The sequence below is a fragment of the Brassica napus genome, chromosome A8 (assembly GCF_020379485.1).
Source record: "Brassica napus cultivar Da-Ae chromosome A8, Da-Ae, whole genome shotgun sequence".
Classification (NCBI taxonomy): domain Eukaryota; kingdom Viridiplantae; phylum Streptophyta; class Magnoliopsida; order Brassicales; family Brassicaceae; genus Brassica; species Brassica napus.
In genome coordinates this window covers 8,108,091-8,227,735 of record NC_063441.1, presented here as the reverse complement: position 1 = coordinate 8,227,735, position 119,645 = coordinate 8,108,091, and the positions used below count along the sequence as shown (strand labels likewise).

The 119,645-nt window shown below is 35.1% G+C and overlaps 6 protein-coding genes, 1 long non-coding RNA gene, 1 other non-coding gene and 2 pseudogenes across 16 annotated transcripts; 4 read left to right on the top strand and 6 right to left on the bottom strand.

Moving 5' to 3' along the window:
* Positions 1-11,662: 11,662 nt before the first annotated feature.
* Positions 11,663-14,459, top strand: LOC106418864 (probable xyloglucan endotransglucosylase/hydrolase protein 30). Its single transcript, XM_048738560.1, has 4 exons — positions 11,663-11,906; positions 11,993-12,093; positions 12,362-12,570; positions 13,823-14,459. Exons 1-4 carry the CDS (start codon positions 11,720-11,722, stop codon positions 14,352-14,354), a joined length of 1,029 nt encoding a protein of 342 aa, XP_048594517.1. The 5' UTR covers positions 11,663-11,719; the 3' UTR covers positions 14,355-14,459.
* Positions 14,460-21,412: 6,953 nt separating this feature from the next.
* On the bottom strand, positions 21,413-24,173 carry LOC106418974 (glycerol-3-phosphate acyltransferase, chloroplastic). Its single transcript, XM_048738559.1, has 13 exons — positions 23,794-24,173; positions 23,530-23,627; positions 23,368-23,454; positions 23,202-23,299; positions 23,064-23,121; positions 22,882-22,983; positions 22,747-22,808; positions 22,537-22,647; positions 22,383-22,461; positions 22,189-22,308; positions 22,002-22,115; positions 21,767-21,917; positions 21,413-21,679 (listed from the first exon to the last, which is right to left on the bottom strand). Exons 1-12 carry the CDS (start codon positions 24,077-24,079, stop codon positions 21,768-21,770), a joined length of 1,365 nt encoding a protein of 454 aa, XP_048594516.1. The 5' UTR covers positions 24,080-24,173; the 3' UTR covers positions 21,413-21,679; position 21,767.
* Positions 24,174-25,077: 904 nt separating this feature from the next.
* LOC106418793 lies at positions 25,078-27,442 on the bottom strand (annotated as a pseudogene).
* Positions 27,443-31,038: 3,596 nt separating this feature from the next.
* Positions 31,039-41,807, top strand: LOC106418736 (annotated as a pseudogene).
* Positions 41,808-48,273: 6,466 nt separating this feature from the next.
* LOC125577495 lies at positions 48,274-48,410 on the bottom strand. The gene has a single exon (XR_007315906.1). It is a non-coding gene; the product is annotated as a small nucleolar RNA snoR83 (small nucleolar RNA).
* Positions 48,411-57,596: 9,186 nt separating this feature from the next.
* Positions 57,597-60,678, top strand: LOC106418794 (protein terminal ear1 homolog). The gene is made up of 4 exons (XM_013859547.3): positions 57,597-58,233; positions 58,328-58,435; positions 58,868-59,009; positions 59,098-60,678. Exons 1-4 carry the CDS (start codon positions 57,944-57,946, stop codon positions 59,275-59,277), a joined length of 720 nt encoding a protein of 239 aa, XP_013715001.1. The 5' UTR covers positions 57,597-57,943; the 3' UTR covers positions 59,278-60,678.
* Positions 60,679-74,994: 14,316 nt separating this feature from the next.
* LOC106418796 (heat stress transcription factor A-1d-like) lies at positions 74,995-75,834 on the bottom strand. Its single transcript, XM_022690549.2, has one exon. The coding sequence runs from the start codon at positions 75,832-75,834 to the stop codon at positions 74,995-74,997; it is 840 nt and encodes a 279-aa protein (XP_022546270.2).
* A 7,971-nt stretch (positions 75,835-83,805) lies between these two features.
* Positions 83,806-92,111, top strand: LOC106418754. Of its 4 annotated transcripts, none has more exons than XR_007315639.1 (8): positions 83,806-85,150; positions 85,293-85,393; positions 85,475-85,530; positions 85,663-85,740; positions 85,810-86,091; positions 86,191-86,292; positions 86,524-91,186; positions 91,409-92,111. It is a non-coding gene; the product is annotated as an uncharacterized LOC106418754 (long non-coding RNA). The 4 variants fall into 4 exon arrangements; XR_001283736.3 differs by having other exon boundaries at positions 83,807-85,150; positions 86,524-91,153; XR_002653541.2 differs by lacking the exons at positions 86,524-91,186; positions 91,409-92,111 and adding an exon at positions 86,379-86,487 and having other exon boundaries at positions 84,358-85,150.
* Positions 92,112-92,639: 528 nt separating this feature from the next.
* On the bottom strand, positions 92,640-93,155 carry LOC106418944. The gene has a single exon (XM_013859680.3). The coding sequence runs from the start codon at positions 93,056-93,058 to the stop codon at positions 92,819-92,821; it is 240 nt and encodes a 79-aa protein (XP_013715134.1). The 5' UTR covers positions 93,059-93,155; the 3' UTR covers positions 92,640-92,818.
* A 9,585-nt stretch (positions 93,156-102,740) lies between these two features.
* LOC106418931 lies at positions 102,741-106,830 on the bottom strand. Of its 6 annotated transcripts, none has more exons than XM_013859664.3 (7): positions 105,762-106,830; positions 105,343-105,671; positions 104,252-105,067; positions 104,018-104,164; positions 103,560-103,943; positions 103,352-103,474; positions 102,741-103,274 (listed from the first exon to the last, which is right to left on the bottom strand). In XM_013859664.3, the coding sequence occupies exons 1-7, from the start codon at positions 106,549-106,551 to the stop codon at positions 102,921-102,923; spliced, it is 2,943 nt and encodes a 980-aa protein (XP_013715118.2). In that variant the 5' UTR covers positions 106,552-106,830; the 3' UTR covers positions 102,741-102,920. The 6 variants fall into 6 exon arrangements, 4 of the variants coding, with proteins under 4 accessions (XP_013715118.2, XP_048594514.1, XP_022545580.2 ...); XM_048738557.1 differs by having other exon boundaries at positions 105,343-105,668; positions 105,762-106,816; XM_022689859.2 differs by having other exon boundaries at positions 104,018-105,067.
* Positions 106,831-119,645: the final 12,815 nt, after the last annotated feature.

Sequence of the window (119,645 nt, the reverse complement as noted above, 5' to 3'; positions counted from 1 at the left end):
AGCATTATTTGATATTTTATTATGTTATGCAGTAGTAGGTAATAAGTTAATATATTACATGTTTGTCTTTTTAATAATGTTAACTAGATGGATGCACACGATTTCACGGGTTAAATATTTTATAACAATATATTTATTGTAACTTTCAAATTAAAATATGTTTTTATCATTATGTGTTTTCTTGTTAAATTTTTTTCTAGGAATAATATTTTTTGAAAAAGATAATATGACTATTTTAAATATTTTTTGATATTTTGTTTTGATAACTTTACTAAAATTAGTTATATACAATATTCAAGATTCAATTTTTAATAAAATTACTTAATTTTTAAAGGTATATAATGTTGAAAATTTTGATTTTAAATAATTTATAGCTAAAGTTTTATGTCTTTAATAAGCTTAAAAATTTAAAACAATATAATTGTTACAGATTCTCTACATATTCATATCCAATCACATAGGCAAATAAAACTACTATATCAATTCCATAAATTATTTTTGAAATATTTTATGTAGTTTATAAATACAAATATAAGACTTTATATAAGAATATAAAATTATTCTATCGATTCTAATAAATATTTTTATTATATTATGTAGTTTATAAATATAAAAATAGATCAAACATGATTACTTTTTATGTAGTTTTAACAATTAGTTACCGTAATAATTATTTGTAATATTATGTAGATTATCTGGTAAGTTATATTAAATTTTTATAGACTTATTTTTTTTCTTTTCAAATCTAATTAAAATAAATAAAAATTAAAAATTATCGACCATTCAATTTATAACATTTTTAAAGATTTCATCAATGATCGACACATAAGAAAAAATCTCTTAAGTAAATTCTCAATTAATATATAGTAGGATAGTAGGATAAAATTTTAAAATAGATTGTATAAATTAACTTATAAGCTTTATAGATGACTTACAAATTTTTATAACAATTTAAATATATAATAAGCCAAGATAAATAATTTTATAAATGTTTTTGTAATTTTATAAAACATATTATGTGAATTTTATAAGACGTTAATAGTTATTATAATAGTTTATATAAAATATAATGTTTTAAATAAGAATATAAAATCATTATATTGATTTATATATACTGTTTGTTGTTTATTATTTTATGTATTTTATAAATATAAAAAGTTGATCAACATTATTACCCTTTCGATAATTTTAACAATTATTTACCATAAATAATATTATGTAGATTATTTGGCTAGTGGTATTAATTGGTTACAAACTTACCTTTTTTATCTAATTAAAATAAATAAAAATTTAAAATTATTGACCAATCAAATTATAATAATTTTGTAAGAGTTCACCTATGATCGACACGTAAGCAAAATAAAAAAAAGTGACTTCTCAATTAATATATAGTAGGATATTACATGTTTGTCTAAGTTAATATTTAGAGAGAAGTCAGAGCAAGAACGAGTTGGTAGAGAGAGAAGCTTAAGAAGAGAGATCGAACGAGGAGGAGCTAAAGATTTCTTCGACAGAAACGCTAGGAAGTCCAGAGTCTTCGAATCCTAGAGATTCAGCTAAGGTGAGGATGTGATTCGTGGCAATCCAATTAGTATTGTTTTTCCTGGTTGCATTCATTAGGATTCAAATTATGCTTGAATTGGATGTGTTTATGGAAAGTTCGTTCATCGTGTTCTTAGGAAAATGTATGATAGAAATTGTTTATGTAAACTTCGTTCATCTTGCTCTTAAGTAATGTATTATAGTATTTTTTTTATGGAAAGTTTGTTCGTTGTGTTCTTAGGAAAAGCATACTAGAATTGATAGATTGATAATCGAGTTATGATAGGGTGTTTATGTGAGAAATGAATGTTTGATCTTGAAAATCTGTCATCATGAAATTATAATGTGTTTAAGGAAAGTATAATCGAATTGAGTTAATTAAGGGAACTCGCTAAGAGGATGTAATGGACCTTCGTGTCGAAAGTTTAGCTACAGGCCGTAAGGGACCGACGGGTCTCAGATTTGGCTTCAACCGCAGGTTTGGCTACTGCCGCAGGTTTGGCTTTGGCCGAAGATTTGGGTTTGGCCGAAGGTTTTGCCTTGGCTGCAGGTTTGGCTACGGCCGCCGGATTATGTCCCTTCGGGTCGAAATGTTAAGAAATGTTAAAAGTAATAAAAATGATGGAACTAGTTAAGTAAAGGAATGATAGAACCGGATGCTAGGGTATTAGTATTGATTGAATAGTTGATTATTGGACTGTAGTGGACGGTATTGAGCGTCCTCATTGAGTAATTTTGTATACTCATGTTCCCTTTGCGATGCAGGTAAGGTTAATTGTATGGACCGGAGCGCGAAGCTATAAAGACCATCGGGCCAGGGTGTTTGAACTTGAGTAATTTTGAGAAGTTTTGTAAAGGATATTTTCATAATAAACTTCATGATTTTAGGTATTTAGTCTCGTTTTTCATTTATAAAGTTGCAGTATTTTCATGTTCATCCGATAAAATTTAACTTGATCTTTTACTTCGAAATTTTCACGTGTTTTCAAAGATTTTTGGGTTGGGGTGTTTCACTTCCCGCAAAACTTTCAGGGTAAAACTTTCATTTTCAGCCAGGCACAGAACCGGTTTGTGGGTCAGAATCAGAATCAGAACCAGCAGAATCTGCAGAGCAATCAACAAGCTGCTCCAGCTGCCGACCTCAACATCATGATGCAGCAGATACTACAAGGTCTGCAGATTTGGGGCAAGGCATTGAATCAGGTTAATACAGACATCAATACCAGGATGGAAAATATGTTCACTGAGCTGAATAGAAAGTATGATACTGTGAGAAACCACATAAAGAGGATTGATGTTCAGCTTGCTCAAACAGCTGAGAGTGTCAAGAAAACTGATAAAAATCCGAGGGCTGAGCACTGTAATGCAATAGAGTTGAGATGTGAGAAAGCTGATGGAAAAGAAACGAAGCAGCTTTCTGCTGAGACTGCTGTTGGCGTAGAAAAACAGAGCAACCTGCTAGCTCTGAAGCAACTGCTTCCAACGAACCTGCTGAGACTCCGCTAGTTCGAATCTATGTTCCTAAGATTCATATCCAATCCCACCTAAACATCTGATGGATTCCATTAGTGTAGAGCAGCTGACTGAGTTTAGGAAGATGGTGAGAATGCTTCCTCAAAACATTTATTTGAACATGCTTGGGAGATTCGGCCATTGCATATATTCTTCAAACATTGAAGAGAAACTCGAGAAGAAATAAAGGCTATCCCAAAGTACGCATCTATGACTTGGTTGGCTACCTGAACAGATTGTCTACTATGGATAGGATTGCTCAGTGGAGTCAAGGAGTGGACACTACTTGTGTGTTTTGTAAGAACTCACCGGAAGATAGGGATCATCTGTTCTTCGAGTGTGCCTATTCATCTCAAGTTTGGGAAAGTCTCAGCAGAGGAATCACGGGGACCTCCTTTACAAACTCTTGGTCTGATATAGTGCAACTAATCGTTGGAAGATCTATGGAAAATAAGCTACTCTTTTGTCTTCGGTACTCCTTTCAGATTGCAATTCATGCACTGTGGCGTGAAAGAAACAAAATCAGGCATGGAGAGAAAATGCTGCCCTTGACAATATTGAAGAAAATGCTGGATAAGGGAGTAAGAAACAAGCTGAGTCAGTTGAGATCAAAGAGAGTGAAGGGAATGGAAGATACATTACAAGTATGGTTTGGTACAAGAGGGTGATAGTATTAAGGAGTAGTTATAGTACATAAATTAGATTAAAGGATGCACTTTTGATGTATAAAGGTCTTTTTGATGAATAAAATTTAACATTCATTCAAAAAAAAATTAAGGCACTCTTTACAGAAACATTGGCACCATCACTAAAGATATTGCCTAAGGTTGATGACCCTGGAAATTTTGTTTTTCCATGTTCCATTACTGGAGTGGAATTCAAGGAAGCTCTTTGTGACTCTAAGTCTAGTGTGAATCTTGTCTCAAAGGAAATTGTAGACGAGATGGCCATTATTGATGTTGAGCCCTTTCTAGTGACTCTGGATTTTGCAAACTCTTCTAGGGCAGTCCCTTATGGCGCCATTCGCAATCTTCCTGTCCAAGTAGGGGGTTGTATTCTCCATACCTTGAGATGAGCAAAGATTATGAGATGCCTTTAATCTCTGAAAGAAAAATTATGGCTACAGTGAGAGCGATCATCGACCTGCCTAATAAGAGAGTCTCCTTCTCCAACATAACCAGGAAGGTTTTCTACAAGGCTGTCCCAACTAGATCACAAATTCGATACGCCTCTTGCATTTCAGTGGTTAGTGGAGAATAGCTGAAAATTGTTCCTAAGAAGGAGCTTGGCGATAGGAGTGAGATCAAAGATGTTCTGCATGGAGATCCTCACACTGATACTAAGGAACTCAATGGGAATGCAAAGGTGAAAGAAAAAGTCCAGAAAAAAGGGTCAAGGTTGATCCTACGATGACTTTGATACCTCGCTTGTGTTATGAGAAATCCATTGAGTATGAGGTGAAGTGCAAAGGTACATCTAAACATTTCTGTAAAGTTAAAAGTTATTATCACACGTGAGCTGAAAGAGAAAGGAGAAGCCGTTGTGAAAGGGTTGTTGAGCAAAGTTTTGAAGCTGAACATGTCTGATTGTGGAGCTTGCATGTTTTGGAACAAGCCCTCATGCTCAACCCAATTGATCCTTATCACCAAATCAAGCTAGTGACTTTAACCAAGCGCTTGGTGGGAGGCAACCCACTGGTAAGTGTATATATATATATTTTTGTTTCATTTAACTTTTAGTTGCAGGTCAAAAAGAAAACAAACATGAGATCCTAAGCAGCTGCTCCATGCAGGTAAGTATCTCGGACAAAAAAAAAAATAGTATATGTTATTCTTGTTTCACCTTCTCTCTGATTTATTTCACACCAGGGACGGTGTGAAGTAAGTTCGGGGGAGGGTTTTCATAGTTTGCTAACTTGTTTCTTTCTTTTGTTTTTCTTTTGAGTCGGTTTGAGGTAGTTTTTAGGATGAGTCAGTCAAAACTTTGTGGGAATTATAACCTTATTTTCTGTTGATCATTAACCACCTCATGCTTTAGTTATCTTATTCAGTGATTTTCGCAGGGACGAAAGACACACATGTGGACCTGGACTATCCTGACATTATCTCATTTGGTTCTCCAGAAGCATTCGGGTTGTCGAGGTTACACTGGAAAGACTTAGCTCCATTTAACTTGAACCTAATATTTAATGAAATTTTTCTTGTTATGGGAATTAGATCAGAGAAACGAGAATACACTCAGGACTTCTTATCCCTTTATATCCATCTTGTTGATCATGAGTGGCTAACTCATTTTTAGCTAATTTCCACCCTGCACCTGAGCTTTTATTTCACCTTCATGCATTTGTTTTTCAGTGTCATATATGCAGATATGTGAAAAAAATCGTAGAGGAAAAGATCGACGCAGCCTCTTACTTGTTACTGCTGCAGAGATTCAGTCAGAAAGGAGAACAAGCAGATTAAGAGAGCAACCGCTCCATAACCAATGAACTGCGCAAGAGCAGGGGTGGAGAACCATAATGGTTGTGTAATCAGAACCACCAGTGGCACATCAAAACCACCATGTAATACCTCCCTCTTTGTCTCATCACCACATCAAATTAAAAAAAAACGAGAATAAGGTGATAGAGAAGGGGAAGAAATCAAAGAAACATGAGCCACTAGGAAGGTCAAGCGAAAGAGTGGGTACCAAACTGAAAGATCAAAGAGCATGCGGATGATCTCAGCAGCCAGATGGTTGATCCAAAGCAGACAGTCGTTCCAGAAAAAGCAAAAACGAGTAGAGGTTTTGGATATCAATAGATCCGTCCTCTCTTGCAGTTTTGCGCGATATCTTGCATCCTCTACAAAAAATGGTAGCCCCTTAACACTCTTAACTCCACCATAAAATAGCCAGTTAATACTTAGACCATCTACCATGAATAATGTATGTGATGAGAAGCTCATGTTACTCTTAATTGAATGTAAAGAGCTTTGTCTTGAAAGTGTGGCCTTTGCATGTTCGAGATATATAGTATGGAGCCGATTTTGAATAGCAGTCAGTGGGGTTTTGACAAGGGTGTGTTGTCCTAGTTTTACTGCTTGTATGGTTCAAATATTTGTGGTTAAAGTATGGTTGCTGAGAATAGGAGATTCCCACCCTTTCAAACCTTTCTCCTTGTTCTTGATACTTGACACTGTTTGAGAACAAACAAGGATTTAAGTCTGGGGAAATTGATATATGGTATTTTTGACAGCTTGTACATATGTTTTTCAATTGGTTTTCAAGTCTTTATTGAGTCTTCCTAGTCCTTTTCGAGTCATTACAGGTCTGGAGTTGCATTGGATGAGAGATGGATCACCTAGAGCAAAAGAGGCGGAAAAAATGCAATTTGAAAATTTTCACGCAGAACAGTCTGATGGATGTTCCCGATCGAGCGAAGCACCCGAGTGCATGTTCCAGCGGCAGAGATTTTTAAGGAAACTTCTAAATATTTCGGGATTTTACCTAGGGTTCCCTCTTTTTCTTCCCAAGGCGCCATAGACCTGCAGATATATCTTTTCTTATTATTCTTTACAGACTACGTTAATTTGGAGAAAGATTTTTGAGAGAGAAAACTTGTACTCTTGTAAAGGGAGAAGGCGATCTTCCTTGATTCAGAGAAGAAACTTCTTAACCCTATTTTTATTCTATTGAATTGCATGATGTATTATTCAGAATTGATGCTTGTGTTTTCTTGTGTCATAGCTGAGTAGTCATCTTGTTAGGTTTAGGGTGTTAGGGACCATGGATCAATGAGCTAGACACAAATAGGATTGCTATTCTTTGATATATCCATCTGTTGTTATACTTACTGCTTGTGTTAAACTAGCCATTTAGCATCTGATCACAGGTTTAATCTAATCATCAAAAGTGTTTTAGGTTGCTAGAAAAAGCATAGATAGGCGATTTGTCCTTAGCCAACGAAAACTGATGTTAAGGGGAATCATGAACCAATTGAATTTGAGCTTAATGCTTGTCATCATTCTCTAATCCAAACGACAGTTTAGGCATTAGGATATCTTGATAGATTGGTAGACACCATGACAGTGGGTTTATCTAATATTGTTGTTCAAGTTCTAGATTTGTTCATATTGTCTTCCTGAATAGTTGTATGGCTCATGGTCTTAAGTATCTCAATGAATCACCTTGAACCTAGCTCTTTTATAATCTGAACCAAACCAACTTGTTACTTTCTTTCTACGCTACACAATCTTAAAACCATTCATTGTTTTAGATTGATATTGAACCATTAGGATAAAGTGTAAACTGGTCTTCTGGAATTGAATCTCAAATACTACATCTACATTGTTATCTTTCCGTAGAAAAGAAACAATTTTAGTGTATCAATAGCAAATCAGGTCAAACCGCTGAGAGAGAAAAGAAAAAGGAAACTCCATAGTCGCTGATCTCCCTCTGGTTGGCGGTTCTTCTCACCGTCGCTACATGAGGGAGGATCTCTTTTTTTCTTTAGTTTAATCTAGGTTTTGTATGGTTTATGGTTGTTTTGGACGAGGGTCTCCTTCTCGTTGGTTTATATCTTTCACCGGTTTCGACGATTAGGATCTGTAGAATCGTCTTTGTTGTCAAGTCGTGGGCTGATTTAGATTTGGGTTGTGGTGCTTATGTTCTCTTTGGTTGCTTGCAGTTATGGTTAATTTGTTTTGGCCTACCTTTTTGGATTCGTCGGTGTGGGGTGTACTTGATGTGGAAGTATCTACTAGACCTCTCCTTTATCCACCATGGATTGGGCGAGCGTTTCGAGACGAAGCAGTAGGTTTGATTTGCAGGTTTTCTCTTGCGAGGAAGTGACCAGTTTTAGCTCTGCAGATAGCTATTCTGCCTAACGAGTGTCCTCGTGTAAGACATGTAAATCTTCGCCGGTGTTTTTCCAATTTGCGTTTCAAGTTTGTGTGTCCTTGAGCCTAGGTGTTTGGTTTTGACTTGGTTCTGCCTCGGTTCCGGTTTGCAACAGTCTCAATCTCTGGTCTTGATGTAAGTTTATCCTTGCACATGCTTGTACCGATGATGCGCATGTTTTGACTTAGTGGTGTACTCTTTAGGGTTGAGTTTCCCTAAGTCATTGGTTCTTTGGTTATCTTCGTTCTCATATTTTTTAGAAGTATCTGCGAGTTATGGTCAGTCCATCAGTTCCAGCTTTAGTACTTGTGACTCTTAACACTTATTTCTTATATTATCATATTTCATTGTTATTGTCTTAATCTTTTGGGCTATTGTTTCCGGAAATATTATCACTTTCTGCCAGCTTTTGTAATTTACTATATGTTTCATTATGAAAAATTTAATAAAATTTTAAGTAAAAAAAAAGAAGAAGATAGCAAATCTTAATAACATTGCAGAAGAATCCAAAAACAAATGATTATTAATATTAACAACTTTATACTTCTTCCCTTTCATAAAAAAAATGCGAGTTTAATATTTTTGCCAAATTAAAAAATAGTTGAAATACACTTATGTTTTTATTAATTACATATATTTCACTAATATTATTTAAGATAAATAACATAATTTATAAAGCTAATATAATTTGTAATAAATATTAGGTTGAACATAAGTATAAATTGCATTGAAGTTTTAAAATAATATACTTTATGTAAAAAGAAAAATGTTATCATTTGTGAAATATATTGAATAGGTTTATAATAGCAAAAACATTTATAGATTTTTAAGAATTTAGACAATGAAAATAAATACTCCATCTGTTTCCGAAAGTAAGATTTTCTAAATTATTCACACTTATTAAGAATTTAATAAATATTTACAATTTAATTTATTTTTAACTTTATTATACATTTTTCAATAAATTTCCACCAATAAAATTTAATCAATTCAAATATTATCAATTAATGTTTCTCAAAAGTATAAGAAAGTTCCTTAACAATATAGAAAATCTATCTTTATGGAATAAGAAAAGAATCTAAAAAGTTTTACTTTCGGGAACGTGGGAATATAAAACTAGAAATAAATTAAATTGGGAATATTTTTATATAATTTAAATTGCGTTTTAACCTTTTTTTTTACTTCACTTTATTTAATATTTTATAATATCTATTTTGTTCAATCTAATTAAATAAAGTGTTTAAGTAGTTTTGGAATAAATTTCAGTCCATTCTGAATCAACATCAAATTTAGTAGGATATAAATTAACGTTTGGTTCACTCTGATAACAATCTTCTTACATTGTTTTTAATCTTTGTTACATTTTACTAAACTTAAATTTCTATGTCCAAATTCACATCACAACAACAGACTCATAAATTTTATAAACGATTAATTGATTTTGTCTGGACTCTGAATTTACGGCTTTGTGAATTATTAGAAAGTGAGCTCGTAAATATAAGAATATAAAAACAGTTACTCATACTTTAATTTATTGGAGAAAGTGGTTGGGTATCTGGTTTGGCTAACTAACAAAATGAACTAGTCTCAAGTCATGAAGCTAATGAAATTTGAAATATGCTTATTCATTACATATTAGTATATAATGCTAAATTTTAGTTAACATAACTAATATCTTGCTGATCATTGTCTAGCCTACATTATGTTCATGACACTAGCCAGTCTGCTCTTCATCTTCTGAAGAATATCATCGAAATGTTGTGATTACAAATACATAGAGGAAGTGAACAAAAGATATATAGAGAAAGAGGAAACATAAATAACTTCTTTTTTTTTTGGTCAAATGGAAACATAAATAACTTAAGAGCAAAAGTGTCTGGAAATGTTTACGTTTGTCTGTCCATAGTTTTGGAATCAATCTTTTTATTAATTTTGTTGTCAAATACATTTCATTAGTTTAAAGTTGATTTGTGTAGCCACCTAATATGAAGACATACACGTAAAATATGTATTTATGTATAATTATATTCGGTGGTGAAGATGACTTGCCTACTTACTATATACAATCTGCATGGGTCTACATATAAAGACCATTTGGTCTCCATTTCATGCTTAGTTGTCATTTTTCTTTATTTTGGTATCCTTCATCATAAATGACGAAACTACCCTTTATATGTAATCATACATAGAGGATACCAACTATATGTTTATATATGCTAATAATATTCTTTATTTATTTTATGTCACATGCTAAATGTACTCTAATTGGCCATGAACAGCTAAAAACATTAATACGCTGATCAATTAATTCAATCATCATTACGTACATAATCGTACTAATCGAACATTAAAATGTTGTACATAGGCTCATTAAAACCCAACACATAGCTCTATCTCTTTATTAGAATCTTGTCATTACCCATTCGTATCAGTTGATCATTGTGATTCATTGTTGATCCTCGCGCTTTCCATATATTTTGTCACTTTTAACTGGCATCTTATCTTAGATGATCTCAGAGAATGACACAGAAATCTTCGAATGAGTTTAATTTGGAAAATGTAGTCAGTGACTAAAATTATCGTAAACTTGCCTATAAACAACTACACATGTATATCACACTAGAGATTTTATGCTGGTCACCCAATTAAAAAGAAAATTTAACTTAGGAGACTGAAAACGATATTATGGTTTTTCTACCTAATATAGTTCCGTACACCCTCCGTTTCGTAAATATGTATGCTTTAGAGAAAAAATTGGTCAAAAGATAATAATGATTAATTGTAAATTGAAAAACATTAACTGAATTATTGGATTGTATTTATATTAAATAGATAATCACAAATAACTATGCATTTAAAACTAAAATTTAATATATTTTATTAGTATATATAAATTTTATAAAACATGCATTATTTTAAAATAGAGAAAATATTTATAACAGCGACGGATTTTATTAGTCAGTGAGAGTTAGAAGAAATAAAAGATTTTACATTTTAGTTGTCGGTTGTAGAGTAGAATTTTTGTTTCAAAATAAGTGTTATTTTATGGTTTTAATGCAAAATTTATTGACTTTATATCCTATCTATTTATATATTGGTTAAAATACGGTTAGGTATATTGATAATGATATTTTTATTTAGTAAATTTGCATAATTAAATATTTTCTTAATTAACATGCGTACCCAAGTCTAAAACGACAATTAAAATATAACGAATGAGGTACTTATTTTATTATGCTGTTTTAAATATTGCTAAAAATATTGTCTAGGTTATTTTTCACGTATATTTTTAGGCTATGCCTATGACATTCATTTCTTATATCGAATTTTTATAGGTTATAGAAAGTTAACAACCAAAATAAATTCAGTGGTATATTTTTCTGTTAATTTTTGGAAAAAAAAAACTGTTCATTATTTTGGAAAAGAATAATCTTTATAGTTTGATTTGGATTGGATTTTGATTTCAGAGATAAAAAAATAATCTAACTATTCTAATTATAAGTATTTTAAATCTTTTTATAATCATTTTCTCGGATTAATTGTCTTTCGGTTCAAATCAGATTTGGTGTTTCGGCCATTCCTTAAATATTCATCTTAAAAATATTTCTAAATGTACTTTTAATTTGAAATAGCAGTGGCATACCAAAAAGAAGGGTAAAGTCGGAAAATAGAGAAGAAGAAAAATCAAAAAGACTATTGTGAATCATATATAAAGACCACGAGCTTGGAAGGGAAAGAGCAGTTTTCTCTGACCAAAACGTTAAACCTCATCTCAGAAAGAACAACAATGTCTAAATTATCGTATAATCTCATCTTCTTCATAGTTTTCTTGTGTTTGGGGTTGAGATCATCAGCGTTTACGAATCTCAACACCTTAAGTTTCGAAGAATCGCTTTCTCCTCTCTTTGGCGATGGCAATCTCGTCCGTTCACCTGACGATCTCTCCGTTCGCCTCCTCCTCGATAAATACACCGGTATATACATATATAGCTATATATTCACATGGGTTCTTTATTTTTTATGATGAAAAATTGATGATGATGATGATGATTATGTATAGGTTCTGGTTTCATATCATCGAATATGTATCAACATGGATTTTACAGCTCTATGATCAAGCTTCCAGCCGATTATACTGCCGGCGTCGTCGTCGCCTTTTACGTAAGTCGCCGGCCACTTATTTTTATCTGTTTGATTACCATAAAATGATTTTTATATAAAAATAGTTTTCTCTTTTTTTTTTTGAGAAGTTGTGTCTTTTATTGTTGTTCTTCATGATTGTTATTTTTTTTACTTTTTGACCGGAATGTTTTATTATTATTGTGGTTGATCATGAATTTAACACATTTGATCTAATAATTAATCTCTTGTTTTGTTTTGTTTTGTTTATTATGTGTTAAAGACACTAAATTTAATATTTTATGGGCAGACATCAAACGGAGACGTGTTCGAGAAAACACATGACGAACTAGACATAGAGTTTCTAGGGAACATTAAAGGGAAGCCATGGAGGTTTCAGACAAACCTGTACGGAAATGGAAGTACACATAGAGGTCGTGAAGAAAGATATCGTCTATGGTTCGATCCTTCTAAAGAGTTTCATCGTTACAGCATCCTCTGGACTCCTCACAAGATCATGTAAGCTTCTTTTTATCGATCCTTTCTTTCTTTCCTTTTCCCCCGTTTAGCTTCATTAGCGTTGACCAAACCCGATTCACTCTTAATTTAAGTACCTTTTGGCTTTCGTAAAATATGGATTTTAAGTCTAGTTTAAAACTTTAAGTATCTTTTGTGAAACATGAAATTTAAGTTTAAGTATGTTTTGTAAAACATGAAATTTAAGTAAGTTTAAGATGTTATATATATATATATATGATATTTCTAATATGTACATCTTTTAAGTTTGAAAATTAGACATTTTACATTAAATAGACATCTGGATTCCATGGACAGTCCATCTGGTCATAGTCCTATTTAGACATGGTCATATTTGGACATGGTGCTATTTAGGCTCGACCAAAAACGCCCAGAAAAAAATAAGCCCATCTGGACACACCCAAATCCATCCAGTCCGTCCAATTGACATCCCTAAAGATAACCCAGCTTGACGAAAGAATGTTTGTCTTTCTGAAAACGTGTATTTCTTTCATAAGATATAATTAATGAATCATACTATAATATTCTCTCTCTTTCTACTAAAAATTGATAGTTTTCTTATTTTCCGATTTACTTTTTATTTTATTTCTTTTCGAAAACAATTAATTCGGCACAACTGTATAAACATTAGCTTAACTAGAGGATTTAAAGTATTATTTTTATTTTAGTATCTTTTTGACGCGTAACTATCGCACTCAGTTATCACGCGTAGCGTGTAAAATAAAAGCTGAAGTAATTGTTCAGAAATATGACTTTTTATTGGGCTTCTTCTGTGTTGAAACTAAAGGATTTAAAGCAACCGTTGGTGATGAGATACCAATTTGAGTATTTCATCAGTATGTTATTAATATTTTAACATATTTTATTTTATATATTGAATTTTAAACTATAAAAGTATAGGTATTTATATCAATGCATGTGTTAAGAATATTCAAAAAATTATAAAACTTCCGCAACTGAAAAACCTATTACATTTTCATTTTCTCTTTCTTTTTAATATTTTATATATATTTGGGTGAAATAAGAAACTGTAACCAATCTACTAGTATACATTATATATAGGTATATTTTAGCCTTTTCTGTATTCTCTTTTTAAATGGTGAGATCAACATTTTAATCATAACCAAAAACTTGTTGACAAAAAATCATTATGAAAGTGAAGATCTTATCATCTCATTATTTTCAGACTAATTTTGCTGCCAACTAATCAAAGACTAATTGAAAAAATGATCAGATTTTGGGTAGACGATGTTCCAATAAGAGAAGTGATAAGAAGCGAAGCAATGGGAGCAGATTATCCAGCGAAGCCAATGTCTCTCTACGCCACCATTTGGGACGCCTCTGACTGGGCTACTTCGGGCGGCAAATACAAAGCTAATTACAAATATGCCCCTTTCGTAGCCGAGTTCAAGTCCTTCTCCCTTGACGGCTGCTCCGTTGATCCCATCCAAGAAGTCCCCACCGATTGCTCTGACTCCGTGGACTTCCTCGAATCACAAGACTACTTCTCCATCAACTCACGTCAACGCGCCGCCATGAGAAGATTCAGACAACGGTTCATGTATTATTCCTACTGTTATGATACGGTTCGGTATCCGGAGGCGCCACCTGAGTGTGTGATTGTTCCAGCGGAGAAGGATAGATTTAAGGATACGGGGAGGTTGAAGTTTGGTGGTACAGAGGCCCGTGGACGACGTAGGAATCGCCGGCAGCAAAGGCCAGAAATTGAAAGTGATCCCGACGAAAGAAGACGACTTTTAAAATAAGATTTGTACCTTTTTTTTATTTGTTTGTGAGTAAAGAGAGAATAAATACTGTAATAGTAATGATTTGAAGAAAAAGAGAAAGAAATAGGGAATACGTCATTCAGATCCATAAAGTGAGTTACAAAATCGTAGTTACGTCAGCAAGCTTTGTTCTCTTTCATTTTGTGACAATCCATCTCTAACTCTAGTAGAGAGGTTGAAACTTTTAGAATTTTCTGCGTCTGTGGCGTTCAAAGTTCTTTAGGATTTTGAAAAAGCTAGTGGTCTTGGACCCGTGAATTTTAGACAAATATTTTCCCTTAACATTGTACGTTGTATTCACTTCCAATATATACGTGAGTTGGTTACAATATTTGAGGGATTGCCTTTGATCTATACAGAATCATATCTGAACAATAAGAATATTCTTTGGCATAATCTATCACCCTCCCGCAGTTGTAGCGTGGGCATCACACACGCCTAAGCTGGACCGGAAGTCGTTGAAGAGTGATGATGGCACTCCTTTTGGGTAGAAGCTCTTCACTCAGCCGTCCACATCCTTAAACTTCCCTTCAAAAATTATGATTCAACTGTCACTGCACCTTTTGAAATTGTTCATTCTGATCTATGGACCTCTCCAGTTCAAAGTATCAGTGGAATAAAATACTACGTCCTCTTTCTTGATCAATACTCTCATTTCCTATGGGTATATCCTTTAAGATCAAAAGATCAAGTCTTTGCCAAATTTCTTCACTTCACTGTCTTCATCAAAAACCAATTCTCAAAAACCATAAAATCTTTTCAGTGTGACAATGAAACAGAATATAACAATTCTCAATTCCACGATCACTTCTCTGCCAATGGTATCAGAGCTATCATCCTGAACCTAATCTCTTTTCTCTTTCTTTTCTTCTCTTTTCTTCTAATCCTCGCTTCTCTCAATCCATTCAAATGGCAAACGCACATCTCCCTCCTCTTATATGTAGACGACATCATCCTCACAACCTCATCTCCTACTCATCATAAGGCTGTTGTCGACGCTATGAAGTCAGAGTTTCCTATTACAGACGAAGGTCAGATTAACTCTTTCTTGGGTATCTCTGCTCTGTTCAACGACAAGGGCTTGTTCCTCAATCAATCTCGATATGCTGAAGAAATAATAGAGCGTGCAAAGATGGTAGACTGCAAACCTGTTGGAGATAAACTTGAAAGTAACTTGAGTGGCAAGTTATCTAAATCCTAGTTAGATTTGAGTTAATCTAAATATTGTGTAAGTCCTAAACGTGATAAGGACTAAAGTGTTTTATAAATAGAATATGCAAGAGGTTGCATAATGTGTGAGAGTTTATGAGTTTGTGAGTTTGAGGTTTTGAGTGATTTTCCTCAAAGAGATTAATAAGAAGAGTTTCTTATTGTGGTTTAATATTGTGTTCTTAAGTTTGCGATAACAATATTTGGTATCAGAGCTTACGGAGACGATCTTGAGTGAACGGAAGTCATGGGAGACATCACGACTTTCGTTAAACCTAAGGAAGGAGGAGTTCCTTCTTCAATCAACTGTCCAATGCTGAACACAACAAATTATACGGTATGGGCGATGAGAATCAAAGTTTTACTAAAGGTGCATGAAGCTTGGGAGGTTGTTGAAACAGAATCCGACAACGTAAAGAAGAATAATATGGCCATGGCGTTGCTCTTTCAATCAATACCAGAGACGTTGATATTACAGGTTGGAGAACTAGACACCGCAAAGAAGGTCTGGGAGGCTATCAAATCGAGACATATGGGAGCAGATAGGGTTCGAGAAGCTCGCCTACAAACTTTGAGTGCAGAGTTCGATCGGCTAAAGATGAAAGAAACAGATAAGATTGACGATTTCGTGGGAAAATTGTCAGAGATTACGTCAAAGTCAGCTGCGTTGGGTGAGAGTATTGAAGAAATAAGGATCGTAAAGAAGTTTCTTAAAAGTCTTCCTAGGAAGAAGTATATTCATATCGTGGCATCCTTGGAGCAAGTTCTCGACCTAAAAACAACAACATTCGAGGACATTGTGGGTCGCTTAAAGGCGTTCGAGGAAAGAGTAGCTGACGAGGAAGAAGATGAACAAGACAATCAAACAAAGCTGATGTACGCAAGTAATGATTCTCAGCAAGGGAATCGTGATAACAATGGTCGAGAGAACAACAACTACAGAGGACGAGGCAGAGGAGGAAGGTTTTGGAACAGAGGAAGAGGTCGTGGGCGTTTTGCTTACAACTATGATCGTGATTTGTCAAAGATCGCCTGCTTCAGGTGTGACAAGAATGGTCACTTCGCCATGGACTGCCCCGACCGATTGCTGAAGCTGCAGGAAACCCGTGAGACTAAGGATGATGCTACTCAAGAAGCTGAAGATCTTATGATGCATGAGGTAATTTTTCTAAACGAGAAGAACATGAATCCCCAAGACTTCGAAACAAACCTGGTGGGAGAAAACACTTGGTACCTCGACAATGGCGCGAGTAATCATATGACTGGAAACCGAGCCTATTTTCGCAGCATTGACGAGACAATCACAGGTAAGGTGCGGTTCGGAGACGACTCACGCATTGATATAAAAGGAAAGGGTTCAGTTCTGTTTGTTAGTGGAGATGGAGAACGCAGAATCCTAGCTGATGTGTATTACATACCTGATCTACGGAGTAACATTATCAGCCTTGGACAGGCTACCGAGTCAGGCTGCGAGATACGGATGCGAGATGATTATCTCACACTACACGACAAGGAAGGAAAATTAATCACAAAAGCAACAAGGTCAAGGAACAGACTGTACAAAGTGATCATGGAACGTACAGAAACTAAGTGTCTACAAACAATGGCGGTTAGCGAAGGAGACAAATGGCACGCAAGGTTAGGCCACATTGGGAGAGAGTCTATGAAGGTCATGATCAGAAGAGAGCTTGTTATTGGAATTCCGAATGTAGAGACTGGGAAAGAAGCCTGCTCATCATGTCTACTTGGAAAGCAAACAAGGTACTCATTTCCTAAAGCAACACCGTATCGCGCAAGTCATGTCCTAGAACTGATACACGGGGATCTTTGCGGACCTATCACGCCCACCACACCTGCCAAGAATAGATACATTTTCGTTCTGATAGACGATCACAGTCGGTACATGTGGTCTGTTCTTCTAAAAGAAAAAGGAGAAGCTTTCGAGAAATTCAAAGGGTTCAAGGCAATCGTTGAGAGAGAAACAGGAGCAAAGATCAAGACATTTAGAACAGATCGTGGTGGAGAATTCTGTTCAAGAGAGTTTCAAACTTTCTGTGAGACATCAGGGATATCTAGACACCTCACTGCCCCTTACTCTCCTCAGCAAAACGGAGTTGTCGAAAGAAGAAACAGAACCTTGCTAGGCATGACCAGAAGCATCCTAAAACATATGAGCATGCCCAACTACCTTTGGGGGGAAGCCGTGAGACACTCTACATATCTTATAAACCGAGTAGCTACAAGAGTTCTAGTGACAAAAACACCATATCAAGTCTTTAAGAAGAAGAAGCCGAGTGTAGAGCATATACGTGTGTTTGGATGTTTGGGTTATGCCAAGAAAGATATCGGACACCTCAGGAAGCTAGACGATAGGTCTCAAAAGTTGGTGCATCTTGGAACAGAGCCAGGGTCTAAGGCATACAGGTTATATGACCCAACGAACCGGAAGATTGTGGTGAGTAGAGACGTAGTGTTTGATGAAAACAGTGGTTGGAATTGGAAAACAGAGGAGAAGGAGATCAATGGTGATCCAGGAATGTTTAAAGTTATTCTCGGAGATTTTGGAAATAAGGGAATGAATGATGATGATGATACAAACAATAACGAAGAAGGAACAGCTGAAGTGTACGTTGAGGATCAAGTTGATACTGAAGAAGCGCCTGATAGTATTGTCTTGAGAAGATCAACACGGGAAACAAGGATACCGAGTTATCTGGAGGATTATATATTACTAGCAGAGAATGATAGTGAGGAGTTGTTGATGATGTTAGACGAGGAGCCGTGGAATTACAGCGAGGCAAAAGAAGAAAAGGTTTGGAGAGATGCGTGTGATAGTGAGATGGATTCAATTGAGAAAAACAAAACGTGGATCCTTGTTGATCTTCCTAAAGGAGCCAAAGCTATAGGATTAAAATGGGTGTTTAAAATCAAGAGAAATTCAGATGGAAGCATAAATAAGTTCAAGGCTAGACTTGTGGCAAAGGGGTATATACAGAGGCATGGTATCGACTACGAAGAAGTGTTTGCCCCAGTCGCACGCATTGAAACCATCCGTCTGTTATTGGCTCTTGCAGCATCCAATGGATGGCAGGTACATCACTTGGATGTAAAGACAGCTTTTCTTCATGGTGATCTTAAGGAAGAGGTTTATGTTGCTCAGCCTGAGGGATACACAATCAAAGGAAAGGAAGACAAGGTCTATAAGTTGAGCAAAGCACTTTACGGTTTAAAACAAGCGCCAAGGGCTTGGAATGAGAAACTAAATAGTGTTCTTGGCCAACTCGACTTCGAGAAGTGCACTAAGGAACCCGCCTTATATCTGAGTCGAGACAAAGATCAGCTCCTTCTTGTTGCTGTGTACGTGGATGACCTTTTAATCACAGGATCAAGCATGGAAGCAATACAAGAGTTTAAGAAAAGAATGTCAAGCAAATTCGACATGAGTGACCTGGGAAAATTGACTTACTACCTTGGCATTGAGGTATGTCAACATGAGTACGGCATCACCTTAACACAAGAAAGATACGCAAAAAGGATTCTGAGTGAAACAAAGATGGAGGACTGCAACGCAGTTCACGCCCCAATGGATCCAGGTCTGCGTCTTTCAAAGGGGAGTGAAGAGAAAAATGTAAGCGAGAAAGAGTACAGAAGAAACATTGGCTGTCTCAGGTACCTACTTCACACACGCCCTGATCTTTCATACTCTGTTGGTGTGTTGAGTCGGTACATGCAGCAACCTAAGGAATCACATGGAGCAGCACTTAAACAAATTCTGAGGTATCTGCAAGGAACTGTGTCGTATGGTCTAGTTTTCAACAGGGGAGCTAAAGCCGAGTTAATAGGCTACAGCGACAGCTCTCATGCAGTAGATGAGGATGATGGGCGTAGCACTGCTGGACACGTTTTTTATCTGGGAAACAGTCCAATAACATGGTGTTCTCAGAAACAGGAAACTGTTGCATTATCATCTTGTGAGGCTGAATTCATGGCAGCCACCGAAGCAGCTAAACAGGCGATTTGGCTCCAAGACTTATATGAGGAGATCAGCGGGCAAACACGTGAAAGAGTGGCTGTACTCGTAGACAATAAATCGGCTCTAGCACTCACTAAGAACCCTGTGTTTCATGGGCGCAGCAAGCACATACATAGGCGATATCATTTCATCCGTGAGTGTGTTGAGAATGACTTGATAGAGGTTCAACATGTGCCAGGAGAGGAACAAAGAGCTGACATTCTAACCAAGGCACTTGGAAGGGTCAAATACAAGGAGATGAGGGAACTGATAGGAGTACAAGATGTCACTCAAGTTAGCTTTAAGTTTAAAGGGGAGAATGTTGGAGATAAACTTGAAAGTAACTTGAGTGGCAAGTTATCTAAATCCTAGTTAGATTTGAGTTAATCTAAATATTGTGTAAGTCCTAAACGTGATAAGGACTAAAGTGTTTTATAAATAGAATATGCAAGAGGTTGAATAATGTGTGAGAGTTTATGAGTTTGTGAGTTTGAGGTTTTGAGTGATTTTCCTCAAAGAGATTAATAAGAAGAGTTTCTTATTGTGGTTTAATATTGTGGTCTTAAGTTTGCGATAACAATAAAACCCTGTGCAACTCCCGTTGATCTGAAGTCTAAGCTATCAGCGTGAAACTGTGGTTTACAAACTTCTTTTAATTTAATCTGTGCAAGCGGGAGACAATGTCTTAGGTTGCAGATTCCTTTAACATGTACATTTCTCTCTGCCAATTCACTTCCATCCCATATGATATTAATTAGTGTCAGTGGCTATTAAGGTTCTCATAAATTCTGCTCCTAATCATTCAATTCCCTACTGCCGTGGTAGATCCACGAGTTCATAGGCCACCTTCAATATTGTGTAGTCACTACTAAATCAACTTTTGAGTCTCACATCTCACGTGTAGTTCAAACTAGCCTTACTTCAGAGCAGGGGTGTCAAAGTGAGCCGTGAGCTCATAACGAAGAATAAGTAAAATAAAACAAATGAACACCAAAGAACAAAAAGAAAACAAAGAGGAACAACTGAACTGTATAACTAATTAACAAAGTTGAGAGGGGATGGATAGTGGTAAAACCTTGTTTAAAATGATTATAATGATGTTGTAAATCAAAACCTTTTTATTTGCAAGGAATATTACTTAATTTTGTATCACTCATTAACAGTAAAGATATAGTGTTGATTGTTGGCCAAAACAGATGAGGAGTTTGGGGTTTGTGTCCTTCTGCCTCTTTACGTGGAGTTTGTAAGCTATCGGTGAATCTTATTCCTCTTGGGTTTGATTCTTTGTAGTTACCCATGGCTCTTCAGGATGTGTTCCTGAGCAGTATAAAGAGATTCAGAGTCTCCACAAAATAAGTTTGCCTGAAGATGTGCGTGTATCTCTTCTTTCTTTTTTTTGTTGGATCCGTTTGCTTGAGCTTTTGTTTTAATTGATTCTAGGTTTCTATCATGTTTTACTTTGATCATTTGTTGTCTATAGTTTAAGGTTGGTCCCATATAATTCTTGTAATTCTGATGGCTTTTGGCTCTAGGGGACATTTGCGTTTTTGGTAGCTCTGTATCTCAAACAGGTATCTCATCTTTAATTAATTCAGTGTAAGAAAGAAGAAGATATATTCAATACCTCGCTGATTTTGCTTTTTGTTTAGTTTGAGTGTGTGTTTATTTAGGGAGAGGGGATAGTGGAAAGAGGATAAACAGAGGCTTGAGAGTATTGTGACATCAGATCCAAACAGACCAGACACTCAACTTGCCAAGTAACAAATAGTAAGCACGACGCACTCTCTCGACGTATGAAGATGAGTAAGCCGAGAAGTAGAGTAAGACGCATAAAACTGATATTGTGAATTATTCATTCGGTTCTATATAGTAGGAAGCCCCAAAAAAAAAAAAAAAAAGAATATTACATATGAAGAAGGCATATGTGATCTAAAAAGAGCCTAGCAAGAGCTTGCTATTCATATGTACACAAACCAACTTTTGTTTCCTACGTTAAAAACCAAAGGGTTACCCTGTTTAGTTCTTTCATCAGGGAGAAGCTTTGGAGTATATTTTCGTACTTTTGTTCCATTGATTGTGTATCCTGCAGATACATGAACAAGAATCCGGTATGGGTTTTTTCTTATATATATATATGTATAGTTACAAACTTTTGAGACGAAAGGTTTACCCTAAACACTGAGAGATTCATTCCAGGGTTGTGACAAAGAGACCGTTGAAGTTGAGGCTTCTATTCCTCTCCTGTGCTTGATTGCAAAGTTTAGAGTCTTGTACTGTTCATTCACCGACTTGTACAGAGCTTGGCTGTATGCTTCTTTTGCCTGCCATACAAACAACAGGAAAGTTAAGTCATGATGAATGATGAGATCAATAAGTTTACTGATTTGAGTAAGAGACGAGGAGACCTCGTTAGGGTTGTTGCAGTCTGCCGTGACGTCTGAGAAGCTGATTTCAGGAGCAACTGATAGTCCCGTACCGTGAAACCCAACTAACCTTCTCTCTCCAATTTCTTTCTCAACCTGTAGATGGCAATATAAGGTGATGATAGAGTGAGAGAGAGAGAGAGAGAGAGATAGAGTGAGTTAGCAATACTTTGGGTGGAGGGGGCATGATGTCATAGCAAAGCAAAGACATTGGATAGATATGTCCAGGAGTACCCGAATGTTCAACCAGTCTTCTCATGTTGTCCACCGAAGAAGGATCAAAGGGTGCCTGCACATTATCCTAGATCAGTATCTACATGATATCCACCAGACAACAGATGCATTCCATTTGGTTTAACTTACAGGAAACCATTCCCCTGTAGAAGGATTTGGGCGGTCCCTTCCACCGCTTGGTGCAATCCATATAAGTTGGGAGCCAGACCTAGAGTGTGATTCATGCTACATTAGTATAATAACATGGATCTAATAAAAAGACCCGCACTATAGTTCCAATTACCTTAGCAGTGTAGCCATCTCCTTTAAGCTTCGTGTGTTGGCCTTTCTTTTCATATCAACAAGCTCAGGATCATCGTTCATGTGATTTTTCGAGTACACGCATATCAGATTCCTGGAAGCAGGAGAAAATCCCAGAAGTCATACAAGGTTGCTCATATTACACTTCACCCCATCAAGTATCATACCATTGTCAAAAGAAAGGTTGCGATACCTTCCCATACTAAACGGCTTACAAAGAGGATCCGTAATTACACGATCACCTGCCACACATTTCTGCAAGAAAGAGAGAGAAAGAATAAGTATAGAGACAGTAGCGTAAAGCTCAGAACATGGCTCGAAGGCTTACAATGTTCTCTCCTATGTATGGACATTGTGCTTCAAGTAAGAGTGAAATGACAGCTGGATCAGCTTCACTTTGATGATTTGATATTAACACGATATTGTGTCCCTGAAACCAACCAGTTAAACAATCAAATTCCCAAACGAAAAAGTATTCAACTCGAGCATAAGAGAGAGAGGGAAGAGGACCTGCCGAATCTTGTCTTCCAGCTCAGAGAAAATAGAAGCATTCCCAACGTAAGAATTTCTGCATAAAAGTAAATTTAGAAGCTGTTAGTAGATGTCAAGAATAAAATAAAAAAAAAAAGAAATCTAATTGCAGCTTACTTGAAATCAATGAGGGGACGGATGTAAGTATGGACAAAGTGGAAGTAGTCAAAAGGTTCTCTGATTGCTTTATGATATGGGTTAAAAGTATAAGGATGCTGAAAAATCCACACCAGAAAGTTAGATGATTAGAAAAAGTATTTGCAATGGTAAAAAAGAGGACTACCTCAACACCAAGAAGCATGCGATCGAAAGCAAGAGACATGTTTGAAATAACAGTCTCATCTGCCCCGGAAGCTCCGCTACTCAAAACCTGCCAAAGTTATTGAAATGCAAAAGTTCAATTCCTTTCTGTTAACTAAGGAAGGAGTGATGAAAAAAAATATACAGCAGTTTTGTAGTTCCAGTATAGCTCTTCCATCCCAGATGCAACATTAGGAGGCAACGTTCCAGCTTCTTTTTCCTTCCTTATACCATCTATAAGATCTGCAAAACAAAAAAAAAAAAAAAAGAAACGAAGAGAACAACACGATTACTTCAAGAAACGTCAACAGGTCACTCGATGAAGCTCTCCATTTCAATAAACGTTTCGTATACTCTGAAACGAACAATCACCATAGCTTCTGAATCCTAAGAATTGAAGAAGACTAACCTTGTTCAGTGCGGGCATCCAAGAAGGTACGGGAATGGTTGAGGTCACTCGGGGTCGTGTCTTCAGCATCAGTGAAAGAAGTGGTAGCGGCGACGACGGGTTCCTTATCTTGAACGAGCTCAGACATCGCTCTCACACCGCCGCCGCCATGCGAACGGAGAGGAAGCTTCTTGGCGGTTAATCTGAAGGAAACGAAGCCGCGGAGAGTCGGAACCCTAGCGGAGGAGGTTACGGTTGCAGAAGCAACGGCAACGGTTGCGGCGGAGGAGGAAAATGCGAGAGTCATTAAAGCGTGTGTGTGTGTGTGTGTGATGGAGATCGCTTCCTCACTTGTTTATTTATCCCACGAGGACTCCTCTTTTTTTTTTCAACTCAAAATCTTTTTTTCACCAAATCTAAAACTCATAATAATATTATATATATATATATATAAAGGAATAAAAAGGAATGAATGTAAAAATTAGAAATATAACTATAACTTTTCTGAAAATGTTTTAGAGAGAACGCCCCTGTAAAACTACTATTTTCCGAAATAAATAAATAAACTTTAAATGTATAAATAAATAGTACTAAATAAAAGTTTAACACTATCTAATAATATATAGGTAACTTCTAAGTTTTTTTTTTTAGTTTGATAAAAATGGTTTATATTTTTAGAGAAATAAATATGACATAAATAAAATAATATTTATATTAAAATTCATTTCTTCTAAATGATATTAACTTTGAAAATCGTTGTTTTTTCTAAATAGGAACCGTAAAATATGAATATAGTGGGGCAAGAGGACCACATTAAAAACCTCATATCTTAAATACCTTCTCCTATTAGTTGCGTCCGTACTTGTATTTGCCTTTTTGGCTTGCACAAGTCACATTTGTGTGCACACACAACAATATCTACTTTCTAAATATAATTCATGTCACAGCCTACAACAACAAAATCACCTAACCATTGTACATTAATTAATTGTGGAAACTAAATTAGTTATATCTTATTTCCCTTAGTTATATTTGTTTTTGTTTTTTTTCTTTTTTTTGTAAAATGGGATGGCATTTAGTTGAACAAGTCACATTTGTGTCTACACGTAATGAAAACTACAGTGTTTCATACTGGCTCCTAATGTTTATACACTAGTAAATAAGCTTTGATTATTAGATTCTCCGTACGTGAATTTGTTCAGCGACCTGAACTCACACCAACTTGAAAGCCGTAAATATTGACACTTGTCAAAATAATATTACTGAGAGACAAAAAATTGATTCTTTGACAGAAATATAAATATCTCAAACAACATTTTTGCATGACATGAAAACAACATTTAAGATAGGAGATGGACACCTATCAAAGAAGTTCATGATCACCAAGTGGAAGACCAAATTGCTGAGAACAAAATCTGCAAATGCTCGTTTCGGTGCCAAATCCTGTGGAGTATACAAAGGAAAGAGGTCAATATCAAAAAATGCATTGCAAATAATTATATAATGAATTGATTGTGTTTTTGGATGTGTGGAAAAAAGAGATCCATTACAAAGGCAATGTATAGAAGTTGCGTGATAATAACAGTGTATGTTTCTTCAATGTGATCCACGGGACCTATAACAAATGAATTATTCACGGGAATATGTAACTCTTCCACAAACCCCAATTGAACCCAAGATTATTCAGAATGCTCAAAGTAAACATTGTCTACCTAATTCCCTTCCAAACTCTTATCTCATATAGCTAACAACTGACTTATTCCGAAACATAGCCACATTACGAGAGCACCTTCTCATTACAACCACAGTGTCATTGAGGTTTGAATGAAAATGTTTGAACGTGGATGGATATATAAATTAATCAACTAAACATGGGGAAAATGAGGGAGATGAAAAAACAGTGGGTAGATGAAAAAACCTTCATCTAAATTTGTTCAGAAAATAATTACCTTGAATTTCTTATTTTCTTTGTTCACTTGAATCCAGAGGCAAACTATAAGCAGAACATACAGAAGACTGTTAGTTTCAATACATTCTCCCAAGTACGGTAAGTTGTAAAGAAACGTTAAACCTACTAGCAAGAAAAGCCGTCCCAGTACAAGAGAGAACTCCAAATAGGAATGAGTTGAACGAAAATGATCCCACCAAAGCCATATATGACACATGTTCAAGAAAATCTCTAGAGGTTAACAACCTATTGCTACGTGCGTGATATTTTGGCCATCAGCCTATTAGTAAGCTAACGAAAAGGATTTTAAGCTGCACAAAAACAGAGCAACAGCGAAATCAAATCACTTATCTATAAATCTTTTGTGCTGGTGAAATAAATCAAGACACAAAGAACGTGAGATGTTTAATTTCCTCAAAGACAAATCAGTGGAAGAAACATACATAAAGTTTTACCATTTCATTAGTGTTGAAACCAGTGTTTTGAAACCCGACCCGGACCCGCGGTTGAACCGGTAAACCCGATGACCAAGAAAAAAATCTGGTTTGGCTTTTGTGGAAAATCTAATATTTAGAAACCCACAAAAACCTGCAAAAACCTGCTAAAACCTGGAACCCGATACTGGTTGAACCAACGGTTGAACCAATAAATAACTTTTTCTTTTTTTTTTTAGTTTTTAAATTATGTTTTATATTCTAGGTTTCCAATTAAGAAGTTAGGTGCTGACAAAAAAAAGTTAGGTTTTTCCTTTTCAGTTTTATATTTGTGATTTTTAAATTTTGAAAAATATTTCACTATGCCACCTGAAGAAAATGAAGTGAACGATGATCGAGAGAACCAAAATTAGTTGATGTTATTTGGTGTTAGTTTCTTTCCGTTAGTGACAATTTATTACAATGATCTTTTACTTTGGTTTATTTTGAATTTGAAGTTTAATTTATTATTCACATTAGACATTTAAATATTTATGAATTTTATATCTTGATTTTTTTAAATGTCATAACTCTTACTTTGTTATAGAAAATGTTAAGTAGTGTAAACTATTTTTTGATATTTTGTATGTCAAATGAAAATAAAAATATAAAAACTAAAGTTAAGTATTTTCTAAATACTTTTTAAACATAAAATATATACATATTCAAACTATTATTTTGTGTTTTAAAAAACATTTAGAAAATATTAAAATTTAGTTTTATATATTTATTTTCATAGCTAATATATTATTATATAATAAAATTAATTCATTTAATAACCCGCGGTTCACCCGCGGTCGAACTAGAGACCCAACGACCTGGTAAGTCGTCCGGTTCAGTGTCCGAGTCTGGTTTAAAAACATTGGTTGAAACGAAAGACTACTGCATGAGAGAACAAGCCCCATATGGACAGAAAATACTATGAAACTATGTTGCAGTTTGAAGTTATAGGTTCGAGATTACGGTAAAACAATTCCAAATAAATTATAATTAACCTGATACATTACATAGATCCATAAGATGTAGAAACTGGTGCGAGAATTGCAGAAATATAATCAAACCGATTAGAGTGCCTGGATCAGAGCAGTGGAGACGGCGAAAACGACGTACACGTCGAAGATTCGCAAACAAAAGGAACGAAGGAAAATCAAATAATGGTGAATCTTCAGATTAGTCGGAGTAGCTAAATAAGCGGAGTGAAGAGAACATAATAGATCCTGAGCATATCTTTACTCGTCGATTTCACCATTGCTCTCAAAGATCAAACAAGCAAACCCAATTCACTTCTTCTTCTTCTTCTTCTTCCTCCTCCTTTTACTCCCTTAGTCGTCTACACGAGTCTAGAAGACTAATCACTCTCTCCCAAATCCCAACTCCTCTCTACGATGTCGATTATAAAATGGGCTAACTTTTTGGGCCTATCTGTTTTATACAGCAGATGTAAACCCCTTCCAAAAAATGACGGTTATTAACAGGACGACGAAAAGGGAGAAATCAACTAATTTCTACATCAACTATGGTCAATGGCCCGATCAGTACATAAACACTTTACATGGTCAAAAACATAAATCAACTAATCAAAAATTTAAATTTAATACATGAACACGCAAACAATAGTCTTATTATACATTAACATAATTTCCGTTAGTCAAACATGATGAAAGCTGACATGTCTGTCTTGAATTGATTATGTGGTTTTTCTTTATAGTCACTTTATTTGCTTTAATTAAAAAATATAAAAATAAATTCTTAAATGTAAAGACACTGTTTTGTTATAAAAAATATTGAAAAGACGTTGTTCTGTCCAATTGAACATAATTAAAAAAATGTTTCTCTTTCGAAAGAGGCAATGAAGAACATGCAAGAACATAAGAGAATTTGTTGACAAATCGGCAGATATAATCAGAGAAAATAGAAAGCAAAAGACATAATCAGAGTAACCATCAAGAGCAACATCGATTTGAGATCTCTGATACAAGGTATCCCTCCTTTCTAAATCACCAATAGAAGAAAATGTATGAAACATATAAATTAGGGTTCACAGTAGATGACTTGGCAAATTCATGTTAAGAATGTTAAAGTAATACTATTAAAATATAATGCACATAAAATATTCGATAAAATGTGTCAATGAAGTTTCTTTTGTGTTTTTGTTTGAAACTGATATTGTTTTGTAATGTTGTAGTGGTGACAACAACGCCACTTTCACTGTAAACTATGAAAGGAGGTTTGAGCAAAAAGAATGAGCAACTTGCTATGTAGGAGGGAAAATTCATTGTCTGCAAACCGCGCCTCAAACTCTATTTAGTGGTATTAGTCCAGCCGAAATAGTGGTTATGTACAAATAACGAGTTTGGTACAAGCTGCCATACGAAAAGATGAGTGATCTAAAGGTGTTATGTGATGGAAGCACAAATTTTCAGAACATGTGTAATGATGCGTAAGTGACAAAAAAAAAAGTGTAATTCTGCGCCATTAAAGATGCTTATTGAAGTGTATATGGAGCATGAAAATGCTCACACTGAGGATGATGAGAGTGAAAACAGAAACAATGAGAATGATGGTTGTAACCTTAGTGACACAAAGTCAAATAAAGAAAATAATGGTCAAGAACGTGTGTAAGCAATTGCTGATGAGTTTATATTATCTTATAATGTTTTTCAAGTGGATTCATTCTATGTATTTTGTAGTTGGGCTATCAAACAACGACTTTAGGTTTGATTCAGTTCTACCAGCGAGATAGTCTGAATCATTTTGATTGTGAAGTTGAGCTCTCAAACAATGGCTTTTGGCCTCAACTGCCACACATCCAATTTTAGCTACAATTAGTTGAAGAGATAATTTTTTGGAACAAACTGTTGGTTAATTTTTCTGATTTATTTGGTATGTATACATTTTTATTGGATTTTATATGATTTAAACAACCAATTTAATTTGCATGTGGTTAAACTATTGGTTAGATGGACTTGTCATATTGCCCTTTGTTAAAAAAATTTAAATTTTAGACAATGACCATTCAAGTTTTTCCCAAAATATTTTTGAAGTTTTATGCTATTCAAAAGTTATGAATGGTACCAGTGGGAGAAAAGAAACGCACATCGAAAACATTCAAGATGTTTTTTTGCTATCATTTCTGTAAATAAAATAAATATTAATTGAAAGGAAAAAGGGCAATTCTCATCGTTTTCAAGTCTTGGTCACAAAAATAGACCACAAAGAAGAAAATGACCAAAATGTTTCATTTAATAGGTAAAAAAACACTAATACCCTAGATATATAAAAATAAAAAATAAAAAAATAATAATTTTTTTTATAGTTTTAGATTATATGTTTTCAAATTCAAACTTTTTTCTAATTTTTTTTTCAAAGATTTTTTTTTGATTTTTTTTTTTATTTTTTTTTATTTTTTTGCTTTTTCAAATTTTCCTTTTGTAATTCGAAAATACTTTTTGAAACTATTTTAAAAATTTTTATTTTCAAATTTTTAATATTTATTTTCTATTTTATAAAATTTTAAACCTCAAACCCAAATTCCCACCCCTTAACTCTAAACCCCAAGGTTTGAATTAGTTAACTCTAGGGGTATAACCGTATAAGTGTATATTTACTTCTTTAATGAAACATTTTGGTTATTTTGATTCTTATAGTCTATATTTGTGATAGAAACTTTTTTAGTGCTATCTTAAGGTATTTTCCAAGGAAAAAAGAGTGCGGGACAACAAATACTATGTAACCGCAGTTGAAATCAAAAAGAAAGATAAAAGATGTGGTTAGATAACTCTAACAATAAAAACAGTAAAAAATATTTATTTAAGTTATTATTAAATATAAAATAATCATATGCAATTAGGTATATTTTAGCTTTTGACCGCACCTAGAGTTGAAAAACTATTAATTTGGTGTGGTTAGGAGACTATGCTATTGTAATTTTTATTGTTTTAATTATTAAAAATGTAGAAAAGAATACAACTACAACAATTAACTAATATTTTATATACATTAAACATCAATTAAAGTTTAATATGTATTATTTAGTTGGTAAAATTAATTATTAGATATTTACATTTATCAACAAAATTATAATTTAATCAAAATTTTAAAACTTCCAGACAACTAACGCAATTATAAATTATTAAATTAATTTTCTTTAAAGACAAATTATTTTTTTTAAATAAAATATTGGCTATAAAATCTCAATAGAAACATATTAAATTTCATAGTTTAGATATATACAATATTTAAACAAAAAATTATTTTAGTATAACTGATTTTAGTTTGTAAAATATAAATAAATATATATATATATCCCGTATTTAAACTATTCATACATATGTCACCATTCATACTTTGTTATGGATTGCTTATTTTAGATGAACCGCAGTTGTTCTTCAGTATATATTTCTATTATACAAACCATACGTAAACTTTACAGTAGTATTCAATCCGCTTGTCTTACACCGCTCAATCCGCTGCTAGTATTCGAACCCAACAATCTTCTAAGATATCTCCCAATAGCTACACAAATCTATTTGCTAGGCTTGTAAAACTCTATTGATCATCTCACAGTGAGTATGTAAATCTATATGCAATAAAATATCAATATATACTCCCACAGTTATCCTCCATTCGAGTGGCCCCTCACCCGTAGCATCACAACAATCTCATCAACGGTCGGATCCATCTCTGTATGAACAACACATATTATGATTTTCATTTTAATAATCTTTCCCCTTATATTACAATTAAATAATTTAATTCTCCTATGGTTTTAAACTTTCAATCTCATGATATTATTCCATTTATTTATTCGCCATATCTATTGATATCTCCGTGCATTATCAATATGTCACCACCCAATAAGATTTCGACTTTCACTTATAGAAAGTGAATGCCGTGTCAACTTAACAAAACGCAACTAAATTGCTTTTCGTCCAAGCAAATTTTTAGTTAGGAGAAGAGGAAAGAAATCTCAGGAACCGCCGACTTAAAAAACTTCGCCGAAGATAGATATATAAATGAGTCGAAACAGTTTCTTCTTCCTCATCGCAGGCTTAGGGATTTCTTCTCTATAAAACCACATATCATCTTATCCCAGTCCGTGATTTCCTTTGCAGAGAAAACCCTTGCCTCAGCGATCGATCTAAATAATTTCATCAGGTTAATTTCGTTATTCAGTAATTTGTTTCTGGTAGATCGGCTTAGATTCGTTTGATTCCGAATCGATTTGAGTCGTCTGGGTTCAATTCGATGAAACTGCAATTGACTTGTTTCTGATTCAAATGAAAAAAGAGATTTAATTGGCTGTTAACGGTGTTGATAGATTGATTTTTGTTTGGTTATGTGTTGCAGAAACTTCCTTGCCAACGGCTGTAGTAAACATATTAATACGGTGTCGTTTCTTCTCTGATTGTGTATTTCTATTGCAAAGAAGATGAACACACTTGTATCTATCCGTGAGGCGTCAACTGTTACCGTTGGGTGAGTTTCAAGCTTTTCTTTTCTTATATCTCTTCTTTTTATTCATTTCTGTGTAAAATGTGACTGAGTTTCTCTTCGACTATATTTAATATTTTCCATTTCTTTTCTGCAGTGTCTGATAATGCTGTCCGTAAGGCCGCTATCTTTAGGACTAACAAGGAGTTAGAGTTACAGTTGTCTTGTTCTTTCAAGGTTATAGGTTTATGATACGTACGAAGCAGTGCACCCTCCTATCTTGTACCAGTACAAGCGCAGAGCCCAAAAGGAGTGACAGAAGGACAGTCTGAGTTTGGCCCATGAGTGTTGGTACTCATTGAGTGATGCTTTATGGATAAGGAATAAAAGAATAACGGTATTATGCTGAGTCATCGACAGAGCACGTGATCTTGTTGGTCAGGTGAAGAGCATGAGGAGGTCATCAACCATACGGAGAGTAGTATAAGTAGAGAGAGGGGAGAATAGAAATGGGTATCAGTTGTATTGTCAATCTTGTTCATGAAGGAGAGTGAGTAAACTCCAAAGAAAAACTCGCTGTACTTCGTTCATTGATTAATACAACGTTCGTTCTTCCTATTTTCTTCTAAGTTACACGTTTGATACATCCAAAGTGTATCAGATTGGTATCAGAGCAGTCGAATCTGGGAACCATGCCACCAAAAAAATCGGATCTGGAGCTTACCTTGGAGCAGCAGACGAGCCGGATCTCGTCCCTGGAGCAGGGTATGAGCGATATCTCCGAGCTTAAGCTGTCCATGGGTGAGATGAAGCAACAACTCGCGACCATGTTTGGCCGTTGGGAGCAAGAGCAGAAGGAACGTGACGACGAGAAACTTCGGGTACGTACGTTGGAGAAAGGGAAGGGCCAGATGTATGAACCCAGTGGATCGGGCGCTACGATCGGGAGCAGAGTCCATGAGGGAGACGATCGTTGGGGTCCGATGAGGTCACCACCGCCGTTCTCCGGTCGGGAGGAACGTTCCAGCGGTCGAGGTTGGGGGGTCAAGGATCGGGTTTTCTGGGTGATCGCACACCTTGGAAGACTCGTCGCTTGGAGTTACCAACGTTCGACGGTGAAGAGGCGGAAAGCTGGATCTTACGAGTGGAGGAGTTTTTCGATCTGGGTGACTTCACGGCGGAGGAAAAGTTGAGGGCGGTCCGTTTGTGTTTCACCGGTGACGCGTTGCTTTGGTTCCGCTGGGAACGAAGCAGAAACCCTTTCCGCAACTGGGGTCAGCTCAAGCATCGCGTTTTGGAACAATATTCTACCATTATCGATGTGACAGCAGCGGAGAAGCTCTTGACTCTTCAGCAGGACGGGACGGTGAAAGCGTTTAACCGTGAGTTCATCTCACTGGCTTCTTACGCACCAGAGATCGCCGATTCTGTGTTGGAGATCGCCTACTCTAATGGGTTGAAGTCGAAGATTCGCGCGGGTATGAAGATGTTTGACCCGCGTAATCTCGATCAGATGATGAAAATGGCGAAGAAGGTCGAGGAATGGGAAAACGATGAGGAGGTTGGTGGGCCTCGTACAGTCAAGGCCATTTCGGGGAGTCACCATTCCTCATCCAAGGCCGCGACTACTGGACAGCCTCAGACCCAACAGCAAAAGAGCAAGGCCCATGTCGGGCCTACGACCCAGCGTAATGACGGCAATAGGGCTCAGCAGACGCACGGGAGGCTGAAACCCCCTTTTCGGAGGCTGACACCGACGGAGGTCGAGAAATGGAAGGCGGAGGGCTTATGTTTCAAGTGCGATGAGAAATTTCACCCAAATCATCCTTGTGCGCAGGCTCAGTTGACCGTTTTGATTCTCCATCCAAACGGCATTGAGGAGGAGCTGTTGGAGGAACCATGCGAGCTGATTACCGACACCGGGGGAGTTGAAGTGATGGTGGCAGAGGTCTCCATCAACTCCGTGGTAGGCATTGCGTCCCCCAGGACGATGAAACTTAGGGGATCGATTGGTGAGACATCTGTGGTAGTGTTGATCGATAGTGGGGCGACACATAACTTTGTGTCCGAGAACTTGATCAAGAAGCTGGGGCTCACGGCGAGTTCTACCGGTTCGTATGGAGTGCTGGTTGCGGGAGGAGTTAAAGTACAGGGAAAGGGTGTGATCGAAGGGTTGGAGCTGCAGTTACCCTCGTATACTATCAAGACGAGTTTCTTGCCACTTGAACTTGGAATAGCTGACGTCATTCTTGGTATCCAGTGGCTTGATACTCTGGGCGAGATGTTGGTCAATTGGAAGGTCCAACAAATGAAATTCTGGTGGGAAGATAAATGGGTAACCTTGCAGGGAGATTTGAGCCTGCACTCTGCAGAGGTGTCGTTGAAGTCGTTGTGGAAGGCGTTGGGCAAGGAGGAAGAAGGGATTATCGTGGAATATGGAGGTATTCAAAGGGAGGAAGTCGCGTTGGGGGTGACAACGACAGGAGGTTGGGGACCGTTGTTACAACAATTCTCTAAGGTTTTCGAGGAACCTACGGAGCTTCCTCCTTCACGTGGGAAAGAGCATGGAATCACTTTGGAGTCAGGGGCACGACCTGTGAGTGTTCGGCCGTTTCGCTACCCGCAGGTGCAGAAGGCGGAGATCGAAAGGCAAATAGCTTCTATGCTCGCAGCTGGGATAATACAGGAGAGTGGAAGTCCGTTTTCCAGTCCGATACTCTTGGTAAAGAAGAAAGACGGGAGCTGGAGGTTTTGCGTGGACCATAGAGCGCTCAACAGAGTAACGGTGGCTGACAAATATCCCATTCCGATGATTGATCAGTTACTGGATGAGCTTCACGGCGCCACCATCTTCTCGAAGTTGGACTTGAGGTCCGGTTATCACCAAATATTGGTTAAACAAGAGGATGTTCCGAAAACGGCATTTCGCACACATGATGGACACTATGAGTTTTTGGTGATGCCCTTCGGGCTTTCAAATGCACCGGCTACCTTTCAGTCCCTGATGAACCAAGTTTTCCGTCCGTATCTCCGTCGTTTTGTGTTGGTGTTCTTCGACGACATTCTCGTATACAGCCGCAGTGAAGAAGAGCACAAGGAGCACTTGACCATCGTGTTACGAGTTTTGGAGGAGCAGAAGTTGTATGCGAATATGAAGAAATGTCAGTTTGGCAGTTCGTAGGTGGAGTACTTGGGCCACATAATCTCGGGGCAAGGCGTAGCGGTGGATGGTGAGAAAATCAAGGCAATGCTCCAGTGGCCGATACCCAAAACGGTGAAGGAGTTGCGTGGATTTTTGGGCCTCACCGGTTACTATAGGAAGTTCGTGCGGGATTATGGAAGCATTGCCCGGTCGCTCACCATTCAGCTCAGGAAGGACCAGTTTCAGTGGGACGCTGAGGCAGCTCGGGCTTTTCAATCCCTTCAGCGCGCTATGACGACGGTACCTGTTCTGGCAATGCCAAATTTCGAGGAGACATTTGTGGTGGAGTCGGATGCTTCCGGGGTGGGGTTAGGAGCAGTCTTGATGCAGAATCACCGACCTATTGCCTACTTTAGTCAAGCTCTCACCGACCGCCAGAAACTTAAGTCCGTTTACGAGAGGGAGTTAATGGCGATCGTATTTGCAATTCAAAAGTGGCGTCATTACCTGATTAGCAGGAAGTTTGTGGTACGCACAGATCAAAAGAGTTTGCGGTTTCTTATGGAGCAGAGGGAAGTCAACCTTGAGTATCAGAAATGGCTCACCAAGTTGTTGGGATTTGATTTTGAGATTGTGTACAAGCCGGGCTTAGAGAATAAGGCAGCTGATGCTTTATCTCGCATTGTGGGCGTCAAGGAGTTATTTGCAGTCTCAGTGGTTCAGGCTCTGCAGTTGGAGGAGATCGCTAGCGAAGTTGACAAAGATCAGGGGTTACAACAGCTCATTGCGGAGTGGAAGGAGGATCCGGCTAAGCACCCTGACTTTGTTTTAATTCAAGGTCGACTGTTGCGTAAAGGGAAGCTGGTAGTTCCACAGTCTTCCTCATTAGTGGGCGTGATAATGGCTGAGTATCACAATGGGAAGCTTGGAGGTCATGGAGGAGTTGTCAAAACACAGAAAAGGATTGGAGAGATTTTTTTCTGGGAGGGCATGATGACTGACATTCGCCGGTTCGTTGCTTCTTGTGCAGTCTGTCAGCGCCAGAAATACTCGACGTTGGCTCCGGGAGGTTTACTACAACCACTGCCGGTTCCTGCACAGGTTTGGGAAGACCTTTCAATGGACTTCGTTGAAGGCCTTCCCCGCTCTCAAGGGAAAAACACAGTGATGGTAGTAGTGGATCGATTGACCAAGTTCAGTCACTTCATCGGGATGAGTCATCCTTTTTCTGCAACAGATGTGGCTATGTTGTTCACTCAGGAGGTGGTGCGTCTGCATGGGTTTCCCCGCACCATTGTCTCTGATCGCGACAAGGTCTTCACGAGCTCCTTTTGGAAGGAGCTGTTCCGTCTCTCTGGTACCAAGCTCTGTTTTAGCACGGCGTATCACCCACAGTCGGATGGACAGACCGAGGTTACTAACCGGAGCATGGAGACCTACTTGCGCTGTTTTGCGGGGGATAAACCCAAGACTTGGTTTCAGTATTTAGCGTGGGCAGAGTTCAGCTATAATTCTTCATTTCACTCTTCACTCCAGATGACCCCTTTCCGGGCTCTTTATGGGCGTGATCCCCCGTCGTGGGTGAAGTTTGAAAATGGCTCAACCTCGAATGCGGGTCTTGAAGACCTTCTCCTGGACAGAGACGCAGCTTTACAACTGTTAAAGGAGCACCTTCATCGCGCTCAACAGATCATGAAGGAGCGCGCTGATAAGCATCGCAGGGAGATTGAGTTTGCTGTTGGTGATTGGGTCTACGTCAAGCTAAGGCCGTATCGACAACGTTCCTTGGCCAGGCGTTTAAATGAGAAGCTGTCGGCAAGGTACTATGGACCGTTTTAGGTAGAAGCACGGGTGGGTAAGGTGGCTTACAAGCTCAAGCTACCGGAGGATGCGAAGATTCATCCCACCTTCCACATCTCGCAACTTAAGAAGGCCGTTGGCGACACTACCGACAGTTCTCCCTTACCCCCGCAGTTGAGTAGTGAGGGTGAATTGCTGGTGCAGCCTGAGAAAGTGGTCGAAACAAGGGTTAATGGTCGTACTGGGCAGCGTGAGGTGTTGATCAAATGGTTGGGTCTTCCTAGTCATGAGTGTACGTGGGAGTGGGCATCAGCGATAGCGAAGCGTTTTCCGACCTTTGACCTTGAGGACAAGGTCAATTTCGAAGGGGATGGTATTGATACGTACGAAGCAGTGCACCCTCCTATCTTGTACCAGTACAAGCGCAGAGCCCAAAAGGAGTGACAGAAGGACAGTCTGAGTTTGGCCCATGAGTGTTGGTACTCATTGAGTGATGCTTTATGGATAAGGAATAAAAGAATAACGGTATTATGCTGAGTCATCGACAGAGCACGTGATCTTGTTGGTCAGGTGAAGAGCATGAGGAGGTCATCAACCATACGGAGAGTAGTATAAGTAGAGAGAGGGGAGAATAGAAATGGGTATCAGTTGTATTGTCAATCTTGTTCATGAAGGAGAGTGAGTAAACTCCAAAGAAAAACTCGCTGTACTTCGTTCATTGATTAATACAACGTTCGTTCTTCCTATTTTCTTCTAAGTTACACGTTTGATACATCCAAAGTGTATCAGTTTAGCGTTGTTAATATATAGAAATGGAACCCGGGATCCTCAAGGTGTTGGATAGTAGGTGTGAAGATGGTTTCAGCAAGAAGAGGAAGCGTGCTGCATATGTTACTGGAGTATCTTGCGGAAAGCTGCAAGATGAGCTCCCACCAAACCCGCAGACCCAAGTTCCTGACAAAAGAAGGAAGTTGGAAGGTGAACACAAGGTTAGTGCTTATGGGAAGTCGCTGGTCAGATACTACTCTTATTTTAAGAAGACTGGGATTGCAAAGCGTGTTATGATCTACGAGGAGGGCGAGTGGAGTGATCTGCCTCATCATATTATCTGTGCCATCCGAAATGAGTTAGATGAGAAGAGGGCAGCAATTGAGTTTGAGTGGTGCGGTCATCATTTTCTTTTGGATTTCTTGCATATGCATAGGCTAGAGTTGGAAACAGGGGCAAAGACTCCACTTGCATGGATTGACATTGGAGGCAAATGTTTTTTCCCTGAAATTTACGAGAGTGCTGAGAGAAACGATTGCTGCAATCTTAACTGCGTGGAGAATTCGACACAGTGTGCTCCAAATCAGATCAAGTTGCACCTTGAGATTGATGTTAATGGTGGGGAGTCACCTAGGTTGAATCTGGAGGAGTGCAGTGATGAATCTGGTGACAGGATGGATGATGTTCCAACAGAGGATAGCTGCAGTCGCAAGATTGAAGCGGCTGTTGTGAACTGGAATGTGACGGATGCTATAGATGTCTCTAATATCAAGCATGCCGGAGTTGAAGGACTTGATAAAGATGCCGTGAAGAAAATGTTTGATATAGGTACATCATCTCTAGGGCATGTAGCCGTGCTGGATGTGGGGCGTTTCTCCAGTGAGATTGCTGAAGCTCGTCTAGGGCTTTTCCAAAAGCAGGTTGAGATCACTAAGAAACATCGAGGGGATGCAAACGTTAGATACGCATGGCTTCCTGCAAAGAGGGATGTTCTATCTTCGGTTATGATGCAGGGACTTGGAGGAGCATTTATTAGAAAGTCCATCTTCGGTGTTGGAATACATCTAACTGCTGCAGACTGCCCTTACTTCAGGTCTAGCATCGATTCTGCATTATATTAATTTATTCGTTTCTATTGTTTAGGAGCTCAAAATCTCTTGTTTCAGTGCTAGGTACTGTGATATTGACGAAAATGGGAAACATGGAGCTTCTTCGTGGTGATAAAGCACAGTTCTTCTCTGGTGGAGAAGAATATGACAATGGAGTTGATGATGTCGAGAATCCGAAGAATTATATTGTCTGGAACATGAATATGAACACTCATGTATTCCCGGAATATGTTGTTAGGTTCAAGCTGTCTGATCCCACCAATGCTCAAGGTGATTACCCTGTTCTATTTTCATGCCTCGTATATGAATTTTTCACAAATTAAAATCATTACTGATGACGCATTGAAAGGGAGACAACTTAGAGAGAGAGAGAGAGACCTGGCTGAAGCTCAGGTCTCAACTGGTAAATTTAGAAAGAAAAAAAATCCATTGTGTGATAGAACCTAATGACCTCCGGTGTTATAACACATTCGGTTTGAAGAGACATGTCTGTGATTTCATCATCCGAGCGCGTAATGGGTATTTCGATACATCAGATTCTGTTTTGTATTGTATAAAAAGTCGATGACGTACAATGGTTTCTGCAGGTAATTTCGTTGCTAAGCATGATAACTCAGGTGTCACTTTGGAAGTAGGACCCAAGGATCTTCCTCAGTTAGACTTAACCGTGAGTTTGGTTCTTTTAGTTTTTTTTTTTTCCTTTCTATGATCGTAGCAAAGGGAATGAATAACTATACTTTGGTTGTTTTAAAAAACATAGAGGCCTGAAGGAGGTCCAAGGAGTGCAAACAGTGTCCGTTCGAGCATGACAAAACCCAAATCTCCATGGATGCCTTTTCCTACTCTGTTTGCGGCAATCTCACATAAGGTTGCAGAGAAAGACAAGCCTTTCATCAATGCTGATTTCCAACAACTGAGGGTAGAAACTGATTTGAGAGTTTGCTATATAAGTTTTGAGACTTGCATGATTGAGAGATGAACTTTTAAGATTATTTTTTTCTGTTTCAGGAAAAAAGGATGACGCGAGCAGAGTTTATAAGGAAACTTCGGGGGGTTGTAGGAGATGATCTGCTTAGATCAACCTTAACAGCTCTTGAAAACCAGGCAAGTTTAGCAGGAGTAAAGCTTTCGTTATAGTAAAAGTGAAATGAGAAAGTTAACAAAACGAGAGATGGTATTTTTTTGTGACTTCGGTACAAACTGAAGGTGATTCCTGGAAGCATGAGAGACAATGAAGGTGGAGGTGGGTTGTAAAGTTAAGTTGGATGATGATACGATGATGACGAATATCAAAAGGATACGATGATGACGAATATCAGAAAAAATGAATCTTTTAACTTTTTTTTTTTTGATCAAAGAATCTTTTAACTTTTATTATATATATAATGAATCTTTTTGGGAAATTGGGCTGTATAGCAAGGAAAAAAAGCATAATTCACCAAACAACCAATTTCCCTAACTTTTCTATACACACCGTCAAATATATATAATAATACAGTATTGTCCCTTCTTGCAACCGGCGTAACCTGCAGAAAAAAAAAATTAAAATTCATAATTATTATGTGTAAAAGTAAATTGTGGCTTAATTTTATTCACATCTTAGAAAACGCTTGTGAGACGACGTGTTACAGTTGAAGTAGAGAAGGAGCAATCCGAGCCTCTTTTCCTTCTCAAAATTTTGGAATTATTGATGAAATTGTATTGTATATATTGATGGTGAAGGGTTGTAGTGGATAATAGAGTTTCAAAGACTCGTGTGGTGTATGCACAAAAGTTAATCGGAGAAGATGAACTGTGTATATTCTTCTACTATGCTATTTTATTATGTTCCATTCCATTTGATTATTACTAAAAAATGTTTTATTTTGTTTAGAAATATAGTTTTAATTTTTTAAAGTTCTTGTTACATGTTTTTGAACATGTAAAAATCTCACTATGATCTATATTGTATAGTTTAATATTACATAATATAGTTTAATATTACATAATATAATGTACTTTTTATATTTTAATATTTGAGTTTAGATTTTATATTTAGATTAGGGTTTAGTGATTATAGTTTAGGGTTTAGTATTTAGAAGACAAAGGGGTATTGTTGGGGTTAGCATTAACTTCTTCCATGTAATTATATGCATCATAACTTCACCACTATGTTATTTAATTTTGTTCCATTCTATTTGGGTTTAGGGTTATATTTGAGTTAGGATTTATATTTGGGTAAGGGTTTAGTGATTAGAGTTGGTTTATATTTGGCTTTAGGGTTTAGTGATTAGGGTTTTGGTTTTAGTATTTAGTAGGTGAGGGGTATGGTTGGGATCAACATTAACTTATTCCATGCAATCATATATGTTTCATAATTTCACCAATATATATGTACTATGCTATGTATTTTGTTCTATTCTATTTGGTTTTAGAGTTTATTTTTGGGTTTATGGTTTAGTGATTAGGATTTTGGATTTAGTATTTAGTAGGTGAAGGGTATGGTTGGGATCAACATTAACTTATTCCATGAAATCATATATGTTTCATAATTTCACTAATGTACTATGTTATGTATTTTGTTTCATTCTATTTGGGTTTAAGATTTATACTTGGGTTTATAATTTATATTTGGGTTTAGAGTTTAATAATTAGAGTTTAGTAATTAGGGTTTAGAGTTTCGTATTTATGAATTGGAGGTAGTGTTTAGTATTTAAGGATTGTGGATGTTGTTGCGTCCTTCTATATTATTTCAGTGACATGGAGTAGAAAAATACGTGCATATGTATATTACTGTATATTTTTTTTAGATGTTGGGGTTTGGGTAATGTTTAGTACTTAGGTGTTGCATAGTGATTGAGATAATGTTTAGTACTTAGGTGTTGCATAGTGATTGAGATTTAGGATTCAGTATATAGGGGTTGGAATAATGTTTAGTATTTAGGGTTATGAGTGGAGTTATAATTTTATACTATTTCAACGATATGGAATAGAACATTCGGTGTATATATGTGGTTAATGAACATGTGACGTGGATGTTTGATATGTGATTATAAACACGCTACAAAAGGAAAGACGTCGCCTATTTTTCACTTGCAACTGGAAACCTGTTATGAAAAAGGATAGAACCGGATGAAATGTGTTCAAATAGTCTGACATTGAATTATGTCAAAATCAATGCTACTCATTTAATTTATCACTCAAATATAGCTATTTGGCCAATAAGCCCAATCTTTTTGGTGTTCGAAAAAAAATGGTGTTAAAAGAAAATAATATAATGAATCTTTATCTATGTTTAGTGACCTTTGGTTTCTGGGTTGTAGTTAAATGTTCTGTCGTGAAAGATCCTACTTATTTATTATTAATGATGATGTTTAACTTGAGACTATTGATGTCGTTAGGTCTTCCTTTAATTAGCTGCAAAACATTGTTGTGGAACTCGTTTTAGTCTTGACAAAAAATTTGTCGCTTGAGCTCTCACCTGCAACCCTCACTTGGACATTGTTAGACTAGCGTTGAGTAATTTTCAAGTCCAGTGCTCTGAAGGCTTATGAATGAACTATATATATATATATAAAAGACTATAACTCGTCCACTTTCGTCATCATTTTTCTCTGTTATTTTAAGAGGCTTTTCGTTAAAATGTGTCAATTAGAGAATTGATATAACATCATCGAAACAGCGATTCAATAAAGATTATCTTAGACCATCTCCAATGGTTTATTTTATTTTTTACTCTAAAATAGAGTAACTCTATAATAAAGTTTGAGTTTGCTCCAATGGTACTCTATTTTAGAGTAGAAAATAGAGTGATGAACAAAAAAAAAAACAAATTACTCTATATTTGAAGTAAACCTATTTTTCACTCTATTATAGAGTAAAAAATAGAGTATCATTGGAGCATTTTTTACTATTAACTCTATTTTAGTGTGAAAAATAGAGTGAAGTTGGAGATGCTCTTAGGTGTGAGAAACTAGATGAGACTATTAATCATGCTATTTTCGAGTGTTTCTAGCTTTACAGACATGTCTTATCATCTACTACTTTTATACCTAGATAGTTTCCAGTGTCTAATATTTTCACAAATATGAATCACCTTTTCAAAAGGAAAACCAATATTGAATATCCGACACTAGAAATAAATCTATATCCATCGATAATTTGATATTTTGTAAAGTTCAAAATTATAAATTATTTAGAATGATTGACGAGGTCAGTCAGAATTAATCAGACATGCAGAAGAAAAATGCTATGTTTGGTTTGATGCGAATGAAGTATCTACCGAAAGTGGGCAGCGAAAAAGTATTGTTTCCTAATCCATATTCTTGCAGGCCATATGTTTAGTTGATGGTGCTTAGATTTCTACATCACAATTTAGTAGATATGTATGAGTTTGGAAATGGAATGACATTTTAATGTCAAAAAGAGTAAGATATTATGATATGTTATAGATTTGAGTTAATCTTTACAATAATTTGAATGAAATAAACAACTACAATTGTTATTGTCTAAATGAACAACTACAATTGTTTGTGATTGTACATTGTAATCATTGGTGATGAACCACTAGTGTTAACAATTGTAATTTTTGAGTAACAACTGTAACTGTTGATGTTGACCATTATAAACTTTAATCCTCTATAATGAGTTGTTGGTATTTTCAGATAGCAATTAAAAATAACAACAATCCATAAATCACAAACTACAATTGGTAGAGAAAAATATAAGTTATTGTTTAAAAATCATCAAAGATCCTTAAAGAAATACATATAAACATGGAGAACTCTATTTGTAATTTTATATCTCAGCATAGAAAATGAACAAGTTAGGAAACAATGAAGAAACTTAATTGGGGGGAGTGACAATCATATACATTGCAGCTATATTCTCAAAAACATATGTTAGTTCCATCTTTATAATATTAAAAGTGATGATCAATTTTTTATGAGATTATTAAGTCTAAGACGTTTCTTTACAAGGAATGAATAATTAATTGTATGATCTTATCGAATTTTCTACTCTATAGCAAGGTTTTAGACTCCAAAGCTGTAAGAAGATCTTCAAAAACAAGATGAAAGTTGATGGAAACTCGACACTTTTAGTGATTGATTGGTTATCCCATGCTTTATTTAAACATAAGATATCGTTTAATCTGATACTTATGCTCTAATTGCTAGAATCTCCTCTGCAAGCTTACTGATTATTTTGGAAGGTATTAATAACGTAATGATTCACTGAATTATACGAATCTGTCTTCACTGAAAGTGTGTGAATGTATCATCATCATCATCAAAAGGCTGCGACGTATCATCATCAAAAGGCTTCAATGTACCATCACCAAAAGGTGTCAAACTATTGTCACCGAAAAGGTGTGAAAGTATCATCACTCAAAGGTTGCAAACGTATCATAACCGAAAGAGTACGAATGTACGATAAAGGGTGTGAACGTATCATCACCGAAATGGTGCAAATGTATCATCACAGAAAGGGAGCGAACATATCATCACGGAAAGGGTGCAAACATATCATCACCGAAAGAGTATGAATAAAAAATCGTCACTGAAAGGGTATGAACGTGTCATCACCAAGGGGTGCAAACATGTCATCACCGAAGAGGTGCAAATGTATCATTACCGAAGGGATGCAAATGTGTCGTCATCGAAAGGATGCGAACCTGTCGTTACCGAAAGAGTGTGAATATATCGTCACCAAAGAGGTACAATATAATGTGACCGAAAGGGTATGAATATAACATTACCAAAAGGTGTGAACGTAATGTCACTGGAATGAGACTTGCATCATGCAAGATGTTGATTTGTATGGATGCAAGTGGCTGGTGGTTGAGACCAAGCCCTCATGAGTGGACAACATATTGTTCATGGCTGGTGTTATGGACCATGATCCATAGGTTATTGATTGATTTTTCATACACCGGTGTATATGAAGCATCCCAATGGTTTTATCATTGTATGTGCTAAAAACACATAGGCAGTGACATCAAATGTTTGATGAAATTTTCTTATCAAGTGGTTTTAGGTAGACCAGTAGAATAAGAGTTCATAAAGTAATTGATGATTCTTATAATAGAATAATTATTTGGTTGTATGTTGATGACATGTTTATCTTTGACACGAATCTTAGACAAGTAGAGCGTACTGAAGTTTTATTGTCATAAAATTTTGTAATGAAAGCCATGGAGGAAGTGGATGTAATTCTTGAAATTTGAATCAAACATACAAGTAAAGGATTATCTTTGACATAATCTCATTACATCAAAAAGTTATCAAGAAGTTTAATTGTGAGATTATTCTCCAATGAACACTCCTATGGATGTGAGTGTGAAGCTTGTGCTTTATACAAGAGAAACAAAATCACAAAATCACTCCTATGGCTGTAAATGCATGTTATAACGAGCAGTAGACCGTATATAACGTATGTTATATGGATGTTGAGGAGATACACGAGTAATTGTATTACTAAACATTACCAGGTCTTAAGACAGATATATGTATATGGTATATGTATCGAGATAGCTGGTTCACCTCTGGTTTTATTGGCGTTTCCTGAATTGTACATATAAGGTATTGTTAATCGCTCACCACATTGATTGTATATGTTTGTGTTTGGAGATGGCAGTGAAAACAATTATAATGCTAGTGATATTTAGATTGTTAAAATATTTTGATAATGTATTATAATATGGAAGAGGTTTGCCCGGAATGGATCAGGGATAAAGAGATAACAAGGTTGTTTCATTAAGGTATATGTAACAAATGTAAAAAAATTGACCAAAATTGATTGCTTATGCTCACTAAAATGAAAAATAACCTTGGTTCTTGTTTATGATTGTAGTGAAAGCAACATCAAGTGGAAATTGTCTACGCCGCATCCTAAATGAAAATCTTGTTTCTGGTGGAATAACAAACATTCTAGGTATTAATACATTTTGACAAACTTTATCTCTAATCTCTAATCTAATTATGCAATTTATTATCTTTATATCTTGCTTGATTATGTTAAACTCAATAACATTTTTGTGAAACAACTTATGTAAAATTAAAATTGACAACATTTTTCATAATAAAAGTTTCATAAAATTAAATTTGACAACATTTTACGAAACGACGCTCATAAATAAAACTCAAAATGATTCGGCAACCTTCAAAAATCGAACAAAGATCGTACAAAAGGACTTTCAGAGAAGGAAAGAGATGGAGCGACAGCTGAAAAGTGAACTTCTCCTATCAGCCTCTCTCCACGGTCTCACATTCTCTCTCTTTTGCCTCATCGTCCAAAGATTCTTCCCGATTTCCCAACAAGTCTTCATAATCGCCCTTGGCATCTTTTGATCTCCCTCGGCAGCTTTTGATCGCCTATAGCTAATTCTAAAACGCCAAAAGGCTTTCGACAAGATACTTATTCATTTATGTAAAACCAATGATACCGAAACTGAAACCCAGATCTGAAAAATACGGATCACCGAACCAAAACTGCAAGATATGCTTCAGCCTAAATGCGGCCAGGAAAGTAGAGAAAACTAGGAATAATCAATATTCTTACTATCTGCAAGGGATGGACAAAAACGAGAAGAGGAAGTGGGAATAAGCAAGCAAAACAGAGAAGAGGCAAACCCGAATCTTTGAGAAACTGAGGTATGTCCGACTTAGGAATTTTCGAAATCAGATTTGGAGTTTTCGTAGGAAGGTACTAAGAAATAAAAACGATTTGGAGATTGTCGTAATCTAGGTGGGTAGTCTAGCGAACTAAGTCTTATCCCATTTTCCCTATCTCGATCTATTGTTTCTTAACTATATAAGCAGACCTAGCAAACCGATCTAAACTCTCCAAAAAACCAAGAAACGATCGCGATGCATACTCAACTCGCTTGCTAAAGAAAAAATTTGAGACGCGAACATCGTCTTAAAAACGACTCGTTCCTAGCAATTTTCTCAAAACCGACATATTCCAAGTCGTAACCCAAAAACCACTAAATCACAATCCTAACGCCGTCTTTAAATCAACCCAGATTGTCGATCATCCCAATCCTCAAAAGAAAAAACGTATACAACCTTTCAAAATATCGATTCAGCCATTTTCTTTCGTAAAAAAAGACAGAGTAGGTATATATACTATACTCGTATACTCCCATACTTCAAAATTTATTTTGCTCGGGAGAAAACGATTTCGACAGTAAAAACTCTCACAGCAGTAGGCAGAAAAACACTTAGGCAATGTGATGCCTCATCTTTTAATGGTCATCTTTTAGATATGATGGTATATTTTTGGTATTTCGAGTAGTTTACGAAATTTTGATGACACATATATTTTGAATTTTAAATTTTAAATTTTTTAGTTTTCAATATTTTTAAATATTTTTATTAAGTAATAACATGTTGTTGGCGTGGCCATATCTGAGATTTTAGAGGTATAAAAATTTAGAAACAAATTTAATAAAAAAATATTATAGTTATGGAACCTATACCCATATAAAAAAACTCTAAATTTGTGGAAACCAAGACTAATATTTCAATTGAGATGTGCCCATAATCAATCCTAGTTGTTGGTGTATTATCCGAAACAAGATATACAGTATCTGTTTGTATTTGCGACATTGATTCAACCACTAAAAGATCGTTAGTCTAGAAATTCAATGAGTTTTCCACATAAGATAATACTAATAGTGTTAAAAACTTAAAATATACTGTAATACTTTTGTAGAATTTTACAAGTATAAAATGAGTTTCTCATGTCAACTCTAACAAAACACAAAAACATAAAATTTGATATTTTATAAATAATATTGCAACAAATTATAAATAGATTAATATTATAAAAATTAATTTAATTTATAGTTAATATGAATATTCTAATTATTTTTATTTTAATTAATAATAAAACTAAATGTATACTACAGTTACATTAAATTATAGCAAAATAGAATTTATTTTCATATTAAATTTATAAAATTTATTCAACTAATATTTTATATAAAATAAACAAATGAACATATACATTAACTGCAACTTAATAATATTTTAAATAAAAGATGGAAACATAAAATTACAAATTTTAATAAATAAATATAAAATTTAAATATGATAATTATAGTTAGTCTTTTAAAAATAATTAATATATTAAATTATTAAAATTAAAAAGTATATAATTTTGTTTTGATTTAGGATTTAGTGTGATGATTGGTGAATGAAAAAAAAACAAGTCTTACACTAAAAGATCAAATAATTTTTTTTTTGTTATAAGAAAATTATGAAGAACTCGCCTAATATTATTTTTGCTAATTCTGATAAATTTAAAAGTGTGTGGTGTATACGTGATTTAAAATAAAATATGAAAATTTATTTAACACAATATAAAAATTACAACGAAAATCACTCACTTGTCTATTTTCTCTCACAAATCAAGCTATCCATTGTCGCTTGGTTTAACACCACAAATATAATAAAATTATAAATAGAACTACAGATATGTTCTTTTTCCTTTCCTACGTACTCTTAAAGGAGTCTACAACGACTTTTCATGTCACTACTCTGATCCAATGCAGCAGCGACCATACTTCTACTGATATTTCACGTCTGTCAACATATGTTATCATCATACCTTTTTGCCTTCACTTTTTTTTTATAAAAAAATATTATTCACAAAATCTGTTGGAGTACACATTTTAGTTTTATGATGACAATATTTACTCTCTTTTTCTTTGAAACTAGTGATGACAATATTTACGTGATTAAAAAATAGAGGTATTATAACTAGAATTTATGGGCGGGAACATGCAAATCAGTTCTGCTTGACATTTTTTTAAAATCAAAATTGAGATTGAAGGGACAATAAAAATGTAAGCGAATTTACTAATAAAGCACCTTCTGGGATTACAAAGAAGAGGTATTATCAGCGAAACTTGCAACATTGATTTAGGCCATGCATGCTGTTGATTGATGTCTTTAATTAAAAAAAGATTCACTTGTATAATTCACAAAGAAAACTTTATATATCCACATTTATTTCATTTTGAATTTGTAACTTTCAATAGAAATTTAGTCTAAAACATTTTATATATTTTAATTTTTAGTAATATAAATATACTACATGAAGATTATGTTCTTAAGAGTTTTAAAAATAGATTTGAATTTATGAATGCGCTTTAAGCAATAATATAAGATAATACAATTGAAAGCCTATGCAACAGTAGAAGCACAAAAAAAAAAGGGGAATTGGGGCCTATAGCCATGAAAAAAACATTAATCAGAAGACTAGCACTTTACCCTAACGGATCGATACACGCCGTGATATATACATAATATTACTGTAAGACCCTTTTTAATTTACCGGCTCACCTGCTATGAAAAAAATGAAAAATCATTTTCAATTAACTCCTAAGTAAATCGTGTCTCTTCCCTTTCCACACAACCTCCATTCCCACTTTCTTCATCTACGGTTCTTCCCCCTCCATACGCTTCTCTCGCAAATCTCCTTCACCCGCTCGCCTCCGTCTCCGTCGTTCTCGCTTCAGATCGTCTCCGTCTTCTATTTTGCTTCTCGGTTCTCTCCATCTTCGCTAACGCGTTACGGTGTCGGCAGAGCCAAGTAAAACCGCCGGTGTCTTCAACTTCATATCGCCGCGGGGTTCTCAATTCTCTGCCACGACCGTAAGTTCTTGCCTCCTTATGCTTCTTCTCTGTTTCTCTGTTTTGATTATTCTATCTCGTCAAAATTAGGGTTTTTACAAGTTCTCTGTATCATCGTGAAGGAACCAATAACATATCGTATGAAGCTGTTTATACTACTATTGCTTGGAATTATCCATTTCAAATGACATAGTATTCGGGAATCACTCAACCATTTTTTGTAGTATACTATATCTTGTCATATCATGGTATGTATTTTTATTTTAGGTTTCCACTTCGAATGACATAGTAATCAGGAATCACTCACCCAGGATATTTAGTAAACTATAAGTTTGCAATTGCTTGATTTGCTACCGGTGAATCTGTGTTGTTTGAGTAGTATGCGCATGTTCAAAAGAACTGGCCTCAACCATTATGTGTAGTTTTGGTGTGGTTTGATTAGTAAGTTCGTCATGTCCGTTTTGTTGTTCATTTAATTAACAAGTGGAATAGAATTAAGCTACACTAACAAGACAAATAGTATACATGTCAAACTATTCCATTTCATCTCTAATAGTAAAGCCCCTAATACTATTTTCCATTCTTCTATCGGTTCACCATCCTCTAAGTCTTTCATATGTACTTGTTTTCATTAATTTTTGTTAAGTGTTTAACGTCATGTGTAGGTTTACCACTCTCACATTAGATTTGTATCCAAGTGACGTATACAATATATGGAATGGAAAATGTCCACCAGAATATACATGTCACTACAAGCTTTGTATATAAGTTTACCATAGATTTCGCTTCCCTGTGCTGGATTTATATTTTCCTATCTTGGGTTTAGTATTTGATGTCAAGTATTCTATTATCATACCCCATATCTTTCTATTTGATTTTGCTCATAAAGCGTCTACATACATATGTCTCCTATTATGCCAGGTGAGTTTTATTCAAAAAGGTTTGGGTTCCATTAACTAGGTTTTGGGGTTTACATTCCCCTAACTTGGCTTTAGTGTTTACTCTCAAGTATAGTTTTAACACTCCCTCGTAATGAATCATCTAAATACATATGTCCCCTATTATACCATGTGGGTTTAATTACAAAAAGGTTTTGGTTCCGTTTACTATGTCTTGGGGTTTATATTCCCCCAACTTGGGTTTAGTGATTACTTTCAAGCTTAGTTTTAACAGGCCCTCATTAAATTTGTTTCCACCTAACATAGTATACTGTAAATGGAATGGAATGAATATAAAACTATATAACTATCAGAATAGGATTTGGGGTTTATATTTCCCCTAACTTGGGTTTAGTGATTACTTTGTCCCCTATTATGTCATGTGGGTTTAATTAGAAAAATGTTTAGGTTCCGTTTACTATGTCTTGGGGTTTATATTCCCCTAACTTGGGTTTAGTGATTACTCTCAAGCCTAGTTTTAACAAGCCTTCATTAAACTTGTTTCCACCTCACATAGTATACTGTATGTGGAATGTAATGAATATAAAACTATATAACTATTTTGGATGGCAGAAGAAAGCTTTGATTGAAGATAGAAACGAAATTTGGGAGAAAAACAAAATTATTGCACAATTGAAGAAGACAATTGCTGAGTTTAGTAGTGATTTGGTCAAGAAAGAAGAGATAGAAGAAGACATAATTAACCGCTTTCTTAAGATGTAATGATCTTATTGTAATGTTTAAGCGATATTATTGTAGTGCTTACGACATGTCTTGGTCGGAACTTCTTTGTAGTTCCTATAATATCGACTAGTTTTTAATTGAAGACATCATGTTTCCTTTGTCGTAGAGTGAAGGTGAATGCAAATCTCCTTTACCTTTGTATATAATCTAGCTCATTAGGAATGTAAATACAAGTCTCCCATCTCCATTATATTATTTAGATATATGTATATATGATATACTATACAATTACTATATGATTAACATGGCTTATATAAGGTTGAATTGTAGTTCGGATCGAATTTAAATGATTAAGTGATAGAAATGTACATAACATACACTATACTATGTGGAATATAACTACCTTCAATTGCAAATTTATTGCACTAACGACATCATCACAGACGAGCTGTAACCCACAATTGCAAATTTATTGCACTAACGACATCACCACCTTTCCCCAACCGCACACTTCACCGTCTTCGGTTGTGATTATTTTAGTAAATATAAACTGATCTATATCCGATAGAATGGAAAATATTCTCATATGACATGGCGGTGACAAACTTTAAACTGTTGTTATACTATGTGTATTCTATTTGAAGTGGAACTATTTCTATATTTTGGCATCAGCATTACGATCCATGCATTCTCCGTTTGTAACGTTCTTTCTTTTACGCTTCTATTTTTTTATATTTTCATCTCTCTAGAATGTTTTCCTTCCTTTCATTTTTATTTCAGGCGTTGTCAAAATACTCTCATTGTTACTATGGTCAGTAAATCACCACGTCGTTTACTTTAGTTAAAGGAACTGGGAACCTGTTCTCTATAAGGGTATAACCGGCTAGTAAGATGGTAAAAAGACAGTGAGTACATTATGTCAGCATCATAACTATTCTCTTAATTTCCATCTCAAATATGGCTATTGCTGCAATAAGCCCAAAAAAAAACTAGTTTAAGATAAGCACAAAGCACTAGCAATTTTTCTATTCTTGTATTATTAGATATATTTTATTTTATTTAAAATTCCTATAATAAATACAAAGTATTTTATTGATTAATTTTTTTTCTCATTTACTTTTATGTTTTCGGGGTTTTAATATTATAATTTTTATTTTGATTATTATATAAATTATAATTTATATTTATTATATAAATTATAATTTATATTTATTAAAATTATAAAGTATAAAAATATATTCTTTGTAACCGCTATAAAGATATCTATAGTATATTTATTTTAGTTAAAATTTTAAATATTTTTAAATATTAGTTTAGTTATATTACTAATTTAAAATTAGATAAAAAATTAGATATTAATATTTAGTATTGTATAGTAATGTCAATTATGATATAACATTTTCATAAAACAGTATACCAAATTTTAGTGCTAAGTTTACCACTTCATTGGAGAACTTCATACACTAAAATTATTGATATAACGTCTTACTAAAAAAATGGTAGTTGAAGATTTGTAAGAGATTCTTTTGAAACTTATGAATCTTCTACTAATCAATATTTTAAATATAATGTTGAGTGATTAGTGTTTGCGTTTGCAAAAAAAAAAGTTTTAGTTTTTTTTGGTGTATAAGAGTATTTATTTATATTTATATTATTATTTAAAAAGTAAATTTGCTTACTTGTCATTTTTTCATGAATTTAGGTTTAGTCATATTTTTTGTTTAATTATTAATCATAATAAATAACTTTAATGATTTAACTGATAGTTTATTATTATCTTCGGAATGATTAAAAAAAAATTAACCATGATATAATAGTTAAATTTATATTATATTTACATTCGTAATATTAAAATAGTTTATATTTTTATATTATATTTGGTTTAATATATATATATTTTTTTTGGCAACCAACGGCTATTCTATTACTCAAACTTGAGGTGGCCTAGGTAACCAGACCGGAATAGAACAACCAACAAAACACAATATAAATTGTATCACATATATATTAATATATTAAACCGACTCCATGTTAATATATATATATATATATATGCATCACATAAGACATAATGAATCATCTATCTTTCGGGACAGTAAAATTGATCATTGCGATAATTTTTTGAAAACAATTAGCAGAGAATTCAAAGATATTTTATACTATTATTTGTGAAGTGGTTTTTAGCTCTCATGTTGAAAGTTAAAGCGTTTAAAATTTTCACTACCATTAATAAATAATTAGATATTCAATTATAATAAAACTATAAAATAATTTTTTGAATAACTTATTTTGTATCTATTTTTTGATATTTAAATCAAAAAAATCTTCGCATGATGCAAGTCAAAAGTATTCTGCAATTTAGAAATCTTACCAAAAGACTAATTAAAATTTAGTCAAATTTATATTTTAAAATACCTAACTACTGTACAAAATATAGATTTTAATTAAATAAAAAATTTGTAACAAAACATGTATCCTCAAAATCTAGTTTTAGGTTTGAATTTGAAACATGTTTTACGTGAATTTGCCGATTTGTCATGCTTCCCATAGTTTTATGTTTAATCATATTTTATATTTAATTATTAATCGTGAGGATAATTAAAAAAATTTAACTATAATATCATAACTAAATTTATATTAAATTTACTTTAGTATTACTAAAATATTATATATATTATATTTGGTTTACTAATATTAAACCGACTCTATTTTAATAATATATATATGTGTATATGTATATATATGATATATGTGGTGATTGATTCGACTGTGGCTGTAAGAATTTAGGTGTAAAATTTTATTTGTAGGTAAGTCGGTTGTAGCTGTAAGGTTGTTGCTGTTGTTATATTTGTTATAACTGTAAGATATATGCTGTAAATATTAAAATAAAACATGTAAACTATGCGATGTATATATGAAATAGATAATTTTTATTAATTAACATAATTTATATTAATATTTTTTAATAAAAAGTTTACTGTTATTGAAAGTGTGATATGAAAATAATATTATGTTATATAAAATATTTCAGTAGTTTAAAACACCCAAAATTAAATTAAAATAGTTATAAATGTTTTTTATCATGATTATTTTCTTTCTTTCATATTATAGATAGTTATTTTCATTTCAGAGATTCTACAGCCTATAAAAAGAGGATGTAGATTTTCTGCCTAAAATACAAAATAATAAGATTTGCTTTATTTATTTTGATGTAGCTTAAAAAATAAAGCTAAATCATGATTGGTAAAAATTAATTGAAACTTGATGTAAGCTCTAACTTTTAAAAATAAAACTACAGCATGATTGGTAAAGTTTAGTGATTTAAAAAGAAATAAAGCTAAAGTATGGAGATAAAACCCAACCAATCACCCCTATAGCTTTTAAAGTTTTTATTACCTTTAATAAATAATTATACTAGATTTGTTAATATATAATTACCCATAAATTTAAAACAAATTTCATAAATTTGATAATTATCATTATCCAAAAGTTTTCTGTATTATATTATCCAAAATATTTTACATCATAATATTTTTAAAATAAATATAAATCGTTGTATATAATTTTATGTATATATCAATGTTTTGAAGTTTATTTTACGTAATAAAAGATCTTTTATTAAAAATAAAATTTTATCATATATAAAAATCTTTATATTTAAAATTATTTCAAAAGTATGAAAATAATTTATTTTAATGTGTTTAATATATGTACATTTACAATTTTTTGTAAAATTATTAAGTCTGCAAATGCAGAAAAACACCTAATTATCATATTAACAAATAATAATTAATAATTGAAAAGTTAAGATAAAACATAACCTTTTAAAAACCTGCCTTAGACCATCCCCAATGTTATAAAATAATTTTTTCTATATTTCAATCTAAAATAAAGTAACTATATTATAGTGTTAGATTTTTTTTTTTTTTTTTTTAGATTTGCTTTAATGGTTCGCTCTATAATATAGTGGAATATAAAATAATGGGCACAAATTCATTTCTATAATTTTTTTTTTTGACGTCAAACGGCCATTCTATTACTCAAACTTGAGGTAGACTGGGTAACCAGACCGGAACAGAACAACCAATAAAATGTAACTTCCTATGGAATGATCTAGCAGTCTTAGCTAAAAAATCTGAAAACTGATTGCGCGCTCGTGGAACATGAATGATGTCGAAGTCCGAAAAGCAAATCAGCAGCGTCTCTGTCCTTTCCAATTCTGTCGCAAAGCTAGGCCAGGCATGAGGATCCTTTATCATTGCTATCAGCTCCTTGCAACCTGTCCCAAAATTCTGGCAAGTTGAGTGTTGAAGCATGTTCTCCATTGCCCACCGCAGTGCTTCAACTTCCGAATGCAGAGCTGATTCCCGTCGATCGAAATTTCTTGTCCCCAACAATTGAATGTTTCCTCCACTGTCGAACCAGACCCATCCACATCCACTATACTGAGCAGAGGCTGTCCAAGATCCATCTATCAAGCAAATATTACCCAAGCTTATGACTTGGGGCTCCTCAGGAAGGCCTTCTTGTACCACGGTTCGTGCCACTTCATTCGCATTAAACCAGGCTTGACATTCACTCTCTGCATGTCGAACCAGCTCCAAAGGATTTCTGTCTATTCCCCTGAAAAGTTTATCGTTCCTAGCCTTCCAAATGTACCAAATTATCCAGGGATAAGGATCCATGTCCTGCTCCGGCTCGATAATGCTGTTTTTTCTCCAAAATAGGTAATCCATATTTGCGTAAATACTTGGTAATGGAAATAGACCTGGGCTAGACGGAGTTGATGATAAGGACCAGACTTGTAGAGCTGGCGGACACTCGAAAATCGCATGTGTTACAGATTCTTCTAGCTCTCCACATCTTGGGCAGTAGTTATCACATCTCATATTACGTCTTGCTAAATTCCTCGTTACTGCCACATAACCAGTTAATAGCTGCCATATAAGATGACATATCTTCGAAGGTGCTTTTATCTTCCAAGCAAAGGCTTGAAGCTTTGTGATACTCGGTTCTAGGACTTCCTTTTCCCCCTCTGTCATTAACACATTCTGAGCCACCCAATATCCAGATTTAACCGTGTATTGGCCATTCCTTGTGTAATTCCAACAGAATGTATCACGATGATGTGCTGAACTTGTGGCCAAACTCCTTATAAGTGGTATGTCCTCTGGATTGACATAACTCTCCAAAAGACCAACATCCCACTCTTTCGTTTCCGGATCAATGAAATCACTAACTCTCATATTAGGATGCATTACCGATGCTATAGGGAGAGCTGGTCTTGCTGGGATCGTTGGAATCCATGGATCTTCCCATACCTTGACTTCATAGCCTGAATGTATCTTCTGTCTGATTCCCGTTAGAAGCAACTTTCGCGCAACACTAATGCTAGACCACACGTACGATGGGTTACTAGCAGAGATTATTCTGAGAGGTGAGCTCATCTTGTAGTATCTTCCCCTTAGAACCCTGGCCACCAATGAGTCTGGGAATTGAACTAGTCTCCATAATTGTTTTGCCAATAATGCCAAGTTGAACTCATGGATCATACGAAATCCCATTCCACCCTCTTCCCTTGGTATACAGACTTTTTCCCATTTCGCCCAGTGGATCCCTCTTTTTGGTGGGTTTGAACTCCACCAGAATTTAGCAATGGCACTTGCAAGGTTTTCACATATCTCCAAAGGGAGCAGGAAAGTAGACATTACGTATGTCGGAAGAGCTAGAAGAATAGATTTAATCAACACTTCTTTTCTTCCTTTTGAGAGCCATCTACATGTCCATCCGTTCACTCTATGCATCAGCTTATCCTTCAGAAACGCTAAAAGTTTGCACTTAGAGCCACTGATGTCTTCTGGGATCCCTAGATAAGTATCCATTCCACCTTCGTTTTGAATTCCCAACACATCTTTAATCTCTTGTCTACTTGTTGCAGTAATCTGCTTACCAAAGAGTAAGGACGATTTATCAAAGTTGATACATTGGCCTGACGCTCTGCCATATTCCCTGACTACTTTCATTACTTCTTCACATTCACGGGGCTCCGCCTTACAGAAGAAAAGGCTATCATCAGCAAAAAGAAGGTGGGAAACCGATGGACACGCGTGTGTAACACGCATCCCCGTTATCTTCCCTTGGCTCTCTGCATGATTGAGAAGGCTAGCGAGCGCTTCTGTGCATAGAATAAAAATGAAAGGAGACAAAAGATCTCCTTGACGTAGACCTCTGCCTGGAACAATATTTCCCCTTGGCTCTCCATTCATGAGGACCTTATATTTCACCGACGAAATGCATCTCATTATCCAGGCGATCCAAATTTCTGAGAAGCCCATCTTGCGCATGACAGCTTCAATAAAAGACCATTCCATCCTATCATATACTTTGCTCATGTCAGTTTTAATGGCCATCCTCTTATTGTGCCCACTTGGTTTAGTCCTCAGAGCGTGGAACATCTCTTGTGCGATCATAATGTTGTCTGAGATCTGTCTCCCAGCAACAAAGGCTGACTGGGTTTCCGATATCAGGCCTGGTAATACTTTCTTTAATCTTTGACATAAGACCTTAGAGATTATCTTGTAGCTGACGTTATACAAACTATTGGAATCAAATAAAGAAAAATATAGAAAACTATTGGAATCAAACTATTCATTTCTATAATAAAGTAACTCTATTTTAGAATCAAATATAGAAAAAATTACTGTATACTATTGGAGATGTATTAAATAGACAACATAAAATATAAGTAATATTATAATATATACGGTGAAAAAACAGAATACTAGTACTTTTAACCGATAATCTGCAATTTTGTAAGCAAAAAGAAGAAAACTCTGACTTGTTTTGGAATGCACCCGTCTCTTCGACAACTCGTTTATAACCCAGCGGACAAACTCTCAATCACGCCGCCAGATCAAATACATTTAATATGACCATAGAAAAGCCTACCATTTTTTAGCAAAAGAAGTATTGGAACAAGAGAGACATTACATACAGAAACATTGAGAAAAAAATAATATACTCAATTGAGTGTTACGTCTTCCTCTGCAACCTTTTTCGTTCTGACCCATTTTCATTCACTAAAACTGCAACTTCTCTTCTCCCTTGTTCCTCCCAAAACCTCCACGCCTAAGCTTCTTCTTTATTTTGTTTTTATCCTCAGAGTCTCTTTATTTTATTTGTATCCTCACAATCTCTGCTTTTTCTTCTCTCTGACTTCAAGCTTTCTTTCCTAGGGTTTATCTTTTTTTTTCAATGGCTCCACCTCTCAATCCAAAAGCCCCTGAATTTTATCCAAGAAATCGAGCTCAAGAACTTTCACAAAAACCGAAGTTTCTTTCATTCACCACTTTCAGTGTTAAGCCGGGAAAGCTCAGTCGACCCAAATGTCTACCTCCGAGATTGTTGAAGCAGAAGGCTTGGGTCCAAAAAAATCGAAATGTTTTGCCAAGAAAACCTCTTCCTCCTCCCAAAGAAGCTGAGCTCAAATCTCTGTTTGGTGACCAAACATCTGTTATGATACGAAACATTCCAAACATGTTTGGGTCAGTTTTCAGTCTCAAAATCCTGTTTTGCAATATGTATCTTTGTTATTGCCAATGCCTGATAGACGTTTTGTTTTTTTTTTTGTTTTGGAAGACGAAAGGATCTTCTGAGGATTTTGAACAATCATTGTCGTAGAGAGAACAAAGTTCAACAACAAATTCCTTCTTCCTATGACTTTCTCTATTTGCCCATGGATTTTGTGTAAGTAAATGCTATAACTTTCTGTTTTTGGTTTAAACTAAATAATAAATTCTTTTGTAATTAGTTGTTAATTACTCATTGTGCCGCAAGGAATATATAATGATTCTTCTATTCATAATTATAAAATGCTCTTGACATTACGATTTTTCAGGGTTTGCTTCTTTTCAACCATAATATTTTCACTGTCTCCCGATTTTTCTTGAGATGTTGAATTAATTGACCCAATCCCAAATTATCTTAAGAGCTGGGTATTAGGATTAACGAATTACTGTTTAGTTAACAAGTAATTTGATACCAAAAAAAATCTAGTGTTATCAAACTAAAGTCTTTTATTTTGCTTTGGCCACTAATTCCAAAGCAAAATAAACTTTCACTCGTTCTTCCTTAACATTTTTTGCTTTTGCTGCATAGATAACATTTTCTGCTGAACAGGAAACACGCGAATTTAGGGTACGCTTTTGTGAACTTCACGAGCTCGGTCGCAGCTGAGAGATTCCGGAGAGAATACGACAATTTCTCATGGGTCGGCTTTGGGTACAAGAAGATTTGCGAAATCTCTGAAGCCAAGTATCAGGTTTGGCTCTCTTTCTCTTCTTTCTTGTTTTAGTAATTGTTTTTGTTTATTTTATTTGGAGTTATTATACTGTTTGGTTTAATTATAGGGGAAAGAAGAGTATACTCAACATTTCAAGGACTCTAGGTTTCCTTGCCACACTGACGACTATCTTCCGGTGATTCTCTCCCCGCCTAGTAATGGTTTCACATGTTACAGCCTCGCGACCCTCGGATACAGAGTCAGCACACGTGGCGGTGGAACAGGCCGTCGCATCCATGTCGCTTGATCTTTTAGGGTCTTGAAGAAGGAGGATCCTTGTTTTCATTCATCTCCCAATGACGTGACGTCACGACCTGGGTGAAATGGAAACATAACCTTTCTCTATCTTTCTATCGTTCGCTTAATTAGTTTGCTACTGAGTACTTAGTACCACTAGTTCTCCGTTTAGGTTTCGTGTTTGTTATTTAGTATTTAGTCAATGAAATTATGTACTACTCTTGGACATCCGTACAATGGTTATTTCATATTTGAGTTTTCTACCTTTCTATAGTTTTTACCTTTTAGTATACCACTGAAATATTTATAAATTACATTAACTACGAATCAGCTTTTTTGAAAAATTTGGGGATGAATTAATCGTGTTATATCAACATGACATACAACATACTTTTTACAATAAACTATTGTTTATTTGAGTAATTTTAATTTTTTGGTTTTACATATCTAAATGGTAATGTCAACTAAAGTGCCACGTCATTACACCAATTAAATCTCACCATTGTGTTATTTCACCTTTTTTGTTTAAAAGTATGGAACTTCACATAGGGAGTTCTAAAAAGAGATCACTTTATTATAATTAATTAAAACCTTCTTGATGTTGTCAAATCACGTAGACAATGTAAATTGAAAAGAAAAAAAAAACACTTTTATTCCAACCAAGATCTCATACATCTTGGTGAACCACAAACTAAAACATAAAAAAAAAGGAAACTTTGAAACAATCCAATCTCTTCAAATATAACTAAAAAGTTCATCTCTCTTGATCATGGAAGGACGAGTCCCTTCACTTAGGATTTAGGAATCCTTTATAATATACTTCGCGGATTCTTTCTCATGACGTGTGAGGTTATTTTTGAAATCAATGTAATAGAGTCCGAATCTGTTCTTGTGCCACTCGAAGTTATCCAACAATGACCATATAAAGTATCCTGTAACATTTACTTTGTCGATGCTGCAGATTTGATATCAATTTTCTTATTAAATTTTTCAATATAATTTAGTATCGATCGTATACAGGAGATAGTAATTACCAAATAGCTTCATGTATACTCAAAAGATGCCTCTGGAGATAGTATTTCCTATTATGATCAGCAGTACCATTTTTAATCGAATCTGTAGCCCCAAGTTCTTCTCCATATCCTAACATAAAATATCGATCAATGACTTTTTATATTTATGTTTAAAACAAAATGAATTAAAATGTTTGACAAATCATACTAAAATATCTAGTTACCATTTTCCATGATCATAATCTCTGGATTTGCGTAGTTATCCTTGATGTATTTCAAAAGATTTCTCAAGTCTTCCGAGTAAACGTTCATTGCAGCTAGCGGTAAAAGGCTGAAAACAAAAGTGAAGATGTTATGTCATAATTAAATTTTTATCTTCTTGTTTACAACAGCATGCAGTTTGCAGGTTGGAACCAAATAATGCCACAATGGTGGCTAACACAAACCACTACTAATTAAACTACATGTCCTGGGTAATATTAATGCAGTATTATAATCTAAAAATTTGCATTACTTTAGTTACATGCATACCTGGCTACCGATGCCTTTAGTTTTGTACATTCTTTAGCTGAAAAAGATTAGAATTTGATTAAGTTTTTTTTTTTTGAAAATTAGATTTTGATTAAGTTTACAAAAAAAAAAAGATTAGATTTTGATTAAGTACCAAATAAGAAGAACCTTTCATTTGATTTGTGAATATCTATTTTCTTCGTTCGGTTTCAAGAGAAAAAAAGTTCACTACAAGAAAACGTAGCAGTAACAACGGCGTTTTACGACGAAATTATTTCCTCGTAAATTTACATCAGCTTTACAACGCAATTACGACGAGACATTATTTCGTCGTAAACTCCATGGTAATTTACGACGAAAGGATTTTGTCGTAAAGTCAATGTAAGTTTACGATGAAAGTACGTGGAATGCGAAATAGTTGTAAACGTTACATCGACATTACAACGAATCATGTTACCGTTATATAAAGGTGAAAACGTGTATTCAATGTGCTTTAACTTACCTAAATTCGTTGTAAACTCGTTGTAAATTTTCCATGTAAAATCCATGTAAAACTTACCATATTTCTCTATATATATGTCATTTCCCACAACTCTCTTCCTCACAACACACAACTCTCTTCCTCTCGAACCTGATGGCGTTTAGACTCTGCTCCTCATTCAGCCACCAATTACTATTTCGAAGATGACGATAAGGAACATGAGTCATTCGTCTGTCTGCCAATTCAGTGGAGCGACAAGGAGAAAGTGGAAGGAAGTGCAGTTGGTTTATACTTGAGTGGAACCTCCGACCATCGTCAAAGGTTCCTCTCAAGTACAAACCAGCTGCACTTCCGTCCACTTTCTCCTTGTCGTTCCACTAAATTGGCAGACAGACGAACGACACAGGTTCCTTATCGTCGTCTTAGAAATAGTAAATGGTGGGTTAACAACGCAATTACGACGAAACCAACGAAACCAAATTTCATCGTAAACGCCATGTAATATTACGACGCAAGTACGTCGAAAAGAAAACTTTACATCGACATTACAACGAATCATGTTACCGTTATATTTAGGTGAAAAACTTATCGAAGTTCGTTGTAAAGTCGTTGTAAAAAAAACATGTAAAATCCATGTAAAAGTTTCCTTGTAAAATCGTTGTTATATTTCAACTACCCAACTCGAAAATTTCTCTATATATATGTCATTTCCCACAACTCTCTTCCTCACAACACACAACTCTCTTCCTCACAAGATCCAAACGGAAAAAAAAAAAATTTTAAAAATAGAAGAAAAAATGGTCGGTGGCGGTAGTATTTACGAGTTACGAAGTTGGATGTATTTGCACAAAGATTCCGACGGGAGAGTGACGAATGCATTTCTGAACGGGCTAGAGACATTCATGCACCAGGCGGGCTGTACACCGATCACGCAGGAAAGCGGTAAGATGTTCTGCCCCTGTTCAAAATGCAAGAATTCGAAATTTGCACGTAGTGAAACTGTATGGAATCATTTAGTAAACAGAGGATTTACACCACAGTACTACATTTGGTATCAACATGGAGAGGGTTATGGGGGAAATGAAGCTAGTAGTAGTAATGCTAATTTTGAGGATGCTCATCATAATGAAGAACTGAATCATGTGCATAATGAATATAATTATCATCAAGAGGAGCAGATGGTAGATCATGATAGGGTTCAAGATATAATTAGTGATGCATTTTTAGAAACAACTACAACAATAGCTGATGGAACTAGAAATGTAGAAGAACCTAATTTGGATGCAAAAAGGTTTTATGAAATGCTAGATGCTGCAAATCAACCAATCTACACTGGTTGTAGAGAAGGTCTCTCTAAATTGTGTCTAGCAGCTAGGATGATGAATATTAAAACGGATCATAATTTACCTGAGAATTGCATGGATGCATGGACGGAGTTGTTTAAAGAGTATTTGCCAGAAGACAACGTGTCTGCTGAATCTTATTATGAGATTCAGAAATTGGTTTATAGTCTTGGGTTACCCTCGGAGATGATTGATGTTTGCATCGACAACTGCATGATCTACTGGAAGGAAGATGACAAGTTAGAAGAGTGTCGATTCTGCAAAAAACCACGATTCAAACCGCAAGGCCGTGGGAGGAATAGGGTACCGTACCAAAGGATGTGGTACCTACCAATTACAGACAGATTGAAAAGATTATATCAATCTGAGAGGACTGCTGCGTCGATGAGGTGGCATGCCGAACATGTCCAGAACGATGGTGAGGTTGCACATCCATCAGACGCAAAAGCGTGGAAACATTTCAACAAGGTACACGGAGATTTTGCTACAAATATTCGGAATGTCTATCTTGGATTATGCACCGATGGATTTAGTCCATTTGGAATGTCTGGTAGACAATATTCTTTGTGGCCAGTCATTCTTACGCCGTATAATTTACCGCCGGATATGTGCATGGAACAAGAATTTTTATTTTTTACCATATTAATCCCAGGGCCGAAGCATCCAAAACGGTCTCTTGATGTTTTTCTTCAACCGTTGATAGAAGAGCTAAAGCAATTGTGGTCAGAAGGGGTGAGGACGTACGATTGTTCCTTGAAAAACAATTTTACGATGCAAGCAGTTCTGATGTGGACGATAAGTGATTTTCCTGCTTATGGGATGTTGTCTGGCTGGACAACACATGGAAGATTATCTTGTCCGTATTGTCTTGGATCCACGGATGCTTTTCAACTGAAGAATGGTAGGAAGAGTTGTTGGTTTGATTGTCATCGTCGCTTTCTTCCACTTGCCCATCCGTACAGAAGAAATAAGACATTGTTTCGACACAAAAAAATTGTCAGAGACAGTCCTCCTCCATATCTCACCGGCCAGCAGATCGAAGCGGACATTGATTATTACGGAGCTCAGGAAACAGTTAAGGTTGGAGGAAATTGGCATGTTCCTCGAAATATGCCTGATGGATATGGTGTATCTAACAATTGGCATAATAAGAGTATATTTTGGGAGCTACCCTATTGGAAGGATCTTCTCTTACGCCACAATCTGGATGTCATGCATATCGAGAAGAACTTTTTTGAGGACATCATGAATACATTACTTAACGTCCCTGGGAAGACAAAAGATAACAAAAAGTCAAGGATGGACTTACCTGATATTTGCAGGCATCCGTCTAGAAGTTGTAAGTTTTGTTTTAAATATTTATTTTAAAATATTCAATTAATATAATTTTTAATAATTTTTTTTTGTAGTTGGAGAAGACGGGAGTCTTACCATCTCTGTCTGACCTATTCAAGATGACTCACGCCACATCCGACGGAGTTTTTGTGGATCCTGCATCTGAGAAACTCGCTCAAGCAGTGGCTACTCGGATTGAAGAACGGGAGACGCAACTAACTCAGGAGTCTCCCGATGGATTACCCGTCACATTGTCCACCGAAGAAGCCGACAGAATCTTCGAAGAGGTTGTACAACTAAAAAATTTTGTTTACATTATTTTTAATAACTATATTAATATATGTTTTAATTTTATAGCTGGCTCCTAGAAGGAAGGGACGAATAGTCGGTATAGGCTATGTTAACGAAGTTGCAAGGGAAACTTCGTCATACACTTCGAGACGGGATGAAGAGACTTCTCAGATGAAAGCTCGAATGGATAGCCAGCAGGTTCGTTTAGACTCTCTTGAGGATTTGCTAGACGTGATGGCCGTGGGAAATCCGCTTATGCAGAGAATGTTGAGTGACAGACGAGCCGCTCTTGGGTTGCCAGTACGAGATCTCCAAGGGTCCGATCCAACCCGTCAACAGCCGAGCAACCCTACCGACTGCTTCGATGATATGTAGTTTTTTTTTAATATTTCGGTTTGTATTATGAATTTAAATATTATGACTTTTAAATGCTTTTTTAATATATGTTTTTATTTTCATATTTCGTTTTAAAATTAAAATAATTTAAAATTCCGAATTTTAAATAAATTCAAATATATATTATAAAATTAAATATATTTGAGGCTAAAAAAATATTCAAAATCTATATTATAAAACGAAACGTCGATGTAAACTCGACGTAAATATTTACGACTGATTACCGTCGAATCATTTACGTGGAGTTTACATCGAAATATTTACGAGGGTTTTACATCGAAATGTTTACGTGTTCGTTACAACGAAAGTATTTACGTCTGCTTTACATCGAATCCATTACGTTGAGTTTACCACGAACTATTACGTCTCGTTTACGACGAAACTATGCCATGCGCTTTACGAGGAATATATTTCGTTGTAAAGTTAACAAGTCATTTACGACGAAACTTCGGTTACGACGGGCGTTTTACGACGAAACGTGTTTCGAGGTTAATTCGTCGTAACACCCCGTTTACGACGAAGGTACAACGTATATTGCCCTCGTAAAAAATATGTTTTCTTGTAGTGGTTTACTTTCCCACGATATGAGAGAATCTTGCATCTATCTTGGTTTAGAATAGTCTGGCTTCTCCAGATGGTTTGAAAACTTCGACGTGTAGTAGTTAAGCCCTACGAAATCAGTCGAGTCTTTTAATTTTGCTTTATGAGCATTAGTAAATTTAGGCAACCTATGTCCAAAAATGTCTTTCATAATCTGTGGATAATCTCCAAATGTAGTAGTATCCAGATGCTTACAAATAATAATAATAATATTAATCAAATACCAATAAATGAAATTATGTCTATACACATTAGGACTTCTTATACTTTTTATTCATCTTGCTGATCCTGAGTGACTAATTCATCTTAGATAGTTTCAACCCTGCACCTTAGCCTTTACTCCACCTTCATGCATTTGTTTTTCAGTGTCATATGTGCAGATATGTGCAAAAAGGCCAGAGAGAAAAGGATCAACGCATCCTCTTCAGTCAGAAAGGAGAACACGCAAATGAAGGAAGCAACCGCTCCATAACAAATAAACTGCGCAAGAGCAGGGGTGGAGAACCAGAATGGTCGCAAAATCAGTACCACCAGTGGCACTCAGAATGATCATGTATTACCTCCTTCTTCGTCACATCACCATATCAGTCTTCAAAAAAAAAACGAAAAAATGAGAATAGTGTGATGGAGAAGGGGAAGAAAGAAAAGAAACATGGAACCACTGGAAAGGTCGAGCAAGAAGTACCAAGTATTGAAGAGTATGTAGAGGAAAGTAGAAAGCAGAACAATCAGCCGCCTGTTCCGTCATTAGAACAGTCGCACCAGATATAGCAAAAACGAGTAAAGGCTATGGACATCAATGGATCTATCCTCTCTTGCCATTTTGTGTGATATCCTGCATCCTCTACAATGAAATGGTATCCCCTAAACACTCTTAACTCCACCATTAAATAGCTTGTTCCACACCTAGACCGTCTACCCTGAATAGTGCATGTAATGAGAAGCTCACGCTCCACTTAAATTAATATAGGGAGTTTTTCCTCGACAGTGTTGCTTTTTCAGGCTTGAGATGTAGAGTATGGAGCCGATTTTCGAACAACAGTCAGTGGAGTTCCGGTAAGGGTGTATTGTCCTAGTTTTACTGATTGTATGGTTCATAGATTCATGGTTAAAATATGGTTGCTGAGAATAGGAGAGTTCCCACACTTTCAAACCTTTCTCCTTGTTCTTGATACTTCACATTGTTTGAGGACAAACAATGATCTAAGTCTTGGGAAATTGATATATGGTGTTTTAGACATCTTGTATATATGCTTTCAATTGGTTTTCAAGTCTTTATCGAGTCTTCCTAGTATTTTTCGAGTAATTACAGGTCTGGAGTTGCATTGGATGGGAGATGGACCAGCTAGAACAAAAGAGACAGGAAACAATGCAATTTGGTGATTTTCATGCAGAACAGTCTTGATGACTGTTCCTGATCGAGCGGAACAACCCGAGTACCTGTTCCAGCGACAAATATTTTTAAGGAAACTACAACCTATTTCAGGATTTGCCTTAATCTCTCTATTTTTCTCTCCCAATCGCATGCGACTTTGATATATCTTCTTTTTCTGTTTCTCCTTAATATACTACGCTATTTCTTTGAGAAGAAACCATACTCTAGAACTCCATTGTTGGGATTTGCTACCTTGAAAAGGGAGACGGCTCCATCCCCCTCGTCTAGAGAAGATTACCCTGAATCCTCTTTTTATTTCTGTTATTCTTATGCAGTATTATTCAGTATTGATGCTTGTGTTTTCTTGCGTCATGGCTGAGTAGTCGGCTAGCTAGACTGGAGTTTAGGGTGTTAATCATGTGAGGTAAACATAGATAAGTGAATCATATTATTGTCTCCATTCGTATCCATCCTTACTGCTTGCATTAATCTGGCCGCTTAATGTTAGATCCTAGGTTTAACATGTTCATTAACTGTGTGTAATAGGTTGCTAGATCTATTATGAATGAGCCTAGCATCTCTAATCAGCGAAAGTAGATATTAGGGTGTTTGGTGAACCTATCGGACTTGATCTCTATTGCTTGTTGTCGCGTCTTGATCCAAACGAGAGTTTAGGTATCAAGATCGATCAGCATAGGGGGCAGTTCCACGACAGTGGGCTGTTCTACTTGAGTGATCCGAGTTCTGGACCTATTCTTATAGCGCTTGAATAATGGTTTAGCTCACAAGTATTAGCACCTGATGAAGTAACCCTAGGCTGGCTTCTTTTAAGTTGAATTCACATTTACATTATTTTACTTGTTTTGCACGTTACCCACAAATCAAAACCCCATCATTGTTTTAGCTAAATTAAGAACTCATAAGAATAAAATGTAAACTGGTCCTCTGGAATTGAATCTCAAATATTACAACAACACTGTTTGCTTGTAGTAGGAAAGACACAATTTTAGTGTATCATCTAGCTATTTTGCTAAAGTCCTTTATGAATCTCCTGTAGAAGCCAGCATGTCCAAGAAAACTCCTCACGTTTTCAAGTTGGTGGGTGTTGGCAGACCGGTTATAACTTCGATTTTAGCTCGATCCACTTCTATTGCTGAAACCTTGTGCCCCAAAACAATTCCATCATTGACCATAAAGTGACATTTCTCCCAATCCAGAACAATATTTTTCTCCTCACATCTTGCTAACACTTTGCACAAGTCGTTAAGGCATGATATAAAATCAGATCCACACACCGAGAAATCATCCATATAATGAAATCGTTGATCATATCTGTGAAGATAGACATCATACATCTATGGAAGGTGGCAGGATCATTGCAAAGCCCAAAGTGCATCCTACGGTATGCGAAAGTACCATATGGACAAGTGAATGTGGTTTTTTCTTGGTCATCCGGATGGATAGGAATCTGGAAAAATCCAGAATACCCATCGAGCAACAAGTAGTACTTGTGGTGTGCAAGTCTCTCTAACATCTGATCTATGAATGGAAGAGGGAAATGATATTTTCGTGTGGCAGCATTGAGCTTTTTGTAATCTATGCACATCTTGTGCCCATAACAGTCCTCATTGGGATCAGCTCGTTTTTTTTTTATCATTCTTTACCACTATAACTCCTCCTTTATTAGGAACCTCATGTACCGGACTGATCCAGTTGCTGTCCGAAATTGGATAGATAATTTCTGCTTCCATAAGCTTCATTATCTCTTTCTTCACCACATTTTTAAGATTTGTATTCAGTCTTCTCTGATGCTCAATAGATGATTTTGACTTGTCTTCCAAGTGTATCCTATGCATGCATAAATAGGGCGAGATTCCGTGAATGTCATCGAGAAAATCCCAAGAGCTTTGCGATAGTTGTGCAGCTTATTTAGCAACAAAGTTAGTTCTCCGCTAGTTAAGTTAGCATTGACTATGACAGGATATGATGTATCATAGAGGAAAGTGTATTTGAGTCTAGCTGGAAGTTGTTTTAATTCAACTTTCGGTACTTTTTTGGAACTTCAGTTGTCCAATGCATGAGAATGGTGGTCGCTGCTGCTGAAACATCTATCAACATTGGAAGGAATTTTGATTTCTTCGCTTACGTCGACCTTCATGACTTCTTCAGTAGCATCTATTAATCTGGCATACTCAGCAGCTCGGTCATTTATACTAAAAATGTCACTTTCAGGAGCTGCGAGAGTTCTTTCTAAAGGATTGTTAGAAAACATATCCATGAAAGATTGGTCAACTTCCTCGGATAAGTCATCAACAAAGAAAGTTCGGCCATCGATCAAACGTTTCTTGACCAGATTTTTCATGTCAAAATTCATTGATAAATCTCCGATGTTCAGACATGTACGCCCTTTCCTACCATCAATGATCACACCGGCTGTGGCCAGGAATGGTCTTCCCAAAATAAGGGGGTCCTTAGTAGGTTCATGCCCATACTTCAGCCCTACAAAATATGTAGGTATATGACATTCATTTATCCTTATGGGCACGTCTTCCAGAATACCTTCTGGAATCCTAACAAATCTATCAGCTAAAACGAGAGTAATATTTGTGGGCTTGAATTGAGTTAACCCGAGGGCTACTGCAACGGAATAAGGTATTAAGTTTACTCTGGAGCCTAGATCACATAGACATCTCTGGAACCGCTTCAGTAGTGCCTTGAGAATAATTATAGATCTTATTCCTAAATTCCTCGGTTCGTGCATCATCGAAGAAGTTGTTGAGGATGAAGCTTTTGATATCACTCCAGAAAGTCAAAGATCATGGCTGCAATTGTTGATGTTAGGAGTTTTCAAGGCTCCTAATCAAATGTTGTAGTATAAAATATTGTCGAACCAATCCTAGGTGATTCTAAAGCAAAGGGAATGCAAGATCATGCTTAAGCTAAGTGCAATCCGGTTTTAAAGATGGTATGAACTAAGAACTAATAAGCTAATGCAGTAAAGTAATGATCTTTCTTTCTCAGAATGAAGCAAGATGACTCATGGGGCTAGGCATTTGATCTTGGGTGATGTAGATCCAATCTAGAGGTGGCAAGCTATCAATCAAACACTTTCCTTATGCCTAGACACTAAGCTAAACAAGCTCTATCTCTAGATGAATGTTCTTTTGTTTAAGCAACTCAAGCATCTAATCTCTTAGGTTGAATGTTACTTAAGCAAACATGGAGAACAAGTCTAATAGCAATCTTAACTCCTTTAACAACTAATCTCTTAGGTAAAGCAAGCTAAAAGCATTGAAGAGTTGGTTAAAGCATTTTATCATACACCTTGTGGGCAGGAAATGCCTAAAGATCTATTTTAGTATGATGAATACTAAAATAGCATTGAAAACCCTCAACAAGCATGGAAACAAGTAGATCTAACACTAAACACCCTAGATCTTCTCTAATCACCCTTAATCACACTAGCCCATGAATCCAAGATTAGTCTACTCACTAATAGACATGAATAACCCCAAAACCATGGATGATTCAAGGTTAAACATGATTAGAGAGCAAGATAATCAAACAAAGATAAGAAATTATGATCAAGATTAGATTTTTCACCCAAAAGTAGCTTTTGAGTAGATAGAAAACAAGATAAGATCCTAACTTTAGGATTACCAGTGTATTTATATGTCTTAGGAAAACCTAATGGTTTCCATTAAAAAGTCTAAAAAGCCCTTTTAAAACATTAAAATTCGACTAAGATAAAAAATTCTCGGAGCGGGGCCGTGACGTAGCTCTTGTAGGTCGCTCCAAAGATCACCTCCACTTCTTCAAATTGTGCATGGGGTCATGACCTCGCTGCACCAGGTCGCTCCACATATGGAGCGGGTTAGTCACCCCGCTGCGAGACGTCGCTCCACATCTAGAAAGTTGTTGACGACATGTTGAGCTCGGAGCGGGTGCACTACCCCGGTGCGAGAGGTCGCTCTGGTACAGAGCGGGTGTCATACCTCGCTCCAGTGGGTCGCTCTACACTTCACTCATCCAGAGCGGGTGCATGACCTCGCTCCAGTAGTTTGCTCCAGCTCCTCTACTCGCCCAATGATCCTTTTCTACTTCTTTTTGAATTACAATGCTCCCAAACATCTCCAATCACTCCATAGCACTCTCCAACACCTAATAAGGACAATGCATGCAATATGGACTCTAAAAAAGCTTAATTCCTAATATATATGATCAAAATGTACAAGATATGAAGGCTAAAAACATGTAAATAGGCAGGATATCAATTGTTTCAGCCAGTGAGTCGCATCTCCAGCAAGGGAGTGCGGGAAGAGTTTGCAAAATAGGTAGTCTTCAGAGACTCCATCCACCTTGATGTTAGACACAAAGTCCTCAAGTGCTCCGATATGGTCTATGGGGTTTTCGTGAGGAAGACCATGAAAGGGGTGTTAGCCTACTATAGAGAAATATTTGGGTTTCAGTTCAAAGTCTTTTCTTTGAATTGTTGGTGGACAGATTGCATACCTGTTACTGTATAACCGATCAGGTCTGTTGCAATCTCCAAGCGTTGGATGATGCTCCAGCCCATCATTCAAAACAACAGCTATTCCAACAGGAATTTAATATCTATGTCTATAATTAAATTGGTTTGATGTGTTGCATACTCGACCCTTTGGATCACCTAGAACTACTTTCCCAATATTGAAATTGGTAAGCAACAACGTACGTTTTTCTGGCCAATCGGTGTCGATCGATAATGTTAGCACATCATCGATCGATTCTTCTGTCAAGGCGTCGATCGATTTATTTGTCGCAGCATCGATCGATTCTTTGTTCATTTTGTCCATCGGTGCTCGATGTCCGAATTCTTGTCCTTCTTTTAAAGTACTTGTGTCAGCAGGGGAAAAAAAGTAAAACTTAGTAGTAAACAGAAAGGAAAAAACTAGACAATATTCTAAACTAAATCTAATGGTAATAAGAAAGCGTCCCCGGCAACGGCGTCAAATTTGATATGCTCAAATTAACCCTAGAGCAACTTACTCTCTTAAATAAAATGTTCAGTTGTAGTATTTAGTGATCGAATTCACAGAGACTCTAAGATCACACAATAGATTTATTGTTTTCGAAGTAAAGCTAGACAAGTAGGTTTTAAGCAGTAAATGAAGTGAAGATTTGGGTGATCGAGGTAGTTGTTCAGTTGATTGAAGTTGTAAACAATTTAGGGAAACAACTAGACTTAGGTGAACTCTCATGTTTTGATAGGTATGCAAACTAAATGAAGTGTTAAGGATTTATGAAAAACTTGTTCTCGAACTCAAACTTGGAATATAGTTTATCAACTCTCATATGAAAGTCCTAAGGGAGCGTCGATCGATGGATCCAATGGATTATCGATCGATGTCTCGTAATGATCGTTGATTGATGTATCCAAGGGAGAATCGATCGATACTACTTCTAGCAAGCTTTAGTGAATAGGTTTGATATGTTCTCTAACCACCTAGACCAACTCTTGGTGCGCCTAGCTAATCAGATCATACTAGTTTTATCCAGGCAACAGGCCAGGCTCTCACTTGTGCCAAATCAATCCTAAGACCTAAGTTTAGGATTATTAATCCTAACCTTAGCAGTAAGAATAACTAGATGAAGAACTAATTAAATCACCCTACCAACAAAACAGATTTAGCAAACCATAAGTTAACCTTTGAACAAACCTAAATCTAACAATAGAACTACTCATACATATTCGTAGGAAAGAACCCTAAATCTAACAATAGAACTACTCAAACATATTCGTAGGAAACACTATGATGGTCTAAATAATACTGCAATAAATAAATAAAAATAGAATAGAGTAAAGAAAAAAAGGGAGTTCAAGATCTTCCCTCTCTCAAAGTATACATATCTCTCTCTCCAATTCTAAGCTCTCTCTCTTTAGAATAGTACGAAGCATAACCGTCAACAATGGCTTAGAAACAGTAAAATAGGGTTTTTAGTCATGCAGAGGTATTCTGGTAATTTGTGGTAATTTCTGGGACTAAATTAGTCATAAAATATACTCGGCCTCCATTCTAGAAACACCGTCGATCTATGCCAAGGGTGCACAATCGATCGATTTTCCTTCATCTCCTCGACAACTTTTTCTCGCGAGGCAGACTGACCACTCTTCAGTAAAACAGGTATAACGTCTGCTACATGATGCTGATTGACCTCAGTTCGGTGGAATTGAAAAGCTAACTCAAAGCTTTATTTTGTGTCAAAATATGGGCTTAAGCTAACGGTGGGAAGGTCTCTATCCATATCTAAACATCTGACGCGTCTCTGCAATTCTACAGATCAAAAGGCTTAAAGACTCCAAAATCACCATATTTCTCCACAACGTACCTGAACCTGTAAATACTATAAAAGAATCCAAATAATAGTAAATATATTTTAAAACACTTATATATCATGCCTGAAAGTGGGTAAAATCCATGGTATATCAATGACGAAGAGTGAGAGGCATGATGACAATGATGAATGGGCGATGACAAAGAGTGAGAGGCATGATTGTGATGGGAGATGGAGAGAGGTCATGGGGGATGTAGAGTGGGTGATGAGAAAAGAAAGAGAGGTCATGGGCGATGAGGGATGATGATAGAGGAGAGAGAGAGAGTGGGCGATGAGGACAGAGAGGTGAATGGCAATGAGGGGCAAGGGATGAGAGATAAAGTGGAAATGAGGGATAGCAAAGGGGAGATAAGGGCAATGAGGGAGAGGATAGATGATACGGTTCAAAATAACCTTAAACTGCTCTCTTAAATAAGTGGTTCTATTGTAGTATTGAAAGGTCGAATCCACAGAGACTCATTGATCACTAAATAAATTTATTAGTTTTCGAATTAAAGCTAAATTGGTAATGTTAAAAAGACAATAAATAGAAATAGCAAATTGTTTGTAGTTTCATGATGGTGAAAGGCTAGACCGTTGGGAAATCTTAGATTCTCTAGAAATGCAACTATTATATAGTATTAGGAGTTCAACGAGATAGTTATGAACTCAAACCAAATGTATAATCAATCAGTTCTCACTACGTGATTATCTAATGTTAAGACCAAGGATCTATGCTCTCACAGTATAATCCGAGAAGAGTATCGATCTATACCTTTAGGGGTGTTAATCGATACCGACTTAAACAAGCTTTATCGAACGAGTTTGATATGTTCTTTAATCTCCTAGGTTACTCTCACACCTAGTTGTTTAGTCTATCTAGGTATCAATTTCTGGCAATATACCAGGCTTTCGCTTGCATCAATCCTAATCATATCATTAAATTCAACATAGAAAAAAGAATTTGTTGATTTCCTAACAAAGTTACATTTAACAATTCATAGAACAATCTTTGATAACCCCTAAGTATAACAATGGAATTTCTCAGACATAATCATGAAGGACATAATTGAAATATGAATAAACTACATAGATAAAGTAAAATAAGAAATAAGGGACTCACGATCTTCTCTGAGATAATTCAGATCTCTCTCTCCTAAGCTCATGTCTTCTAGAAAATAACAATATCCAACGTAGCCGTCAACAATGGTTTTGCAAATATAATATATATGGTTTCTAAAAAGTTTTGGGTTTTTTGTAATTAAGATAAACTTCTGGCTCAAAACTGTAATTCTTGGATCTTAGATAACTCGCATGTAAAATAGGGTATCTAGCCATACTAAGAGATAGTGCCGATCGACACTTCTTTCTCTCCTAACGGACTCCTCTTTAAGTTCCAGGGTAACTTCATCAAAAGCTCATAAATGATCCAATAACTTCAATTCTGTCCATTTTACTTATATACATGAAAAGACTCCAAAATACTCCAAAATATAACATCAAAAACTAAATAAGATACATACTATGGCATAAAAAGTGGTCAAATCCATAGTATATCAAGAGAGAATAGTGATGAGGCCATTCTCTTGCCTTGTCTCGTCTCTTTCGTTCTTTGTTGATGGTTTCATTACTCATTTGAAATTGTTTTGTTTCTTTCGTTCTTTGTTGATGGTTTCATTACTCATTTGAAATTGTTTTGTTAATTTGACAAAAGTTTTTCTGTAGAAATGTTCTGAAGTTTATTTTACTGAAGTTTATTTTGTAAAATTTGTTTTGTTTGTTTTACGAAAGTTTTTCCGTAGAAACTTTCTGAAATTTGTATAACTGTGTTGTTTTTCTTAAAAATCTTTCGAAAGAACGATTTTTGGAAATTTTTTGTTTGGATTAAAATTATCTTTATTGTTTTTCCGGGAAAAATATGCATAATTTGTTCTACGTGTATCTTTGTTCAAGTACCCATTTGTTGAGTCAGATTATCCATACCATAAGTTTAGTTTCGTCCCCTCCATTTTATTTCTGCTCTTCTGTCTCATTGTCTGTGTCTCAGATCCACAGGTGTTACATCCATATCATCTGGAAGAGGGCTTGACATGAGAATGTCTTCAAGGAGTGAAGCGTATTTATCAACTGAAGGTTCTAAATCAGGATCGCTCGGAATATCGTCAATGTCAAAGGGAAAATCACCATCGATGAACAGATCTGAATCTAGGAAATAACTAAAATCTTCCATGTTTGGTTCCATGAAATTCCCTGAAGGCATCTCAGTGGTCTTCTTTGGTAGTATAGAAGCAAATTCGGGTAGAGATAGAACATCAGGTGAAGGAATTGCTTCCTCAGGTGTTGGAGACTCAGCTACCGTAACATTTTCAGGAGTAGCTCCAGTTAGTGATGATGATTGTATATCAGAAGCTGTTGGCATTTCCTGAAGAGTTATACCGGATACGTTGTTTGATGATATCTCCATCTCTGTCGTAGTAGAGGTACCGTCACCTAGATGGAAACCATCATCTCCGGTTTTGTAAGGTTCCATCTTCATAAGCTTTTTGAGCATCGCCTTTGCTTGCTCGTGCATTGGAGGTTGATATTTCACTATCTGTCCATCAGGAGAAGCAGAATCCTTACTACTGACAATGCCATCTCGCTTGAATCTCCGCTTCTTGCTGGTATCACTGATTCGCCTACTACTCTCGCTTTGCTGGTTTTGCTGCTGTAAGAACTGAGATAGAAAATGAGGGCTTTGTACTGCCTTTGCAAGGAATGACATTAGCTGTTGTTGCCGATTCTCCATGCCCTGGAGACGCTGAACCATCCTTTGAAGGTTGTTATCAGTGGATTGTTGCTGTTGTCTTAATCTGACGAGTTCTTGCATAAGGACCTTCTTATCTCTTTTAAGCCTTTCCACTTCTTCTTCGAGACCAAATTTGCCAACTTCAACACATGAACTAACCGATGGGTTTTGTCCGTTCGAGTGCTGCTGTCCATGTCCATGGACATGGGCAGGTTTTCGCCGGGTTATTGTCTTCAGCAAGTGCTTCTGATGATAGATATCAAATATGTTTACATGGAGTTGGCACGTGCTGAGCTGACGTGGCTGAGAGGAAAGGATATGGCAAAGCTTCGGACTGCTCCAGAGGGTTTGCTGTTAGAGACTTATGAAGCAGCTCGTGACAAAGCGATGAGTATAAGAGGGGAAGACGACGAGGAGAGACGTATGCTTTGATGTTGCTGTAGATTGACGCCATGAGTCATCTTGACCCGATCGCCATGAGATCGGTGACGAAGGTGAAGCTCGCCATGAGAGCCTAGCCGGAGTCAAGCTCAAAGCTGTTCGTTTATCATCTTGTAATCTCTGTTCTAGCTTGTACTTGACGTTGGAGTGATCAATAAGAAGAGTCTGAGAGTTAGAGATATCTAAACTCTATCATTGGTGCGGTGAAACTGTGATCGAATCTAACGCGGTGGTGTTACGGTGATGATGAAGTTCGGTGAATCGGCGGCAAGAATCGAGGGAAGCGATGGTTTTGTTGCTGGATTCGTCGGAGGCGCTATTGAGTTTTACGAACGATGCGAAGATTACAGAAGTTATGGAAATCGTGGAGTTTCCAGAGATGATGCGAACAAGACGATGCAGAGAGATCCATTGGTGATGCGAAACGATAAGGAGACGGCAGAGCGATTGGACTCTGTGGAGAAGCAGATCGCAACGATCGGAGAGGATTCAAGCGCAGTCATGGGAATCGTTACGGTTCCAGTGTTTCCGGATGTCGACTTGAGGCAGTGGCTTTCGTGGATGGAGCATTACTTTGCTCGGAAGGGACTCACTGACTTCGAGAAGTTACACATGGCTTATGGATTCATTGTGGATGAAGCTGAGAGGTACATTAGTGGTATCGATTCTTTGAGGCCTATTAGAAGCTGGAAACATATGAAAGAAACGTTGTTGTGGCAATTTGGCGCTGATGATGATCCAGAGAAGATCAGAATGAAAGCTAGTTATGATAGAGGCCACAAAGCTTTCTTGGAGTGGGAAGCAGACAAGCGACGACGTTCCCGACTGTGTTCAGGTGATTCTGGTGACATAACTTTCACGGATGAATCAACCTCACACAATGCCATTGTTCATGAGACTGGAGTAGTGAGGAACTGTTCTCTGTCAGATTTGATTCAGCCAGCGTTAGATTCCGAGACGGTTCATGAAAGAGATCTAGTGATACAGACTGTACCTCCTGCAGAAGTTTCGGTACAATCTGAAACAATACTCGAGAAAGATGTTTTTGCTGAGACTGGTCATGAGGACGAACTAAGTACAGAGAAAGAAGCAGAGCAGGTGTCAAAGTCACTATGTATTGCAGCTCAGGAGGTGAGATTAGTTGCAGAGATGGCTCTCCAGGGGCCAGATTTGGTGAAGACGATGGCATTAACGACTTTGGATAGTGTGTCTGTGAGTTCTGCTGATTATCTTGTTCCTCGTTGTTTATCACCAGCAATAATGCTCCAGAAAGCTTCCGGTGCAGAAACTGAAGAAGCAGTGGTCATGGTTACAGAAGATACATTTTTCCCACTTGAGCAGAACATGGTTTTGTTGCAGGAGCTTAAATTCGTGCAGCAAATATGTTCATCACCACCAGTTTTGGTAGTGAGTGATTCAGTGGCATTTCTAGGTGGAACTGTGATTCTTGATGCAGAGAATGTGGAGGTTGCTTGTGTTCATCAACTATGTGATCTCAAGTTTCTGCCTAGTCAGACAGAGCAGAAGACGTGCGTCAAAACTTGGATGTTCAAGTTTAAACCATTGAATCGGTTGAGAGTCTTGTTACAGTTGGATTCCAATAACGTCACAGAAGAAACGGACCGTAGTAAACTTCTTGCAGTGACCACGAGACATGATTTCAAGGACCTAATACAGTTGTTTCTTTGTGATCTGATTTACAAAGTAAAGCACAAGTGGAGAGTGAAGAATTTAGAACTAGTTTCCGCTTCAGAATTTCTTGTGGCTGTAGCCATTTGTTCACAGGTCACTGATAAGGCAGACGTTGGTGCAGAGCATACTTGGGGGATCAATTGGAGTTTATTCATGGAAGAGCGGCTTTGGCAGAATTTCAAAAGACAATCGATGCATTGTTGGAAAGTCTGTGTTTTTGTGTGGATTGGAAGATTGAGAGTGGGGAGTGGCAACGTTTTGCTTGATAGCTTGTTTTCTCCTTGTCTTGAACTCTACCATACGTGTCTGAGGGTCAAGGGTATAAGGCTGATGCTTCAGTTGCAAATGCGACATATGTTACAAGCGTTGCAAGATTTGTTAGTTGGTGTGCGAGAGTTTCAGGTGAAGCATAAATGGAGGTTTAAATCTGCTTCAGTTTGGTCAAAGGGGTCTTCTCATGAACGTTTGTCCATCATGTTAATCAGTCCAAGCTTGTGGGCAAGCTTGTCTTTGAGGGATGGAGTATATACGAGAATAAGAGTGTGTGGGCTGCTTTGGTGGTTTACAACAGCAAGTGAGTCTGATCTCATCAACAAATACGTTAGGAAAGAGAAGGAGATGACAGGACATAGCATATTATGGAAGATAGAAGTGGTGAATTATCATTTGCTTAAAGAAAGAAGAGCTGTGTTATTGATGCTTCTCAAGAGACAGATGCTGCAAACTCTGATACAAGAAAGGCTGACATGGAAGAAGTGTTACAAAACATGGAGGTTCAAATACAAAGCTAGACTAAAGCAAGTGCAAGTTCGGCTATTACAGGTTGTGCTCAGTCATTGGAGAAGTTCTGGCTTTGTTTGGCATCGCTGGAGAAGTAAGGAGCGTGGCAGAAGAATAGAGAGAGATATGCTGAAATCAATTAAGGCATATAGGCTTGCCGTGCTTTCATCTCAGAGGAGTTACATGTTGAGTACCAAAAGGATGGTTGGTTATTTCCATACAAGCTTGTGGGCAAGCTTGTTTTCAAAGGAGGAAGTATTGATAGATATCAAATATGTTTACATGGACTTGGCACGTGCTGAGCTGACGTGGCTGAGAGGAAAGGATATGGCAAAGCTTCGGACTGCTCCAGAGGGTTTGCTGTTAGAGACTTATGAAGCAGCTCGTGACAAAGCGATGAGTATAAGAGGGGAAGACGACGAGGAGAGACGTATGCTTTGATGTTGCTGTAGATTGACGCCATGAGTCATCTTGACCCGATCGCCATGAGATCGGTGACGAAGGTGAAGCTCGCCATGAGAGCCTAGCCGGAGTCAAGCTCAAAGCTGCCGGAGTCAAGCTCAAAGCTGTTCGTTTATCATCTTGTAATCTCTGTTCTAGCTTGTACTTGATGTTGGAGTGATCAATAAGAAGAGTCTCAGAGTTAGAGATATCTAAACTCTATCATCTGACCTCTTAAGAAAACTTCGTTCGCAAATTCCCATCTATATAAGTCAACCTTCCGGAAACCCTATTTCAAGAAAATGGATTCCATCAAATAACTAAGGGTCTGTTTGTTTCTCCATCTGGATGAGTCATTTGGATAAATATGATAGTTTTGTTTGTTTAGGCACTAAAAGTACAACTCATTCAGATGGATCATCCGGATGATTTTTGGAAATTTAGGCTTAATTTTAAAGTCCATTCAGCTGAACCAATTTGGATCATTTGAATGGAGATGGTTCATTCAAAATGGTATAATGTCTATTATGCCCCTAATGTAATTCACAAATTACAAACTTAAAATAATATCATTTTTGTCACATACGAAAACTGACAAAACTACAAAAACACGTTTTTCCGCGAAAACCTAAAAACTATTTTTCACGCCAAAACCCCAAAAACGCAATTTTCCACCAAAATTGCAAAAATGTGTTTTCCCGTCAAAATTCCAAAAACATATTTTCCGCAAAACCCGAAAAACGTGTTTTCATGCCAAAATTACAAAAAAACATGTTTTCACGCTAACACCCCAAACACATTTTTCCGCCAAAACACAAAAACACATTTTCCCACCAAAATTGCAAAAATGTATTTTTCCCGCCAAAACCGAAATATCTCATTTTCTCGCCAAAACCAAAAAATCTCGTCTTTCTGCAAAAACCACAAAAACGCGTTTTCCCGCCAAAACCGCAAAAACACGTTTTCCCGCCAAAACGTGTTTTTCCGCCAAAACCGCAAAAACACGTTTTCCCGTAAAAACCGCAAAAACGTGTTTTCCCGCCAAAACTGCAAAAACGCATTTTCCCGCCAAAACAGCAAAAACACATTTTCCCGCCAAAACCGCAAAATGTGTTTTCCCGCCGAAACAGCAAAAAGGCATTTTTCCGCCAAAAACGTGTTTTTCTGCCAAAACCGCAAAACGCGTTTTCCCGCCAATAACGAAAAATCTCGTTTTCTCGCCAAAACTGAAAAATTTAATTTTAATGTGTTTTCCTCCAAAACCGCAAAAACGCGTTTTTCTGACAAAAACGTGTTTTCCGCCAAAAACGTCTTTTTCCGCCAAAACTGCAAATAACGTGTTTTCTCGCCAAAACCGAAAATTTATATTTTCCCGCCAAAACCGAATAATCTCGTTTTCCCGCCAGAACCGAAAAATCTTGTTTTTCCGCCGAAACCGAAAAATGTGTTTTCTCGCTAAAACCAAAAAATCTTTTTTTCCCGTCCAAACCGCAAAAAGAAAATTCGTTAATTTTGAAATAATTCTAATGTAAATATATTAAACAAAATAATTAAATGTAATATAGTTAAAATTAATATCAAACATATGATTAAACCCACACAAGGGTATTTTGGTAATTTGTTTACTAAACTCATTTGAATGGAAATGAAAATAAAAAAACAAACATAAGATTCATTCAGATGATTCATCTAGATGAGTCATGTGGATGGACAAACAAACAATCACAAAAATGTGAATAGATCATCTGAATAGATCATACAAATGAATCATTTGGATAGAGATACAAATGGTGAAACAAACAGTCCCTAAGAAAGAAGTCATCCAATAAGTTAACACTAAGAAGTACAAATCCAACAACAAGGTAAACACAAAGCCTAACTGCCACCTATTCACATTGGCCTTTAAGGGTTTGAGAGACATGCTCCCTTCATTAAACCTTGACTCATTTACAACAGGATGATACATAGTAAAACAGAAAGTCCATAACCTTGAACTCAGGTCATGATCAACATTAGACTTGCTTTATTTCTTTCTTTTTTTGAATTTCCGTCTTCCTTCTCGTTTATAATGCTGAGAAAATCAAGATATATTTAATAACTATATAGACTATTACTAAGCCTAGGAGCATGAAGTCAAGCAAAAAAAGCAAAGACATCAAAGGATACACATCTCCAAGATCAAACATTAACTGTACGGAAAAAATCTGAAAGTTTGAAAGAGTAACACTAATCCAAACACTAACGCTTAAACCAGATTAGGGACAAAGAGACTTCATTCCGCTATTCTAAACCCACTAACTTTGTAAGCTTCAACTACACCAAGAATTGGCATTCCATGAAAATCTGATAGACTCGTATCAATTGCAAAACTGTTTGCGCATTACCTGGCTAATGTCCATTGTCCAAACAAACAGGTTCAATTGTTTATTCCTAATTGTCCAAACAAGAAAGCTACTAAGAAACTCCCATTGAAATTTGCTATCTAAGCAATCAGCAGATATCAAATAAGAGAATGAAGGAATAAAAGTAGGCAACTAACCATTCTCCATGGTACAAACTTACGACGAAACTGTTGTTGTTAGAGCTCCACGAGACAATCGGATCGGTGGCTGGATCGTCAACCATGTCATAGGTCTTGCTGAGGAACGGAGGAGGCGCGTTTGCACTTAGAACCTCCACAGGCTGCGGCTGAGGAATCTCCTTTGATTCCATTGCTACAGATCCTCCTCCACTTTCAGCTTCGTCGATAGTGCTGCTTCTATTACCACCAGCCATTGCGATTTTTGTAGTCGGAAGCTAGGGTTTCTAGCAATTGAGAAAGCAAAGGAGCGTTATAAAAGTTTGTTTTCGGATGTTTGATCTCCGTGAAGACATATGAAGTCTCTCGAAGGTCAGAGCGTGATGGAGAGAAATCTTTGGGAATTTTTTAAATGATTTGAGGAAGGTGAAAGAGAGAGGAGGCGACAGGAGACACATGGACAGTTTGCCAATTACGGTAATAGACTTTTCGCCTTTTTGTTCGCGTGTCACTTTATTATTGGCTCTTGCGCTCTGTTTTATAGTGGCCTGCGTGGCACGGTTACCCATTCTTTCCTCTTTTTTAAAACACAACTCGCAAATAATTGTATACCCATTCTTCCTTCTAATGAATGAATAATATTACACATTGATGTTACACAACTCGCAAACAATTTTTTGAATAAGCAAATCACACAGAGTGAAAATTAGGTTATGTTGTCAACACTGCTATTGTTTTTAGAAACTCATATAATTTTATACTTAAAAAAAAAGAAAAAAATTTAAAACACTTGTTAGGATAAATTTATGCGGATTATTTGTGATACTACAGAAACATAAGTTAAAGACAAGATTCAAGGATCAAATATTGATCAAGAGAGTCGAATTACAACATATCCATTCAGAAATCCAGTTATAGCAACCTAACTCTATAATTGAAGCCTTGAATAGTGAATCCTATGTTATAAGATTTGGAATCACCTTTTATATGTTGTCATTAGTCGAAAATTAGGTTAGATTTTTCAATATCCTGAAATATTGGAAGATTTTCTTTTATTAGAAAATTTTCATTATACCCGGAGGTAGAGGAAAACACGGCCCAGGAGCCGAAAGGTGATTTTAGTACCAATATAGCTTAAACTTCTTCAGGAACCTCCACGTTCAAGTTATTTAATTCTGCTACTAGCTTTAGGAAGTCATCTACGTTTGTATCTATGCCCTTGAATTGTTCATCTTGAACGTATAAAACATGTGTTGCAAATAGATATGATTCGTCAAAGATGTCTATGTGTATAACGTGCTAAGAGCTGTCCACATCGCAACAGTTGTATCACAAAATGAATGATTTTTCTTAAGAATGTGTTTCCTATGTTCATGACAATGAAATCTTTCGCTTTCTCCGATTTCTCTAGCTTTACGGGATCAATAGTTGGGATTGTTCATGTCGCTTCCTTCTCTGTATCCTTCAAGGCAGCATCTCCTTCTTTGTAGCCTTAAGATATCAAAGTGAGCCATCATCCCAACTTTTCATAGCGAAAAATCTCATGTCCCATAGAATCTATCCACATCGATCTCTGTTGTAGCCATTCCTTAAAAGCACATGCAATCAAATGTGGATTACTCTTATACCACTTGTAAGGATTTAACTTTGACTTTAAATTTTAAACTTTAGAATATATTTTTCACCAAAATGTATCTTTCTCTCTTATTAGAATCCAAACCAATATTAATTACAATATTTTGAAAGATGAGTCACAACTTTTGTTCTCTATCTCTCGTTCCCTAAATTTCTATTGCTCTTAATCGAATTAATGATATATCGGACTCTCGGGTCTTATTTATAAACCCTGATTAAAGTTCCTAGTTTCTATAGTGTTATAACAAACTTCCTAAGTGCATTATCCTCTTTTTATTATTTGAGAAACGTTTTTATTAATTAACCTTTATTTGATGTGTGATTAACAAAAATGTCATTACTGATGTGGTAATTTCATAGCTCTTCTCAGTCTATTTATTAAAATGGTCATAATTTACTAGAGTATTTACAATGGAATACCATTGGACATATTTATTACAAGACTTGCCATATTATATCTTATAAGACTTGCGGGATGATAACCAAACGAATAAATGTATTAACTTTAGTCAACCAAACGAATTATATATATAAACCGGACCATAACTTTATTTGATTGGCTGTATAATCTCTTGGTACTTTTTTCTATATGATATACTCTTACCAATGTTCAAGAATAAATAATTTTCATGATCTATTTGAGTACTATTAGTGTATTCTCTGATGTGTTTATGTTTTGTGCAGGATATATTGTTAATATTCATGTTCTTTACTAGATACATGACATTAGCATCAGTGTAAAATCCATATTTTCATAATATTATCGTAAATTAATTATTATGTTAAACAGTAATACATTGTTAATATTCATGTTTTTTACGATTCATAAATGATACATGACATTTTTATGGACTGAAAAATATAAAGGATTTATACTTATGTTCTTCTATAAAACTTTGGTACGCCTTATTTATTTTGATTTTGATTTTGTTTTTGTATTTTATGAGATATGTGACATTTATTTTCATCGTGGACAATATACACGGTTATCACAATACTAAAAGGCCAATAGGAAGTGTTTTGAAGCTATCCACGTAAGCAAATTAAATCAGCCTATCACCATCCACCAAACTTCCACGTCAACTAATTATTCACTCTTCACAGATTAAAACAGGGTCATATGTATGGGCTTATACTAATACGATCAGGCCCACTTATTACCAACCTAAATGGCATTGTAAATCTAAACCCAACTATCTGCGCTGTCTTTTCCACTTCGTCGTCTTTGTTTCAGATATATACAAATAATCGTTTCTTTTCTGTATTTATCACAACCCCACCCTCAAACATTTAAAGCTCATCTTTACTCTTTTCTTTAGCTCATATGGTTTTGTTCCACCTTCCTTTTTTTTTCTCCACCTATATAAATCACTTCTTGAAATCAGTCATCCAAACCAAATCTTCCTAGCCTATTCCATAAAATTGTTAAACATATCCAAACGGTTTCAAAATCTGTGAATCTATTGCAACGTTCCTGGTAGTCGTTTTCTTCAACCATGGTGATGTTTTTAATATAATCTGCAGGGAGGATGAGATCGACTTGAGGATGTTATTATTTTGGAATTCAAACCCGAAATATTGATTTCACAATCATAAGCTCTCAGTTCTTTGGGCTCGCTTCGTCTTCCTAAATATTCAATCTCGGCCTGAAGGGCGACAAGTTACGACATGGGATTTCGTTCCGTCGGGATCGTTACTTGGCGTGGAGGATGAGATCGTCACTGGGAGATTATTGTTTCGAGTTCAGACGGGAGAGATTGACTTTGCTCTTCGTTTACGTGATTATGGGCCAATACACACAGAATACGATACAAATACAAATACAAACACAAAGCTCAAGCAAAAGCTCAGCATTAGAGTTTCAGCCACGGAGATTCAACAGCAACTAAAGTAAGATTCCAAATTCGTCCTTTTGATTATCAAGTTCCTATGTTCAGCCCTCCAATCATGTTCTTTCGCTTTTTTTTTATCTTTGCCTAACGTTCATCACTGTGATCATACACAACTCGCTTGCATATGTCCTCTTTTCCAGGTTGTGCTGTTACTTGGCTTTCAATTTTTAGAAGCACAGAAGGAAGTAATAAAAGGAAACATGTATGCACTTTGTAAATGCCCAAGCTCTTTGTCGACGAGGTGATATGCTATATGTAGTTACACTACGTATCAGAAAACAGCTAAGATTCTTATTTTCATGTTTGGTTCTCTGTTATACAGGTTGAACTTGAGATGATTCAGCTGAATAAAAAAAAGAGTTGGATGGCCAAACTGAGGTATACTTTGCTTCTCTTATCACGTTCTGAGAATTGGTTTGATAAGCACCGGAGAAATATCTTGATTTGTATTAGGGAATAGTTACATGTGCAAGGATCTCTGGCTTAGAGTCGCGTCTTTTTTTTTTAAAGTGTAACAGAGAAAATAGAAGACCAGAAGTTGAGAGATACCAGGATTGTGATCTTACTAATGAGACGCGGCCAATTTGGGTATGAACTGCTCGATGTATCTTATGTGCGCTCCGAATAAATTAAAGAGTATATTCCTATTTGTTACAGCTCTTGAACTCTAAGGAGGTGACAAAAGAAGAGGACAATGAGTTTTACATAAAAGCTTTCAACGAGTATTTAGACCCACTAGCATCAACCCACTTCACAACAGAACGTTGAAGGAAAAACATCTGTTGGAATAGCATATATCCATGAAACAACCCAAGCAGGTTATGATTTGTACCTGTTAAAAATTGGTGGCCTTAGTTGTTCAAGTTGTTCATGACTGCTAACTTTTTATGTGCATCTGCGTGCAAGTTGTTTATGACTGTTGTAATTGCCGTTTTTAAGGTAAAATATGGAGTATTTTTCTGGTATGGTATGTAGATCGATGAAAATGTGGCAAGAGAGATTATTAACCAATTACCACACCTCACTTGATTTTATCAGGTGGGTTGGACACCAATGCATATCACTTTTGTCATGGAATATGCTATTGGAGGTGAACTATTTGAGCATATATGAAGCCATGGAAGATTCAGGGAGGGTGAGGTGAGCTTGACATTTAGAGATTATACTTTATATGTTGGTCATATATAGCATTAGTATCAGAGTTGAGTTATTATTGTCTAATGTAGTTTTAGCGAAAAGGAATAGGAATTTATGAATATATTGTGTCTGTAAGTAGCGCATAGGAAACAAATGAGGTATGAATCTATTTTTATGTCATTTGTAGATTTTTTACTTTTAGTCTCAAACTTTTGTGCCCATCTTTTTTGCTAGGCAAGGTATCTTTTCCAGCAGAATATATCAAGAGTCAACCATTGATGTGATTAAATAAGAAGTGACTTCGAAGTTCTTTTTAACTCTCGCAGAGATACTGAAGCTTTATATATCATTCGTGTAGTCCCATTATTTTTCCTTATTCTTATAGCCAATACCCCAGAGTTAGAGATATCACTTTGTTTATAGTTGGTGGTGGACATATATGTCATCGGGCTTTCCGTTTTGGCGAAAATAATTCTGTGTCTGGGATAATGTAACATAACATTGATTTAAAACTCATCTAAGTTTAAAGTAATTGTACGGAATCCACATTATCTGTGTAACCTGAGCTCTTTACTAATTAATTGTTCCAGATAACCACAATAAAAACAACAAATCATTGACAGAGTCTTCGATTTTATATTAAGCTAACACTAATAATTTAAAAAACATGAAAAAGTTGGTTGCTTATATAATCCATCAATAAAAATATTAAATAATTCTAAATATACTAGAATGGGTTTTTAATGTTTTGGTTTATTTTGTTTACAAGCCATAACAACACAAGTTTTTAGTATATCATGCAGTATATCATGCAAAAAATGCTAAATTTATATATATATATTAATAATTTAAGAAAGTAAAATACTATTAAAATAAAAAATAGTAAAAAATTTACCTATACTGTCAAAACACCAAATAAATCTGTGTAAAGGTCAATTTAAGTTAGAGCATCATCAATCGATGCATTTGCTTCTCGCTATACCAACTCCAAAATAAGTTGTTTAATAATTAACTTAAGAATCTAATATAATAATAATGGAAGTATGTTTCTACTGTAACATACAAATAATATTAAAAGGTTATATATTTTCAACACAATACCAACGACAAATATATCTGTATATGTGTAATGTAATGCACATAATATATCCAAAGTACTTTTATGTAGTATCTAAATATGGAATTAGTTCATAATGAAATCTATTACATATTTCACAATTTTATAGCAAATACTTATTTACAAAATAAGAAATACCAAACAAATTTTAAAATTTTAATATCACATCAAAACAAATAAATGATATAATATAACACAAAATAAAATATTCTATTTAAAACTTTGATGTTTAAGCTATACTCCCACTATTTCAAAATTATAAATATTTTAGAGAAGAACTATTTTAAAAAGACATTTTTTTTAACATTTTCAATGTATTTTTATCAGATAATGATTGTAAAATGTAAAATTTGAATAAATAATGTGATTATCGAATTTTGACTGGTTTAAAATTATGAAAATATTTGATAAAAATGGATTTATAATCAAATTTAAGATTAATTTTTAATATATATGGAAATTTTTTAAAATTCATCTGTTAAAACATTAATTTTATAGACAAATAAACCGCGCGTAGCGCGGTAAAATCTCTAGTATATTGTAAAACTTATATGATCATACGCCTAAACATGTCATACTCCGGATAAGCCCGTTTCAATTCATATGATCAGTGGATTAAATATTATATAATCATACGCTTAAACCTATTGCTATGTATTTTTTGCACATATGTCATATATAAAAAGATGAAAACGCAATCTTGAGTGATTGTAAAAGACATTCAAAATGAAATTCCATATTAAATGGTGATTGCAAGAAATGCCGTCTATAAAAAGATTTAAACTTTTGCAAGAAGATTTTTTTTATTACGAAATTAACATAAATGGTGATTGCAAGAAATTTGCAAATTTCTACATTTCTTTCCAGTTAATTTTAAATTCAAATAGTATTTTTAATATAGACTTCCTTTGTTATGGCCTCTCGGGTGTAATAATTTCTATAATTGTCTAGAAATCTACGAACAATTACGGATCTGCTCATCATTGGTTTGTGGAGATATGCATTCATTTTTTCCAATTCCTGCGTGCGAAAACCCTATCAATTATGACTATATATATCATACTATCCTCATATCTACTTCCTCACAACACACACGTTCAAAATTAGCAAAGAAAATGAGTGGCGTGAAATTCATCTCTGAGTTGAAGCCAAAAAAGTCTTTGCGGAAGATTATGGTGAAAGTCATAAAACTTTGGATTAGTTTTCTTTGCATTAACATGTATGTCAAACGTTACTTCTGTTAATCTATACCATGTATAATATATCACTTTTGCTTTTGCCTTTTCAATATCTATAGAATAAATTTTATAATCTCTTTTAATCCATTCATCCCGCACATGGTGCGGATTATCTCCTAGTTATTTGTATAAAATAACCGACTAATCGTGTGCAGGTCTTTGGATATTGGGTTGAGAGTTATTCAATTGTGGCCCATTTTTTCTACAACGACCAAATAGCAAAAATATGCCCAATAGCAAAAATATGCCCATTATATTAAATGTGATTTCACACATTCCACATCACAAATAGTCGAATACTATTTAAACATAACAACGAAATTAAAAAAGCAAAAACAAAACTGTAAAGATATCGATCCAAGTTATAGATTATAGCTCCGACTTAAGCTACGGCTTGATTAAGTTGATTCATCTGATCTCGATCTTGACAAGTGAAAACACAATCAAAAACGAATCAACACACCAGAAATGTTTAACCGGTGTTCACCGTACTTTCCCAACGTGGAGAAGTCACTATACTCACCAGAGTTAGCTCAGCTAGCAATTCACTATATAATCAATGAGATTACAAGTGTTCGATATCATGAACCTGATATCGTTTGTTCTTCTTTGCAGCTATTACAAGGGCATACACAAGGAGTTAACTGGAGAAGATTACGTCAGCGACTACGACGGAGATGACAGCCTTTCAACTTCTGATTCCTCCAATGACGGCAAAGGATCGTAGCTTGAACCAGAGAATGCTTGGCGACTTCGAGAGCTGCGATCACTACCGGATCTTTTCTATCTCAGTCTTAGCTTTTTCTTCCAGCTTTTTCCTCGCCGAATCTTGGACCTTCTCGCACCATCATCGTCATCTTCCAGCTTTTTAGACCTTTTCGGGTTGTTTTCCGACTTAAGCAATTTTACGATTTTCTAAGAAATCTCTTTCGGTACGACGTCGATTTTACGAAATAACTTAAATCAATCGTATAGTTAAGGTAACTTTGGTGCTTACTTAACTGTTCCCGTTTTATATGATTGATTCAAACACATACGAGAAAACTAATATTCACGGTTTTTATCGTACAGTCTCAACTCTAACTCCAATCGAGACGAAACAAGAGATGGTTCACTCGAGACCCGAAGAAAGGAAGCTTGGCTGTCGTAATAAGCCGGATTGGATATCCCCGCTCGCCATATGGCGAGCTTGACTTTGGATCATCCCGCTCGCCATATGGAGGCGAGCAGGTCCAATCTCCGGTGAGGAACCGACGATGAAATAGGAAGGAGAAATTGTTGTGAGAGAAGATGATGAAACGGGAAATAGAAGTGGTGGGGTGGTCGTGCGGTGGTGGGGTGGTTGTGCGACGGTGGTGGGGTGGTGCAACGGAAATATATTAATGTAAATTTATATACAGATTTTGTATTTTATTAATCAAAAATGTTTTGTTTTGTTTTCATTTCTGTTTTTTCTTTTTTTTGGTTTTAAAATAGCCACTGATATGTTGATTAAACTGTGGCTAATTGGCTATACTTAACCACGAAAAAAACAGTAGCAAAACCGTAATTAAAATAGCCACGAAAGTGCAGTGGCAAAACCGTGGCTATTAGCAACGAATAGCCACGAGACTATGGCCACGGGTTTTTTTCTATCCATAAGTTTGGCTAATTTTGTATAACCACGATTTTAAGGTGTATAGCCACGATTTTAAGCTGTATGAGACAGGTTTTTACTAGTGATTCCAGCTTAGATAAAAAGTGAAATCCGTGTTCTATCTAGGTTCCGCACTGACCTTTCACGCTCTGACCTTTCCCGCTCTTTCCTGCTTTATGTGAAGCTCCCTTTATCAAAAGAAAGTGCTAGTTCGACTTTTAAACGTGGGTTTAGGTAGGGACTGCTGTCAGTCGCTTCCCCATTTTATTTATGTAATTTATTTCAGATTGTTATCATGTCTTCTAGGATTATGTTTAAAACTACTTGTTAGATTTAAGAATTTCTAATGTTCAATGTTAAATTGCTGATCATAAAACTGATAGGGCTATTCATCATATTTAAACGAAGATTGTTTATTAGAACGTAAACCAACTCTCATTGAAGATAAGTATTTAGTCCACAGAAAAAAATCATTTTTAATAAAATTAGACATTTGATAGTTTTCCACAGCAAAAAGTGGGTAACTAACTATTGAGTTCTAGTTCTAAAATGAACAAATTTTGGGTTCACCCTCTATGCTGAATTCTCAAATTCACCTCTATTATTAACACCAATCAAAATTGCCATGTAGTATTAGAAGAAAAAAGAATATTAAAACTAGAAAAAAGAAAGGAAAATAGCTTCTTCTTTTTTGTTCAAAAAGGAAAATAGCTTTAAAAATAAAAATAAAAGACTTCGCTTGTTAACGCCGTCGTCGATGGCTTCTTCTTCTTCATCGCCCACAAAGAAGATGGAACCTGTGTTTGTCTTGCGTCTCCAATTCTATGCTTTCAAATAGAATTTCAATTTCTTCTCCAAGCCAAATCCAGCCATGTACTCCAGTTCTAATTCCATCTCGCCATTCCTGTATTATCCATTATTCTAATATACATTATATTCGCCTTCTTTGATAAGGCTTTAGAACGTGTTGATTAACTTGTTTTGCTTAATTTAAGCTTGCCTTATGAGTTCTATATACGATGACCACTAATAAGATAATATGCATCCATCATCATATTTAGATTGGAGTTCTCTCTTTGACAAACTCCTTTGCTCTGTCTTTACAAGGTGTGTTCGTTTTGCTTTTAGGGCCCGAGGAAGAAGATACTTCTTGCGTTGTGGATATATTTGTTTGTTGCTTATGCAATTCTCTCTATCATGTCCTTTTCTTTCTCAATTGTATTTCAAGAGACAAAAGTAGGCAAGAGTTTTGATATTAAGACAGTTGTTGTAATACAAAGAAAAGCATTAATATTGAATGATTGAAAAGGAATCTTGGAATGTAAAAAAAAATGTGTTTTGAGCTTCGGATCCTGCTTCTCTTTGTTGAACCTTGGATAAGCAAAGGGGACAAGAAGGTTTACAAACAAACCTGTTCTCCTTAGTAATAAAGCATCATGGGTAGTGACTGAAGCTGGACACATAGATCATGGCGAACCAAGCTTGGCTATTAGCTTTCAATTCTTGTCTATAATGAAAATAAAGCAACAATTAACACCAGCCGACTTAGCTCAGTGGTAGAGCACGTTACTTTTAATCCCGTGTCCACGTTCTATAGCTGGTCCATGACGTTGCCACAATGGCAAGCGTCAATGATTGCATGAAGCTCTTGACTCATTAGGCAATATGAAGATCTGAAACCACGAGATACCAAGAAACTGCTGGCATCGTTTTTTAAAAACACCAATCATAAAAAGTTCGTTATATTTTTTTTATAACACTGTAATATATAAATAACCATAATTTTGCAGAGTCGCAGCATTGATCAGCTATTTAGATCATTTTAAAATAACAAAGAACAATTAAAAAAAACATAACAAAGAACACCAACGATCCCCATGTCGAATAAGCAACGACGCCGGAATAGGATGCCGCAAGGAAAGAGAAGAGGAGAAAAGGAATATGCCGTAGAGGATAAGAATAACAGGAGCAGCTTCCTGTTATCAAATAATTCTCAAAACCTAAAAGATGAAACAAATATCACTTTTTTTTTTGGTTAACGGCGACTTTTTTTTTATTTTTTAAACTATTTTTTATTTTTTTTTATTTTAATATATATATTTTTTGCGTGTTTCTAAATATTGAATTTTTCACAAAACTCGAACCAGATTTTTTTCTGGATTGTCGGATTTACCGGTTCAACCGCAGATCTGGGTCGGGTTTCAAAACACTGACTATAAAGATAAACCCAAATTTTGTTCCTTCTAGTTAGATTTTAACATTGTTAAGAGCATGATTAATGGAAGATTATTAAGATGAAGTTTTTAGCGGATATATAAGAAATGTTTCTAAACTTTTAATTAAAAAAAATTAAGAATCCTTTCTTAAATAGATAATATATTAATATAATCGATTGAATAAACTGATATTCGAATATGTATTCACAATCACATTTTCTTCCAATGAATAAATCGAATAAAATATAACAACAACAATCTGAAAAAATGTTTCTGATCTTGAGGTGAAGCACCAAGAACGGATCAACAATAATAATCAAAATCAAGAACGGACTATTGTCTCGAAGCAGTGAAGACCGTCGAGCTCCAGAGCAAACCTCGGAGTTTTCTGCATCAAACCCGTCCTTTTGTTAGTTGTCTTTTCATTCTTCTGCACTTGCGTTTGAGTTTGCGGTGAGGCGGGTTTGGTGGTGGCTGTAGCATTAAACGACGAAGCCATAAGGTTCTTTCCCACCATAAGCTCAGCGAAGAGAGCGTCAAAGGCACTGAACATGGAATTCATGGTAGAGATCAAAGATGATAAACAATACAATTTTCTGGAGAGAGATTTTTTGAATGTTTGAAAGATCTTTTATGAGATTTATGATTTACAATTGTGAGAGGTTTTGCTTATATAGACTTAAAAGAGACCGTGTTGAAAAGAAGAAATCGTAAAGAATTTGAGTGGCTTTCTTCGAGAATCTACTTCCAAGTTGTTTCTTGGACGCGTGAAACAACACGCCCTGCGCCTTACGTAAGATTTATTGCTTTTAAATATGTTTGTATTTTCACGCGCTTGAAAAATCATGAATATTTGCAAAGACTTATGAGTCCGGGAATGTCAGATACTCGGGGGATAGAGTCGTTCAAAATTAATTCATTCTTTTTTCTTTTTTATAATCCAATTATCCGAATTATTCCATCGCGTCCAATCGAAACTGGTGAGGAAGATCCTAGAGACCAAACAGAAACCATATTAAATCTGTGGCCAAGGCTCGAACTTGTGATGGCAGACACCTCAATCAAAATTCCTTTACCACTAGACCACGAGGCTCAGTTAATTAATTCATTCATTCTTGTGATCAACTCCTTTACTTTCCGCAATTAACGGTCATTTGTGTGTCACCAAATATGATCTTTTTAATAATAAACGCCTAAATAGTTAAAGTTGTAAACAAAGATGTGTGTATTCGTTTCTTCATGTGCAATCTTGAGGAATATTCAGAAGCGATAGCGGTGATTTTTTTTTTACTAAGGGTCTGACTGATTTAAAAATGGCGGTTACGGTTGCGGTTGCGGGAGTTTGTGGATGCAGACAGTTGCAATTTCTAGCAGTTTTAAGAGATTTGTACGATTGGTACTGCGGTTAAAAATTGGTGCGTTTGCGGGTGACTTATGACTGGATAACTACCAGATGCGGTAACAGTCAAATAATAAATTAACAATATTTACATTTAATATAATTATAAAAATATCAAAAATCATAAAATTATAATAAATATAAAATTTATATTTAGAAAGTTATAATTTTAATTTTTGAAAATTTATTGAAATTGTTTTTATTATAAAATTTTATAACATTAATTAAAATATAATAGATATATTTTAATATTTTCATAATTTCAATTTTAAATTTTTTTATTAAATATTTTAACTTTTATATATATATATATATATTGTTTTGAAAAAAAGAAAAAAATTTTACTCTTCCACAACCGTCCGCAACCGCAAACGCTAGCTGGAGACAGCTTTTGAATTTATGAGATTTGGGATGGTTTGAAACGGTTTAGAGCGATTTGAATGATTGTTGCAAACCGCCGACAATCGCTACCAACTGTAAAATCTGCGTTTGTGGGTGGTAGTGGAAAAACCAGTCGCCCCCTAAATAGTTTTTTTTTAATTAATAAATATTGTGGCGTGGATAACACGCGTTCAGGAGAAGCTGAATCCGCTTAGTCTTGCGGTCCAAGTTGGGTTGAATTTGAGTGGAGATAGACGATGGTCGATGGAAGATCGTTATTGAATCTTAAATTGTTTTGTACTGTGTGAAAATAGGTCCCACTCACATGGCTTTTCTACCTCGTGTTCAGAATGCCGTAACATTCTTTTTTTTGTGCAACTAAAATGCCGTAACATTAGAAATTCCTTTTCCGCCTTTTTAAAAACAAAAATAATATGGGAAGGAGAAAATTGATAAAATAGGACACATTTAGTTTTCCATTTGGATTTGGTCTTAAGCAGGAGATTAAATACATGACTGATTTTTCTGCTACCATTCACAAACACAGTTTTTCTGGTTTGTGGCGGTTGTTGACGTTTTGCAACAATTATTCAATACCGTTCTAAACCTCTTAAATTCAAAATTTGGTTTCAGCTAACGTTTGCGGTTGCGGACGGTTGCAGGAAAGTAATTTTTTTTTAAACAATATAAAAATAAAAATATTCAATAAAAATTTTAAATTGAAACTATAAAATACTAAAATATATCTATTATATTTTCATTAATATTATAATTTTTAAAATAAAAAAAATTTCTATAATTTTACAAAATTTAAAACTATAACTTTCTAAATATAATTTTTATATTTATTATAATATTATGATTTTTGATATTTTTATAATTATATAAAATGTAAATATCGTTAAAATATTATTTAAATATATTATATAGCTGAAAATGTAAAAGACCATTCATGCAATTTATTGGGCATGATCCAATTCTACTCATCAAGTATTACAGAAACGACATAGTTTAAAGATTCCTAGTGAATCAAAATATCTAAACAAAAGAGACGATCGTCGTAGTTGCAGTCGATAATCAGTTGGCGAACTATAAGCCATCCTGAGGCGATATATTTGGGAGGATAAGAGAGTGATTGAAGATAGGACGGCAGAAGGCAGAGAGTTTATTTTTGATTGTATACAACATGTTTGACGAGGAAGAGAAGCGTTGTCGATGTATCCAATTGTTTCTCTATGTCCAAAGGTAGTAGATGGAGCTTTGCCAAGCCAATAGTCCGAGCAGCTTTAGTCGCTCCTTGAAGATAGTCGAGAATGGATCTCCAAGTTCTGATAGGCGGAGAGTATGTTCTTGCGGCCAGTGGTTCCCAGACAGACTAGGAGAAAGAGAAATCATAGAACAAATGGTATCTAGATTCCAAAGCAGATTTACAGAGACAACATAGAGGGTTTGTAGTGAGACCTCAGTGAATCAGTCTGTCCTTAGTGTAATTGAATACCTTGATCTGCTCAAGATATCTCAGTATAAATAGGCGTCGTCGCCTAGTTGTATTGATAAGAGAATGGAAAGGTGCTGTTGCAGTGATTCCAAGGCTTGACTTCTGAGGCTCTCGAATGTTTCCAATGGGGCTCCAGTTGTCTGACCAGAAAAGAGTATCTTTGCCATTTTTGAAGGTTAACCTTAATCCATGGAAACCCATGAAACGTAGCCTGAGTAGTTTTTTGACAAACCAAGAGTGTGTTTGTTTTTCTTTCACTGTCCAGAAGTTATTCCAGTTACCTTTCAAGTATGTGTTGAACAAACCAGGCAACCCAAATTGACCACGGCCTGAAGAAGAGCAACCAAATAAGTTTTATGAGACAAGTTGTATTCCATATTCAAATCCATGATCCCTAATCCTCCCTCTCTTTTTTGTACAAGGTGACCGTGTTCCATGAAACTCTAACAGAGTAATGTTTTTCCGTCGTGCCTTTCCAAAGGTAAGCACCGCAGATTGAGTTTATAATTTGATGACCTTCTTAGGAATGGTAAAAGTAGCACACCAGAAGTTAGAAATGCTTGCTATTGTCGTGTTAATAAGAAGTAGCCTTCCCACAAATGAAAGAGATTTTGATGTCCAACTATTGACCTTTCTTTTAACTTGCTTAATCAAAGGCTCACAGTTAACCATCGATAGTTTCTTAGTGCAAAGGGGTACTCCTAAATAGTGAACCGGAAGCTGACCATGAGAGAGACATGTTTCTGATTTTATTTGATCCGTTTTAGGTGTAGAAAGACCCGAAGTAAAGAAACTAGTTTTGGAGACATTGATGGCGAGACCAGATAGTTCCTTAAACTCATCAAGGATTGACAGCATACTCTTTCAGCGATTCAAGAGATCCTTCCAAAAATATGAGGAGATCATCCGCAAAACATAAGTGGGTGAGTTTCGATTCGTTGCTGTTATAATGGTAACCAAATTTCCCATCTTCTGCTGCCTTGTCTAGCATTCTTGTTAAACAGTCCATGGCTACAACAAAAAGGTAAAGGGATAAAGATCCCCTTGCCTTAGGCCTCTTGTACTCCGAAAGTAGAATTGAACCGTACCGTTGAAACCCACCATGAAACTAGGCGCTATGACACAGGCGTGAAGCCATGTTAGGAAGATAGGAGGCAGCTCCATACCTTGAAGGCAGTTAAATATGAAACTCCATTGAATACTGTCAAAATGCTTTTGCAATATCAACCTTTATGGCTATTCTCTTTGGTCATCTATCCTTGTGTGATACCTATTTACTATTCTGAGGCTAAAATTGTGTTCTCCATCAGTAGTTTACCTTGAACAAATGCCGTTTGATTAGGAAGGATTAAGTCGGCCAGAATAGGTTTGAAACGCTTGACTAGGAGTTTTTATATGGCCTTGTAAATTGTGTTGTAACAGCTGATAAGTTTGTACTCAGTGTAGCAGAAGCTCCAATTCTTTTTCACTTTTCAATGACTATTTCTGCATGTGGTACTCTATCTTAAAACTTAAACCCTAGTAATCGTAAAAACAGAAAGGTGAAAGATGAAAGCTTTACAAGCTAAACAATGGCGGAGCAACAAGAGATCGAGGTTCCGTGTCGGCAGACGGAGATAGAAAGGTTGGAAGTGAAGCTAAAAAGCAGAAGGTGAGAGAGAAAGAAAAATCTAGTCGGATCGGGTTAAACTGGTTCCTAAGGAGTTTGTTACTTCTGTGGCAATGTTTGATTACTTAACCAAGTTTATGCACTTTTGACCAACAGATCTCGATGTCAATAAGGTATATCTTGTCTTCGTGTTACTCTTATTTCTTGTTTGTTTTGTAATCGTAAAGTTTTAATTTTCAATAAGATTTGTTTGATTGAGTATATTGGATTATGCGATTTGCTTAAGTAGAATATTTATCAAGTGAATATGATCAAAGTTGTGCTTTATAGTCAAGCTGAGACAGCTTGGGAAGTGGCTTGTGTTTGGTTCTTTGGACGTTCTGACGTAACTTTTGTTTTGTTTTGGTTCGTGGAAAGTGGCTTGTGTTTGGTTCTTTGTACATGTACAACATCATGTTTCATAGTGGCTTGTGTTTGGTTCTTTTTGAGATTCTAACGTAACATAACTTGTGCTCATTTAGGAAGGAGATACACTGATTTAAACATAAAGCATCATGTTTCATAGTGGCTTTTTTTTTTGAACAATTTCATAGTGGCTTGTGTTTGGATTTATAAACCTTTTTGGGCCTTAGTGTTGTTGAAATTACAGTGTTGCAGATTCTTTAAAGCTTCTAAACTTAACTTGTTGGACTGAATTACATTAATCGTGTTACTAAATTGTCATTCCCAAAAATTGTTTATTTCTTTTTTACATAAGTTTTTATGTAATATTTTTTTACAAATTTAAATAATAAAAAACAATAAATAATAACAGGAAATATCTATAAATATAAAATATATAGATTTCTTTTATATAAAACATATTTTCTTTTCCTTATAATTTTTTGAAAGAAACATAAAAATAAATATCTATAATAGTATAAAAATATTATTTGAGAAGTTAGTTTTTTATGTGTTACACGCACGTTAGTTCTTACAAAAATTAATTACAAAATTAACTTTAAAGATTTAATTGTTTACCAAATTATCATTACTCAAAATTTTCTTTTTTTACTTAATAAGTTTTTATTTCCTTTTTTAAGAAAAACAATTACATAAATAATAAAATAAAATATCTACAAATATGAAATATAGATTTTTTAAAATAAAACGTATTTTTTTCCTTATAATATTTCGAAAGAAACATAAAAGGAAATATCTATAACATTATAAAATATATTGATTTATATATAAATCTATAATTTAAAATATCACAAACAAAATATTTTAGATATTTTAATATTCAAAACAAAATGTAACTCTTACTATAGATATTATATTTATAAAATGATTAGAAAATGAAATAAAATAAAAATGTTTTTAAATACATAAACCTATGATCTAATATCATATTTTCAAAGCAATATTTATATCTTATGATAAAGTTAAAAACAAAATATGTAATTCAAAATGTGAGAATGAATTAATAAGAAAACTGTATTTGTACGATAAAAGTTTTTTGATCATTTAATAGTATTTAAAAAAAATTGCATAACAACTAACTTAAAATAAATAAACATTATAAACTATCATATCATTAATTGAAAACACAGACCATCTCCAATGTATTTTGCTATTTTTACCTCTAAAATAGAGTTGAGATATGCTCCAATGTATTTCTTTAAAATAGCAATCTCTAAATGTAGAGTAAAAAATAGAGGAATGCTATTTCTTCCTCTATAAATAGAAGAAAAAATAGAGATCTCTATTATAGAAGAAGAAATAGAGGTGGGTTGGAACAATTTCACCTCTAAATGCTATTATAGAGGTGAAAATAGCAATGGGTTGGAGATGATCTTAGGCCATCTCCAACTCAACTCCAAAATACTATTTTATTGTAATTTTAACACAAAAATCTTCTCCAACCCAATACTAAAAATCACACTAACATTATAATTTCACACTAAATTTGTGTGATATTATTTATCCCATTAAAAAAATATTCATTTATTTTATTACGAGTTACTGTTCATCATCATCTTCTTCCCATTACGTTTTATTGTATCAGAGCAAGGGCTCAACACGAGGCTGTTAGAGGAAAAGGGAGTCGGTGTTGAGATCCCATGAGATGAGAAAGAAGGATCGTTTGATTCTGACTCGGTGGCTCACTCGGTTCGATTGGCCATGATTGATGATGCATGCGAGTCAATTAGGGAAAAAGCAAAGCTCATGAAGGGTTTGTTTGGGAACACGGATGAGAATTCTCGCAACGTCGATAAGCTTGTCAGTTATATGACAAGTGAAAACTAAAGAAGCATGTGCTATTAAGGCTGTATATTTTATTTTACTGAGTTCGCATGTTTTTTTTTTTTGAGTTCGTATGTTATATAATAAGAATTAGAACTTCTTCTTTCTTGGCCATGTTTAGAAATTTCTAGTATTGTCAAATTAGATATCAAAAAAATCTGGTTTATTATGCTCAATCACTAAGAGTATCTATATAAAAGGAGGATAGTATTGATCGAACTTATGGTCCTACAGAGTATGAGATAAACACAACTTTGACTTTATCCTATAAGATATTAGATATCATCTAAGTTTTTTAGAACCTTCCCCCTCAGCACTCCTATTCAAGTTGGAGTTTGGAAAGTTGTAAAACTCAATATGGATGCTAAATCTTCGAACTTGACACCACCAAGAGCTTTTATGAGAGTGTCTTCTATTTGGGAGTTTATTACAATATAAAATGTTTCAGTGATCAGAAAAAATGTTTCAATGATCTTGTCACAAACAACATTACATACAGAGTGAGCAAGTAGACTTAACATACTTCATATGTTTATGGAAACTAGATTTGCAGCAATATGAATGGCTGTCTTACTGTCACAGAAAATCGTGATGGGTCATGTTTGATACCCAACCCTTCAAGAAGACGATGTAGCCATTTAATCTCACGAAGTGCACACTGGCCATTGTCTATATCCGACTTCAGCAGAAGAGTGAGAGAGAACCCATCTTGTTTTTTTTTTGCTTTACATGAAATGGGAGAACCACCAAGCATCACAACATAAGCACTCAAGAAACGTCTAGTAAGAAAGCATGCACTCCAGTGTGAATCACAATATACTGTGAGAGATAAGTCTGAATTGGAAGAGAGCAAAATGCCTTGGCCAGGTGAACCTTTTAAGTCTCAAACCACGCGGTTTTCTGCATCCAAATGGGAGTCTTTCGAAACCTGCATAACTTGAGTGAGAATGTGTATAGCATACCTCAACTCTGGCCAAGTGGTTGAGATATATCAACTATCCAACGAGGCAATGGTACTGCTTTGGATCTGCAAGAAAGGTTATATATGTTTGATGGATTTCCTCAAACGGACAAATTTTCTTACGAACTTCAGTAGGTGTGCGGTTGATGAAATAGAATGTCATCATTACAACATCACTCCAAAGTCTCTTAAAAACATTTGCATGGAACATCATTGATCTACCCACCTCAATGAGATGTTTATTCTTCCTCTAAACCACTCTAGTTTGTTGAGTTGTATATGGATTTGACTGGTTAGTAACATAAGATTAAAAGTTCATCAATGTCTTAAGCACATGATCCTTAGAAGGCAACAATGGTGTTTATTAGACTAGATTTTGAACAAGCAGTTAGTCAGTTAAGTAACTATATGTTGATCCTGGTAGAAGTCATTGAGATTCCATCAAATGGATACTCAGATACTTAAGAAGTCATTGAGATGCCATCAAGTGGATACTCAGATACTTAAGAAGTCCAAGTGACTAAGGACTTGTGTGTGCAGGTTTAAAGTGTGATTAAGTTGTTGAGCTCATGGATTTAGATTGTGGTAGAGATCTAGACAACTGAGACTCAATTACATGATACGTTATTCCCCTTGCAGAAGACCTTTTGGTTGGAAACCGAGACAACAATTTGTTGTTGCAATGTCAACCACGGAAAATGAATGTTTGAAATTCATGCCAAGCATAGAAAATCCACTGTTAATACAATTTTATCTTTAAATAAATATATGTTTTTCGTTTTTTTTTCATCTCTTTTGCAACATGTAATTCTTCATTCATGTTACCTAAGCTAATTAGTCATTTTCCACTTTTAATAATTGTCTTTGAATTTAATATCTGAAATCCAGATTTGATTTTGACGGATATGAGAGTTTATTATCTGGATCCGGAAACTTTTGATATCCTAAACTTTTTTTTGTTAACTTTTGATATTTTAAGTTTGGAACGAATCCGGAGTGGATCTTGGATCAGATCCTGACTAATAAATCCCAGCTCTAATATTAATAAATCTATACTATTATTTGCGAGGTGATTTTTCGGAGCTCTCACGTTAAAAGTTAGAATGGTTAATCTAAATGAATTTTGACAAAGAGAAGTACAAGCGAGTAGATCATTCGACGTTAGAGGGACAAAGTGGCTTTGTTCTTATTGTTCAGCGGTCACTCGTCTATAAGGCTAGTGCTACCCTTAAAAGATTTTGACGGAACTTAACTGCATACCCTCTTGTTTGGAACCTTGTGACGAAGAACCAGGTCTAGAGTAGCGTGTTGAATCGAGTTCTTTGAACAAGCTCTCCACATGTTTCAAAAATACCAGAGAACAGGTGATGCAAACAGGAAACCTCTTCATGTGATTCTTCTTTTTAATGAGAACAGCACGGAACTAGACTAGGAACCTCTTCCTGAGATTCTTCCTATACTCCCTTTGTTCGAAGACCACTTTTTCCAAACCTATGCCCCTTAGCCAATCAAGCCTGGCTTTCCTTTTGCTTAGTGCATCGGTCTTTCTTCGTTTATATCATTAATGAATAAAATCCGTAAATTAGCCACAAAATAAAAATGAATTTAAAATATTTTATTAGATAAGTGATTAAAATTAATAATAATCATTCGAATTATCCAAAACCGAAAAGTATATTTTTAAATAAAATATAATTCTTATGTATATTGTGTTGTTATCTGAAAAGTATATTTTAATAAAAAGGTTAAAAATTAAAAAAAACCAGAAAATACATATGTACTATTAATTATTCAAAATGATTAGTTGAAAAGACAATATTGTGTGATTTCTAAGATTTATTTATTAAAAATGAATATAATGTACAAAACAAATTCAAAAATTATAATACGTAAGAATTTTTAAATATAAACATAAATAATAATTTATCGTTATAGTCTTTACATTAATAATGCTTGTATTAAAAAGTGATTATAAAATGTGTATGTTTACATGTGTAGGCAAAACACTTATTATTAAAAATATTAGTTGAATCAAATTTTAATTTGAGACCAATTTTTTTATTAATCTATCAGTCGTAAGATTATATTATACCAAACGAGGAAGCAAATCTACAGCCAGAAAATCACCTTCATTCTCTAAAAAGCATATGTTTATTGTTTCGTCGGTCGAGAAAAGAGAGATGCTGTGAGTTCTCTACAAACCTCTGATCCACACAAGACAAGTTTTTGGTAAATACACAAAACTACATAATGCATAGATATATACTTCTATGTTACATAGAGAGAGGAGTCATGAAGTGGATTCAGCTTCCTCGGAGCTACTAGCAGAGACTTGTCTAGCAGTAGCAGTGGGGGCCTCTTCTTCTTCTTCTTCGCAGAATACACTCTCTTCACTTGTATCCGATGACGACGCACCTTCCTCGTCTTCTTCGCTCACTTGTTCATTTCGCTTCTTTAGTAACGCTTTTATGCCCTTGCCTTGAAGAGAGAGCCTTCTTCGTTTTCTTGCTTTCCTTTTCCCTTTAGGAAACTCTTCTCCTTGAGAGTGATGCAGCTGCTTCTTTCCTCCCTTGCTGCTTTCGTTCTCATCTGACTCCTCGTCCTCTGCTGCATCAAGCTTCCGTTTCTTTTTCCCTGAGTTAGTCTGAAACAACAAACACAAAAGAAGATTATTACATGCTGAAGACGACAGCAAAAAGAGTGTGAGCTTAAGCCAAATACCTTGGGGCCACGATCAACCAGACGAGCCCATTCATGCCTATTCCTCAGGCAATCAAGAACAGCCTGTGAATGGCTTGAATATGCATATCGCTCTCCATTGTGTTTTCTCAAGTGAGGCCAGTGCTGCAAGAAAAGAAACAACAACACATTAGAACAGCGACCAGAACTGATAATAGATAATGTCTGAGATCAGAAGGCAGTAGTATACCGGCAAGACAGCGTTACAGAGCTCCTCATATGTCATCCTCTTGCCTTTACTCATAATCTCATTGATTAAGCCAGGCAAAGTTTGATGAACAGGAGTACCATTATTCCTGGGGGAACTGTGTGGAGAAGGCTTATTATGCTCGTTGGATGAAGACGCTCCGCTGCTTGAGCTTGTAGTCGAGTTTGGCTGGACAAGTACCCTCCGGGAAGAGTAGGATGTTTTTCGGTTTTCCTTTTCTTCCCCTCCTCTGCTTCCACTGTCTTGATGTGTTGTTCTCCAATCAGGAGGGCGACGCGATTTGGTACTCCTTGTACTACATCTATCATCGTCACGAGATTTTCGTAACCCTTCTTTGGACGCGTCCTTGTTTTTCCTTCTGGAAAACTAGAGAAACAGATGCATAGTCAGCTAACATGCTCGAGCCTAGAGAGATCATCGACTTGAAAAGATAATCATACCGCTGTGTGATCCTTGCTACCGGAACTACAGGTGCGCTTAAAACTAGTAGCGGTGGGAGACAGGGGTAAGCTACCGGGCTGTCTCATGCGTGGGACACGAGGAACTCGTGGAGAACTGTTGAGTTGATGGTGCAGTCTTAACGCAAGCTGGTCATTAATGAAACAAATGTCAAAACCGAGGGAAGATGAAAGATAGAAAAAAAAAGCGAATGGATAACAACATCTCTCACGTACCTCTTCATCGGTTATAGACTGCATAGGGTCATTTTTCTGGAAGGTCCCTGAGAGCGAATGTTTACCAGAAGCCTCAGAAGAGCCACCATTAAGCCGAGCTGCTGGAGATGCCTTTAGAGAAGCGGAAGAGTCTCTTGTCTTGGAAACTGAAGAATGAGAAGCGCGGCTCTGCTGCATCGATTTAGTATGTTCTTTCAGAGATTTCTCATCATCCCCATCTCTCTCTCGGATCGCATCACTGGAAACACAGTCCTCATCATTAGTATTAGCGTTTTCATCACCGTCACTTGGTTGTTGCTTGGAGGGAGGTATAGAGTTCCTGGAAGTAGAGGAGGGCTTAGGTGACTTTTCCGTGGCTGAACTAGACGATGATTTCCCAATGCTGACTACCATCTTAGGCCTGCTATATACTGAAAACGTGTGCGGAACAGGTCTGCATGGCTTTGATGGCTCTTCAAGTGCACCAGATCCGGGCTTTGTTTCCAGACTATTTTTCTCTGCTTCCGAAACCAACACCTCTCGTTTTAAGTCAGTAGTTCTTTCTGATATCATATCAACAGGGTGCGGTTTCTGCTCATCAGGAGGAGGAAGTGAACTGCTCTGTGTCGTTTTGTTATACTCCAGAGTCTGCTGCCCTACAGCTCCACCAGCACCAGTCTCCCCAATTTCTTTTTGGACTTGGTTCTTCCTTGAACTGATTTTACCACTGACAGCATCACAATTTTTCTCTTCAGCTTCTCGTGTAGAAGGCTTCTGGGAACTTTCAGGCGAATCAACTGCATTATCTCCTGGAGTATCATCTATTGTACCTTGCCTCTGCGAAAATAAGCAAATAGTATTTGTTATCAGTTGCTTCCCCATTGTTATCTTTAATCTTCAATAAGATATTAAATTCGGCCTTGCTTAATTCAAACAGTTGTTACAGTCTACAAGACATCAACGCACTTACAGGAGAGCATGTATATATATAAGAGATCAAATTGCTTTGAATTAAACCACCTAGATAATAATCAACTGAAAACTTCAGCATTTGTTGCTATAATCAAAGACAATTCAAAGGTAAGTCTCATATATGCAAGTCTAACACGTACCTCCTCTGCCTTATCAGCTTCATTGTGTGTAACATCTTTTCTTGCTGGGACGGAAGGATCTTCAGTAGCCGAGCTCTTAAGCACAATTCGGAAATGATGGCCAGCTTTCTCTTCCTGTTTTCCAGCACCATTAGCATGAACGTCAGAAAGATTCTGTTCTTTGGAGCATTCAACACCAATTTCTGTATTACCAGATTCACCCTCGCCAAGCCCACCATCAATAGATTCTTCAACCGCAGCTTTCTTTGACTTATCATTCTTTGCGATCCCACAGTCTCTACTTAAACCTTCTGTTTCTGATGGTTTAAAACCACTTGCTGGTCGAACTGCTGAAAGAAAGACGATATTTCTTTATTTAAGAACAATGAATAATGGCTAACTAAAGTTTGCTTAAAAAGAGAAGTGGTTGTTTCACTGACCTTTCTTATCATCATCCTCTTCTTTGTCAGCAACTTCGACCTTCTTCTTCATCCGCTCTTTAGAAGCTCCAAACAGTTCTTTTCTTCGCTTACTCGTTATCAAGGGACGAAGCAACCTCTTATCCTTGTCCACAGCACTCTGAGAATGTTTCATCTCAGCTTCCCCAGAGTCCAGGTCTTTTGTGGTTCCTTTATCATCAACACTCCTCATTGCAACCAAAGCACTCGCAGGAGCAGCGATCAAACTCTCCTTCGACATAGAAAACAACACCCCAGCGCCGTTTTCTTCCTGACACTCATCCTCATCCCAGCATGGAAACTCTCTATACTTGAAGTTAAACTTCTTAGGCACATAACCAGTACACTTCCACAGCTCCCGTGAGAAAACCGACGACAAACCTCCAAAGAAGGCCGGATCACCACCCGGGATCCCTTGCACATGAACCTTCTCTTCCGTCGGGATCTCAGTCCATAACCTAAAAGGACGCTTAACAGGCACATTCCGAGTACACGAGCTCTCCATCCTCAAGGTCTTGGTGGGCAGCTCAACCAACAACTGAGCAACCTCGGTCTCTTCGATATCTTCATCATCAACGTTCTTCTTTCTCTTACACTTGTCGCAAGTGAAAAGCTCCTCTCCTTTGACGTAACGAGAGCAGCGAGTATGAACCCAAACCCCACAATCATCGCAGTTGACCATCTCTTCTCCATCATCGAAATTCACACCGCAGACGCAATCCACAGTCCAAGATCCATCGACCCAATCCTCGTGGTGTGACCTTCCTTTCATCTCGCCGAATCTAAATCTAACAAAACCCTAAAACCCTAACCCTAGATTCGACTATTCTAACAAACCCTAGGAGCGAATCAAACAAGACAATTTCTCGAGGAAGAGAGAGCCGTATCACCTGATAGACTCGAGATTCCGACGGATACTCAAACTCCGGTTCCAGGCATCGAATTGCGGCAGTAAGCAGCGAAGCTCGTACATAGATTGTCGGAAGCGGAACTGAACAAGAAAGTTATCATTCAAGTTGTTCGTTTGAAGTCCGGAGCTGGCAATTAACAAATTTAATTAATTTACTGTCTCAAGTCCGACTAACTCTTCTGGGCTTTTGATGCAATTTGGGCCGGGCTTGGACTCACTTATTAAGTTTTTTTTTTTGTTAACCAATACTATATTATTCTCTGTTGAATTAAATATCTGTCATTGAATCATTTTTTTTTGTTTGTGGCAAATACATAAAAGTAAAACAAGCTTAGTCTTGGAAGAATTTTCTTAAACTATAAAACAAAGCTTGTGTCAAAATGCATATGAAATTGTATAGGCAGCATATTAACTCAATACGTTGTAACTTCTTTTTTATTTGACATCAACACAGTGTAGAATTGTTACAATGAATTGAGAAACTCATAAAATGATATGCATGGAAAACTTTTACAATAAACTGAGAACCGGTAATTAAATATAAACAAGAATATGACCCGCGTTAAAACACGGATTATGTTTTTTTTGTTTTTTTTTTAATCTACAATATAAAATTATTGCAATAACAGATTACATGTTGGTTATTTGGGACTTGTGTTTTGCTAATTGTCAATTTAAAACTTGCTTAGCATATCCATCAAATAACCAACATAGTATGCTTTGTTCACTGCTTAACATTAAACATTACCCTTTTAGCATCTACTTATTTTTTGATGATGCATGAATTTTTCGGTCCCTGCAAATGACACTACGAAGATTTAGAAGATGCAATTGTATAAAACTATAAGTTTACTCATATATCTTATAAGCATAGATTCAGATAAAATTAAATGTTTCATATGCCAAAAATTATGTTTGTTGATTATTCACCTGTAGTGTATTGCATCCATCTATAAATAGTTTTCATTTGAATTCACCATTCTGCTTTATCTCTAAAAATTAACAACTTTAAAAAACACTGAAAGTGAGACCTTTAAAATCATTTTTGGTTTGTTTTAGGATTGCAGAAATATAGTTCATTAGTAATTATATATTTATATTTTTTAAATTTAGTTTATTATTATTTTGATCCTTCAAAAAAATATTGACGTAGACCATAAAATATCTTGGGAAATATGTTGTAAATAGGATCACTTTATCAAATTGTGCATTGATTATCTAATTGTGAAAAAAAAAATATCAGTTACAGATTTAGTTTAGAAAAAAAAATTTTGGATTTGTTTAAAAATGTATTTTAAGGAATAATGGCACATTCTCCAAAAATCACTTCAAATATATTCTGTATATATATATATATATATATATCGGTGATAAAATAGATTAATAACAGAATTGTGAAATAATTCCTTTCCAAATATATAAATAATTCTAGTGTGACAGTAATAGTTTAACAATAGTATATGAAATTGCTCTTGTGCTTAAAAAAGCAAGTATCTTCAGTTCAGTTAAAATGCTTTAGTCATTATATGTTAATTTGTAAATGTCATTGATTTAATATATCTTACCACTTGCCAATAATATGATTTATGGTTTATATAAATCAACTATATTAATTGTTTTGAATTTTCATATATATATATATATATATTGATGGGTTAGAAATAAAATGTAGATATATAACAATTAAGGTGAAACATCATTAATTTTTTCGGTAATCAATCATCATTAATTTTTTTGACATCAAACGACTGATCTATTACTCAAGTTTGAGGTGGTCTAGGGAACCAACCGAAATAGAACAACCAATGTAATACAAGTCTCAATGAAATAAACCAATCATCATTAATTTAAGGGATTTTTGCAAATATGACTCAAAACTTAAAGTCAAACACAGAACTAACCCATGTTTTTTTTGAAACTTTGACTTGCCTCTTTCACCCACAAAGTTCTAATTATTTACGAAAATGTCATAACTTTTTTTTTGGAAAATGCATATTTTTCTCTATTATCCTCATCTTCCTCAAGTATTCACAATATTGTCATTGACATCAATACACCAACCACCATGAACAACCAATTTGAAACTCTTAATGCACCTAAATATCGATTTACACTCTTTCATTCTCAATTCTTATGAACTAAAAACAACATCTCTTTCACTTTCTCTCCATATTCATCCAAAAAAACTCAAAATTTTGATTCTATTTTTTTTATGGTTCATAGAGCCATTGAAGCTTACGATTCTTTGGTGGATCACTTTTGTTTGAGATTTTGGGTACTTGGAGAAGACTTATGTATTCATAGAGCCATTGAAGCTTACGATTCTTTGGTGGGTCACTTTTGTTTGAGATTTTGGGTGCTTGGAGAAGACTTATGTGTGATAAACAAGTTATCTCACTGGTTGAAACTATGAAATCAGTTTTTTCCCAGATCTGTCCGTCCAGACAAGTAAGTCGTCTGGCTGTAGACGACTTACATGGAAGTCTTCTGGTCAATGCACATGTTAGTTTTGCAATTGACTTTTAAATGTGCTTTTATAGACGACTTACATGGAAGTCGTCCATCTTTGTTTGTTAAAAAAAATTTGAGACAATTTCCATGTAAGTCGTCTAGAGAAAACATGTTAGTTTTGCATTTGACTGGATTGTGTCAAAAATTTGACTTTTTCTGGACGACTTACACGTCCACTAGAAAATTAAAAAAATAATATTTTATTATACCTAGACGACTTATATGGAAGTCATCTTAGGTTAGTTTTGTAATTGAAAAATAAAATGAAAAAAATTATTTTTTTCTAGACGACTTACACGGAAGTCGTCCGTCCGACGACTTACATTAAATTCGTCCATGATTTTATTCCGAGATTCTGGTCAAACCTTGCTAATCTTCCAAGTTCAATTGTATACGATCGAGATAAGGTCTTTCTCAACTCTTTCTGGAATGAATTATTTTGTTTATCTAAGACAAAGCTCAAGTATAGTACCACATTCCACCCCCAAACCGAAGTCTTGAACATATGCTTGGAGACATCTTTGAGATGCTTTGCATCAAAACATCCGAGAACTTGGTCGAAATTTCTGTTTTGGGCAGGATTATGGTACAATACTTCATACCAAACATCCCACAAAACTTGTCCTTTTAAAGTGGTTTATGGCATCCTCCTGTGATCAGTTACGAGGAAGGATCTACAAATAATATGGAGTTGGAAGGCTTACTTAAGGAGAGGGATCGTATGTTGGCAGACATTAAGAATCAGTTGAGTCATGCTCAACAATTGATGCGTGAGAGTGCAAATAAACATTGTTGCCATGTGGAGTTTGAAGTGGGCACTACTGTTTATTTGAAGCTTAAACTTTATAGGCAGTAATCAGTTGTTAAAAGACTGTGTCAGAAGATTTCAGATCGTTAGTTTGGTCCATTCGAAGTCATGGAACGGACTGGTAGAGTGACCTACCGTTTAAAGTTGTTGATCAAATCCAAACGGTGGGTCACAACTAAAGGCAATGGTGTCATCTGATCACACTATTAATCCATTACCTCCGCAATGCCTTGATTAGAAGGGTCTAGTTTTACAACCACGTGATGTGATTGGTACTCGTTATGACACTGCAGCACGCCTACATGTGTTGGTAAAATGTCTTGGAATGCCATCACATGAAACTACTTGGATGTTGATTGCAAACTTTATATCACAGCTTCCTTCTTATGCTCTTGAGGGTAAACTTAATGACGGAGGGGGAGGGGGTATTGATAAGTGTGATCGTTGTTAGATTAGAAGTAGAAAGAGAGAGAAGGAAGGAATCAAGCAAACCGAAGATGAGCTTGAAGTTGAAGATGGTGAGCTTGGAGTTTGAAGCTTGATGATTGGTGAATAAGAGTCAGTTAGAAGTTTGTTGTATTCTGTTAGAGTGAGCTTTGGTATTGTAGATTGAGTATGTTGACTTGAGGAGTTTCTCGTTACGGTTAGGCCTAAGAGTACTCATTGATTTACAATATCAATTTAACTATTCATTCAATAAAGATTGCAATTGCTTTGAGAGGATTGAGTTTGGAATCGAGATTACATATCAAAACTCTATTCAATGGGGTTTGTGGTATGTTCACTTACATTTTTATGATAGTTTATCTCTTGCCATAGTTTGTGGTCTATTCGTATAGATGGATTTGTGGTCTATTCATTAGCTTATCTCTTGCCATAGTTTCAAAGAAAAAGCATCAGTATCACTATGATAATAATTGAATGAAGATAATCTGTTCACTTACATTTCTAAATATCATCTCTTTGTTTTCCTACTGATGATAATTGTGTTTCATTTTGGATGTGTTTGTGGTCTGTTCACTTTTATTCATTACCTCTCAAGATAAAACAACACATAATTCAAATATCATCGTTTAGGAGATACTGGTGCTTTTTGTTAAAACTATGGCAACATATAAGCTTTTGTTGACTTTTTATTAAGATCAGTTTGTACGTATAACTAAAACGCCTCTGATTGATGAGTGATAGTTTACCTTTGTATGGTTGACTGATAATTCTAGTATCTGTCCATGGACTTGGTTCGCTTTTTAATATGACTATTTTGATTGTGTTCAAGTGTATAAACTCTTTCCTTGGCTGATGTTTAGTCACTGGTTTATGTTTGAGTTGCTTCTACCTAAGGTATAAACAGTGAGTGTTGGTCACTGAATGTTTACGTTTTGTTTGATGGGTTTTCTTGTTGTTTGTTTGCTTTAGCTAGTAATATGTTTAATGGTTCATTGCTTAACATGGTTTGTGTATCTGATAATTGATGAGTGATGACTTACGTGATTTGTTTCTAACTTCTGCAGCTCTTAGTGTTGAATGGGAGAAGCATATATGCTGCTAATAAGAACACTCTTTCTCAAAATTTTCAAAAAATATTTTACAGGAAAGCAACAGATTGGAGTACCTGATACCTAAAAGAACGTCACTGAAACATAGGCTACCAATGGGAGACCAAGGATTCACAGACTTTGTAGGTCATCTTCTAGAGATAAACCCAATAAAGCATCTTTCTGCATCAGAGGCTCTCAAGCACCCTTGGCTTTCATACCTATACGAACCAGTATCTGCTTAAATCTTCTGAAATAACCAATGACTTACGTTTGCTACTAAAAACAACAGATTAGTATGAAAAGCCTTTTTATTTGTGCAAGGATCAATCTTCTTTTTGGTGCATGATTGTTTAACGTTGTAGATGTATTTTCTAGTCAAGAGAGGCTATGTGAATGTAAAGGTAAGATATTTATAGAAGAAACATAACTCTTTTTTTGATTATAAATCATGTAATACTGCTGTTGACAAACTTGTGATTATTATTCTCCTAGATAAAGATTGTAGTAAAACTCATTTTTGTATCATCTTTTAATTCTTAGTCCTTTGATTATCATTATTAGTTATCAGTGTTGTTTACTTTGATGTTTTGCGTAATTTATTGGGCCACCCCAATATAATGAAGGGTTTTTGAAATTTAATTATCAAAATTTCATCATAAATTGAATTTTAAAATATTAAAAAGTTGTTAAGAAAACAAAAGTTTTATAAGCAGAAAATGAGGTTTATTGCAATTTAGTTATAAAAATTCATCATTAGTTGAATTTTTGAAACATTACAAGTTTTTTTTAAAAGGTTTAATTAGAAAAAAATAAAGTTGTGAATAGTTTCTTTGTTTATTTAGTTTTTGTTTTTGGATAAAGATTTTTATTTATTATTTTGTTTTAGTTTAGCTTATGATTTATAACAAAAAGCTTTTATATTTATATATTTGACTAAAATTTTATTACCATTTAATATAATATTTTTTATAGATGTAAATATATTTAAACTACATATTTATTTTTAATATAATTATAAAATTTATAAAAATAAAATATAAATTAAATGAAAAACAGCCGCAGCGTCTACCAAATAAACAACACTAATATACGTCCAGCGTGATGACAAAAAAATATATATGTGTCTCGCGTCAACGTCTAGCGTCAGCGTTAACATTCAACATCTTAAAAACGAACAACAACCAAACGAAAATGAGGCAGATGCAACCGCAGCCGAGCACTGATCTGCAAACACAGTAGACCCATCTAAGAAATGCAGGACGATCATGGTTACTCTCTGCCACTCGATCTTGGTGACCGTTAAAATCAACTGGATAACACCTTGAGCAGGAACAGATGCCAAGTGATGGATAACACTTATATAACATTTGGCTATGGTGACTTCTTCGCCTATAAACTTCTGATACTCACTCTCTGCTGTGTAGTCAAGATTCGAGAGATGATGTGTAAGTCCTATTCGTGTTGCTGAACATCACAAAGTTAGTTTTCTCAAGTGACTTTCTGCTCCATGTTCCATACCCTTAGAATCCATTCTCCTCTACTGCTGATTGAATTTGAAGAACGACCAGACACAACGGGATGAAGAGGACCTAGTGGCAATACTCAATGAGAGCATTGATTAGTCTGGAGATAGATTCGACGATCGAAGGGTCAATCTCGATGCCAACTTGAGTAAAGGTTTTTGCTTTATCAATGGTGGAGTCCATACATTCCCATGGCTCGTCAGAGACAAGATAACGGTCTCCTAGGCGATTCTATAATAACATGGTTTCCATCGATCCCGTGTATCTATGTGGCACCCATTTCAATCTTCTCGTCGGAGAACTCGGAGGTCGATGTTTGTGCCCTGTTGAGAAGGTTTAACTTTTCATTCTGAATGCAGGATGATAGGCTCAATAAAACTTTATGGCCCATAACTTAAGAGTAACCAGAAGCAAAAACAGAACTTAAAAAGAGATGACATGGCGCGCTATGTGAAGAGAATATCCTACTTTATATATATACTAGGGTCGGCCCGCCCTACGGGCGGGATATTAGTTAATTTGATATTTACTAAATGTTTGAGTTGAAATTTTTTTTAATATTCAAGAATTTGGTTCTGTTATGTGTTACTTATTAGTATGCGGTGGTATAGTTGTTTTTCGATTATTCTTGCTTTGGTATTGTATCAAATTAACTAATTGTCCAACTCATAATTATAGATGTACAAATGTGGATTTGTGATAAAGTTTGATGACAATACTGTTTTTTTTTAATTCTTATTCATAGTGGAGTGTGCATGTATCAGAAAGAGGCCTATAACAACTTTTATGTTTTTGCGTATGGATTTTAAATATATATTATTTTGTATAATGCATACTTGCTCTACAACATTTGATTGTAGACTAAAAAAACTGTTTTCTATATTTTTAAAAGAGAAAATATTTACTCTAGAATATAACATGGACATATGTATTGACTATATATAGAAGTTGAGTGTTATTTTAAAATGACATATGTATAGAAGTTTTTCAACCATTACTTCACTGGCACAAAACATTTATAACTGCAAATATCTTCTTTTAAAAGCAAAACTAATAAAAGCGTGTACAACAAATGTATTTTGATATATATATATATTATATGCATCAAGTTATAAAAGTTGGAAACATTGCAAAACTGTCTGGATCAAAGTTTTTAACTTCACGATCTTCATTCTTGACGTCAGTCAGTGCCGGCCCTGGCCACAAGCAGAAGAAGCATGGGCTTCCAGCCGACACGATAATAAGTATTTTCGCGGCCACATATTAATAAAAAGTCACTTTAGCCTAGTGGTTCTAAGAGAAATTACCAGTGCTGGAGGTGCTGAGTTCAATTACCCCTGACTGCATTTATTTATTCAGCCTTTTGTTATATTTTGGTCCCAAATATAAAATGGGACACGTGTCACTCCCATAACGCACGACTTGATGACGTGGCATCACAGGAGAGAAGCGAACATATTTATATATATATAGACTAGTGGCATTTTCGCGCTTCGCGCGGGATGTATTATATTCGGTTAAACATAAGTTTTGTTTGTATATACTTATTGGTTTAGTTATTTTATAAATTTATTCTTTATTTTTTTTAAAAACTTCTAATGTATATACTGTTTATCATTAAATATATTTTTTGTATTTTTAGATATGTGCTGAATTGGTCTCAAGAAGTTGAAACTATGCATGAATGTTCAGTTTTCGGTTCAGTTCATGTTTTTATATGAACCATTCAATTATTTATGAAAGTTTCTTTAGTCTTGGTTTGGTTATTTTGGTCTTTAGTTTAGTTCGGGTACCAATCATAAGAACCAACTAATATCCAATAAACTTTTGGTTCCAATTCGGTTCTGATTTCTGGTTAATTTTGGATAATTCGCATAAAAATCAAGATCTTTTCAGTTTTGGGATTTAATATCGGATAATCTATATAAATTTTAATATTGAAACAAATACTATTTGGATAATTCTGTTATTTCGGGTAACTCAAATAATTTTAAATATTTTGGATAAATAAATATTCGGGTATTTCATATTTTATTAATATTATTTTTTGGTAATTTAAGACTAAATATAATTTATAATTTAAGTACTCATTCAGTTTTCTTTTCGGTTCTAACATGGTTTTATTTTTTCAGTTTTAGAAATATATGAACTGCTCGGTTATTTGTGAAATATTTCAGTTTCAGATTCATTTTTTTTGTGGGCTTCGATTCGGCTTTTTCTTCTTAATTAATATGCTGAGCATAGTTGAAACCATAATGATAGTGCATGTTTTGTTATTTTTTGTTTGCACATTTTTATTGTATTTATTTGTAGCACATGTTCAGTGATGGCACATATTTTTTATTTCAATTTTTCAGGTATTTGGTTTATAAATAATTTATTAATTTTTTGGTAATTTTATAACTAAATAGAATTACTATTTTAGGTTCTTATTTGGCTCTATGATACGATTTTGTTTTTTCAGCTTCAAGAATATATAAACCGGTCGATTGTTTATGAATTTTGGTTTAGTTTTGGATTGTCTTTTTTCTTGACTTCAATTTGGTTTTCGGTTCTTAATTTATATGCATGCATAGTTGAAATGTAAGTGGTGTCACATGTTTTGTTATTTTTTGTTTGCACATTATTTTATTGTATTTTTTTATTTGTTGCATAGTTATTGTTATGGAAATAATGTGTGTTGAGAGGCACGAAACTTAACCCTCATTGTAAATATGTTTTGAGAAATTCTGTGTGATTATGTTTTTTTTTTTGTGTTGTGCCCAGGGGCGAAGCCACTCACAGAGTTAGGTGTACACGTGCACCCATAAAATTTTGGATAATTAAAATTTTGTTGGTTAAATCTGCATAATGCTATTAGATAATGTGGTTAGAATCATCTAGTGCACCCACAATTAACCAAGGTTCGATCCTTAGATAGTGTTTTTTATATTTTAAATTAAATGTGCACCCAGTCTAAAAGTGTTCTGCATTCGCCCCTGGTTGTGCTTTTATTTTGAGAGTGAATGTTATATTATGATATCTAGGAAATCGTGTTATAGAAAGAATTTTATGGGGTTGATGTTATTGCATGTGATACTTCATACTTGCCATGGTCCATGAACCGCGAGTCACCAGAGAGCCTCGTGAAATTATCAACCATCCATCTCACCTTCTTTGCGTTTACCTTTCATCTACCAAGAGCATGTCAACGCCCATGAGTTCACCTTCTTTCTTCGTATTCCAAGCCTCCCCAACAGGAGCAATCGCACCTCGACTGGTTTAGGACAACATTCGGCTTTCAATTCAGTTAGACGTAGGTCACTGTGGGCATTGAAGATAGATGAACTGCATATAGAGGATGTGGAATTTTTTTTTTGATAAGAAGAGAGAATGTGAAATGATTTGATGGAATTTGTGATTTTTAGTGAATCCAACTATGGTATTTATGGTTATAGGTGTAGTTTTCAGATGTTTCCATGGCGGTGTGAGTGAACTAATGCGAGAGAGTGGAGGTAGTGATGAGAACGACATTAATGAGATCATTATAGTGGTTGACTGAATTCAGAGGAAAGACGTTATGTAAACCGACAGTTTTTGTTGGCTAATTTGTTCTGACAAGATCGAAAAAGAAAGATTTTTGGACCGAGATTCTGGAATAATGTAGGCCCAAACAAATAAATCAAATGCAACATGATGCTTTCGTAAGTAGACGACCCATTTTTCAGAAACAAAGAGTGAGGAAACAGCGCCACGTGTCACATTTTGGAATAGCCTTCGCTGAGGTGGCGCATTGTGGAGCATTTCTAGTTAACTTTATTAGTATATATATATATATATATATATACTAGATATGAGCCTGTGCGTTGCAACGTGTTTTTTGGATGTTTTAATTTAATAAAAAAATAAATAATTTTATTATAGTTTTAGGATTATTTTTGCATATGATGTGTGAGACTTATTTTATAATTAAGAACTCATTTTTACACATAAATTAAAGTTAATATTTGTATTTTATAATCATAGAGCATATGTGAATTCTTATCAATTTTCTACTAAGTGCTAGAGAAAACACTCATACCTATAACTTTAAACTCAACTCAACCCGAATTAAGAATTAGAATATAAGAAAATTGAAAGTTAAATAAGGCCAATCGAGTCAATGACAACATAATACACTTTCTTATTTAATAATTTAATATTTTATTAAACTTATCTGATTCTTAATAATTTTCTTAATTCATTATTTCTTAATGATATATTTTCATAACATTATTTTAATTAAAAATGAAGTAGAAAAATATTACATAGTAAAAAAAAATGTAATAAGATGGCGATTAAACTTGATTTTTTTTAACAAAATGCATATAAAAAATAACTTCAGTGACAATAATAATAATAATATATTTCTTATGACCAAACATGAAAATATATATTTCAGACATGTGTATAATTTTCATATGACCAAACATATATTAATAGCAATCATGAAGACATCCTAATTTTTTTATTTTTGTTAATTAAATAGTTTTAACATCATACTTGTCATCAAATTCTTTTTTTTTTTTATTATTATTACATAATTTTACAATTTATTTTTGTTTAGATTTTTTTTAAGGGATCCTTTTCATTTACAGTCAAATATATTTATATATATCAAATACTCTTTTACATTTTTGTTTTAGGATTTTAGAAAAGGAAAATTACTATCATACAACCTTTTACAATTTTCTTCTGTTTAAAATTTTAGAAAAATTAAATTGTTATCAGATAATTATTTCTAGTTACTCTTAAATAAGTTTAAAAATACTATTTATACAATTTGTATCTAAACTAATTTTAAACAGATTGAGGAATTTTTTAGTATCATATTCATCATCAAATTCTCTCTTAAAAACGTTACGAAATATATTTTACAATTTTATTTTGGCTAGAACGTAAAAATAGGATACAAAACTCTACTGTTTATGATTTTTAAAAAATATATCAAATATTCTCTTACTTTTTAGGACTTCAGAAAAGAAAATTAATTCTAAATAATAATTTAAAATTTATTTTGTTGGGGATTTATAAAAATAAAATTACTATCAAATAATTATTTCCAGTTAATTAACTATTTTAAGCAGTTGCTATTTTCAAAATTCGTTTTTTCAATATCAATAATATTGTAACAATTTTTCTTTGTTAATTAAATAATTTTTAGTATCATTTTTATCATCAAATTTTATATTTTAAAAGTGAAAATTACTATTAAATAGACTTTTACAATTATATTTTGTAAGGATTCTTTTTAAAAAAAAAATAGAAAAAAAATCTTATTTGGTCAAAATTGAAAAATGAATAAGTATTTCACAAATCTCTTTTATTTAGGATTTTAGGAAAAAGAAAGTTATTTTCATATAATGGCAGAATTTTATTGACACATTAACATATAATTTTTTTATTGGCACATGTAACAATCTTAGCGGGTGAAATATTTGAATTTATTTTGGTGTATAATTTTTAAACACAAAATTACCTATTAAAAAGGAAAGTTAGTTATTTATAAGAAAAATAAAATTGCTTTTATAATTTTACTTTATTTAGAATTAAAAAAAAAGAAACTTATTTATTTTATAATTATTTTTATTTTATATTTTTCATTAAAAACATTATTGTATTGGTAGGATACTATAATTAGTTCTTGTTTAAAATTTTTGTACAACTAATTTATTTTTAATAAAATTTTCTTTTAAACGGATTTTATATTTTGTTTTATACGTACAAACACATATTTTTAATTTTTTTCATATTCACACATACTCATGTATGAAAACACATCATAATTGGAAAAAAATTTTGTTAGCATCATAAAATGTAATAAGATTATAAAAAATTGAGTTTTATGAAGAAATTAAAATAAAATACTTAGGTAATACTTTTTTCGTAAATAATATTTTGTTTTGTGAAAATAAGATGTGGAAACTTAAACCTAAATATAGTTGTGAAATATATGTAGCTATTTTTTTGTTTATAATTTTTTAACATACAATTACCTATAAAAAGGAAAGTTTATTATTTATAGTAAAATAATAGTAATACTTTTAATATTTTCTTTTGTTTAGGCTTTTAAAAAATAAATATTACTTATTTTATAGCTAGTTTTACTTTATAATATTTATTAAATAATTTCTTGTACTTGTAGGATTTTGATAATTCGTTTTTTTTTAACTTTAGTTGATATTTTTCTTTCAAAATTTTCTTTCTTCAGTATCTTAAAAACAAAAATTATATTTTTTAAAAAAATAATAAATTTACTTTCAAATAATCTTTTATAATTATTTACTTGGTTAGGATTTAAAAAAAATGAAAATTACATTTTTTTTTTGAAACACAAATGAAAATTACTATGGGGAAATTACATGTTTACTACTTTCATGGTACCACTTTTCATTTTTACCACCATTAAGGAGATATTTTCAAAAATACATTTTTTATTAAGTGGCAAAAGAATTTTATGCCCTTGTTATTTATATATATAATAAATTATTATTAAATAAAAAAAGTTAAAAAATTAAAAAAAAGTATTTTTATGTTTTCGAATTATATATTTTCAAA

Bases quoted from the DNA above. Each gene is read 5' to 3' on its own strand.
- LOC106418864 (XM_048738560.1), top strand. From the start codon at position 11,720: ATGTCTAAATTATCGTATAATCTCATCTTCTTCATAGTTTTCTTGTGT. The intron at 12,094-12,361 runs GTAAGTCGCCGG...TTTTATGGGCAG, and splicing joins GCGTCGTCGTCGCCTTTTAC to ACATCAAACGGAGACGTGTT. The intron at 12,571-13,822 runs GTAAGCTTCTTT...AAAAATGATCAG, and splicing joins TGGACTCCTCACAAGATCAT to ATTTTGGGTAGACGATGTTC.
- LOC106418974 (XM_048738559.1), bottom strand. From the start codon at position 24,079: ATGACTCTCGCATTTTCCTCCTCCGCCGCAACCGTTGCCGTTGCTTCT. The intron at 23,455-23,529 runs GTATATTTTTTT...TAACTTTGGCAG, and splicing joins ACTGGAACTACAAAACTGCT to GTTTTGAGTAGCGGAGCTTC. The intron at 23,122-23,201 runs GTAAGCTGCAAT...ACTTTTATGCAG, and splicing joins CGTCCCCTCATTGATTTCAA to AAATTCTTACGTTGGGAATG.
- LOC106418794 (XM_013859547.3), top strand. From the start codon at position 57,944: ATGGCTCCACCTCTCAATCCAAAAGCCCCTGAATTTTATCCAAGAAAT. The intron at 58,234-58,327 runs GTCAGTTTTCAG...TTGTTTTGGAAG, and splicing joins AACATTCCAAACATGTTTGG to ACGAAAGGATCTTCTGAGGA. The intron at 58,436-58,867 runs GTAAGTAAATGC...TCTGCTGAACAG, and splicing joins TATTTGCCCATGGATTTTGT to GAAACACGCGAATTTAGGGT.
- LOC106418796 (XM_022690549.2), bottom strand. From the start codon at position 75,834: ATGCAAGAACTCGTCAGATTAAGACAACAGCAACAATCCACTGATAAC.
- LOC106418944 (XM_013859680.3), bottom strand. From the start codon at position 93,058: ATGAATTCCATGTTCAGTGCCTTTGACGCTCTCTTCGCTGAGCTTATG.
- LOC106418931 (XM_022689859.2), bottom strand. From the start codon at position 106,551: ATGAAAGGAAGGTCACACCACGAGGATTGGGTCGATGGATCTTGGACT. The intron at 105,672-105,761 runs GTCAGTGAAACA...TCTTTCTTTCAG, and splicing joins AGAGGATGATGATAAGAAAG to CAGTTCGACCAGCAAGTGGT. The intron at 105,068-105,342 runs GTACGTGTTAGA...TTATTTTCGCAG, and splicing joins AAGCTGATAAGGCAGAGGAG to AGGCAAGGTACAATAGATGA.